Genomic DNA, 144,179 nt, shown 5'->3' on the forward strand with positions numbered 1-144,179 from the left:
GACTTCAACAGGCTTCAGGAGACTGATGTGGAAAACTGGATGGATGGTAATTTCAGCTTTACTGTGATAGGGTTAATCATTTTCATTATCGGAAAGGGCCTTACATATTTGGGTCCCAACTTTCTGTTGTTTAATTTCAATTTGATGTATTTTGTAGATAAATATACTTTATCCCCTACTTGGAATGGTCTATGATCCTGTCTCTTTTTATTTGTTTGAGTTTTGTATTCATTAGATGTCTTTTCTAATGCCTTCCAAACATCCTGCCAACATGCCTGTACCTTTTTTGACCACGCTTGAACAATAACGGGTTCGTCATCCGAGCACTTCAATTCTGGTATTGGTACAAAATCAATACCACTGACTATATAGAATGGGCTATATCCCATACTGCTGTGTACTACAGTGTTGTAGGCTGTTTCAGCGAATGGAAGTAAGTCAGCCCATTCTCATACGACCTTAAATATCTTTCCACCATTGCATTCACTCTTTCTGCGGCCCCGTTAGTACTAGGGTGGTATGCTGAACTAAGCCCTTGAGAAGACCCCAACAGGTTAAGGAACGCCCTCCAAAACCATGTAATAAACTGTACTCCCCTGTCCGATATCACTCTTCTAGGTGGTCGATACAACTGTTTAAGAAACATACTCGCTAATTTTCTTGCTGACGGAAGGCCTTTACAGGGAATAAATGTGCTTGTTTAGAAAACAAGTTTATTACGGTCCATATTACTGTATAGCCCTTGCTACTTGGCAATTCAACAATAAAATACATGGCAATGTCTTGCCATGGATGCTGGGGTTCTGACACGGTTTGCAATAATCCTAACAGCTTTCCGACTCTTGGTTTTGAAGTGGCACAGCTATGACATTGTTTCACATATTGTTTGATATCAGATCTCATTCTAGGCCACCAAAACTGATGCCTCGCCAAAAATCCGAAATGTCCGGCCTGTTTCACATCATAACATTTTTTTAGTATATATTTTCTACACTGGAACAGGTACATACAATTTATTCCCCTTCCATGCCAATCCATCCTTACACAACACCAGTTTCATTCTGAGCAAGCCATTTGTCTTGTTTTGTAGCCTCCTGTAATGTGTCTCTTTTTAAGTTCGTTAATCGTATTACTTGACCTGTATCTACAGGTGAGGCCTCACCAATTAAGGGCTGAACTACAATCTCTCGAGTTGAATTATACTGCGGCAAACAGGACAAGGCGTCCGCCATAAAGTTTTTCCCCCCGGCACATAATGTAAGTGAAAGTTAAAATGTTTGAAGTATAGAGCCCATCTCACTTGTTTGGGGGACAACGCTCTCATTTTTTTCAACGTCTCTCGGGTTTTTATGACCAGTCCATACTTCAAACTCTTTCTTTACCCCTTCTAACAGATGTCTCCATGTGCTTAATGCCCATTTGACTGCAAAGGCCTCTTTCTCCCAAATGACCCATTCCCTCTCTGTAGCAGTGAACTTTTGTGACATATAAGCGCAGGGCTGTAATAACCCTTGTTCATTCTCTTCTAGTAAAACAGCCCCCACGGCTACATCGCTAGCATCTGCCTGAATGATGTACTTTCCCTGCGGGTCTGGATTTCGCAAAACAGGTGCTTGAGAAAACAAGTTTTTAAAATTATCAAACTCTTGCCGACAGTCTTTGGACCACTCAACTGCTTGGCTAGGTTTTGGTTTTAACACTTGACCTTTTGTTTTCAGCAATTCAGTTAATGGTAATGCAATACGGTCAAATTGGGGTATAAACTGTCAATAAAAATTAGCAAAGCCCAGAAAACTTTGTACTTGCTTTCGCGTTTCTGGGAGTCCCCAGTCCAACTTCACCTTATTAGGATCCATTTCCAAACCCATGTTGGATATCCTAATAGCCTAAATAATCCAGTTTTGTGCAATGAAATTTGCACTTTGATAACTTTACAAATAATTTGGCGTGCAGCAGTTTAGTCAACACACTTCGTACTAGCGCCACATGTTCTTCCATAGTTTGCGTGTAGATTAAGATGTCATCCAAATACACAAGTACCCCCGCGATATAGATGTTCATTAATGAGCTGCATAAAAACCGCAGGGGCACTTTGTAATCCGAAAGGCATAACCTTAAAATAAAAGCTACCGAGTGGGCAGTTGAACGTGGTCTTCCATTCGTCCCCTGGTCGTATACGAACCCGGTAACGCGCCTCACATAAATCCAATTTTGTAAAAAACCTCCTGGTAGTCAACATAGCTATAATAGCTCGCTGATCAACGGCAGGGGATATAAATTGTCCATGCAAACTGCATTCAGCCCTCGGAAATTGACACACAAATGTAAGCCTCCATCCTTTTTTCCCCGGAACAATATGGGAGCCATTATATGCGACCGTCCAGGTTGTATGAATCCCCGGGACAAATTTTTATCCAAATAGTTCCGCATTTCCTCCGTTTCCTTTGGCGTCATCGCATACATATTGGGGCTTCGGGAGCTTTGCCCCCAGGATCAACTCTATTGCACAGACTCTGAGTGGCAGCGTCTCACACTCCTTTTCACTAAATACCTCTGCCAAATCCTGGTAAACATCTGGATAAGACAAATTGCTGGATTCTGATATAGCGGTTACTGACTCCTTCCTTGGAATTGACTGAGGAGGCTCCGGACCTATCAAAAGTCTTAAATGCCAAAACCTTCCCACCATATTGTGGGCCCCCCTCTGTCCAACCACACCAATCCTAAAACGACTGCCTCTCTCATCTCCAGCATCACAATGAGCCTCAGTTGTTCGCAGTGTGCTCCAATCTCCAAACAAATAGAAGCGGTCATCACTATCTTTGTTGCCCCTCCTAGTAAAGACCCATCAACCTGTTCGAATTTCATTGGTGCAGGAAGGGGCTCTACCTTTCATTTCAGTTCATCAACCACTCATTGACTAATTAGACAATGGGTGCAGCTTGTATCAATCAACGCCCCATATCTGCCTCTGAGTCCCGTGTTCATATTCTCCAACAGTATAGGTGTCACAAATGGTCTAACTGCAAGCGCTTACCATGGTGTCCTCCTGGCTGTCTTCACCACTGTCGTACAGACCCGAAACCACACGAGGTTGTTGCTTTTCATCGTATTGTTTTTTTCTCTTGAGTTGATGAAGATTCTGTTGTCACCTTCTGCACGAGCCCTTGAGACCGCTCACTGCTGACAGCCCCTTTTCCAAAATACCTGGTTTGTGCCCCAGCTCCAGCAGGAGCCTTTGATGTCTGTTTCATACTCCCTGTGGTAAGCGACGGACATTCTAACGTCCTGCGGCCGATGATTTTACACCGAAAACACCTTATGGTCGGTCAGCCCCTAATATTAGTTGTGATACCTCCTGGATCACTCCTTCCTGTTATCACATTGGGGCCTCCCATGTTATATTTCCGGGGAGCCTCTGATTTAGACCTAAACTCCTTCAATCCTACCTCTAGCTCTACCACTGTCTTGTACCAGTCTGTCAGGCACTGTGGAACGCCTTGGTACAAACATGCCTGTCGTAATCCCCGATCTAAACCAGCTCTGAATTCCCTTATTAACAAACGTTCAGGCCAGGAGCGTAGCTTCCCAGCCAACCTCCAGAATTCTCTCACATATTCAGCCGCTGGCCGTCCTTCTTAACTCCATTAAAGCTTCTTCAGTTTGGTTACTCTGGACCTATCCTCAAATTGCCCTCAGAGAGAGTCCAGGAACAGACTGAGATCAATCAACCCTCTAGCATGTACACTATGCAGTTTGGCCACCCAACCAGCTGCATCCCTAGTCAATATCCCTGTGATGGCCACCACAATGGACCATTGGGAGGGGTAGTAGGTGGCGTACAGCTCCAAATGGTTGACTACTTGACTGAGAAAGAGTGTGACGCGGTCGGAACTTCTGTCAAAGGATGTTTGTAATGGTGGGGGTCCCCACACCATATGTTGATGCCATTGTCTGGGCACTCCTTGGGGGTCCCCTAAGATACATCATGTCGATGTTGGGGTGACGACTCTCCCTGTCCCCCACTGGACTGCAAGTGCATCGTTCCTCTCATCCGGGGCCAACTACAAGGGCTAATGAAGAGTCAAACCCGGTTGCACCCTCACTCCCTGCTCTTCTGCTGCCATGTTCCCCCCCCCGTCTCAAGGAAGAGAGCTAAAGAAAGAAGTGTCCTCTGTTCGACTCCCCCTTGTAGTGTCCCACGTGCTCTTGGGGGTGTGATCCCTTGTACTTAATTCCCCATACTTCCTACGGAGAAGTTCGAGAGTGCTTGCCCCCAGACTGGAGGTGGAGGTGCTGCATTCATCATCGTCTGCTATCCTCCTTTCCCTCCATGTATCAAAGGCTCCAGTGTTCCCAGGAGTAAAAGCAGGTGGCTTCCCTCTCACACCTTTTCTTCCCAAATCCTCACGGAAGTCACTTTTTCTCTCCTGTCTTGGGTCTCACGACCCTTTGCGATTCCTCATCAGTCTCGCCTTTAGTATCCCCTGTTCCGCCAGCAGGTGGCATGTCACCACTTATGGTACCTGCTGAGGTCTCACTCACTCCTCTGTCCCGTGAGCGATCCTCCTCCTCATCCAATCCACACTCAATTGGAAATTCCGCACCCACATTGGTACCTTCAGCCATGGCCGCTTACTCCAACAAAGATAGAAGACGAAGGGGGAGAAGAATGAGGGTTTGAGAGCTGACTTTCCTCTCAGCTGTTCTTCCGCATTTAGTGATGAAAAAAAACACTCACCCTGAAGTAGTAAGTTTTTATTCTTCTTTCACTCCAAAACATCGGGTAACAATGAAGCATCCTGCCCATACACTTTTATCTTTCTTGGTGACTTCAATCTACCTCATATTAACTGGACCCTTAACGAATGTACAACTGAACCCAGACATGCAACCTTCTACGATGCAGTAACAAATCTGGGACTAGAACAACTAGTAACCAACAACACTAGACTTAACAACTGCCTCGATCTCATCTTCTGCAATAGTTTGAATTCAATTTATGGAATACAAATTAAAGAACCCTTTTCCAACAGTGACCACAACATGATTGAGTTTTGTCTCAACATATGTCCACACAAAAATCAACACAACAATGTGATCCCCAATTATAACTTCAAAAAAGGCAACTATGATCTTATAAACAATGATCTCTCATCCCTTGATTGGCAATTTCTATTCTCTGGGTGCAATACTGTAGAAGACCATAACAACATATTTTTACTTGAAGTCAAAAGAGTCATCAAACTATATGTACCAATAACAACTCCCAAAACCAGAAAAAACAAATTACCCATAACAATAAGGAAGCTTCAATCGAAAAAGAAATCACTTCGGCAGAAAAACAAATCTGGTCACGTTGCCAACTTCAAAAGCTGATACAAAAATTTATGCCACCAGATAAAGACTGAATGCACCAATTATCACATTAAACAAGAAGAAAACCTTCTACGCACCAATTCCACCCACGCTTTCTACAATTTTATAAACAACAAACTAAAAGACTCAAGATCCATCCCACCCCTGAAAGGACCTAATGGTAAAGACTGCAACGATGACACTATTAAAGCCAACCTCTTTAACAAATTATTTGTAAACAGCAATGGATCATGCCCAGTATTTCCTAGTCGAACCACAGACAACTACAATGATCTAATACATATCGATTTTACAAAAGACAATGTTGAAAAAGCACTATGCAATCTAAAACCATCTCTATCTATTGGACCGGACGGAATATGTGCCTTCTTCTTAAAAAAGCTATCCACTGCCATAGCTGAACCTCTAAGCATAATCTTTGAAAAATCTTTCAGGACCAGCTCCTTGCCTAACCTATGGTCAAAAGCCACGGCCATCCCCATCTTCAAAAAGGGAGACCCAAGCCTAGTTGGAAATTACAGACCAATCTCCTTATGCTGCGTCACCTGTAAAGTCATGGAATCAATTATTAACCAATCCATCATCTTCCACTTAGAAACAAACAACCTAGTCTCTAATAAATAATTTGGTTTCAGGAAAAAACTATCATGTAATCTGCAACTCTTACACTGCAAAAACATATGGACTACACAACTCGACCAGGGCAAAGCAATAGACGCAATCTACATAGACTTCTGTAAAGCCTTTGATTCAGTGGTACACGACAAACTACTCCTAAAACTAAAATCTTATGGTATCTCTGGAACACCTGCATTACTGGATAGAAGCATTCCTGGCAAACAGACAACAAATGGTCAAAATTGGGAGCGTCCTATCAAATTCTGTACCTGTCAACCGTGGTGTCCCCCAAGGCAGTGTTCTAGGACCAACTCTCTTCATACTCTACAATAAATGACCTCTGTGATCATATCAAGTGCAACTGCATCCTCTTCGCTGATGATGTAAAGCTATTCAACACCACAGACAATACTGCTACCCTTCAAAAAGACCTTGACTATATATCAGAATGGTCAAACAAATGGCAACTTCAAATCTCAACAAATAAATGCTCTGTCAAAATTTGCAAAAAAAAATCAGAAAATAAATCAGTCAAGACCTTGTTGACGATCCAAACTCTGTCAAGGATCTTGGAATACTCATCTCTAATGATCTAAGTGCTAGAGCCCACTGTAATTACATAGCCAAAAAGGCATTAAGAGTTGTTAACCTAATCCTACGTAGCTTTTTCTCTGGTAATATCACACTACTAACTAGAGCATACAAAACATTTGCTAGACCAATACTCGAATACAGTTCATCAGTCTGGAACCCACATTACGTATCTGATATTAGCACAGTTGAGAAAATCCAGAAATATTTCACAAGAAGAGTTCTCCACTCCTCTACTCGTTGTAGAATACCTTATGCCACCAGACCTGAAATTCTAGACCTAGAAAACCTTGAATTACTCCATCTTCGGTCCGATCTAAGTATAGTATATAAAATCATGCATTGCAATGTCCTACCTGTCAATGAATACTTCAGCTTCAACCATAACAACACAAGAGCACACAATAGATACAAACTCAAGGTTAACCGCACCAAACTTGATTGCAGGAAATACGACTTCAGCAACAGAGTGGTCAATGTCTGGAATACTCTACCTGACTCTGTGGTTTCTTCCCCAAACCCCAAAAACTTTAACCTTAGACTGTCTACTATTGACCTGACCCCTTTCCTAAGAGGTCTGTAGGGGGCATGCATAAGCGCACCAATGTGCCTACCTTCCCTGTCCTATTGTTTCTTTTATTTTTCTTATATGTACCCATTTCATGCATTCATAACTTTGTGTATACTTATACCTATTACCTTGTAAGCGATTGACAAATCGAAATAAATAAATAAAATAAATAAATATTAACTATATTGTGAACACAGTTCAAGGTTCAAACTGGGTAGACATCAACTCCCAGTATTCTCCAGCCAGCCAGAAAATTCTGGAAGTTGAAGTCCACACAGCTTAAATTTGGGGAGGTTGAGAAATATTGAGGTTTTTTTTTTAAATGGTACTATCAACATGCAGGAGGGTGGGGTTTGCTTTGTTTCTTTATGATAGTTTGCCCTGCACATGCTGGTTGGGATGTGGCTTTCTCCTTGGTAGTTCCTTGATTAAGGTATTGTTTTCTGCTGGATTTTTTTTTTTTTTTGGTCTGGTGTTAATCCTGCTTATCTGGGCTTTGGCTTCTGGAGACAATGCGTTCTGGTCTTTCTGTTTCCTTCTTAGCTTTTTTTATTGTCTCTTTTGAATGGCATGTAAATGTGGTTTATCTCTCTGTGTCTATTGATGGCTGATCACAAATGATGATGTTACCTAGATGTTCCAGGTAATGAAATATGTATAAGCAAGCAACCAAGCTCAGAGACCACCAAGTACCCCATAATCCTAGATCCGGGTTATAATTATCCATCTCTCTGTCTCTATCTCTCTCTTTCATACATCCTTCCATCATCTATGATATCTCTATCATCTATCATCAGCCATCTAATCTATCATTTATCTATCATCTATATCTATCCATCCATCCATCTCTATTATTTATTACATACCTACCATCTATCCATCCATCTGTATCTGTCTGTCTATCTATCATGTCTGTCTGCCTATCATCTCTCTCTCTCTCCTGTCTGTCTATCTTTCTATCTCCTGTCTGCTTGTCTATCATCTATATCTCAATTAATCTGTCATCTATCATCTGTCTGTTTATATCATCTATCTATCTATCTATCTATCTATCCATCCATCCATCCATCCATCCATCCACCTATCTATTATCTATTTATCTATCTCCATCTGCAGTATATATCGTTTCTCTCTCTCTCTCTCTCTCTCTCTCTCTCTCTCTATCTATCTATCTATCTATCTATCTATCTATCTATCTATCTATCTATCTATCTATCTATCTCCATCTGCAGTATATATCTATATCTATCCATTCATTCATCCATCCATCCAATCTATCTAATCTGTATCTCTCATTTATCTGCCTGCCTGCGTGCCTCTGCCCCGTGTCTGTCTGTCTGTCTGTCTGTCTGTCTGTCTGTCTGTCTATCTATCTATCTATCTATCTATCTATCTATCTATCTATCTATCTATCTATCTATCCATCTATCTATCCTATCTATCTTATCTCCCTATCTTTGTCTATCATCTGTCCCTCCCCCACCCTCCCCTCTCTCCTCCTATCTTCTATCTCCCATGTATCACTTTATCCAATATAATCTCTTCCAGGGCAAATTCTCTCCCTGAGGATTCCTCCCAAATTCCCTTTTTAGAAAGCTTTAGAGGCAGACCTCTCTTTTCTCTTCCCCTTTGGGAACCTGGATGCCTGAACAGTGTGAAGCCTCAGCCTCTCTTGGCATCTGAAATGTAGAGAAGGATGGTGGTGTTTTTTTTTATCCTTTTTCACGCTCGGCCGACTCCAGCTCTTTTTTCCACTTGACATTTTAAACTCTGTAGGTTTTGCAAAAAGATTGCTCATTATATGTCAGATTTCCAAGTGGGTTGTTTGGTGCCTCCAAAATTCTTCCGTGCGTTATTATTTCCCACCCACCCCCGCGAAAGGTTAGTGGATCACAATGGGAACTGAGGCAGCTTTCAAACCCCACCCAAGTTGATTCACTCCTAGGAGGGGATTTTAAAAAAATCCATCTGTTATCACCTCCTCCAAATTCCCCCATGGAGAGCCCACTCGATCTGGCATTTGCTGACCGGGTTTGCAAGAAATATTAAGGGCGAATGAATAAACAAAGCCAAACAAAGCGAACATGTTCATTTATCACCGTGACTTGTTATTTTCCCTGAATTGAAGAATAAATGAAGGCAGGGTCAAAGGTTCAGAAAAAACTCTGCAGCTTTTGAGTAGGGGAAAAGTATATATATATATATATATTTGACCGGCTGGCCATTAGCAGTGAAGAAAAATGCAAGAATCCATCAATGTCCAAGGACAGAAAACCCAGAGAGATCCACTTAATTAATCAGCAGGGTGTTATAAGGCCAACGACATCCTTCCTGGCAGCTGTTTGGAGATTGTAGAAAAAAGGGAGAATGAAAAATGTAGGCGATTCTGTCATCCCGTTCTATTCTGCATCTTATCCTATCCTTTTCCTGTCCTGTTTTCAACGTTCACATTTACAATTCTGAATTCTATATTTCTATTCTATTCTAAATTCTATTCCATTCCTATCCTATCCTTTCAATTTTATGTTCTGTATTCTACGGTATATTCTATTCTACTGATATTCTCTTCTCTTTTCTATTCTATTCTCCTCTCCCAATATTTTATTCTATACTATTCTATATTCTATTCTATATTCCTATTATTTTCTATATTCCTATTCTGAATTCTCTTCTATATTTCTCTTCTATATTCCATTCCATTCCTATCCTGTCCTATCCTATATTTTCTATTCAGTATATTATCTTATCCCCTCCCCTCCCTTCTAATTATTATTTTTTGTTCTGTTCTGTTCTTTCCCTTCCCTTCCTTTCCAATCCATCGTATTCCCTGTTGGAAGGGAATTGAAATTGTGACTTACAACTGGTCCTTATACTTGCAACTTTCACAGCACTTCTCACATTCATTTAATCAAAATCCAGGCGCTTGGTAAATAGCATGCATTCACCGTGGTTGAAGCACCCCAGAATCGCACGATTTCTATTTCTGACCTTCCCAGCTGGCTTCTGACAAGCCAAGTCAATGGGGGGGGGGGGGAGGAGCAGGATTCACTTAATGACCATGTGATTCATTTAATCATAGCACTGATTCGCTAAACAACCAGTTCAAAAGTAGCCAGAAAATCAGCTGTGGCTCACTTAACGACTGCCTTTTTTGGCTTAGCTATGGGGAACTCTTGACCCCAATTATGGTCAGAAGCCAAGGACTGCCTGTACAGGGGTCGTAAACCGAGGACTGCCTTTGCAGGATCTGTTGAGGAAGAAAGTAAAATAGCAAATTGCATTGGTCAGGGTGGCTGGCTTTTCTCTCTTTCCTTCAACTCAGCCGAGAGAAATGAAAGGCTGCAGAGAATGTTACTAGGTGAAATCTGCTAGAAATCAGGGGAAGATATATATATCTGAATACCATATATATATATATATATGGTATTCAGCTTTGTTCGGGTATTTTCCCACGTCATTATAGTTGTGCTTTTAAAGTTGTAGCAACGTTTCGGCAGAATCTCATCTGCCATCATCAGGCTTCTGTATTGTGTTCGTCTGTGAGTCAGACTTTCACAGCCGTTTCAGTTTTCAAGAAAATATATATATATTTCTTGGTGGGAGACAGAAAATTTGGAAGAATGCAAGCCTAAGAAGGACTAGGGGTGACATGATAGCAGTCTTCCAATATTTGAGGGGCTGCCACAAGGAGGAGGGTTTTTTCCCCAAAAGCCCCAGAAGGCAGGATGAGAAGCAACGGATAAAAACTCATCAAGGAGAGAAGCAACCAAGAAATTAGGAGAAACTTCCTGACAGTTAGAACAATTAATCAATGAAAGGATTTTCCTCCAGAAGTTGTGGTGGCTCCATCACTGGAGGTTTTCAAGAAGAGACTGGACAGCCGTTTGTCTGGAATGTTATAGGGTTTCCTGCTTAAGCAGGGGTTGGACTAGAAGACCTCCAAGGTCCCTTCCAACTCTTATTATTCTAGGTTCTAATTCCAAGGGAATGCAGGTAGTCCTCGACTTATGACCACAACAGCCAGTTTTCATGCTTAAGGTGGGACTAGAACTCACCATCTCCTGGTTGATTGGCCCAAAGTCACCTAGCCAGGCAGGGTTTAGAATTAAGGTGGGACTAAAACTGTCTCCTGGTTATTGTCCCGAAGTCACCCAGCCCACATTCATGCCTAAAGTAAGACTACAACTCACTAGTTCTCCCATTTTGCCTTAACCGCTAGGCCAAACTGCCTCAAAAGTTGCTCCGAGATTGCTCCAGCAATCTTCTGCTCTGCTTCTACCAATGTCCACAACTTCTACAAACGTGTTGGCCTAAAGATGTTTGGTGGGTGATAGTGGGTGATATTCAAGGGGCTGCCCCAAAGAAGAGGGAGTCAAGCTATTCTCCAAAGCACCTGAGGGCAGGACAAGAAGCAACGCGTGGAAGCTAATCAAGGAGAGAAGCAACCTAGAACTAAGAGAAGATATTTCCCGACAATTAGAGCAATCAATCGGTGGAATAGCTTCCCTCCAGAAGTTGTGAATGGATACTCCAACCCTGGAGGTTTTTAAGAAGAAACTGAATAACTGTTTGTCTGAAATGGTATAGGGTGTCCTGTTGAGCAGGGGGTTAGACTAGAAGACCTCAAAGGTCCCTTCCAACTCTTATTCTGTTATACTTTCATCTGTGTGAGAGGCAGCAGCAATGGAATAAGAGATGTTACAATATGCTTATCTCCTTCCAATAAGAATCAGCCTTCATCACACATTAACCCTTAGGCAAATTAGAAAATTGTGACAAATTAACGACCAAGTCAACAAATCAATGAATTTCAGATCCGGCAGCATTTCCTACACTCAGCATAATTTTACATAAGTGCTTTATACTAATGCGAACTGATTGCAGAAAGGATACAGGCATTTTTCTCTCCAACATAATGATGTGCAGTTAACTTTATTTTTTTGGCAATGATAATCACACACACACACACAAAATCACCTTGTCCATCTCCATCTCACTATTCTGGATTTTAATTTTTTTTTAAAAAGCAAAACCTGAGATGAATCGATGGAAAGCTCCTATTTACAGTTCTGGCTCAATAAATAAGAGAAGGTCGAAGGTCAAAAGAAACAAAGAATTTTTCTTATTGAAAAATGGAGAATACTACGAAAAAAAAATGTTCCGATTTCAGAATTGTGGTCAGGAATATTTACAAGATGGAAGCCACAGGGGAGAACTATTGATTGAAGGTTGATTGAACATCAAAGTTAAGTGTTCCTCAGCTCTTACGTGGAAAATGGTTGCCAAGAGATGGTAGGTTCTCCAAAATATGTCCACATCTGTTGGTTATCTTCTCAGTTTTCATCCTGGTGAGTTTTGTGGCGCAACAATGAAAGAGATAGAAACCAACAATTTTGTCACCAGACTTGGTATCCTTCACAGATGTATCAACAGATACATAGGAAACCAAAATGATCTGTAGGCCGGACAAGGAATAATGGATGGAAACTGAACAAGGAGAGATTTAACCTGGAAATAAGGAGAAACTTTCTGACAGTGAGAACAATCAACCCATGGAACAGAAGTTGCCCTCAGAAGTTGTGGAAGCTTCATCACTGGAGGCTTTCAAGAAGAGATTGGACTGTCCTCTGTCAGAAATGGTGTAGGGTCTCCCACTTGGGCGGGGTGGGTGGACTAGATGTCCTACAAGGTCCCTTCCAACTCTGATTATCTGTAATCTAATTTGTAATCTGCTATTCATGAAGCCTTTCATGGGTAGCATCCACCCAACGGTGATGGACTTCTGGACGAAGCCACAGGATACGATCTTGGATCATGGCAAACGAGCCCAGAAGCTAATCACTATTGAAAAATGGTCCATGTTGGTCAGTCAAGATTGGGAGAAGGAGCTTTCATGCGTGGTTGCTCAGAATTTTCTGGAATAGTTTGAAAAGGACAACTTAACTCCTTCACAAACCTGGATGTAGGAAGGCTTCGTACCTTATCAAGAAGTCTTGCTTGCAATCTTGATAAGGTGCAGTGTGAATGTTTTCTAACCATCATTTGCAGCTTAGCTTTCATCCGTGGGTGGAGACCCAACGTTAATCACAAATATGCTGTAAATTCAGAAAAAACACCTTTATTTTCTAGGACCAACAGCTTCTATTTTCTACAATTTAGAGCACAGCTAGTCCTTCACTTACAGCCATTCATTTAGTGACCGTTTGAAGTTACAATGGCACTGAAAAAAGTGACTTATGACCGTTTTTCACATTTATGATCATTGCACCATCCCAGTTGTCACATGATCAAAATTCAGAGGCTTGGCAACTGGCATGTACTTATGCCAGTTGTGGTGTCCCGGGGTCATGTGATCCCCATTTGCGACCTTCTGACAAGCAAAGCCAATGGAGAAGCCAGATTCATTTAACAACCATGTTGTAAACTGAACATCTGCAGCGATTCACTTAACAACTGGGGCAAGAAAGCTCACAAAATGAGGGAAAACTTACTTAATTTTCCTGTTTAGGAATGGAAATTTTTGGGATTAAATGTGGTCTTAAGTCAGGGACTACCATGTCATAAATTCTGGTTGTAAGTTGAGACGTCACGTGGCAGGACATTTTCATTTAGCAAATGCCACAGTTGTTAAGTGAACAACATGGTTGTTAAGTGAGTATTTTCCCCAATGGGCTGTTTTTTCTTTTTTTTTTTTGCCAGAAACTGGAAATTAATGCCAAGAACTGTTAAACAACCTCGCAAATTGTGGTCATGTGACCACAGCACTCTGCAAATTCCTGCAAAGATGAGACAGTTGCAAAATGCCAGAAAATCATGTGACCAGGTGTGTGGCCGTCATAACTCTGAAAACGGGACATAAGGAGCTGTGGGAGTTTCCATCGTAACCTCAAAAGTTTGCTAAGCAGCCGGTCATAAGTCGAGAACTACCTGTATTTCAGCATTCAAGGTTCAGGAGGTTTCTTCCAGTAACCTTTGTAGAAAATTTAAAAAAAAAAAAGAGAGATCTCCCAATGAAGGAAGATGATTTTCTGGGAGTGTGGGACTGCAGAAAGGAGGAAGAGGAGGAGCAGGAGGAGGAAGAGGAGGAGAACTGTGAGGTCCTCTCTGAGCTTGGGTTTTCTTGCAGACGTTTCATGACCCAACTAGGTAACACCATCAGTGCTACAAGGGAACAGGGTTTGTAGAGAGGAGGAGGAGGAGAGGGAGGAGGATTGTTGAGTTCTTGGTACCTTCTGAGCTTAGTGATTTTCTCGCAGATGTTTCATGACCCAACTACGTAACATCATTGGGGTTAGAAAGGAATGTAGGGTTTGCAGCCTGAAGGGGAAGGAGAAGGGGAGAATGAGGAGGACGAGGATAGAGAAGAAGAAGAGGAGGAAGAGGACTGTGAGGTCCTTGGTGTTCTCTGAGCTTGGCTGCTTTCTTGCAGACGTTTCATGATCCAGCTAGGTAACGTCATCAGTGCTGGAAGGGAGTGGGGTTTGCAGAGAGGAGGAGAAGGAAAATGAAGAGGAAGGAGGAGGAGGAGGACTGTGGGGTCCTTGGTGCTCTCTCAGTTGCTTTCTTGCAGGCATTTCATGACCCAAGTAGGCCACCTCATCAGCGAAACGATTCTGTTTTTCACAGCTGATTTTTCCATTCCTTCCTGTCCATTCCAGCTAGTTCTGGAGAAGCTTTCAAAGAACCACTTCCGGCAGTCTTGGCCTTCAAAACATCGAACAACCCCTTCGATTCCAGATGGGGGAAAAAGGAGGAGGAATTTGTCCAGGCTTAACTTTTCTTGTTCTGAGTCTCTGGGCCCCCAGAATTTTGTCCCAGTTCTGCTTGCAAAAAAAAAAAAAAGCTTTAAAAATAATAAAGATAATAATAATGCCAAATACTTGACTCCCAAATCCTGTTGCTTGCAGCTTCCGCTTGCCTGGGCGGTTTTCGGCTTCTGCGTCTCAAACCAGAGATTTTTCAGCTTGAAAAGTGGAGCTGCGTTGAGTTTTGGGGCTGCAGGCAGCCAACATCGAGATCTGGGTGGTGAAATTGGTGCCACTGCTGCCAACAGACGGGTGGTGATACTTCGTATCCGAACCCAGGAAGCGTTCCATATGCCACCTGCGCCATTTGCGTTTCATTTCGGCTTGAACCTGAGACGGGGGAGAGGAAAAAAAAATACATTACGGGATAGTCCTTGAGTTACATCCATTCATTTAGTGACCGACAGCACAGAAAAAAGTGACTTAGGACTGTTTTTCACACTCACGACCATTGTGCGATCCCCTAGGTGATCAAAATTCGGGTGCTTGGCCACCGACTCATATTTATTTATTTTTTAAACAATTTTATTTGGGTTTTCACAAAACAAAACAAAAACATCTTTTTTTAGTGAACAGCTTGGTTCCAGGTTTTCACAACTATCTCAGTTACATATTCATCTTTCATATTTTATCACTACTTTATATATTCTTTATTAATTTTTCCCTCAAATACTTCCCTCAGGCTTACTTTATAGCTTTCTCATTCATTTCTAAACCTATTACATATCCTTTTCAAAATTTCATACCTTCATAATAATTATACTTGTACTTTTATCTGTCCTGTTTATAATTTTATTACATATCCACATTTCTAACATTACTAAAACAAGGTTTCCCCTATAGTGGCCAATTAGAGTGTGTCACCTTTATATCTTATAGTTAGTTCCCTTTCAAATCCTATTAAACATTCTACTTTTAAATTATCCCATTAAACAATTACAACATTCATCACCTAATAGCTATATTATAACATAAATCCCTTTTTACCACCGACTTGTATTTATGACGGCTGCAGTGACCCGGGGTCATGTGTCATAAACTGGGAAGATGAAGCGACCAGTCATAAATTGAAGACTACCTGTAAGATGCCTTTAAAGGCAATCCTCAACTTATAACCACAATGGAGCCCAAAATTTCTGCTGCTAAGCAAGACAGTTAAGTGAATTTTGCCCCATTTTAAGATCTTTCTTGCCACTGTTATTAAGGGAATCACCTCAGTTGTTAAGTCAGCCTCAGGGTTGTTAAGTGAATCGGGCTTCCCACATTGACTTCGCTCATCAAGGCAGTCGCAAAAGGGGATCACATGATCCCAGGACACTGAAACCATCATAAATACGAGTCAGTTGCCAAACGTTCTGAATTTTGATCCCCTGATCGTGGCGATGCCGCAATGGTCATAAGTGCGAGGAAGGGTCATAAATCACTTTTTTCATTGCTGTTGTAACTTCGAAGAAGTGACTAGACGAGATGTCACAAGTTGAGGACTATCTTTAAAGTTATACTGGCAAAGCCAAATTTGGCTGATCTTCCAAAGCAAAGCAAGAATAGGCTTGTTGAACGGATGGGGCACCAGAAGGAAATCCTTGTGGTACTGGGCCTGGCTAGTCTAGGGAAGAGAAGGACCAGGGGAGGCAGGAGAGCAGTCTTCCAATATTTGAGGGGCTGCCCCAGAGAACGAAGGGGTCAAGCTATTGTTTAAAGCACCCAAAGGCCAGACAAGAAATCATGGATGGAAACTGAACAAGGAGAGATTCAATCTGGAAATAAGGAGAAACTTTCTGACAGTGAGAACAAACAACCCATGGAACAGAAGTTGCCCTCAGAAGTTGTGGGAGCTTCATCACTGGAGGTTTTCAAGAAGAGACTGGACTCCCATTTGTCAGAAATGGGGGTTGGACTAGATGACCTACAAGGTCCCTTCCAACTCTGATTATCCGTAAATCCTAAACTGCAGGAGGGACTTTTATACCCAAGAAAATGCGTTAAAATCAGGCTAAATGAGACCAACCAAAATCCGGCAGAAAGGCAATGCAACTTCCCCATCAAGAAAACGGCAAAGTTATACAGGTTTCGCCCCATTTTATGACTTTTCTTGCCGCAGGTGTTAAGTAAATCACAGTTGTTCAGTGAGTAACACGGTTGTTAAGTGAATTGGGCTTCCCCTCATTGGCTTGGCTTGTCAGAAGGTCGCAAAAGGGGATCACTGCAACCGTCATAAATACGAGTCAGTTGACAATTGTCTGAATTTGGATCACCTGACCCTGGGTCGTAAGTGTGAAAAAAATGGTCATAAGTCACTTTTTTAAAGCACCATTACAACTTCAAATAGCCACCAAGTGAACTGTCAAGGACTGCATGTATCCGTGCAATTTCCAGACACGGTTTCTATTTTCAGGATGTATTTTATTGGGCTGATATTCTGCGTCTGATGGGATTAATCTGGAAACTCAAATTTAATCAGAGCCACTTTGCATTAAAATCGAGCAGTAATTAAAAAAACCTTAAACCCCTCCAGGATCCTAGATTTATCTTATATCGGGCGGTTACTGGAGAGAGATTGCTTTATAATTAATTATTCAGATCAGGTTTTGCACCCCTGGCCAGGTTTCCTGGGTTATTGCAAAAATTGTTCCTGTCTGTTGTTATGGGATCCACACCAGCCCCTTCGTTAAAGGGCCCAATCGACCTTGCAAAATTAAAAGGCAAGTGTCATTAAATTTATTCTATGCATTAACTGACGGGGGACCAAAAGCGGGAGATGATTAACTCCAGAAGCCAAAAACCCTCCCCTGGGTGGACAAGGTTTCCAACATCTTACCTCCCCCGTTGACGAAGCAATACAGCACCGCGACCACGAAGCCCTAAAGGAGAGAATGGGGGAAAAAAGAAGGAAAGAAAAATTTCAACCCGGCAAACTCATTGTGCAGGATGCGATGAACAGAACCTCACGAATGTACATTCTGCGGGGGTCCCTGGTGTTTTCTGAGCTGGTGGGTTTCCTGACAGACGTTTTGTGACCCAGTCATCAGGAATAGAAGGAGTGGGTTTGGGAGGAGGAGGAGACAAGAGGAGGAGGAGGATGACAACGACAACTGTGGGGTCCTTTGTGCTGAGATTGGTAGTTTTCTTACAGACATTTCATGACCCAACTAGATAACATCATCAATACTGGAAACTGGAACTCCCTCCCTTCTTTCTTTCTTTCTTTCTTTCTTTCTTTCTTTCTTTCTTTCTTTCTTTCTTTCTTTCTTTCTTTCTTTCTTTCTTTCTTCTTTCTTTCTTTCTTTCTTTCTTTCTTCTTTCTTCTTTCTCTCTCTCTCTCTCTCTCTCTTTCTTTCTTTCTTTCTTCCTTCCTTCCTTCCTTCCTTCCTTCCTTCCTTCCTTCCTTCCTTCCTTCTTTTTCCTATTCTTTCTCTATTTATTTGTTTTTTGTTTGTTTCTTTTTCTTTCTCTCTTCCTCTCTCTTCCTTACTTTCTTTCCTTACTTCATATCTCTCTCTCTCTCTCTCTCTCTCTCTCTCCCTCCCCTTCTTTTTCTTCCTCTCCTCCTAATCCTTCCTTTCTTCTCAGCACCTACTGTTTTGGGAAGAGATTCTACGGCTGACAGCCCCCAGCCATAAAATACCACCCACCATCCCCCCCTTTTGACGCCAGGCCCTTTCGGACACTCTCTGAGTATTCTAGGAAACGATACCTATAGGACAATGGCGGGAGGGCTCCAAATCTGGTGATTTTAAGACTTGTGGGCTTCAACTCCCAGAATTCCCCCAGCCAGCTCAGTTACTTGAGGAGTTCTGGGAGTTGAAGTCCACAATCTGGCTGAGGAGTTCTGGGAGTTGAAGTCCACAATCTGGCTGAGGAGTTCTGGGAGTTGAAGTCCACAATCTGGCTGAGGAGTTCTGGGAGTTGAAGTCCACAATCTGGCTGAGGAATTCTGGGAGTTGAAGTCCACAAGTCACCGAGTTTGGAAACCCCTGGATTAGGGTGACGGCGGTTGGAAGCGACAGAAGGCTCACCTGGAAGGACCCCAAAACAAGTTCGAAGACCAGTTTGACATTCATCACTTCTTTCTTGACCGTGTCCGGAAAAAAGGCAAATATGGTGTAGTGGATACCAAACAGAGGGATCAGAAGAAGAGTGGATTTAGCTAGTCTCCTGAAAAAGAGAGAAACGGGGACGAGAAGGCATGGGGGATTATCAGCGCTAGGAGCGGGGTCTGCGGTTTAGCAAGCCACAGAATAATGGAGTTGGAAGGGACCTTGGAGGTCTTCTAATCCAACCCCCTGCTCAACAAGCAGGAGACTCCCTGTAACGACAAATGATTTCATCTTGGAGGACAGGGAAGAACCGCAAGTCACTCCGGTGAGAGATTCACGTCCCAGAAGTCATTCTAACCCTTAACTGTTAGGCCTAGCGGTGAAAGCACCAGGATACGGTGAGTTGTAGTTCCGCCTTAGCCATGAAAGCACAGCTGGGTGATTTCTGCCCAATCACCAGGAGAAAGGGAGTTCTAGTCCCTCTGGCCCAATCACTGGGAAACGGGGAGTTCTAGTCCCATGAAAGGAACTGGGTGACTTTGGCCCAATCACTAGGAAGACAGTGAGTTCTAGTCCCACCTTAGGCATGAAAGTTATCTGGGTGACTCTGACCCAATCACAAGGAAACGGGGAGTTCTAGTCCTGACAGCATCCCTTAACAACGTAACAACAATTAACAACTGAAATGATTCACTTAACCACCATGGCAAGGAAGGTCGAGAAAGGAGGTCAAATTCACTTAACAACTAAGTGAACAAGTTAGCAGAGGAAATGTCGGGCCCAATTATGGTCGTACATCAAGGACTACTTAAAATACACATAAAAACAGGGCGGAGCTGAATGGCCTGATCACGCCCACCATTTTTTGGGAGACCCCTCCCCCTGCCCAGAGGTCTCTGATCCTGAATCAGATCCAGGAGGTCAACTTAGGACAATTCACAGGGTTCAAAGCTTCGGTGACCCCCAAATGGAGGTTTGAACTTACAAATATTGGCTTGTTTATTTTTTGCCCAACATCTGGAAGGAAGGAAGGAAGGAAGGGAGAAAAAGGAGGAGGAGGGAAGGAGGGAGGGAGGGAGGGAAAGAACAAAGATGTAGCGAAAGAAAGAAAAATAAAGAAGGAAGGAAGACAATAAAAAGAAAGAAAGATGGAAGGAAGGAAAGAAGGAAGACAGAAAAAGAAAGATGGAAGGAAGGGAGGAAGGAGGAAAGAAGACAGAAAAAGAAAAAGAAAGATGGAAGGAAGGAAGGAAGGGGGGAAGGGAGGAAAGAAGGAAGACAGAAAAAGAAAGATGGAAGGAAGGAAGGGAGGAAGGGAGGATAGAAGGAAGACAGAAAAAGAAAGATGGAAGGAAGGAAGGGAGGAAGGGAGGATAGAAGGAAGACAGAAAAAGAAAGATGGAAGGAAGGAAGGGAGGAAGGAGGAAAGAAGGAAGACAGAAAAAGAAAGTGGAAGGAAGGAAGGGAGGAAAGAAGGAAGACAGAAAAAAAGAAAAAAGAAAGATGGAAGGAAGGAAGGGAGGAAAGAAGGAAGACAGAAAAAGAAAAAAGAAAGATGGAAGGAAGGAAGGGAGGGTTCACAGCTTCAGGATACCTCCACATGGAGGTCTGAACTTACAAATATTGGCTTGTTTCGTCTCGCCCGACATCTGGAAGGAAGGAAGGAAGGAAGGAAGGAAGGAAGGAGGGAAGGAAGGAAGGAAGGAAGGAAGGAAGGAAGGAAGGAAGGAAAAGTAGAAGAAAGGAGAAAGAGGAGGAGGAGGAGGGAAAGAAAGAAGGAAGGAAAGGAGAAAGATGTAGAGAAAGAAAGAAAATGAAGGAAAGAAAGAAGGAACAGAAAAAAGAAAAAGGAAGAAAGATGGAAGGAAGGAAGACAGAAAAAAGAAAGAAAGAAGAAAGAAAGATAGAAAGAAGGAAGGAAGGGTTCACAGCTTCAGGATACCTCCACATGGAGGTCTGAACTTACAAATATTGGCTTCTTTTGTCTCACCCGACATCTGGAAGGAAGGAAGGAGGGAAGGAAGGGAAAGGAGAAGAAAGGAGAAAGAGGAATAGGAGGAGAGAAGGAAAGAAGGAAGGAAGGAGGAAAGGAGAACGATGTAGAGAAAGAAAGAAAAATAAAAAACGAAGGGAGGAAAGAAGGAACAGAAAAAAGGAAGAAAGATGGAAGGAAGGAAGACAGAGAAAAGACAGAAGGAAGAAAGAAAGATGGACAGAAGGAAAGAAGGATGGTTTCACAGGTTCAGGTAACCCCCCAAATGGAGGTCCGAACTTACGAATATTGGCTTGTTTCGTTTCGCCCGACATCCGGAGAGTGAAGCTTCTGAACCAGGATCCGGATGATGCAAATAAAGAGTACAAAGTTGACCTGTTGAACATATTTTAAAAAGAGCATTAAAATCCCTTGTTGTGCAGAGGAGAGACACGGATATGGATCGTCTATTCCTGAGGTATTTTTTTTCAGAAAAAAACAGGCCAAAAGCGTAGAGAGCTGGCGTTGTACAGACAGTCCTCGACTTATGACCAGCAGAATTTCCATTGCTAATCAACAACTTGCAGCTATTTAAACGAGTCGCACCTGATTTTAAAACCTTTTCTGCCATGGTCATTAAGGAGTTATTACCCTTAAGTGAATCTGGTGTCGTTAAGTAAATCTGGCCGTTTGTAGATGAATCCGGCAGTTATTACGAAAACCAGGCGGTCGTTAAGTGAATCCAAATTCTCCCCCTCGACTTTGCTTGTCTGAAGCCAGCTGGAAAGGTCACCAAAGACCCCAGGACAGTGCAAACGTTGTCAGAGTTTATTCATGAACTGGAATAGAGCTTGGTAACAAGGTCAGTCAATGAATAGGCATAGCAACTAAGTCAGCCAATGAGGGCTGTTTGGAAACTGAAACTAGAAGTAGCCTAGGCGTGGCTCTGTATTAAGCTCTGCAGCTCTGAAGCTATGTTGAGCTCTTGAGTCTGTCTATTGAAAATGAAACTGCTTCTCTCCTCTGCTTGCTTGCTGAACTAAAGTAAAAGAAACTAATTTGTTTGCTTTGCTGAAGACTGGAACTCTGTGCTCCTGAAGTTACTTGCAAGATGTTTTGTGTCTGAGTTTGCTCCATGTTAGAGAAATCTACAACTGGTTTGTAAAATCTACTTATTATGTTTATAAAGACATTAAATGAAGCATCAGCCATCTGTGTTTATTTTTCTGGCGCTGAATTAACACGGCAAAACTCTGAACAAAACGTTATGTTGCCAAGCACCCGAATTTTAATCGTGTGACACCAGGGATGAGGCGATAGTCGTAAGTCTGAGGATAAATCCTTTTTTTTCAGTGCCGTTATAACTTTTGAACAGGCATTAAATGAATGGTTGTAAGTCGAGGAATAGCTGTATTTGCCTCTTACAAAATTTATCTTTGAGCTCAGTTCCATTTATTTAAGTAGGCCTGAAGGAAATCTCTCCATATTTCCCTTCTACTCAGCCAGGTTCTTAACAACCCACATGACTAACTTAACAACGGTGGCGATTCACTTAACAACGGTGGCAAGAAAGGTCATAAAACAGGGAAAAAACACCACTTAACAACTGTCTTGCTTAGCAATGGAAGTTTGGAGTTCAATTGTGGTCATAAATCAAGGACCACCAGTCATGTTTATTTTCACAGAATCAAACCAGTCCTCCATTTACAAACTATTCATTTAGCGACTGTTCAAAGATACAAGATCACTGAAAAAAGTGACTTATGACCATTTTTCACACTTAACAACCATTGCAGCATCTCCATGGTCGTGTGATCAAAATTCAGACCCTTGGCAACTGATTCATATTTATGACGGTCGGTTACAGTGTCTCAGGGTTATATGATCCACTTTTGTGACCCACTGATAAGCAAAGTCAATGAGGAAGCCAGATTCGCTTAACAACAGTGTCACTATCTTAACAATGGCAGTGATTCACTTAACAATGATGGCAAGGAAGCCTTTAAATGGGGCAAATTTCTCGTAATAACTGTCTTGCTTAGCAATGGCAGATTTGGGTTCGACTGCGGTTGTAAGTTGAGAACCACCTGTACCGTTTTATTTACACAGAATCAAACCACAGAGATGACAGGAAGTTATTTCAAGGTATTTAGATCAGGGGCCTCCAAATTTGACAACTGTAAGACTTGTGGACTTCAACTCCCAGAATTCCTGGCTGAGGAATTCTGGGAGTTGAAGTCCACAAGTCTTACAGTTGCCAAATTTGGAGACTCCTGGTTTAGATGGCGAAAGAAATCGAAAACCACACAGATACCTTACCAGTATAGAAACCAAAATGGGAGCTTTGATAATCCACCAGTATGGAGATTCGATTAAATCCCAGCAACTGAAAAGAAATTCTCAAATTAGATCAAACTTTCTAGATTTACCCTCAAGGGCAACAAAGGAAGTTAACAGAAAAAAATATATGATTAAAATGGCACAAATAAAATGGCACAAATAAAATGCCCCAGAAGCCTACCCAAATGCAGATAGTCCTCGAGTTACGACCAGAATTGAGCCTGTAATTTGTGTTGGTTGTTAAACAGGTCACCACAGGATTGTGCCCAATTTTCCAATCTTTTTCTGTACCAGCCATTAAGCAAACATTCTTGTTAAGTCAATGCTGGGTTTGTTCAGCGACCGCTGCTGTGGTCATTATGTATTCCTGCTGGGCATCTTTTTGCCAGAAATTGGAAATAAATGCAAGAAAATGTCATAAATTGTGGGAGGCTGCAAATAGCCATAAATTAATATCTTAATGTTTCAACTTTTACTGCACCAATGCTTTTAATATTTTGATCGTATCATGACACTGTAAGCTGTGCAAGGTTGCTTGATAATGGGGGGGATGGGGTGCCGTATAAATTTAATAAAATAATTGAAAAAGAAGAAAGAAAGAAAGAAGGGGAAGGAAGTGTGAAAAGGTCAACTAGGGTTTAACATTAGTATAGGCCTCTGCTTAATTGAAGGCCTTGAATTAAATATATATATACATACATGCATGCATATTATAACACCAGCTCAGCTGAATTTGCAGGCACAGCAAAATATTTGCTATCTGCTACTTTTGGAAAAAGCATATATTTGCTGGACAATTAAAAATAGAGCTATTTTGGATCACGAATGCCTGGGACATTGAGAAAAAGGGGAACTGAAAGTAGCAGATGGTAAGAAAGTTGGTATACACCTACAAGTGGGTGTTAAGTGATGGGCATTTTGAGGGAATAGGGAAGTATATCCAGTAAGATTACATGCTACTGGGTGGGCTTCAGAAGAAGAAGGGGAGAAAAGAAGGGGAGAAAACTCAAATGCGGGCGACTGATAGTAGCTATCCTTTCTGGAGTTAGCTACTGTCTCTGGACTTCATTGCGATGGCTTACTTACTGATATAAGTAATGTTATGATGGCTTTTCGTGTTCCAGATTGCTCATGAAATAAACTTCTGACCTTAAAGTTAAGATTTATTGCTTGTGGTTTGTCTGTGTTCCTGTTTTATGAATTATTTTTATAACAGAAGGAAGGAGAAGTAAAAGAAAGAGGAAGACAGAGAGGGTGGGAGGGAAGGAAGGAAGGGAAAGGAGAAGAAAGGAGGAGGAGGAAAGAGGGAAGGAGAAGTAGAGAAAGAAAGAAGATAAACAAGGAAGGAAGGAAGAAGAAAGATGTAAAGGAAGAAAGATAAATAAGGAAGGAGGACAGAAAAAAGAAAAGGAAGAATGATGGGTGGATGGAAGGAAGGAAGACAGAGAAAATAAAGAAGGAAGAAAAGAAGGAAAACAAAAAGGAAGGAAGGAAGATGGAAGAAAGGAAGGAGGGAGTGAGGGGAGGCAGAAGGAAGAAAAGGAAAAGAAGACAGAGAAAAGAAAGAAGGAAGGAAGAAAGAAGGAAGAAGAGAGGAAAGGAGTAAGGGGAGGCGGAAGGAAGGAAAGCAAAGCAAAGGAAAAGAAAGAAGGAAGGAAGAAGGAAAGAAGGAAGGAGAAAGGGAGGGAGAGAGGAGAGGCAGAATGAATGAAAGGAAAGGAAGACAGAGAAAAGAAAGAAGGAAGGAAGAAAGAAGGAAGAAGAGGGAGGGAGGGGAGGTGGAAGGAAGGAAAGGAAGACAGAAATGAAAGAAGAAAGGAAGAAAGAAGGAAATAAGGAAGGAAGGAAGGAAGGAGAGAGGGAAGGAGGGGAGGCAGAAGGAAGGAAAGGAGAGGAAGAAGGAAAGAAGGAAGAAGAGGGAAGGAAGGGAGGCAGAAGGAAGGAAGGAAAGGAAGACAGAGAAAAGAAAGAAGGAAGGAAGAAAGAAGGAAAGAAGGAAGAAGAGAGGAAAGGAGTGAGGGGAGGCGGAAGGAAGGAAAGCAAAGCAAAGCAAAGGAAAGGAAGGATATCATGTGGTCGCAAGGGGCATCAGGACTTTGAATCTGGATCATAAGTAGCCTGAGGAAGCAGGTTATAACTTTGAACAGTCACTTAGGAATCGGTCGTAAGTCAAGGACTGGCTGCAATAACTGCATGCAATTTTTTCTCTCTCTCTTCTCCAGTGAATCACGGAAAGGTCCGGGCTTGAATTGAACTCCACAGATCTTTAAAGATCTAACCCCACACCCCAAAGACCGCACAACTTGAGAGGTCTGTGCACCACTAACTTCCATCCGTGGTTGTAGGCTCAAGGACCGCCGTAAGTCGAGGACTAACCCAATTGCCTTTTGGAAAGCGCGGCACGCTCTTTCAGCTGGATAAAAGCGGGATGGAGGTGCATGCTTACCCCTTGTTGTCATAGTGTATCCTCGTGACGGTCCAGGCCAAGATGAACAGCATCGGCGCACCTGGCAACAGAGAATGGAGGACTTGTCGCTTTTTGTAACGGCACACCCTCAAAACGGGGCATAAGACAGAACGATACAGAACGGGCACCATCGGGTGTGCCGAATTAGCACCAGGAGATTGTTTTGCTTGCTGCACACCAGCTTGAATTATTATTATTAAAAGGGAAGGCGAGCTCCTTAGGACATTGCCCAGGGATATTAAATAGTGAGAAAGGAGGCATATCAATTTAATAAAATAAGTGGAAAAAGGAAAGGAAAGGGGGGGAAGGGAAAGGAAAGAGAAGGAAGGAAAGAAAAGAAGAGGGGAAGGGAAGGAAAGGAAAAAAAAGAAGAGAAGAGGAGGGAAAGGGGAGGGAAAGGAAAGAAGAAAAAGAAAGAAAGAAGGAAGAAAGAAAGAAAAGAGGAGGAGGGGGGGAAATGGAGGGAAAGGAAAAGAAATAAGGAAAGAAAGAAAGAAGAAAAGAGGAGGAGGAAGGAAGGAGAGGAGGAGAGAAGGATCTTCATTACATACTTACAGGTAGTCCTCAACTTGTGATGGTTCATTTAGTGACCATTTGAAGTTACAACAACACTAAAAACAGTGACTTATGACTGGCTGATCTAGGATCCTGGCGGGGTTTAAGGTTTTTTTTTAATTACTGCTCGATTTTAATGCAAAGTGGCTCTGATTAAATTTGAGTTTCCAGATTAACAACGGTTGGCCAGAAAGATTGTTAAATGGGGCAAAACTCACTTAATCAACTGCCTCGCTTAGGAATGGAAATTTTGGTCTAAGTTGTGATCATAAGTTGAGGACTAGCTGTACTGAGATGAATTCAGACATAATTCAATGCTCCTGTTTATTAAAAGGGAAAACTGCCCTGACTAATTTTGGGGAATGAAAAGTGCCATTCGCAAACTTGAATTACAGCAGGATCACGATTCTAACTTTGCGGCTTCCTCGTAAAAGTGTTAACGTATAATGAGGACACAGTCTCCAAGCTCAGCTTTCTCCTTCCTGGAGACCACGGCTCCTTCATCACTGGTCAAGCATTGGTCAGTTGTGTTAGGAATGGGAAAAAAATGTCTAAATCTAACAGCAGCCATTTAAATAAACGAAAGATTATCATAATAAACAAAGCCAGGCTGGTTTAGTGGTTAAGGCATCGGGCTACAAACCGGGAGACCGTGAGTTATAGTCCTGCCTTAGTCATGAAAACATCTGGGCAACTTTGAGCCAATCACCAGGAGGCGGTGAGTTCTAGTCCCGCTTTAGGCATGAAAACCACTTGGGTGGCTTTGGGCCAATCGCCAGGAGACTGTGAATTCTAGTATCACCTTCGGTGTGAAAGCTAGATGGGTGACTTTGGGCCAATCATCCGGAAACTGTGAGTTCTAGTCCTGCTTTATGCATGAAAGTCAGCTGCGTGACTTTGGGCCAATCGCCAGGAGACGGTGAGTTCTAGCAACACCTTAGGCACAAAAGCCAGCTCTAGGACAATCAAATCCAGACCAATCATTGTTCTAGTAGTTAAGACTTGAAGGCTAGAAACCAGGAGACAGGGAGTTCTAGTCCTACCTTAGCCATGAAAGCCGACTGGGTGATTTTGGACCAAACACAAGGAGACAGCAAGTTCTACCCCTGACTTAGGCACAAAAGCCAGCTGGGTAATTTTGGGCCAGTCCCTCCCTCCCAGCCCCATCTACCTCACAGGGTTGTTGTCGTTATGGGAAAAACTGGAAGGAGAAAGGGGTCTTAATGCACGTTCGCCGCCTTGAGCTATTCGTAAAAATATTAAAGTCAAATAAACTAACAGCAATGCATGGAAGGCATCTGGGTAGGGAAACAAAAATGACTGACCCCAGCCTATGACAATGTACCACCAGAAGTATTTCTTCTCCGAAAAGAAGGAGATGACCAGGAGGGTGTGAAGGTACAAGCCCTCAACCAGAAGCCAGAAGAAATTAGCCATGATGCAGTACTGGAAAAACACCATTGCAGCTTTGCAACCCACCTGGAAAACGGGAAACAAACCAATTTGGATTAAGGATTCAAGTTGCAAAGGTGAGTTTGCTATTTGTTTGTTGTCTAGACACACTTTCCCAACAATGCATGGGGCTCCAAAACAACCCTTTGATGGGAGACACATTTTCTCTGTTGGCTCCTACACCGTCCTCGACTTATGACAGTTTATTTAGTGGCTGTTTGCAGTTACAACGGCACGAAGAAAAGTGATTTTAGGACTGTTTTTCATGTTTATGACTGCTGCAGCATCCCCATGGCACCTGATCAAATTTCATATGCTTGGCTGGACTAATAGCCATTCCTTTAGTGGCCGTTTGAAGTCAGAGAGGCACCCAATAAAGTGAAGGCACCAAAGGCAGCTGGGTGGCTTTGGGCCAGTCACTAGGAGAGAGAGAGTTCTAGTACCACTTAACTATGAAAGCCATCTGGGTGGCTTTGGGCCAATCACTAGGAGACAGTGAGTTCTAGTCCCACCTTAGCATGAAAGCCATCTGGGTGACTTTGTGTCAACCAATAGGAGAAAGTGAGTTCTAGTACCACCTTAGCATGAAAGCCATCTGGGTGACTTTGTGTCAACCAATAGGAGAAAGTGAGTTCTAGTGCTGCCTTAGCCATGAAAGCCATCTGGGTGACTTTGGGCCAGTCACTAGGAGAGAGAGAGTTCTAGTACCACTTAACTATGAAAGCCATCTGGGTGGCTTTGGGCCAGTCACTAGGAGAGAGTGAGTTCTAGTGCTGCCTTAGCCATGAAAGCCATCTGGGTGACTTTGGGCCAGTCACTAGGAGAGAGAGAGTTCTAGTCCCAACTTAGCATGAAAGCCGCCTGGGAGACTTTGGGCCAATCACTAGGAGACTGGGAATTCTAGTTCTGCTTAGCTACAAAACCAGCTAGGTAACTTTGGGCCATTCTCTCTCTCTCTCTCTCTCCCCCTCCTTCCTCCTCTCTCCCTCTCTCCAACCAACCTCACAGGATTGTCTTGTGTGGAAAATAGGAGGAGGAAAATGAGTTCAGGAAGTTCAAGTCATTGTCGCTTGGAAAGAAACAGCCATAAATCAGAAAGGATACAACCGGTTATTAAGGCTGTTTGTCTTTTTTATAGTGTTTCTCTGTATAATCCTTCTGTCCTCTGTAAGAACGACGAACCCAAAAGACCTCTTCATATTTACACATTGTAAAAATGACTTGGCGAAATTGAAGTATATATATATATATATATATTTCCTCTCTCTTCACGACTCAAACCTGCTCCAACACATGCTAAGAAGCCAACTGTTTGGGGGGAAAAAACATTACGCAATATTATGTATACTGTTGTTATTATTTTTTCCACCTATGGTTGGAATTTATTAGCTTGTGCCGGCTGGCTTATATTAGCAATATCCTGCTTGGTTTTTACACTCCGGATGTGTTTTTACACAAAGATTGCAACCGACAAATTTAACTAGGCAATTAAAAAAAGAAGAGTTTTAGTTATTTGAAAAGGCGAGGCCCTGTTTGATCTGCGGTCAAATATTCATTTAGTGACCATTTGAAATTACAAACTAAACTTGAGGGTGGAGTCCTTGACTTACAACAGTTCATCGTAACATTCAAAGTTACGAAGGCACTGACTTATGAACGTTTTTCACGCTTACGACCGTTCTAGGGTTGACTGCCTGTCCCCTTTAAAAAATGATGGTAGGGGCTCCTCCAGACCAAAGGATATGCTCGTATTTATACATTTCAGGAAAGGAGGAAAAGAAATGATGCAACCACAATACAGGTAGTCCTCGACTTACAACAGTTCCTTTAGTGACCTTTCAAAATTACAACAACACTGAAAAAGTGAACTTACGACTGTCAACTCATAAAATATTTCTATGGGCTTTTTTAGAGTTGCCAACAGAAAGAGAAGGGGGAGCAGTGCAGCAGCTTGCAAAACCGAAACTGCATTCCATCAATGTTTTCAAAGATAGTTTCCAGGTGACGGAAGTTTCTGCCGTGCAAAATTCTAACTGGAGAGCATGATGGATGACTCTTGGCTAGGGATGTGTCCCATTGGAGCATATGAATTATGATACACCCAGGGGTGGGGGAAAACCAGGGTCAAGGGTGACAATAGATTATATGTCTCAGAGTCGGCTACACCCAGGCAGTGCCGGAGAGTTTAACTCCCAATAAATCCTTTTTAAGTTTTGGAAGTTTGGCTCGAGACTCATGATTTAAATGTGGGGGGAACTGCCGGAATCTTGACAATGACCAGTTTTCACACTTACAACCATTGCAGTGTCCCCAGGGTCACACGATCAAAAGTCAAGAGGCTTGGCAACTGACTCATATTTATGACGGTCGCAGCGTCCAGGGGTCCCTTTTGCAACCTCCTGATCTGCCAAGTCAATGGGGGAAGCTTTGATTCGCTTAACAACTTAACAGCTGCGGCAATTCACTTAACAACCGTTGTCAAGAAAGGTCATAAAATGGGCCAAGACCCGCTTAACAAAAGTTTCACTTAGCAATGGAGGTTTTGGGCTGAATTGCGGTCATAAGTCAAGGACTGCCGTTAGTTAAATGACTGGGGGGTGGCGAACCGACGTTCAAAGGTAGGAGGACACCGGACAGAGTGGACAATGGACGAGACTGACCGAGCTTATGGAGCAGTACTCTGATTCTCTGCTTTCGAACAGAATGAAGTCTTTGACGAAGACGGCCACGGCACGAAGGATGAAGGACAAAAACAGATGCATGTGGATATAATTCCGGGTACAGTGCAACTTCCTGCAAAGGAGAAAGAGGACAGGATGATGGGCCCTCTTCATATCTGAAGGCGCTTTTGACCATCTCTGGTGGACGCTTAAGGAAGTTGAGAGTCAGAACTGAACGTGCAACATGAAGCTTTTCTGCTTGGCTTGCTGGACAACGAGTCAGAACTCCCAGAATCACCCTAGTTAGTAGGAGGACTGGATTTTAGTGGAGGAAGAGGAGGTGGAGAAGAAGGAGATAGAGGAGGAGGAGGAGGAGAAGGAGAAGGAGATAGAGGAGGAGGAGGAGGAGGAGTTAGAGGAGGCGAAGGAGAAGGAAAAGAAGGGGAGGAGAAGAGGAAGAGGAAGAACAGAAAGGAGGAGGAGGAGATGGAGAAGGAGAAGAAAAAGGAGGTGAAGAAGAGGAAGAAAGAGGAGGAGGAGTTGGAGGAGGCGAAGGAGAAGGAAAAGAAGGGGAGGAGAAGAGGAAGAGGAAGAACAGAAAGGAGGAGGAGATGGAGAAGAAGAAGGAGAAGAAAAAGGAGGTGAAGAAGAGGAAGAAAGGAGGAGGAGGAGAGAGGAGGTGAAGGAGAAAGAAAAGGGGAGAAGAGGAAGAAAAGAAAGGAGGAGATGGAGAAGAAGAAGGAGAAGAAAAGGGTAAAGGAGAAGGAAAAGGAAAAAGAAGAATCAGAAGAAGAGGGAGAAGAAGTAGAAGAAGGAAGAGAGAAAGAAGCTAAAAAAGTCCACATATCTTCAAGTTGTAATGGTTGAGAAACAGTCCTCGACTTTCAACCATTCATTTAGTGACAAAAGATCCAAAAGCCCTGGAAAAAGTGATGTGATGGCCCTTTTTCACACCTGCGGCCATTGCAGCATTCCTGATCGAATTCGGATGCCTGGCAATAGGTTCCAATTTACAACCGTTGCTGGTGTCCCAAAGGTCACGTTGATTCCCCTTTGGCGACCTACTGATGAGCGAAGTCGCTGGGGGAGTTCACTTAACAACCGTGCACGGATTCACTGAGCAACAGTGGCCAGAAAGTTTGTAACATGGGGTAAAGAAACCAAAAACTTAAGACTTAACCTCTTGCTTAGCCGTGGAAATTGGGGTCTCAATTTCGTGGTCATAAGTTGAGGACTACCTGTACTTGGGGGTGAAGAAACCCAACCTCTGTGCCCCTCCCCCCCGGGGGCCAGGTGATTCCCCATTACCTGAAGACGCAGAGAATCATCATGGCCACTATCAGAGCAATGAGAGACAAACTGTGCCCGATTGTGTATCCAGTTTTCACTGTGCCGTAGAAGACGGCACTCTGCGGAGAAAGAGAGAGAGAGAGAGAAGCACAACAAAGCGGTCAACACTTTTATCTGGTTTGACAAATCCAGGTGGTCCTTGAGTTACGACCACAACTGAGCCCAAAATTTCTATTGATAACTGTTGTGGCTCGCTGGCAGCAGGTGTGGATGGCTGAGGTCTCGGAGACCTGCATGTGATACAGGGATGGGACCAGGATCATCAGGGAGTGGAGCGTTGCCTTTGGAGATTGTGGAGGCTGGCAGCAGTGATGAAGAGTCCCCCGAGGAGCCTGTGCCCAGTGCGCGTGCCCACAGGGCTATTGGAAGGAAACAGCAGCTGCAGCAGCACAGGCGACTCGGGAGTAAGACTGCAAGGGGATGGCCCCTCCTTTAAGAGATAAAAGCCAGCTGAGAAACCGGAGTCCTTTGCAGGAAGCAAAGAAGTTTTTGCACTCAAGCCTTGTGGACGTTCGGAGTATCATGGTTGGTGTTTGGAGACTCTTTGTGTTTGAAATACTTCTTAGTAACTTTATCTAGTGTTCTTGGCAGCCTTGCACCACCTTGGCAAGGCTCATTCTTATCAGAGACAATTCGTTTGAAACAGCCTTTTAACCGGGAAGGAACGGGATTTGAAAAGAAAAATTTAAAGGTTTTGCTGTTTACAGGTTTGGGTCAGAACATTAACTGAGACATTTCTAAAGGGAGTTTTGCCCCATTCTATGCACTATCTTTGCCACCATTGTTAAGTGAACCACTACAGTTGTTAAGTGAGTTAACACAGTCCTTAAGTGAATCTGGATCCCCCCCCATGGACTTCACTCGTCAGAAGGTCGCAAAAGGGGAATCCCGTGATCCCTGGAACACTGCAACTGTCATAAATGTGGGTTGGCTGCCAAGCGTCAGAATTTTGATCATGTGAGCGGTCGTAAGTCTCTTTTTTCAGGGCCGCTGTAATCTTGAACGGTCAGTAAATGAATCTTTGTAAGTTGAGGGTTAATTGCCTAATTAAATGAACCGAGAAGCCATTAAGTGCAAATCTTTTGCCCAGACGGCTCTACGGAGTCCTTGACTTACAATAATCCCTTTACCGACCACTCAAACTTAAAACGGTGCTGAAAACGATCGGTCCTCGCACTTACGACCGTTGCATCAAAAATTTTCCATCCACTTTCTGACAAGCAAAGTCAATGGGGAAAAGACGGATTCGCTTCACGACTGATTCATTTAAGAACTGCAATGATTCGTTTTACAACCACGGCAGAAAAGGTGGTAAAATTGGGAGCAACTCGCTTGATATTAGGCCTGTTGTAAGCTGAGTACTACCCACAGGCTGGGCCTTACGTAGAGTAGATTTCAGTGATATAATCCCAACCCCAAGAACGGCAACACAACTGTCCTGCAGGGATCCCAGCTATGCCCTGCTTGGAGCAATCATGCTTCCATCCTTCAAATACACAAGAGAAACAGTTTGGTCCAGTGGTTAAGCCAGCAGGTTGAAAAACAGGAAGCTGTGAGTTCAAGTGCTGACTCTGCCATAAAGCCAGCTGGGTGACTTTGAGCCAATCACCAGGAGACAGTGAGTTCTAATCCCGCCTTTAGGCATGGAAGCCGGCTGGGTGACTTTGAGCCAATCACCAGGAGACGGTGAGTTCTAGTCCCGCCTTTAGGCATGGAAGCCGGCTGGGTGACTTTGAGCCAATCACCAGGAGACAGTGAGTTCTAGTCCCGCCTTTAGGCATGGAAGCCGGCTGGGTGACTTTGAGCCAATCACCAGGAGACGGTGAGTTCTAGTCCCTCCTTTAGGCATGGAAGCCGGCTGGGTGACTTTGAGCCAATCACCAGGAGATGGTGAGTTCTAGTCCCGCCTTTAGGCATGGAAGCTGGCTGGGTGACTTTGAGCCAATCACCAGGAGACGGTGAGTTCTACTCCCGCCTTTAGGCATGGAAGCCGGCTGGGTGACTTTGGACAAGTTGCTCTTTCTCTCAGTCCAACCCACCTCACAGGGTTGTTGTTATGGGGAAAATAGGAGGAGGACATTTTTTTTGATATGTTTGCCGTTTTGAGATATTTGTAATAATAAAAAAACTGGGACACAACTAGATAAAGCCCTTTTAGTCAACTTGGTCTTCTTTTCTCTTTTCTCTCCTTCTTCCCTTCCCTCTCTTCTTTTTCTTTCCCATTTATCTCTCTTCCTTTCCCTTCTTTCCTTCCTCCTCCTCTTCCCCCTCCCTCTATTCTTTCTTTCCTCATCTTCTTCCCTCCTTCCCTCTCTTCCTTCCATTTATCTTCTCCTTCCTTCCTTTTCTTCCTTCCTTCCTCTTTTCCTTCCTCTCTCCCTCCCTCCCTTTCTCTTTCTTCTCTCTCTTTCTTTCCTTCCTTCTCTCTTCCTTCCTTTTCTCCCTTTCTTTATTCCTTTCCATCCTTCCTTCCCTCCCCCCGCTCCCAATTTTTCTTTTTCTTTCTCTCTCTTTCTTTCCTTTCCTTTCCACCCCTCACCCCTCCTACCCGACTCGATTCCCCTTCTACTGACCTGTTCCTCACTGATTGTCATGTTGGGGTCATACCCACAAGCCACTGGATACGGGGCAGGATAAATATCTGACCAGCCATCCCTGGTGCAGTTCCTGCTGACGTTACCTAGATGGGCAACAGAGGAAGATCATGAAATGTGCCCACCCCGCCTAGATTTATAGTGTCAGTTACCACAGGCAGTCCTTGACTTATGACCACAACTTGTATTGTTAAAGCAAGACAGTTAAGTGAGTTTTGTCGGATTTTACGGTCGCTCTTGCAAAAGTTAGCAAGTGAATCACTGTGTCAACTCATAAAACATTCCTATGACTGTTTTAGTAGTTGCCATTCAAAAAACAAAGGGGTTGGTGGTGGAAGGAAGGAAACCTGGAAGAGCAGTGCAGCAGTTTGAAAGCGGAAGTACATGCCAACTCTTTATCTTTAAAAGATTGTAACTAAAATACCAGAGCTTTTGCCCGCAAATATATTTAATTGGAGAACGTGATTGATGGCACTCAGCCTGTGAACGTGCTCAATTGGAGAATGTGATTTATGACACACCCAGGGGGATAGGGGGGAAACGGGGTCACAGGGGACTGTAAATGACGTAGGCCAGAGTTGGCTTCATCCAGGGCAGGGCCAGTGTGTCGCCTCTAAGGAATCCTTTGGAGTTTTTTGAAGTTTGGTTCGAGAATCATGATTTAACAAGGGTGATTGCTGGAATCCTGACACACTGCAGTTGTTAAGTTAGTAACACGGTTGTTAAGTGAATCTTACTTCCCTGTTGACCTTGCTTGTCAAAAGGGGATCACACAACTGTGACCGTCATAAATATGAATCGGTTGTTGCCAAGCATCGAAATTTTGATCACGTGATCATGGAGATGCTGCAATGGTCATAGGTGTGGAAAACTCTCGTAAGTCACTCTTTTTCAGTGCCATTGCAACTTTGAACAGTCACTAAATCAATGGTTGTAAGTCAAGGACTACCCGTCCCACTGAAAAGGACTAGACTAGGACTCTGTCTCCACATTGTAAAGTCCAACTTTGCAAAGATTTTGCATATTTTTTTAAGCCTGTAAAGCACTCAAGAGTCACTCAGATATCAAGGTGGGTGGTATGAAAATTTGATTAAATTGATAAAAAAAATAGAGAGATTTGCAACTTCAATCTGCAATCTTTTTCTTTCTTTTTTTACATTTCAGGAAGTTCCATATTTAGACACTTTTAGACAAGTAGTCGGTTTGTGACCACAACTGAGCTCAAAATTTCCATGATTAAGCGAAACATTTGCTGAGTGAATTTTGCTCCACGTTACAACCCTTCTTGCCAGAGTTTGTTAAGGGAATCCCTGCAGTTGTAACATTAGTCACACGGTTGCTAAGTGAATCCCCACTGACTGCTTGTCAGACGGTCACAAAAGGGATTGTGTGACACACACACGCACACGCACACACACCGGGACACTGCAACTGTCATAAATATGAGTCGGTTGCTAAGTGCCGGAATTTTGATCCTGTGATCATAAGGATTCTGCAACGGCCATTGAGAGGGATCTTGGAGTCTTAGTGGACAACCAGCTACATATGAGCCAGCCGTGTGCAGCAGCAGCCAAAAAAGCCAATGCAACCCTAAGTTGCATTAACAGAAGGATACAATTGAGATCAGGTAAGGTACTAATACCACTCTATAAAGCCTTAGTAAGGCCACACTAAGAGTACTACATCCAGTTTTGGTCACCACACTATAAAAAAGGATGTTGAGACTCTAGAAAAAGTGCAGAGAAGAGCAACCAGGATGATTTAGGGGACTGGAGGCTAAAACATACAACAAACGGTTGCAGGAACTGGGCTTGGCTGGTCTAGTGAAGAGAAGGACCAGGGGAGACATGATAGCGGTCTTCCAATATTTGAGGGGCTTTCACAGGGAGGAAGGGGTCAAGCTATTTTCCAAACCGCCTGTAGGCCACACAAGGAATAATGAATGGAAACTGAACAAGGAGTGATTTAACCTAGAAATAAGGATGAATTTTCTGACAGGAAGAACCATCAACCCATGGAACAGAAGTTGCCTTCGGAAGTTGTGGGAGCTTCATCCTTGGAAGCTTTCAAGAAGAGATCTGTCAGAAATAGTGTAGGGTCTTCTGCTTGGGCAGTGGGTTGGACTAGATGACCTACAAGGTCCCTTCCAACTCTAATTATCTGTTATCTGATGGCCAGCTACTAAGTTGTTGGCTGTTGTTTCCTTATGCTGCCAAGTCACCAGCTGTTGGTGAATCAAATGAACGACATACATTCACTTTCACGGCTATTAAGATTGTTGGCAGAATAGGTACAAAAACAGCCAGGGAAATAATTGAAGCCTGGGAAACGAGCCCCTTGTCAGTCAACAGGAGTGCTGGTTTGCTGGCTTATAAGGTACTTAGGGCTTGGCAGCACAAGGAAACAACAGCCTTAATAGCTAGCCATCAATACCCCAATCAACAACCAAAATGCCATTCACAACCAGGCACCATTTAAATATGAAGGACAGAATAGCCCATAATAACAGATATTCTAAAACAGATGGGCTCCAGCAGAGCCCAAAAGCTTGGAAAAGACAAAACCTCTGGTCTCAGATTGGATCCTGCAACATTATTCTGGAAAAGTGTATATCTATCTGCCTTCATTCATAATTAATTTTATTTGGATGTGCTCTGCATTAAATTCTTTATTTAATCTGCATACAGACAGGAGGTTGAACAACTAGCCTCGTGGTGTCACCGGAACAATCCGGAACTGAACATGCTCAAAACCGTAGAAATGGTGGTAGACTTTAGAAGAAACCCTCCCATACTACCACCTCTTACAATACTGGACAATACAGTACCAACAGTAGAGACCTTCAAATTTCTAGGTTCTACTATATCTCATGACCTAAAATGGACACCTAACATCAGAAACGTCATCAAAAAAGCACAACAAAGAATGTTCTTTTCTGCGCCAACTCAGAAAGCTCAAAGTGCCCAAGGAGCTGCTGATCCAGTTCTACAGAGGAATTATTGAGTCTATCATCTGCACCTCTATAACTGTCTGGTTTGGTTCTGCAACCCAACAAGACAGACACAGACTTCAAAGGGTAATTAGGACTGCAGAAAAAACAATGGCTACCCACCTGCTTTTAATCGAGGACCTGTATACTGCAGGAATCAAAAAGAGGGCTGTGAAAGTATTTACAGACCCCTCACATCCTGGACATAAACTGTTTCAACTCCTTCCCTCAAAACGACGCTATACAGAGCACTGCACACCAGAACAACTAGACACAAGGAGAGTTTTTCCTGGATTCCATCATTCTGCTAAACAACTTAATTCCCAAAACACTGTCAACTTATTTACTAAGACTGTATTACTATTATTCCTCGACTGCTAGATTATAATAACACTTCCTAGTACCTCCCTCTTCCCACTTATGATTATAACCATGTGGCTTGTATCTTTACAATTTATATTGTTTTATTTGTTTCCTAATATGATTCGATTGTTTATTAGTAACCTATGACTATCACCAAGTGTTGTATTTTATGATTATTGATGAATGTATTTTTTTCCCTTTATATACACTGAGAGCATTTGCACCAAAGACAAATTCCTTGTGTGTCCAATCACACTTGGCCAATAAAAGAATCCTATTCTATTCTATTATTCAGCTTGATTCGCTCCCCTCCCCACAAGAAAATGTGAGCCAAAACACCCAAAGACCTCAGAATCAAAATGCAAAACGCTCAAAACTGGAAAGCATAAAAGAAATATTTAGATTTGTTACTGTCTTGTGGGGACCACCATGATTAATTCTGGGGCGGGATGGTGCATTCGGAGGACACAATGATCCATGTGTGTTTGCATTAGGGATTGAGGCATTTCCTGGTTTGTCACTCAACACAGAAATAGAGATAGCAAAATAACATTTCGAGGCCAGGAAGGGGAAAAAAAGGAGAAACTGTTGATCTGGGATGGAATAAAAAACAAGAATGCCTATGGCGATAGTTCTACACAGGGCAGGAGATGGCAGCTGCAAAACACGCTGGTGTGCTACACAAAAATTGCATTTCATGGCACCGCCGAGTAACGTTTTATTGCCCTAACTATTCTGCTCCAGGCAGTCCTCGACTTACAACGGTAATTGAGCCCACAATTTTGGGCATGAGTCATGATGGTTGTTGTGCTTACAGCTGATTTTACAACCTTTTTTTTTTGCACTGGTCATTAAGTGAGCATGGTGGTCATAAAAAGAATGAAGCCATTGTAAAGCTATATATGATGTTCCTTAAATGAACCCATTTTGCCTTGATGTAGGCTGCATATATGTATGTATATGAACCCGATAATCCTCGACTTACAACCACAATTGAGCCCCTAATTTCCACGACTAAGCAAGGCAGCCATTCAGTGAGTTTTGTCCCATTTTATTGCCGCAGTTGTTAAATGAATCCCTGCAGTTGTTAATAAGACGGTTGCTATGTGGATCCTGTTGATTTTGCTTCTCAAGACACAAAAGGGGATTACGTGACTCCAGGACACTATGACCGTCATAAATACGAGACAGTTGCCAAGGGTTCAAATTTTGATCAAGTGACCATGAGAATGTTGCAACGGTCACAAGTGTGAAAAACAATCCTAAGTTCTTTCTTCTTCTTCTCAGTACTGTACCTTCAAATGTGGATTTATTTATTTATCAGGAACAGGTTTCCAGCAAAAATATCATGAATTGCAATTGTGTGACCATAATTGTCAATGGCTGTAATGCAGGCCAGTTACTGAGCACGCAAAACGTAGTCACACGACCAGGGGTGGAAATGCCCGGATGTCAGAACTTCAGATCTGGGTTATATGTAGGGTTATTTATTTTGGGGAGGGGGAATCAGTACAACTTCGAACAGCCACTAACCAACCAGTTGCAAATCGAGGACTTCCTGTACTCAGAAGAAAGAAGGTAAGTAAGAAAATGCGGACTCCTTTCCGCTCTCTGAGCTTGGTTACTTTCCTGCAAACATTACATAACCCAACCAGGTAAGAATATAAGCACTGAGGATGCTAGAACGCCTGCTCCCTTCTAGCACTGATGAGGTTACCTAGTTGGGCTATGAAATGTCTGCAGGAAAACAGTTAAGCTAAGAGACCACCAAGGACCCTACAGTACTCCTCCCTCTCTTCCTCTTTCCCCACTCCTCCTCCCCACAACCCCACTCTCTTCTACCACTGATGAGATTACTTAGTTGGGCTATGAAATGTCTGCAGGAAAACAACCAAGTTCAGAGACCACCAAGGGCGCTACAGTCCTCCTCCTCATATCCCTTCCCCACCCCTCCTAGCACGGATGATGTTACCTAGTTGGGTCATGAAACGTTTGCAAATAAACAACCAACTTCAGAGACCCCCAAGGACCCTACAGTCCTCCTCCTCCTCCTCTCCCCCTCTTCTTCTCTTCTAGCACTGATGATGTTCCCTAGTTGGGTCATGAAATGTCTGCAAGTAAACAACCAACTTCAGAGACCCCCAAGGACCCTACAGTCCTCCTCCTCCTCCTCTCCCCCTCTTCTTCTCTTCTAGCACTGATGATGTTCCCTAGTTGGGTCATGAAATGTCTGCAAGTAAACAACCAACTTCAGAGGGCTCCAAGGACCCTACAGTCCTCCTCTTCCTCTTCTTCTTCCTCTTCCTCCCCGCCCCCAAGCACTGATGATGTGCCCTAGTTGGGTCATGAAACGACTGCAAGAAAACCACCCAGATCAGAGAGCACCCAGGACCTCACAATTCAAGCCAGTATTCTCTTCCATCGTCCATCTTCCTTTTCCTATCTAGGGATAATTTAATCATTGGCTCTCAGTGTGAAGAAAACTTAGCCCTTTCGACCAAACAGCTGCCTGCCTGCTAATGAAAAGCCTGCTCTTTTGACAGTCTTTAAGATGTATGATATTCATAGCTTTTTCTGAAAGTCGCCAGGATGCCACCGGTAATTTCAGCCGTCACACCACCAAATGGTATCCTATTTCCACACCAACGACAACAATTTGTTCTGGGATGATTATGCCAGTCAAGATTGGTTGCCCGCGATGGATATCATGGCATAAAGAGTTTGCGGTGAGGGCACAAAGTGTGCGGTCTAAATTATCAGCTTATTGTTTCAAGCATCCTAAAGATTTAACCACGATCTTTATCTTGGCTTGCCGTTGGAATAAATCCATGAGCAAAAAACCCCAAACAAATAAATCTCTTTCCAATTTAGGGCTGGCAGGGTAAAGAAGATAGGAATCAGATCAAATACGCTAATTCCACTTTCTTGTAAAGACTTTACGGCCACAATTGTGCCCAAAATTTCCACTGCTGAGCAAGACAGTCGTTAAGTGAGTTTTTGCCCTATTTTAATATCGTTCTTGCCACTGTTGCTAGTTTTGCTTGTCAGATGGTCGCAAAAGGGATAATGTAATCGTTATAAATATGATACTTGGCAACTGGCATGTACTTATGGCAGTTGCCATGTCCTGTGGTCATGTGATCTTCTGACAAGCAACGTCAATGGGGAAACCAGTTTCGCTTAACGACCATGTTAGTCACTTAACAAGTGCAGTAGTTCGCTTAACTGTGGCAAGAAAGGTTGCAAAATGAGGCACAACTCACTGAATAACTGCCTCACTTAGCAACAGAAACTGTGGGTTCAATTTTGGTCATAATTTGAGGACTACCTGATTTATTTGTAAAATCTATTAACCGCCCATCTTAACACGTGGTTATGTCTGAGCCGTTTCTATAGATAGTCCTTGACTTACAACTATTCGCTTTGTGATCATTTGAAGTTACAATGGTACAAGTAAATGTGTCTTATGACCAGTCCTCACACTTAAGAACTCTGCAGTATTATGTGATCAAAAATTGGGAACTTGGCAACCAGTATGTATTTATGATATAGTATCCCAGGATCACAGGATCACCGCTGGGGAAAGCCGGATTCATTTAACAACCTCATGATTCATTTAGCAGCTCCTCTGATCCACTTAACAGGCATGGGAAAAATGGTCATGAAAATCAGATGCCTTCTGATTTTAGCTTCTATGCTACTAAAAGGCACTAGATTGGCCAAACTAGAGAATTAAGACTATTTCACCTAAAATTGCAATAATTATGAGAATCATTGGATGGCAGCAAAGAGTTCAGAGCATTTCCTTGTTCTTCCATGCCATCTGGAGGTCAACTGATAGATTGCATCCCAGAGACCTTTATGCACAGCACAAAATTCTACTGATCAATTTTTTGGGGAAAAAACAACAATCTTTAGTTCAACTTACCTTGAATTTTTGAAAAGTAGGTGAAAAAGAGAGGACAGGACAACACTTTTGTTTCCCCCAAATTTGCGGCGGGCCAGCAGTTAATGCTATCCCAAAGACTTCCACAACCTATGGGAAAAGAACAACACATGTTTATTTATTTTATATTCTGCTCTTAGATATATATTTTTTTATAAACAATGCAAGGCGGTGAACGTATCTTAATACTTCTTCCTTCCTCCTCCTATTTCACACATCATAACAATCCTGTTAGTATGGTTGATATGAGAGAAAATGATTGGCTCAAAAGTCACCCAGGCATCTTTTGTGCCTAAGGCAGGACTAGAACTCACATCTGGTGATTGGCCCAAAGTCCTCCAATTGGCTTTCATGCCTAGGATGGGACTAGAACATGGCCTCAGTGAAAACCACAAAGTTATAGAATACACTTGGGCCTCGACTTACAATCTTTTGTTGTGTGGCCATTTGAAGTTACAATGGTTTTCTTGCAGACGTTTCATGACCCAACTAGATAACATCATCAATGCTGGAAGCCAGAATTCCCTTCCTCCCTACCCTCTTCTTTCTTTCTTTCTTTCTTTCTTTCTTTCTTTCTTTCTTTCTTTCTTTCTTTCTTTCTTTCTTTCTTTCTTTCTTTCTTTCTTTCTTTTTTTCTTTTCTTTCTTTTTCTCTCTTTCTTTCTTTCTTTCTTTCTTTCTTTTTTCCTTCCTCTCTTCCTCTCTCCCTCCTTTATCTTCTTCTTTTCCCATTTCTTCTCTTCCTCTTTCCCCCCTTTCCCTTCCCCTCCCCCTTGGCCTTGAAGCTTAATTGTTTTCTTCCAGACATTTCATTACTGAACTACATAACATTATCAGACAGAGAGGGAGGGTGGGAGGGAGGGAGGGAGGGAGGGAGGGAGGGAGGAGGAGGAGGAGGAGGAGAGAGAGAGAGGTGGGGGGAGAGACTCCTTTCTAGCACTGGTGACGTTATCTAGCTGGGTAATGAAAAGGGAGGGGGAAAAAGGAGGGGAAAAGGGAGAAAGGAGGGAGGGCAGGCGGATGAAAGGTAATAGGGAGGGAGGGAGGGAGGAAAGGAGTAAGAAAGGAAAGGGGAAAGGAGGAAGGAACAGAGGAAGAAAAGAAAGAGGAGGAGAAAAAGGAGGTGAGAAAGAGGGGTGAAAAGGAAAGGAGAGAAGGAAGCAAGGGGTAAGAAAGCAAACAGGAAGAAAGATGGAAAGGGAAAGGAAGGGAAAGGGAGATGACGGGAGGGGAAGGAAGGAGAACAAATGAAGGAAAGAGGAAAGGAAGGAAGAGAAGAAAGAATGAATGGGAAAAAGAATGGGAAAGGAGGGAGGGAAGTAGGGAGGCAGAGAGGGAGGAAGGAAGGAAAGGGGAAAGGAGGGAACAGAGGAAGAAAAGAAAGATGAAGAGAAAAAGATGGAAAAAATAGAGGAAAGAAGGAGGGAAGGAAGCAAGGGAGGAAGAAAGGCAACAGGAAGGAAGATGGAAAGGGAAAGGAAGGGGAGATGAGGGGAGGGAAGAACAGCAAATGAAGGAAAGAGAGGAAAGGAATGAATGAATGAGGAAAGAGAATGGGAAGGGAGTGAGGAAGGAAGGAAGGAAGGAAGGAAGGAAGGAAGGAAGGAAGGGAGGGAGGGAGGGAGGGAAGGATAGAAGGAAGGAAGGAAGGAAGGAAGGAAGGGAGGGAGGGAGGGAGGGAGGGAGGGAAGGATAGAAGGAAGGAAGGAAGGAGGGAGGGAGGGAAGAAAGGAAGGAAAGAAGGAAGGAACGAAGGAAGGAAGGAGGGAGGGAGGATGGAAGGAAGGAAGGAAAGAAGGAAGGAAGGAAGGAGGGAGGGAGGATAGAAGGAAGGAAGGAAGGAGGGAGGGAGGGAGGGAAGGAAGGAAAGAAGGAAGGAAAGAAGGAAGGAACGAAGGAAGGAGGGAGGGAGGGAGGGAGGATAGAAGGAAGGAAGGAAGGAAGGAAGGAAGGAAGGAGGGAGGGAGGGAGGGAGGGAGGAAGGAAGGAAGGAAGGAAGGAAAGAAGGAGGGAAAGAAGGAAGGAAGGTTTCAGGCAAGATTGGATACAGAGGAAAAATCCCTAACCCAACCACGGTTGCTAGATGGAGGCCTCCTTTAAAGGGGAGGGGGAGGGAGGAGAAGAGGGGAGGGGAAGAATTGTCCTTTCAGACTTGCAAGCTTTTTGTTTTTGTTTTACTTCCTCCTTGCAAGGAAAGCAGCCTTAATATTCCCAGTATTGATTTCTTGTCCGGGCCACCTTGAAGGCTGACAGATCTTCCATATTGTCTTTCACAGGTAATTTCCCCTTAGCAGATCTTAAGCAAAAATTCTCCACTTGTCTGAAAGAATTGTTGCACGTTATAACCTTTTGACATTTTTATGGTAAGATGGAAAAACTTAGAAAAAAAAATATCCCTGTATATTCTTGCTGCTGTTTTAATGGGGGGAAAAAAAACACCAGATGTTTCTCGGTTACTCCTTCCATACAGCAGGATACAGATAATCAGAGTTGGAAGGGACCTTGTAGGTCATCTAGTCCAACCCCCCGCCCAAGCGGGAGACCCTACACCATTTCTGACAAATGGCAGCCCAATCTCTTCTTGAAAGCCTCCAGTGATGGCGCTCCCATAACTAAATTAATACAGGTATCGATAGTCCTCGGTTTACAACAGTTCATTTAGTGACTGTTCAAAGTTACAACGGCACTGAAAAAGCAACTTATGTCCATTGCTCACACTTATGAGCATCGCACTCTCCTGTGGTCACATGATCAACATTCAGACACGTGGCAACTCACCCGTATTTATGACAGTTGCAATCTATTTTTATGACGCCTGCAAGGTACAAAATGCAGGAGCCACTGTGAGGGATCTAGCAGGTTGCAACTTCATGGAGGTGTATTTCCAATAGATCAGGGTAAGAGTTGGTTTTTGAAATCTTTGCAGATCTACCTACAGGTAGTCCTACACTTATGACCACAATTGAGCCCAAAATTTTTAAGTTCCTAAGCGAGACCGTTGTTTTAGTGAATTTCCCCCCATTTTATGACCTTTTTAGCTTCAGTCGTTAAGTGGATCGCCACAGTTGTTAAGTTAATAGCATGGTTGGTTAAGCGAATCCGTCTTCCCCATTGACTTTGCTTGCCAGAAGGTAACAAAAAGGGATCTCTTGACCCCAGCACACTGCAACCGTCATAAATATGAGTCAGTTGCCAAGTGTCTGAATTTTGAACATGCTGGAAAGATCGTAAGTGTGAAAAACGGTCATCTCTCTTTTTTCGGTGCTGTTTCAACTTCGAACGGTCACTAAATGAACTATTATTGTAATTCAAGAACTACCTGTACTCAAGAGGTATTGTCCGACTTTCCAAATGTTGATAAACTTCAACTCCCAGCACTCCCAGGAAGTGATGGTGAGGAATGCTGGGAATTGTAGGGCAACACCTGTAGAGTTTGCTCACTGTTGGTGGGGAAGGCACAGAGACTATGAGGCCAATGACTTAATTTGGACCGAGAGGAAATGGCCCAAGTCACCCAGATAGCTTTTGTGCCTAAGGCGGGACTGGAACTCGCCATCTCCTGGTGATTGGCACAATCACCCAGCTGGCTTTTGTGGAACTAGAAGTCACCCTCTCCTGGTGATTGACCCAAAGTTACCCAGATGACTTTCATGCCTAAGGTGGAACTAGAACTCACTGTTTCCTGGTGATTGGCCCAAAGTCTGTCTGCCAACTTTCATGTCTGAGACAGGACTAGAACTCACCGTCACCTGGTTTCTACCGTGGTGCCTTCCCCGTTAGGCCAAACAGACCCTCATCTTCAGCTTTCAGAATGTCCCACATTTGAATCCCCGTGTTCTCCTGTGATCCCTGGAATTTTGAATTTGGCGGACTCATTAGTGGATCAGAGGCTCAAAGCATTGAAAGGGATCTTGGGGGGATCATCCAGTCCAATTGCCCAAATATTTCTTGGTTTTTGGGGGGACATGTGTGTGTGTGTGTGTGTGTGTGTGTGTGTGTGTGTGTGTGTGAGTGAGTGCAGAAAAGCTGTAGGCTGTCTGAACTCTGAGCATCCAACTGACTGCACACGTCCGGCAGAGGTGCGTGTCCGAAATTGTGCACATATTTGATAAAAGAAATGGCACCCAGGGACACCAGTTAGCGCTGACCGGATCTCCAAATGACCCCGAGGTGGCCAAACAGCTGTCATACTGAGTTTTGGGAAGGCAGCTGTGGCATCAAAAAAACGATTATGGAAAATCCTCCACTTACAGCCATTCATTTAGTGACCGTTCAAAGTTAAAAGAACATGGGGAAAAAAGGCTGGCTTATGACCGTTTTTCACACTTATGACTGTTGCAGTATCCCCATGGTCACATGATCAAAATTCAGGCGCTTGGCAACTGACTCGTATTTATGACGGTTGCAATGTCTCTCTTTTGCAACCCCCTGACAAGCAATGGGGAAGCTGGATTCATTTAACAAGCATGTCATTAACTTAAACAACTGGAGTACTTCACTTAACCATTGTGGCAAAAATGGTCTGTACCGTGGAGCAAAACTCGCTCTGCAGCTGTCCTGCTTAGCAACAGAAAGTTTGGGCTCTATTGTGGTCGTAAGTGGAGGACTACTTACACCATTACGCAGGAAAGATTTACCAGGGCAAAACTGCTTTTGCATTTAGCCCTCGGTCCATTAAAAAATATGATTCACATAAGTTTCTGCAGGAAGAAGGGTGAGGAATGATAGAAAAATAGAGGTTAAATGTTCAACATTAAGCCAGATTCGCTTAACCACTGTGTCTTAATCAGTTAACAACTGCGGAGATTGACTTAGCAACTGTGGCAAGAAAAGTCGTAAATTGGAGCACTGTCTCTCTTAATGACCAAAAATTGGGGTTGTAAATCAGGGAAAGGTATTCCTTTTTTCTTTAAAGGATAGATTTGGGCCTCTTGTACTCGGCAAATCCTGAAAAAATCCTAGTTCTAAATTTGGGTCACGGGAAGTGCTTGTCATAGGCTGGGCTGATGCATCCTGTTAAGCCATGGTTGGGTTAAACATGGTTTGTTGAATAAACTCCATCCGACTGAGTAAGTTGAGGTGGAGAGGGTTGGTATTTTTAAATTTCTGGCACTTCCAGCCCTGGATAATATCTTTGCATCTCGCTGTTTGAGGAAGTTGCACAACATTCTCAGAGACTCTTCCCATCCTGCTTACAATCTTTGTGAACTGTTACCTTCTAGCAGAAGACTAAGAGCAATTAAAACTCGGACCGCGTGTTTTCCTGAACAGTTTTTATCCCAGAGCTATAATTAGAATACTTTTATTGGCCAAGTGTGATTTGACACACAAGGAATTTGTCTTGGTGTAAATACTCTCAGTATACATAAAGAAAAGGTACATTCGTTAAGAATCAAGAATCATAACGTACAACACTTAATGATAGTCATAGGGTACAATTAACAATCAAATCATACTAGGAAACAGTCAAGTGGGAGGGGATGGGTGATAAGGAGTGGTGAGAAGATTAACAGTAATAGTAGTGTACACTTTGTAAATAGTTGAACAGTGTTCAGGGAATTATTTGTTTAGCAGAGTGATGGCTTTGTGTTTGTGCGTGTTGGGTCTGGTCTCTGGGAGTTATGTGAACTTCGTTGTATGTGTATACTGTGTATATACGTACAATGACAATAAAGAATTCAATTCAATTAAGTTAAGTAATAAACAAGCATATCTGCCAAGCTAAAATTAAACAAGCCATTCGGTGGAGAGTGGGGATACAAGTAGTCCTCGACTTACAACCACAATTAAGCCCCAAATTTCCACTGCCAAACAGAACCGTTGTTAAGCAAGTTTTGCTGCATTTTACAACCTTTCCTGCCACGGTTGTTAAGGGAATCATCATTGCAGTTGTGAAATTAGTCACCCGGCTGTTAATTACATCTGGCTTCCCCATTGGCTTAGCTCATCAGAAGGTCACGATCACATGACTCCCCGGGACTCTGCCACTGTCATAAATACATGCCAGTTTCCAAGCATCCGAATTTTGATTCCCTGCCCATGGCAATACATTTGTGAAAAATAGCCATAGGTCCGTTATGGAAAAAAGCTGGATTCACTCAACATTTGTATTCATCCCCTTAACAACGGCTGTGATTATTTAACAACTGCGGCAAAAAAAAAAAGGGTGCTAAAATTGGGTGTGACTCGCTTAATGACGGGAAATCCCGGTGCCCGATTTTGGTCAAGGATTGCCTGTAATCGTGCCAAACTGACGTGGCACTGAATACCAGGGATGGTTAATAATTACCCCCTTTCCTGAATGATTCATAAGCAGGACATTGCTTTTTATATCCTGCATCTGGGGTAGAAGAGAGAGAGAGGGCGGGTGGGGAATGATGGATGAAGTGTTAAGCTGGACTGTTTGTGATGCATGACTTCCTTGCAGGGCAAACTTAACATGTCTGAAAGGATGAATCGACTTAAATCAAGGCGATTGATCACAGGGGGACTCAATCCGATGCATTTTTCACTTTATCCTGATTATAGCCGAGTGCTTTGCTAAAGGAACCGCTGATCATTTAATTAGCAAAATAAATGGGTGCACGAGGCGACAACTGATAATTCCATCATTCCGGAAATGGAATGCAAAACAGCCGGCAGAGTTTCTAGGCAAGGCCACCACCAAGCCATAACTTTCCGTTGCAATACGAGACCGTTTTTAAGGGAGTTTCGTCCCACTTTACGACCTTTCGTGCCACAGTGGTTAAACGAACCGCTCTAGTTGTTAAGTGAACCTGGGCTTCCCCGTTGCTTGTCAGAAGGTCGCAAAAGGGGATCACAAGACCCTGGGAGACACTGCAACCGTCATAAGTATGAGTCAGTTGCCAAAGTTCTGTACTTGGATCATGTGAACATGGGGAGGTTACAAAAGCATAGTCAAAAGCAGTCATAAGTCACTTTTTTCAGTCCCATGGTAAGCTTTGAACAGTCACAAAATGAACGGTTGTAAGTTGAGGACTCCCTGTATTAGATCTGAGGGGAGTGAAAGACTTGCAATCTTATGTTTCTCCTACTGAAATTCATTTTAAATAGGAAGGGACCGACTGGCAGGATTAGATTTACAGAGCTGGCTCACAACTAACAGTACAGCCCATAGATGGCAGCTAAGAGGCACTTTTCCTCATCCCTTTGTGACACCTGGTGGCCATCTAATGTACTGCAGGGCAGGTTCAATTAGGCTGAGTTTAGGCTAGGTTAAGACAAAGCCAATGGAAAAGAATACAGCTTTGGGGTTGAACTACAGGAACCTTGGTGCTCTCTGAACCTGGCTAATTTCTTCCAGATGTTTCATGACCAAACTATATAACACCATCAGTGCTAGATGAGAGTGGAGGGTATAGAGTGGAGGAGGGGAAGGACTGTAAGATCCTTGGTGCTCCCTGAACCTGGCTAATTTCATCCAGATGTTCTATGCAAACCTGCCTAGGAAATGAGGGATAAGGAAATTACCAAACTAGGTAACATCATCAGTGCTAGATAGGAGTGGGGTTTGCGGAGAGGAGGAAGAGGAGGAGGAAGAAGGGAAAGAATAAGAATAAGAGGAGGGGGACGACTTTGGGGTACTTGGCACTTTCTGAGCTTTGTTGGTTTTTATATTTCTTTTATTTTTAATTTATTATTATTATTATTATTATTATTATTATTATTATTATTATTATTATTATTATTATTTAGTCTTTAGCGAGATTCACAGCCTTTCGGGCTGGTTGATAGCTCAACAGCTCAAGCCCCAACCAAGGACATAGGAACTGTTCAGGTAGCGTTATTATTATTATTTTAATTTTTGCAGAAGTTTCAATACCAAAGTCGCTAACGCCATCAATTCTAGCAGGGAGTGTGTTCTGCAGCGAAGAGAAGGCGGAGGAGGGTAGTTCCTTGGTGTTCTACCATATCAGTTTGTTTTCTTGCAGATGTTTCATAACCTGACTAGGCTACATGTATGTCATCATCAGGGCTAGGAGAGAGTGGGGTTTGCCCTCTTTTGATACCCTAGTACAGGGGTCTCAAACTCGCGCCCGTGGGCCAATTGCGGCCCGCAGGACGATATCCTGTGGCCCCCACCGTAATATGAAAGTATAATATTAGTGCGGCCCGCAGGGGAATGGACCTCTGAAGGAAGTCCCGCCGCCGTTCCTCGTCGTGGCTTCTTCTCCACCCTGAACTTTAACAAGTCCAAGTACAGGTCCAGACTTACTGGTGATCATCTTCAAGCCATAACTGAGGGTCTCAAGTGCCTCCTCTCTCAAGCCAAATGTGGCTCAGATATGTGAGAGGAAGCGTTGTCAAGTCTCTGGCAGCTGGAGAAGAAGCCATGTTCTGAGGAACTGTTCATGATCTTCCTTCAATGTTCCATTCATGTGTTCAGGACAGTTCATGTATTGGAGAAACCATTAACTGTTGATGACATTGGAGGATATTTTTTTTAACAATGTTTTTTGTGGAATCCCTTAGGCGGCCCAGCCTCACCCAGCCTCTGCCTCCAGCGGCCCCCAGGTAAATTGAGTTTGAGACCCCTGCCCTAGTAGCTCACCCTGTCAACGTATCAGCCAAGGCAGCTATCAACAGGCACAGAGAGATAAACGTCTACATGCCACTCAAAAGAGACAATCAAACCACCAAAAAGGAAGCAAAAAAATGAAACACTTCCTTGCCAGCAATCAACACCTAGATAAGCAGAGATCAACTACAAAAGACTAATTCCAGAGCAATAATCACAAAGCAAACAATTATACCCCAGTCAAGGAACTACCAACTCGGAGAAACAATCACACGGTAAAAAAAACCCAGCCAAATCAAGGAATCATCAAAAACTCTCCCTCTATATTGATAGGGAAAGTGATTAGTAACAGAAAGTGGGAAAAAAAGTACATGTAGGTATTCCTTGACTTAAAACAGTTCACTTAGTGACCGTTTGAAGTCACAATGGCACTGAAAAAAACGACTTATGACCATTTTTCACACTTACAACCATTGCAGCATCCCCGTGGTCACGTGGTCAGAATTCAGATAGTTGCCAACTGACTCATATTTATGATGGTCACAGCATTCCCGGGGGTCACATGATCCCCTTTTGCGACCTTCTGACAAGCAAAGTCAATGGGGAAGCCCAGATTCACTTAACAACCCTGTGGCTCACTTAACAACCGCAACGATTCGCTTAACAACGATGGCAAGAAAGTTCATAACAGGGGGCAAAACTCCCTTAACAGATGTCTCACTCAGAGACTTATAAATTTGGGGGTCAATTGTGGTCGTAAGTCGAGGATTACCTGTACATGGTTGCAATAAAAAAAAACCCAACACAAATGGATTTGCATGGACAGATACATAAACTAAAAAGTTTTCCAGAAACTTTCGTAGAGTTCATTTTTCCCCCCATGGAATATTTAACGTTCAATTTATTACTGACTTGCTGGTACAATAACATGAACAGAGAGTTAGACCAGAAGACCTCTAAGGTGCCTTCCAACTCTGCTATTCTGTTATTATCTGAAACTGCTGTGCCTTTAATTTTGACTCAGCTGGCTCTGTGGAGGCTTAAAACAGGATCCGTTGGTTTATGGGTACCTGTCCATCATTAAAGAACAGTTGGCACCAACGGGGCTCCTGATGAAATTTGTTACCATGCGTAAAGCGAAAAACAAACATCTTGTTGAAATAGGGAAAGTTTCTTTTCAGCCAATGCCAACGATGCAATGTTTATTCTGCAGACAAACTCATCCAGGTTCTTAAACTGCCTTTTGACCCCTCAAACAAGTTTGGTGACTCGGAAGAGACTTAGAAAGAAGGCAAGTGAAATAGAATAACAGAGTTGGAAGGGACCTTGGGGAGGTCTTCTAGTCCAACCCTTTGCTCAGGCAGGAAACCCTATAAGCACTCCGGTAAAATGGTTCTCCAATCTCTTCTTAAAAACTTCCAGGGTTGGAGCATTCACAACTTCTAGAGGCAAGTTGTTCCACTGATTAATTGTTCTCCCTGTCAGCAAATTTCTCCTTCTCTCCTTGATTAGTTTCCATCCGTTGCTTCTTTTCCTGCCCTCAGGTGCTTTGGAGAATAGCTTGACCCTCACCTCTTTGTGGCAGCCCCTCAAATATCCAAACACTGCTATCATGTCAACCCTAGTTCTTCTTTTCATTAGAAACTGTTCTTTATGTTTTAGCCTCCAAGCCCCTAGTTTAGTTTACTTTATTGTCACTGCACCTCGTACAACGAAATCAAACGCCATCTTCAGTGCACATCACAACCATGAAAATAAACACAAACACACATCCTTCACACTCCACACATTGAATTGAAAACCCCGACACCGCACCAATACTGCACTGTACAGTAGAATTCAACAGACCTATTGCCCTGGGATAGAAGCTGTTTTTCAGCCTATCTGTCCTTGTATTTATTATCCTGTACCGTCTGCCAGGTGGTAATAGTTCAAAAAAAAGGGGGTTCCCAGGATGAGATGGATCTTTGAGGATGTTTTGGACTTCCTTTCTCCAGCGGGAGCTATAAAGCTCTTCCAAAGAGGGGAGAGGGCAACCAATCATCCTTGTTGCTCTTTTCTGCACTCTCTCCAGAGTCTCAACATCTTTTTTTACATCGTGGTGACCAAAACTGGATGCAGTATTCCAAGTGTGGCCTTACTTTATAAAGTGATACTAATACTTCATGTGATTTTTATTCTATCCCTCTGTTAATGCAGCCTAGAACTGTGTTGGCTTTTTTGGCAGCTGCAGCCACACGGCTGGCTCCTATTTAAGCGATTGTCCACTAAGGACTCCAAGATCCCTCTCACAGTTCCTGCTATTGAGCAAGGTTTTAGTGAGGCAAAGAGAGTTGCGTAAATGTCCTTGGAGGTCAGGAGGGCTGGGCTTCTGGGGCCACAAAAAAAGGAAGGAAAAAGGGAGGGAATGAAGGAAGGAACAAGGGAAGAGGGAAGGAAGGACAGTGGGAGCAAGGGAAGAGGGGCAAGGAATAAAGGAAAGAAGGAAAGAAGGAAAAGGAAGGAAATAAAGAGAGAAGGCAGGAAAAGAGAGAGGGAAGGGAGAAAAGGAAGGAAAACAAGTAGGAAGAGAGGATAGAGAGAGAAGGACAGAAGGTATGAATAAAATAGAGAGAAGGAAGGAAGGAAGGAGGGAGGAGGGAGGAGGAAGGAAGGAGGAAGGAAAAAGAGTGAAGGCAAGAACAGAGAGTGAAGAAAGGAAGGAAGGAAAAGGAGGAAAGAGGATAAAGAGAGAATGATGGAAGGAAGAAATAAGAGAATGAAGGAATGAGAGAATGAAGGAGGGAGGGAAGGAAGGAAGGAAAGAGAGAAGGCAGGAACAGAGAGAGGGAAAGAAGAAAGGAAGGAAAAGGAGAAGGGAGGTAGAGAAAGAGAAGGATGGAAGGAAGAATTAGGAGAGAATGGATGAATAAATGAGCGAAGGAAGGACAAAAGAAAAGAATAGAGAGAAGGCAGGAAAAAGAAGGGATGCTAGAAAGAGAATGAAGGAAGGAGAAAGAGAAGGCAGGAATAAGAGGGAAGGAAAAAAGGAAGGAAGGAGAAGGAGAAGGAAGGGAGCAAAAAGAAAGAGAAGGATGGAAGGAAAGAAAATGAGAATGAATGAATGAGAGAAGTAAGTAAGTAAGTAGGTAAGGAAGGAAGGACAGGGCCTTTATAAGTTCACTTAAATTTCTCGACACACCTACAAACTACCATTACTGAATGCAATTCAGTCTCTGGTGACTTCCTTTGAAAGGAATTATTTCTATCAATTATTTCCATCCCTTTGGAATTTCTTATTTCCTTATTTTCCCCTAACTCTCCCATCTGAGGATGGACAACAGACCTGAATGCTCCCAAAATTCTCTTTTTACAGTCCCGGGAGCTTTCCCTGGCCGTGTGAGGATTTGGTGATAGAACTGCCACTCAAAGCACGGGGATCCAATAATATTCTGGAGAAAGGAAAGGGAAAGAAGGAGGGACAGAAGCCCAAGGGGTTCACAAAATTTGCAAATTGGGTTCCTTGCCTTGAAAAACCTCCATCTGTCAGTGAAAGAGGCTGAGAAATACAAATACAGATAGTCCTCGACTTACAAACAATTTGTTTAGTGACCGAAGTTACAACGGCACTTGAAAAAAGCAACATGACTATTTTTCACACTTACAACTGTGGCCATGTTCACGTGATCAAAATTCAGGTGGTCAGCAACTGTCTCATATTTATGACGGTCGCAGTGTGGCAACTTTCTGATAAGCAACGTCATCGGGGAAGCCTGATTCACTTCACAACTGTGTTAACTAACTTAACAACCGCAGCGATTCATTTAACAGCTGTGTCAAGAAAGGCTGTAAAACGGGACAGAATTCCCTAAACAATGGTCTCATTTAGCAATGGAAATTTTCGACTCAGTTGTGGTCGTATGTCGAGGACTACCTGCATATAAATAACATATTGCCAGGAAAAACACAACTGGAAGTGCATTGATGTGTGATATTATTAAAAATGCTTAACGGCAGACCACTTTAAGTTGATTTAATAGAAGTTAATTCAATTCCTGAATTAAACAATAACACAACAATTCTGCTGTTCTCCAACTTCCTTATTTTTCACCGTCGAATTGCAAAATCAGGAAGAATTTGAAGAGGCCTGCGAAACCGAGTGATTGTTCGGAGATTCCCCAGGCTTATATAACATCACGGAAATTTTAAAGAGCAAAAATACAGGTAGATCCTCAACTTACAATGACAATTGAGCCCAAAATTTCTGTGGCTGAGCAAAACCCTTGTTAAGTGAAACTTATCCCATTTTATGACCTTTCCTGCGACAGCTGTTAAGTGAATCACTGCAGTTGTTAATTTAGTCACACGGTTGTTAAGTGAACTTGACTTTCCTTAAACTTGACTGTTCTTGAAGAAGGTTACAAAAGGGGATCACATCATCCCATCGTCATAAATACGAGTCAGTTGCCAAGCATCCGAATTTTGATCACACGGTGATCACGCAATGGTTGTTTAGAGTGAAGAATAGTCATAAGTCACCTTTTTTTAGTGTTGTTGTAACTTCAAACAATCTCTAAATGAATGGTTTATAAGTTGGGGGGTTACCTGTGCTGTATCTCACCTGTTTTTCAAATGGACCAATGTTTGAGCTTCCAAATTAATAGTTGAAGAACTGACCAGGTTGGAGACCATGAATGATGGCTCTCAGAAATAGATGCTTGTTCAGAAATAAAGATTAGGTCTTTGTTCGTATGACAACACAATTTCCATAATAAGAAATGGGTTCAGCCACAACTGTGTCGTCCAGAAACCACAATAAGAAATAGCACTTAGCTATACCATTTCACAGTGCTTCACAGCCCTCTCTAAGCAATTTACAGAGTCAGCCTGTTGCCCCTGACAATCTGGGTCCTCATTTTACCTACCTTGGAAGGACGGAGGGCTGAGTCAACCTTGAGCCGGTCAGGATCGAACTGCTGGCAGTGGGCAGAGTCAGCCTGCGATACTGTAGTCTAACCACTGCAGCACCACAGTTTTAGATAGCAATAGCACTTAGACTGCTATACTGCTTCACAGTGCTTTTACAGCCCTCTCTAAGTGGTTTACAGAGTCAGCCTCTTGCCCCCAACAATCCGGGTCCTCATTTGGAAAGACGGAAGGCTGAGTCAACCTTCAGCCTGGTGAGATTCGAACTGCCAGATTGCAGGCAGCCGGCAGGCAGCAGAATAGAATAGAATAGAAAAATTTATTGGCCAAGTGTGATTGGACACACAAGGAATTTGTCTTGGTGTAAATACTCTCAGTATACATAAAGAAAAGGTACATTCATTAAGAATCAAGAATCATAACGTACAACACTTAATGATAGTCATAGGGTACAATTAACAATCAAATCATACTAGGAAACAGTCAATATGAATCATAAGGATACGAGCGACAAAGTTACAGTCATACAGTCATAAGCGAGAGAAGATGGGTGAAGGAAGGATGGGAAGATTAAAAGTTAATGCAGACTTTGCAAATAGTTGGACAGTGTTGAGGGAATTATTTGTTTAGCAGAGTGATGGCTTTTTGGAAAAAACTGTTCTTGTGGTCTAGTTGTTCTGGTGTGCAGGGCTCTATATAGCGTCATTTTGAGGGAAGGAGTTGAAACAGTTTATGTCAAGGGATGTAAGAGGTCTGTAAATATATTCACAGCCCTTTTTGATTCGTGCCGTATACAGGTCCTTGATGGAAGGCAGGTTGATAGTAATTCATAAGGTTCATAGGGTTCTGCAGTACTAATTATCCTCTGGAGTCTGTGTCTGTCCTGTTCGGTTGCAGAACCAAACCAGACAGTTATAGAGGTGCAGATGATAGACTCAATCATTCCTCTGTAGAACTGGATCAGCAGCTCATTGGGCACTTTGAGCTTTCTGAGTTGGCGCAGAAAAGAACATTCTTTGTTGTGCTTTTTTGATGAAGTTTCTGATGTTAGGTGTCCATTTTAGGTCATGTGATATAGTAGAACCTAGAAATTTGAAGGTCTCTACTGTTGGTACTGTGTTGTCCAGTATTGTAAGAGGTGGTAGTATGGGAGGGTTTCTTCTAAAGTCTACCACCATTTCTACGGAAGTAATAGAAATAGAAGCAGAAGTAGCCTGCAGTACTGCAATCTAACCACTGCACCACCAAGTTTAGATAGCAATAGCAATAGGGCTTAGACTTATATACTGCTTTATACTGCTTTCCAGCCCTCTCTAAGCGGTTTACAGAGTCAGCTTCTTGCCCCCAACAATCTGGGTCCTCATTTTACCCACCTCAGAAGGATGGAAGGCTGAGTCAACCTTGAGCTGGGATGGATGGATGGATGGATGGATGGGAGGGAGGGAGGGAGGGAGGGAGGGAAGGAAGGAAGGAAGGAAGGAAGGAAGGAAGGAAGGAAGGAAGGAAGGAAGGAAGGAAGGAAAGCTGAGTCAACCTTGAGCCTGGTGAGATTCGAACTGCCAAATTGCAGGCAGCCAGCAGTCAGCAGAAGGAGCCTGCTGTACTGATGTTTTCAATTATGTTTAAGGAGATGAAAAGGTTGTCGAACCTCTTACCTAAAGTCAGATTATCCGAACTGGAGTATCCCAGGCACTTCTCTCGTTCAGCCTCAATGACCGTCATGATGGTGCAATCTGGAGTCATTCCAGACACCTACAAAAAAGTCCAGAGGGGAAACGGTTTGTTAAGTGAGTTTTGCCTGCTTTTACGACCTTCATTGCCACAGTTGCAAAGTGAAATCTTTGCAGCTGTTAAGTTCCTTTTTTCTTCCTCCCTTCCCTTCCTTTTCCCTTTTTTTCTTCTTCCTTCCCTCCCTTCCTTTTCACTTCCTTCTTTCCTTCCCTCTCTCCCTTTTTCCTTCTTTTCCTTCCTTCCTTGTTCCTTTTTCTCCCTCCCTCCCTCCCTTGCCTTTTTCTTTCTTTCTTTCTTTCTTTCTTTCTTTCTTTCTTTCTTTCTTTTTCTTTCTTTCTTTCTTTCTTTCCTTCCTTCCTTCCTTCCTTCCTTCCTTCCTTTCTTTTTCCTTCCTTCCTTCATCATTCCCATTCGCCTTCCTTCCTTCCTTCCTTCCTTCCTTCCTTCCTTCCTTCCTTCCTTCCTTCCTTCCTTCCTTCCTTCCTCCCTCCCTTCCTTCCTTCCCCTCCCTCCCTTTTCCTGCCTGCCTCCCTTCCTGTTATGAGAATCATCCATGCGAGAATATCTGAATTCTGGTGGGATTGCAAAAATCCGAGCTGTATTTTTAAATTTATATAACAGAATAACCTGAGTTTAAAAGGACAACAGAATTGGAAGTGACCTCCTTAGAGGTCTTCTACTAGTCCAGCCCCTTGCTCAATTAGGAACCTTATACCATTTCGGAAAAATGATTGTCTAATCTCTTCTTAAAAGCCTCCAGTGTTGGAGCATACATGATTTCTGGTGGCAAGCTGTTCCACTGGTTAATTGTCCTCACTGTCAGGACATTCCTCCTTAGTTCTAGGTTGCTTCTCTCCTTGATTACTTTCCATCCGTTGCTTCTTGTCCTGCCTTTTCAGGGGCTTTGGAAAATACGTTGACACCCCCCCCCCCTTCTTTGTGGCAGCCTCTCAAATATTGGAAGGCTGCTATTTTGTCTCTCCTAGTCCTTTTCATTAAGGCTAGACATACCCAATTCCAGCAAACATTCTCCATGTGTTTAGCCTTTTATTTATGTTTAAATCTGTTATTCTAATATTCCTCACAGCATTTATCAGTAAAAAACTTTATTAGGGCCTGTATATTTTTTCTCCCAGTCTCCCAGTGCTAGGGGAATTTCTACAAGTAGTCCTCAATTTATAACCACAACTGAGGCCAGCATTTTTGTGGGCTTTTTAGTGAGTCACTTGCTGACCTTTCTTGTCACCGTTGTTAAATGGATCACTGCAGTTGTTAAGTTAGTCACACGGTTGTTAATCTGGCTTTCTCATTGACTTTGCTTGTCAGAAGGTCTTAAAAGTTGATCACATAACTCCGGGACACTGAGACAGTCATAAATACGAGCGATTTGCCAAGTGCCTGAATTTTGTTCACGTGACTACGGGGTTGCTTCAATGGTCGTAAGTGTGAAAAATGGTCATTAAGTCAGTTTTTTTTAGTGCCGTTCTAACTTCAAAGGTCTCTAAACGAAATAGAATTTTAACACAGATGATCAGTGTTGGAAGGGACCTTGTAGGTCATCTAGTCCAACCCCCCGCCCAAGCGGGAGACCCTACACCATTTCTGACAGAGGGTAGTCAAGTCTCTTCTTGAAAGCCTCCAGTGATGGCGCTTCCACAACTTCCAAAGGCAACTTCTGTTCCATGGTTCTCCCTGTCAGAAAATTTCTCCTTATTTCCAGGTTGAATCTCTCCTTGTTCAGTTTCCATCCATTATTCCTTGTCTGGCCTTCAGATGGTTTTAGAAAATAGCTTGTTCCCTTCCTCCCTGTGGCAGCCCCTCAAATATTGGAAGACTGCTATCCTGTCTCCCCTGGTCCTTCTCTTCAAATGTTATAAATTGAGGACTATAATAATAGAATAGAAGTCAGATTAAACCAGTCCTTTCCTTGTAAGTTTTTAGCGTCTATTTTAGTTGTGTTCCTCCGAGCTATTTATAGTTTTTCGACTGAACTGAAAGGAACGTGTATACTTTTAAAGACTGTATTTGAGTTTTTGGTCTCTGTTCCTTTTACCTTTTCACCCTGAATTCTCATTTTTCACTGCAAGGTCATCCACTGCACGTTTACTGGGGTGATGGGAAAGATAATCCAACTTCTTTGAACATCTTAAAAGCTTCTTAATGGGATCAGTTAAAAATTATCATGCAACACTGCAGGTAGTCCTTTACTTGCAATAATCTGTTTAGTGACTGTTCAAAGTTAGAACTGAAAAAAAGTGATGTAGGATTATTTTTCACACTTATGACCGTTGTGGCAAATGAAGCGTTGTATGTCGAGGATTACCTGCATTTGCAGAGAAGATTGGGGGAAAAACATTGCTAACATCCTTGCACATCCTTGCCCTGCAGACTTTGCTGAAGCATGATTGGACTTGTAGTCCAAGATATCTAGTTGGGGGAAAATGCTTTGGATTAATTATCCTTTTGGTCATGGATTTGAGGTACGATCCCCTACTGAATCTACCAAAGAAAATCCATGTAATTGGTCATTTAACAACTGTTCAAAGTTTCAAATTTAATCCCAATGCAATTATGGTACATAAAAGCAAAATCCCATGGCTGTTTTTTTTCCAGTTGCTTGCCCTAAAACCCAAAAGTTAAAGTCTCTGGTTTCAGTTGCACTTTAACTTTTAAAACCTTCAGAATTAATATATTAAGATGTGTAAAGTCATCCAGTTGTCTTTCATTTCTAAAGAACTAGAACTCACCGTCTCCTGATGATTGGCCCAAAGTCATCTAGCCAACTTTCATGCCTAAGGCGGGACTAGAATTCACAGTGTCCTGCTGATTGGCCCATAGCTTTCATACCCAAAGTGGGATTAGAACTCACTATCTCCTAATGACTGGCTCAAAGTCACTCAGTTGGCTTTCCTGCCTAAGCAGAACTAGAACTCAAAGTCTCCTTGTGATGGCTCAAAGTCATCCAGCCACCTTTCATACCTAAAGCGGGACTAGAACTCCCTGTCTCTTGTGGACTGTCCTAACGTCACCCAGCCAGCTTCGGTGCCTAATGCAGGACTAGAACTCGCAGTCTCCTGGCGCGCTTACTTGACCCTCTAGCAATCACAACAATGAAAAACAGGCACCCCAGCTGCGATGTTTCATTCTTCACTCCGTCTTTAGAAAATATTGCACAATAAAAAGAAGTCACAGCATTTCCTACTCCAATCTTACTTCTGGAAAAGCTTTTTAAAGCCACCCAATAATTGGCCGGCTGGGCGTCCGTACAAGCCACAAAGAATACATTAAAAAAGGTCAAACCCATGACAGCCAACGTTTGAACCAGCAATTAAGGTTTGCGGAAACCAAATTTTAAAACAAAAACAAAAACCACCTTTCCTTAGAACACCCATAAACACAACACTAAAATCAACATGATAAACACAGCGGTTGAAAAACAGACAGACCCCAAATGTTGAAATGCGATTCTCAGGGGAGGCATTGTGTACACACACATGCACACACACACACACAGTGCGTGCTAATGCAACATGAAAAAGATTTTGTTTCCTCGGCACACCCAAACAAGCACACAATCAGACCCATGCACCCTACCCCTGCTCCACCTGATGGATGGGATGCATAGAGGAAGGGGAAAAAAGAGCACCACGCAATGCAGCTACAGGGATTCGTTGACTTACGACCCAAATCAAGCCCCAAATTTCAGTTGCAAAGTGAGACAGTTGTTCAGGGAGCTTTGCCCCATTTCTCCCCCAGCTTCCTTGCCACTGTTTTTAAGCAAATCGTTGCCATTGTTAACCTTAGCCCCACAGTTGTTATGTAAATCTGGCTTCCCCACGGGGCTTCGTTTGTCAGCACGTCGCAAAAGGAGACATTGCAGCCGTCTTAAATATGAATCACTACCAAACCTGTGAAATGTTGACCCTAAGGACGCTGCAACGGTCATTAAGTGTGAAAAACAATCATTTTTTTTTCAGTGTCATTGCAACTTCAAACGGTCACTAAATGAACTGCTGTAACTGGAGGACCATCTGTGTAAGTGACTTTTTTCAGTGCCGTTGTAATTTTGAACGGTCACTAAATGAAGAATTGTAAGTTGAGGACTTCCTGTATTTTGAAACTGAAAAGATTGGAGGTTTCAAACCTTAACTTGGAAGCGTATTGTTCCAGCCTCTCTGAAAATATTTGGATTTTTTTCTCTGTTATTGTTTTATAATTCCATTTTTTAAAAAAACATCCATTTTTCTTCTGGACTTTTCCTAACTGTCAAAACTTTTTTTAAACACAGCTCCTCCGAATAAACACAGCAATTAGTCAAAAGTCCAAAAAAGTTTCTTGCATCTTCTCGGTTGTATAAATCTCCAATCGAGCCCAATTTTCAGAAACAGGAAACCATTTAGACCCATCAATAAATGTCTTTGGGGACAGAATTTTGATTTGAGAAAAACAAATCCTGTTCTGTTTCGCAACCCAAGTTTCATAAATAGGTTTAAGCTTGTGCTGCTAAAATCTATTCCAAAGAGATCCCCAAACAGATTGCAAAAGAGATTTTCATAATTCTGTATCTTGTTCTTATGCACAAACAGAGGTGAGGCTGGCTCACCTATTTATTTTTTTCCGAGCGAAAGAATAATGTAAATTTCTCAGCCACATTGTTGGCATGCTGTTTGTTTCGCTTTTTAAAACAAAGATTTAAATGAAATTATTCTCTATGAAAGGCAGTTTCCTGAACTCTTTCCCTTTTTCTTCCTGCGTTTTAAATCAAACAAAAGAGCCTGCAGATGTGGTCAAAAAAGAAAATGCAATCAAAGCCACCATCTTGAATGTTTTAGAATCTCCCAAGAGTTGAATTTGAAGATTTGGGAAGAAAAAAAGTCTTATGTAAAATGTAAAAAACAAAAACAAGAGAGCTTTTTTTTTCCTTCCAAGATATGGAATTTTGGGTTCTGAAGTCTGCCTGCCTTAAATCATGTTTGCTGAGGAATTCTGGGAATGGAAGTCCACCCTTCTTAAAGCATGCTGGCTGGGAGATTCTGGGAGTCGAAGCCTGCACACCTTAAAGCAGGTAGACTGGGGGATTCTGAGAGTAGAAATCCACCCATTTTAAAGCATAATAGCTGGGGAATTCTGGAGTCGAAGCCTGCACACCTTAAAGCAGGTAGACTGGGGGATTCTGAGAGTAGAAATCCACCCATTTTAAAGCATAATAGCTGGGGAATTCTGGAGTCAAAGCCTGCACACCTTAAAGCTTGCTGGTTGCAGGATTTGGGGATTTGAAATCTGCACACCTTAAAGCATGTAGACTGGGGAATTCTGGGAGTGGATGTCCTCACATTTTAAAGATGTTGAGGTTCAGAAACACTTTCTACCTGGGAACACTGCTGTACTCAGAGATTACAAATTGAGTCTTAAATCAGAATTGTCTTCTGGTGGATCAGTTAAGCCTTATAACTCATCCTGGCACAGCAAAATCCAATCTGTATCCAATGTAGGTTGATTTAGCAAATCTCCCACTTTCTGGCGCCCACATCTTATTTTCTTGCAGCAGCAACACTAGATTAAGGCAGATTAAGCTGTGCTTCCTCCTTATTTTATTCTTCTCTCTGAGTTTTTGATGAAACTGCCAGACCTTTGCTGCAAAGTGATGATGGCAAGGGAGGTTGCTTGGTCTAACATCCCCAGCTCTGGGGTCAGAGGCTTATCTAGTGCAGGGAAAAAAAACAACCCTCATTTTTCCAGCAACATTGGAATCAAAAATACAGGTCATCCTCAACTTACAACCAGAATAGAGCCCAAAATTTATGTTGCTAAGTGAGACAGTTAAGTGAATTTGCCCCCATTTTACAAACTTTCTTGCCACAGATGTTAAGTAAATCACTTCTCCTCCTCCTCTTCCTCCCTTCTATCACTGACAATGCTATATAGTTGGGTCACAAAACATCTGCAAGCCAATTTAGAGAACACCAAGGACCTCACAAAAAAGGAATAGATAAGGTCTTCCTTTAACAATTTTGTTTTTTTTCTGAATCTTATCTTTTCCCCTCCTTAATTATTACTTGCTTTTAACTTCTGTTCGTCTCCTCGGCCCCACAACTTAATTTCTCCTGAGAACCACTATCTCCCACAACTTCCAGTTCACCATCAACTTCCCAGTCCCAGAAATTGAACCAACTGGCTGGGCAGGGTTGGGCAGTAGTCAACTTCCAGATGTTTTAGAGGTTTTGCAAGGATTTCAGCCAGCGGTGGGATTCAAATTTTTTTTACTGCTGGTTCTGTGGCTGCGGCTTGGTGGGCATGGCAGGGGAAGGATATACTGCAAATTCCCTAATCCCTCCCCACCCCACTAACCTGCTTTCCAGCTCCGTTCTCCTGTGCAGGGCAACCAAAGAAGACCCAGCCAATCAGCTGGGACTCAATGGGAGGCGGAGAAGGAGATGGGGTTGGCAGGGCCAGTCAGAGGTGGGATTTGCCGGTTCTCCCAATGACTCAAAATGTCCGCTACCGGTTCTCCAGAACTGGTCAGAACCTGTTGAATACCCACCTCTGATCTCAGCCAAGAGTGTAGCAGTCCCAAACATCTGGAGGCCATCAATCCCAACTCAGTAACTCAAGATGACAAACTTATATAATATCCGTTCCTCCTCCTCCTCCTCCTATTTTCCCCTGTGAGATGAGTTGGGCTGAGAGAAACTGATTAGCCCAAAGACACCCAGCCAGCTTTCATGCCTAAAGCGAGACAAGAACTCACCGTCTCCTGGTGATTGGCCCAAAGCCAGGCAGCTTGCTTTTGTGGCTAACATAGTTCTAGAACTCACCATCTCCTGGTGATTGGCCCAAAGCCAGGAAGCTAGCTTTTGTGGCTAACATAGTTCTAGAACTCACCGTCTCCTGGTGATTGGCCCAAAGTCACCCACCTGGCTTTCATGCCTAAGGCAGAACTAGAATTCCTCACCTCCTGGTGATTGGCTCGAAGTCTACCAGGCAGTTTTCCTAAGGCAGGATTAGAACTCATTCTCTCCTGGATTCTAGCCTGGCGCCTTAACCACTAGGCCAAACTGATTGTCCTGCAGAGTGGCTATATTCCATGGAAGGCATTGGAGGCCATCTCCCATGGCTTCAATTATATTTATGTTTTTAATTAGTTAAGACTATTTAAGACTGTTTTGTGTTTTACTGTATACCACCCAGGGTGACATCTTGTGGCTGTGTAAGAGAGGATATATAAATGTGATAAATACACAAATAAAACCCCTTTCATTGCCAGAAACAGGCCTGGATGGTTTGAGCAGGCCAAATAAAACTTTTAGGATTGATGTCTGCCCTCCCAAGTAAGCCAGACCGAAAACAGGACATGACTGAGTTAATTCTATTTATCGTAAGGCTACATTGAAGGAATGTTGCTGATCTGATAATTGATCTGATGAATTTCTTTCCCTTTCTGTTATGCAGCTGAGGGTTCCCCGTAATTTTATCTTGATCAATTCCCTGGGATGCAGTTCCTCCCTCCGTCTCCCAAGGCCATTCCAGATATGACAATACACTTTGCTAGCAGATCCTGAGCAACACCTGGATAATTCTCCGTTGCTCTCCAGGGATGCTCATTGTACACGTAGTCCTCGACTTACGACCAAATTAAGCCCAAGATTTCTGTGGCTAAGGGAGACATTTTTTAAGAAAGTTTTGCCACCTTTTTGCAAACTTTCTTGGTCATGGTTAAGTGAATCACTGCCATTGTTAAGTTAGTCACACGGTTGTTAACTGAATCTGGCTTTCCCCCATTGACTTTGCTTTTCAGAAGGTCACAAAAGAGGATCATGTGACCACCCCCGGGACGCTTCAACTGTCATAAGTACATGCTAGTTGCCAAGTGTTTGAATTTTTGATCACGTGACCAGGGGGTGTGTGCTGCGACAGTCAACATTGGGAAAAATGGTCGTAAGTCGCTTTTTTTCAGTATTGTTGCAACTTCGAATGGTCACTAAAGGAATGGTTGTAAGTCAAGGACTAACTGCACTCTTTAACTTTCTTATCCCAAGCCTGAGAACCATCCCCTTTTCAAGATTTTCCTATATTTCTGTCGGGTTTTAGGAAACCTTTGATTCAATGTCATTAAGGGGATACCAGATCTTGTTCCAGCCATGAACTCTCTTAAACAGGAGTGTCAAACTCATTGAGGGCCACATCAGGGTTGTGTTTGACCTTTGGGTGGGGGGCAGGTGGGCGTGGCTGGGTTCGGCGTGGCCAGGGTGGGCGTGGCCAGCTCAATGTTACTCATCCCCCCCCAACCGCCGGCCAGCAGTGGTGGGATTCAATTTTTTTAATTACTGGTTCTGTGGGCATGGTGTGGCGGACGTGGCTCGGTGGGCGTGGCAGGGGAAGGATACTGCAAAATCCCGATTCCCTCCCCACCCCACTGTCCTGCTTTCCAGCTCTGTTCTCCTGCGCAGGGCAACCAAAGGAGACCCAGCCAATCAGATGGGACTCGGGAGGTGGAGAAGAGATGGGGGTGGGGCCAGTCAGAGGCGGTATTGGCCAGTTCTCTGAACTACCCAACATTTCTGCTGCCAGTTCTCCAGAACTGGTCAGAACCGGCTGAATACCACCTCTGCCCTCCAGGCCACCACAGATGCCACCGACATCTGTGAGGTCCAGATGAGGGGTATCAAATTCAAGGCCTGCAGGCCGGATTCTGCCCACAGGGTGCTTAGATTTGGCCGTCCTCAGGGGTGGGATTCTACCAGTTCGCACCTATTCGCTAGAACCGGTTGTTAACATTCTAATCAGTTCAGAGAACCGGTTGTTAGAAGAAATTCCTGGCCTAATCCTGTAAGGAAGGCAGGAAGGAAACATTCTGGTGTTGCTTACAGAAACTGCCTCTCTGTTAACCCTTATTACACTCTTGTCAGGACTAGACTTCCTGTCTCTGGAACTTCTCTGGAGATTTTTCCCCCTCCTTTGCTGGTACTTTGCTTGTGTGGAGTGACCATTCAAAGTTACAACGGCGCTGAAAAAAGTGACATGACCCTTTTTCACACTTACGACTGTTGCAGCATCCCCCCAGTCATGAGAGGCCAGGCGAGGAGATGCGTGCCTCGATGTGAGTGATATTGAGTTGGCCACACCCAGCCAATAACATGACCACCAAACCATGTCCACCCAGTCACGCCCACCAAGCCACATCCTACTGCCTAAGCCATGCCCACAGAACCGGTTGTTAAAAAATTTGAATCCCACCCCTGGCCGTCCTGCAAACAGCAAAGGACCAGCCCACAGTGCCAGCAAAAATGGAGCTCAGGATGGTCACACCCGGTCCTCCTGACCTCCATTTCCACTGGCAGAGGGCTGCAGGAGGCCATCGTGGCTGAAAACGGAGCCCGGGAGGGTCACACGTGGCCTCCCAAGCTCCGTTTCCGCTGGCAGAGGCACCGCAGGCCTGTCCTTTGCTGTTTCCAGGGTGGCCTTGAGAGCCAGATGTAAGCACCCTGCAGGCCGGATGTGGCCCCTGGACGCTGAGTTTGACACCTCTGCTCTAATCCCTTTTTCTCATCCAAAGTCAGGTCCAGGCTTATGGGACTCCTCGCCACTTGATTTCCATACATCCCTTTTATTGCACCATCTGTATAATATTTTCAGCTCCAGGCGATGTCGTGCAGGTATTCCTCGACTTATTGCAAAATCCCACAAAACAGTTTATCGAATGACTCCACAACGGCATTGAAAAAAGTAACTTACGACCGTCTTTTACACTTACGACTGTTGTAGCCTCTCCGTGGTCACGTGATCAAAATTCAGACGCTCGGCAACTGACTCATATTTATGACGGTCACAGTGTCCAAGAGTCACATGATCCCCTTTTGGGACCTTCTGACGAGCAAAGTCAATGGGGAATCCCAGATTCAGTGAACAACCGTATTATTAATTTAACAACTGCAGTGATTCATTTAGCATCCGTGGCAAAAAGAAAGGTCATAAAATGGGCAAAACTCACAACTGCCTCACTTAGTGACATAAATGTTGGGCTCATTTGAGTTCATAAATAGAGGACTACCTGCATTAATTCTCCCTGGCCTTTGATTAAAGTTTTAATGGCTGCCGTGCTATTTTTAACTTTTACTGCAGCTTTTGTTCATTGCGGTGCTGTTTAATTCATTTGATCTATTTGATTGCGATTTGGAAGGTAATTTTTTTTAAAAAAAAAAATTATCAAGGGATTTTCACCATTTGAACCGACCCACATTCAATCAGAAACCACATGCAGACGTTGCAATTCAACGGAATAAATAGTAAAGAAAATTGAAACTCCCTTTGAAAAAAATATTCAAAGCCATTCCCACCCCCCCAAAAACGGTCACTGGTCCAGCTTTGCTATGGAACTAGGCAGCGCTTACTTTGAATTAAATAAATGAAATAAAGACAAACCGCTCCACACCTTTAAAAAGTACAAATTGCTTGTCATAATTTCAAGCGTTGAGTTTGCTTTTTACATGGTGGACTTTGGAGTACACCTTGAACATTTTTTTCCTTCTCTGCTTTCTTCCTTTTTTAAAAAAAAAAACAAACAGCTTATAAGTAGAATAATCTGCACACATTTTTGCGTAATGAATTTTCATACGACTATGATTGACATGGGTGTGGTGCTGCCTCCCGTCATGTTAAAAAAGACTGGGTTTAGTGGATTAAAAAAAAAATCAAGCTGTTTTATTCCATTTGGGATTTGTGGATATGATGCTTTTAGACTCCTTTGTGAGATATTTTCATAATAATTTCCTTCGGGAAGGAAAGTGGAGATAATTTCAACATTTATTTTCTTGGGATTTGAGATGAACGTTTGTGCAATGTTTGCTCTTAGCTGGATGTCAGTAAGTTGGATAAACATGGTTAAGTGATGATGATGATAATTATTATTACTATTACTATTATTATCATCTTCATGTGAAGTCTTTGGTGCTCTATGAGCTTGGGAAATTTCCTTGCAGACATTTCATGACCCAGCAAAGTAATATCATCAGTATTAGAAGGGAGAGGGGTTTACTCTCAATGTATATGCAAGTGGCAATGCACCATTGGTATGAATGTTCTCGGTGGTACTTTGATTGTTGTTTAATGCTTGATTGTTTGTCTGGGGTTAATACAAGCTTATCTGGGTTTCTCTTCCTGTGAGGTAGGAGGACGAGGAAGAGGAGGAAGAGGGGGGGGGCGGAGGGAGGAGAATGAGGATGACTGTGGGGTCCTTGGTGTTCTCTGAACTTGGTTGCTTTCTTGCAGACATTTCAGGACCCAACTAGGGAACGTCATCAGTCGGCTGAAGTGGAAAGCAAACAATGCTGTTCAAATGCCTTTACCAGACTACTAACAAAGAGTGAGTATCTTCTCTTAAAATCTTTGTGCTCCTTTATTGGCCCATTAAAAGAAATTTATTGATGTTACCAAACCTTTTGAGAGAAGCCATAAAAAACTTTGTTGTTCCCATTTATCACTGAAGAAAAAGCTCACATTTCACTTGCAATGAAAATAAACTTCAACAATTTTCCCCTCCCGTTTAAGCTCACAAGCATCTATTCCACCAATTGATCTACAGACATCTGGGATTCCATCCTATCTTCTCTTTCTCTACCTTTTCTTCTCCTTTTCCTCTCCTTTTCCTCCTCTTTTCTTCCTCCTTTTTTTCTCTTCCTCTTCTTCCTGTTTCTCTTCTCATTCTTCCTTGCCTATTCCCCTCTTCTTCACTATTCCTCTCCTCCTCCTTTCCCCCTTTTCCTCCTCCTATTTCCTCTTCTTCCCTTATTTCTCCTTTTTCTCCTCTCCTCCCTCCCGTTCTCTTCCTCCTCATTTCTCTTTCCCTTCTTTCTCTTCCCTCCCTCCCAATTCTTTTCTCCTTCCTTCTTTTTCCTTCTCCTTTTCTTTTTTTAACCTCTCATTGCCCTTTCGTTCTCTCACCCTTCTGTCTCTTCTTCCTCCCTCCTCCTTCTATTTCCCCCTCTTCATTCTCTTCCTCTTCTTCCCCTGCCCTCCTCCTCTTCCTCCCTTTTCTTCTTCCCTTCTCCTCCTTCTGCTCGTCTCCTCCTTTTCTCTTCCTCTCCTCCTCTTTCTCGCCTCTTCCTCCTCTCCTCATTCTCCCCCTCTTCCTGTCCTTCCTTCCTCCTCCTCTTTTCCTGCTCTCCCCACCCCCTTTCTCCCTCTCCTCCTCCTCCTCCTCCTCCTCCTCCTCCTCCTCCTCCTCCTCCTCCTCCTCCTCCTCCTCCTCCCTCCCTCCTCCTCCTCCTCCTCCTCCTCCTTCTTTCTTTCCCCTTCCAACCTCTCCAGTCCCTGGGCATTCAAGATGGCTGACAAAAAGATGCTATCAACCCTTTCCCTCAAAATACCATCACCGAAATGAAAATAATTATAAACTAGTTTAGACTCACTCACACCCTCCTCCCAACAGCTGGTTAAAGGGGAAAGTGTTGACCCTCAGTCTTAAAAGCAGGAATTTGGAGGCTTCTCCCAAGAGAACCCCCTCCTTTGGTCTCTTCTAGTCTGACCCGCTAGGACAAGGGTGGACAATTAATTTTCCCAATGGGCCCCATGAGAAACTGGGCTGTGGTGGAAGGCCAAACCAATAGCCTGAGCTTAATTCTGCTCAAGATTAATTTTATCGCTTTATAAAAAAGCAGTAAATTATCTGGTTTCGATTAGCTGCTACCAGGAAGAGCGCATATTATGATTACTGGGGCGGTGCAGATAAACTGAAAAAAATGTATAGCAATTTGCCTTCAAAATGAAAAAACAAACAATGCAGCGACACAGGAGATCCTTGACTTACGGACACAATTTCAGCCCAATGTTTCTGTTGCTAAGCGACAGCCGTTAAGTGAATTTTACCCCTTCTTAGCAACCTTTCTTGACGCAGAGGTTAAGTGAACCATTGCAGTTGTTATGGTTGTTGAGTGAATGTGGCTTCCCCGTTGACTTTGAAAGTCACAAAAGGGCAAAAAACGTGACCCTGGGACACTGCAACTGTCATAACTATGAGTCAATTGCCAAGCGTCTGAAGTTTGATCGCGTGACCACAGGGATGCAACAACGGTCGTAAGCGTGAAAAATGGTCATCTAAGTCACTTTTTTTCAGTGCTGTTGTAACTTTGAAGGGTCAATAAACACAGGATTGTAAGTTGAGGACTACCTGTAAGAGAATAACAGGGTAACAACAGAATAACAGTGTTGGAAGGGACCTTGGAGGTTATCTAGTCCAACCCCCTGTTCAAAAGCAGGATACCTTATACCACTTCAGACAAATGGCTGTCACAATCTCTTTTGAAATCCTCCAGCGATGGAGGCACCCACAATGGAATTAACAGAATAGCAACCAGAACTGCAGAATAACAGAACAGTTGGAGGGGACCTTGGAGGTCTTCTAGTCCACCCCCCTCCTGGGAGCGCCATCCCTGGAGGCTTTCAAGAAGAGACTGGACTGCCCTCTGTCAGAAATGGTGTAGGGTCTCCTGCTTGGGTTGGGGGTTGGACTTGATGACCTGCAAGGTCCCTCCCGACTCTGTTATCATTTCACACAAAGGTCTGCCCAATCTCTTCTTTAAAATCTCCAGGGTTAAATCCCCCATTTAACCCTCAATTAGTTCTTGAAGAACTAAGTCCAAGTAGGAAATCACCCTCTGACCTTCCCTACATCGCCTAAAGCAGCGGTACCGCCCCCTGGGGGACAGTGGGATGCCTTAGGGGGGCCGCTAAGAGGCAAGGGGGCCAGCGGGGGGGTGCTAAGAGGTAAGGGGGGGCTGCTGGGGGTGGGCCCCTCTCAGGGCACAATTCAGGGGTGAGAAAAAAAATCCCGCTGCTGCCGCGTTCGAGGTGAGGCCCCCGCTGGATCACCCCATGGAGCCCCCTTGCGCCGGAGGCACCTGCCCAAGCAAGTCCGAAAGGAGCGGTGCACGAAGTCAATGGGGTGAGCCTGAGAAAGAGAGAACGAGAGAGGAAAAAGAGAGAGAGAAAGGAAGAGAGAAGGAAGAAGAGAAAGAGAAAAGCAACCGGCCATTAAGTGAGGACCACTTGTATTTGGTTTGCCAGTCACCAAGCCACGCCCACCCAGTCACGTGACCGGCAAGCCACGCCCATCCAGTCACGTGACCAGCAAAGCCACACCCTCAAATTAGGCCATGCCCACAACCATTTGAATCCCGCCCCTGGGTGGGGGGCATTGAGGATGAGTTTGTAGCACCAAGGGGGTGGCGGACTGAAAAAGTTTGGGAACCACTGGCCTAAAGGCAATTCTAAACCCAGGAAAAACATCCAATTTTCAACCGCCGGCCTCGTAAAGCTCCAGCCACCTCTCCCCCACAAAATGCATGACCCACCTCCTCAATTTCCTTTCCTCTCTCACGAGCAATGCCAAAGTTCCTTGGCTGGTTGCCCCCAGTTTGTTTGTCACAGTATATGTTTTTTTTGTTGTTGTTGTTGTTCCAGAGCTTGGACCAAAAACAGCTGGTTGGAGAGGCCAAGCTTTGGCAGATACCGAAATGCAGAACTGCAGCAACAGCTGCAGCAGGGTAAGGGAAGAAAAATGGCTAAAAATAAAACTTCACTACAAGCCATCCGGGAGGCTGGAACAGGAAAACCGACCTCCGATTTGGGCACCTTTGGCTGTTGTGCCAAAGAGTCCTCGCCACGAGAGCATCTCCAGGTTGTATTCGCTGCTGTGGTGATAGGCAGGGCAGCGATAACTTGTTCCGATTCAAACCTTGGAAACAACCACGAAACAGAGGTAACAGCAAAACCTTTTAATGATTCTTTACGAATCCCGTTCCTTCCCGGTTAAAAGGCTGTTTCAAACGAATTGTCTCTGATAAGAACGAGCCTTGCCAAGGTGGTGCAAGGCTGCCAAGAACACTGGATAAAGTTACTAAGAAATATTTCAAACACAAAGAGTCTCCAAACACCAACCAAGATACTCCGAACGTCCACAAGGCTTGAGTGCAAAAACTTCTTTGCTTCCTGCAAAGGACTCCGGTTTCTCAGCTGGCTTTTATCTCTTAAGGGAGGGGCCATCACCTTGCAGCCTTACTCCTGACTCACCCGTGCTGCTGCAGCTGCTCTTTCCTTCGAGCAGCCCTGTGTGCACGCACACTGGGCACAGGCTCCTCGGGCACCTCTTCATCACTGCTGCCAGCCTCCACAATCTCCAAAGGCAGCACTCCACTCCCTGATGATCCTGGCCCCATCCCTGTATCACATGCAGGTCCCTCATCTGAGTCCTCGCTCTCCAAGACCTCAGCCATCCACACCTGCTGCTGGAGAACCACAACATAACTTCCCTGCTGGGAAGAACCCAACTGGTCCGGTGCAGGAAATGCTTCCTCTGTTGAATATCAGCCTGCTAAACCAGCCAGAGATGCTTCCTTGGAAAGGAGACCAACAGCAGAAGCGAAAGAAATGTTGCTTTTAGTTAGGACTCTGGTGAGCGCCTGAATTTTAAGCCCATTCTCTGCAAGGCTACAGGTAGTCCTCAATTTAGGACCATTTGTTTAGGAGGTAATATCATCAGTGCTGGGAAGAAGTGGGGTTCTGGCTTCTAGCAGTGATGACACTATCTAGTTGGGTTATGAAATGTCTGCAAGAAAACAGCCAAGCTCAGAGAGCACCGAAGACCCCAAAGTTATAGTCTTCCTCCTCCTCCTCCTCCTCCTCCTCCTCCTCCTCTCCACAAACCCCACCCTTTTCTAGCACTGATGATGTCATCTAGTTTGGATCATGAAACCACTGAAAAAAATCCCCCTAGCTCAGCACCAAGGACTCCGAAATCCTCCTCTTCCCCCTCCTCTCCTCATATCTCATTCCTTCTAGCACTGGTGATGTTCGCTAGTAGGGTCATGAAACATCTACAAAAATACCATCAAGCTCAGAGACCACCAAGAAAGAGGCTCACCGTTCAACCCTGAGCTAGAAATAGTCTCTTTCACTGGTTTGATAAATAGGTAGAAACCGTTGCTGGAATGACAGAAAAATGGCTTCAGGCTTCTATAAGACCATTTGCCTGATTAAATAATTAGCTCCACACAGCTTTCAGAAAAGAGAGGGAGGTGGAAGTGAGAAGAGAAGAGAAGGGAAGGGAAGGGAAGGGAAGGGAAGGGAAGGGAAGGAGAAGAGAAGAGAAGAGAAGAGAAGAGAAGAGAAGAGAAGAGAAGAGATGTGAACTTGGCAACAGACTTCCAAGAAAAAAAATTGGTGCCAGCAATCAAACATGGGAAGGCAGCCAATCAAAATAGCAGCACAATTTTTCTGGAGCATAAATTGAGAGTCCCAAATTCCCCCCGGAACAACCCCAGCCCTCCCCCTTCCTATTTTAATTGCCAGCAAAAGAATAAATATAATTGGGGGTGGTGGTGGAATAAATAGGCCAGATAGAATGAGTGCACAGACTTTCTGGCTATCTGATGCAAAAGTGATGTAAAGTGTGTAAGTGCGTGTCTTTTAAAATAGAAGGGGACTGGGGGCTAAAACATTCGATGAACGGTTACAGGAACTGGGCCTGGCTAGTCTAGTGAAGAGAAGGACCAGGGGAGACAGGAGAGCATCTTCCAATATTTGAGGGGCTGCCACAGAGAGGAGGGAAGGGGTCAAGCTATTTTCTAAAGCACCCAAAGGCCAGACAAGGAATGAAGGATGGAAACTGAACAAGGAGAGATTCAACCTGGAAATAAGGAGAAACTTTCTGACAGTGAGAACCATCAACCAATGGAACAGAAGTTGCCCTCGGAAGTTGTGGGAGCGTCATCACTTGAGACTTTCAAGAAGAGATTGGACTGCCATTTGTCAGAAATGGTATAGGGCCTCCCGCTTGGGCGGGGGGTTGGACTAGATGACCTACAAGGTCCCTCCCCACTCTGATTATCTGTTAAATAAAATTAGGTGAGATAATAATGTAGGGTGTTTAAGGCTCTCTGAGCCCGGTTGTTTTCTTGCAGACATTTCATGACCCAACTAGGGAACACCATCAATGCTCCTCCTCCTCTCTACAAACCCTGTTCCTTTCCAGCACTGATGATGTTCCCTAGTTGGGTCATGAAACATCAGTAAGAAAACCACCAAGTTCCAAGAGCACCAAAGTTCTCACAGTCCTCCTCCTCCTCTTCCTCCTCCTCTCTCCACTCTAGAAATGGGGGGAGGGGGAGGGGGACTGTAGGGTCTCTGAGCTTGGTGATTTTCTTGCAGGCATTTCATGACCCAACTAGGTGGTGTCATCAGTGCAACAAGAGAGTGGTGTTTGCTCTCTGTTTATGTACAAGTGGTTTGCCCTGTCAGTCTTCTTGGGGTTCCCCTTGCGGCAAGGCCTCATCTGTTTACTATGGAGATGAAGGATGGGGGGAAAAACAGGAAGGAAATTCAAGATCTGTGCTAACAGGTGGGGCTGTTTTCAACCTCTCTTCCCCTTTTGAACTTCCTTCCAATTTCTACTCAGATTCTTATTCTGATTGTAGCCTGCTATCCATTTGTTCTCAGAGCTGCATTAGGAGAAAATTATGCGTGGAGAGTAGTGGAAATATTGCGCTTAATGCAAAGGAGTGTTTCAAAGGAGGCTTTGTTTGCTTGTAATCAGGTTTAAAGCTTGGTCAATATCAAGCTGGAATAATTGTCTCTGATAGAAAATAACACTTGTAGCTCAGGGTTGAACTGTGCAGTCCTTGGTGATCTCTGAGCTTGGTGGTTTTCTTGCAGTCGTTTCCTGGTCCAATAATTAGGGAACATCATCGGTGTTGGAAGGAGGTGGGATTCTAGCTTCTAGCACTGATGATGTTCCCTACTTGGGTCTTGAAACGTCTGCAAGGAAACAGCCAAGCTCAGAAAGCACTATGAGTCCTTCTCCTTCTCCTCCCGCCTTCTCTTCTCCACAAATCCCATTCATTTCTAGCACTGATGGCATTATCTAGTTGGGTAATGAAATGTCTGCAAGAAAACAACCAAGAAGGCACCAAAAAACCCCAGAGATTTTATTTCAACTTCATCTGGCAGGAAGCTAACAGTCGGGCCTGTAAGTCAACATACACCCTGTAAGAACTTATAGCTATTTTAATAGCTGCCATGTATTTGTTTGTTCTAGATTATTTATTTTTATTAAGAAGATTTTTCTGTAAGATAAAACACACAGAATCACCAAGGAATAAAAGCACACTGCCAGGGCAAACTACTAAGGAGCAAACCCCACACTCCTTTTACCACTGATGATGTTACTCAGTTGGGTCATGAAATGTCTGCAAGAAAACAACCAACCCCAGAGAGCATAAGGACCTCGGACGTCCTATTTCCAGAGATAAATGGGCCCAATGATGCTGGCATTTCGTAAGTCCCTAAAACATTTGTTTCTGTGCCCCCGCTTGGTGCCTTGAATGTGCTAATAACCCCAGACTGTAACATTGTCCTAAGCTGCTCTGTTTATTTTAATTTTGCTATTGTGATGGCAATTGTTTTATTTATTTTTTAATAAACTTTATAAGTCTTTTATATATTTTTAAATATATTTTAAAATATATATCTTTAATTCCTTCATTTTCTATCTGTCTTAATTCGATCCAATTATACCATTTTACCCAAATTCTGTAGTATTCAGACTCCTCTTTCTCTTGTACCATTAAAGTCAATTTGTCCATTTCAGCACGTGCCATTATTTTTTTTTGAATAATCAATTCATCTGATGGTATACAGTTGTGCTTCCAGCGTTGAGCATAAGCTATTCTAGCAGCCGTTAAGATGTGTAATACAATATATTTTATATTTTTTTCTACATTTCTTTTTGAATATCCTTAACAGAAATAGTTCCGGTTCCAATTCTACTTGTTCCTTAAGAATTTCTTGCAGCCATTATTTAATTTTAAGTCAATATTTCTGAGTTTCTGAACAGGACCACCACATGTGGTAGAAGGTATCCTCTTTCTTTCTACATTTCAAAAATGCTGGATTCATGTTGGGATATATCTTCGCCAATCTCGCGGGGGGAAATACCGATGATGGCAATTGTTTTAATTGGTGTTTCAATTGTTCATCACCCAGAGTCATTTGTCAGATGGGTGAAAGGAAGGAAAAAAAGAAAGAAAGAGGGAGGGAGGGAGGGAGGGAGAAAGGCACAAAAGGGAGGAAGGAAGGAAGGAAGGAAGGAAGGAAGGAAGGAAGGAAGGAAGGAAGGAAGGAAGGAAGGAAGGAAGGAAGGAGGGAGAAAGGCACAAAAGGAAGGAAGGAAAGAAAGAAAGTGAGGTAGGCAGGGAGGGAGGAGAGAGAGAAAGAGAAAGAAAGATGCCTATGTACCTTTTGCCTGAACCTAAAGATTAAAGGAAAAACTTGATATCATGGTATTCAGATGTGGAAAAGGAAGTTACTAATAAATTCAAATAAAGGGAGAAACTACACGGTGCAAGACAGTGATGACACAACCCCCGGGTGTGAGATATTCCCTTCTCCATCTGTTGCTTTTTAGGTGTGTCAGAGTTTAATTCCAGTAATTTTCAGGACATCACGAAATCTCACACTTCTTGGAGGGCATCCAAAGTATGCAAAGGGAGAAAACTTATTGCGGACTAGAAAGTTGATAGTTTCCCAAATTCTTTCTTCTATGTTTTTGCAGTGAGGTGGGTCATTTTACGTTAGAACAAACATTCCTCCGGGCTGAGATTTGTCCTGGTGTTCTTTGCAAACCACCAGAAACCATCCACTGCCTAAAATGAGTCCACCCTTGCTAATTAACTATATTTTCCAGATTAACTGATACAGAACAAAGAGTGCAAACTGATGAAAAACTGCAGCTGATGAGTTGCAGGATTTTTTAGAAATACAAATAGTAAAAGAAGGTCTTTAAATATAGATAGATAGATAGATAGATAGATAGATAGATAGATAGATAGATAGATAGATATAGATATAGATATAGATATAGATATAGATATATAGATATATAGATATATACATACACACACACCATTGAGGGTGATCGATGATAGCACATTTGAAGAGGGGAAAAAAATCAACTGCATGTAGTCCTTCATTTATGACCACAATTGAGCCCCAAATTTCCGTTGCTAAGTTGTTAAGTGAGTTTTGCCCCATTTGAAATAATTATTGACACCATTGTTAAGTGAATCACTGAACTTGTTAAGTTAGTAACACGGTTGTTAAGTGAAACTGGCTTCCCCATTGATTTTGTTTGTCAGACAGTTGCAAAAGGGGATTATGTGACCCCGAGACACTGCAACCGTCATAAGTATGAGTCAGTTGCCTGAGGCCGGATTTTGATCATGCGTTACAGTGGTCAGAAATGTGAAAAATGGCCGTAAGTCACTTTTTCAGTGCCATTGTAACTTAAAACGGTCACTAAATGAATGGGAATTACCTATGTGCCACACAAACAACTAAAATACTTTTTTATTTGGATATTTAAAGGTTGTTTTGAGAGGCAAACATCAGAAATATATTGCCCATTGTGGGACCTGGAGGAATTATAATTTCTTAGAAATGATTAAAACTGGCAAGACAGCCTGAAGGGCCAAGATAAATAGAAAAAAAAAATGAAAATGCTTTGCTTTTACATGGATGTTTTTGGGGTGGTAAGTTAGTGATTAGAGAAAAGGGCAAAATTGCTTGAAGGTCAACAGTGGCAAATCATTGATAAGGAGGATGTCCAAATTAAAAGGTCAATTAAAAGGCCAGTGGCTGTGAGTAGAAGAGAAAAAAAAGGCAAATTCCAGGATTTGGAATTTCTAAGAAGTGAAAATTAAAATGCCAAGATAGTAATCCATCCATCCAATTTCTCTCATCTTTCTCTGATATTATCTATCTATCTATCTATCTATCTATCTATCTATCTATCTATCTATCTATCTACCTACCTACCTACCATCTATCTAATCTTTTGTCTATTCTCTCTCTGCCTTTATTCTCTTTTCCTCTATCATTTATATAAATCTCTCTCTAATATTCTGTCACTATTCTATCTATCTCTATCTCTCTATCTATATCTGTCTGTCTATCTATCTATCTATCTATCTATCTATCTATCTATCTATCTATCTATCTATCTATCTATCATCTATCTATCTATCTATCTATCTTCTAAACAAATAATTCCCTCAACACTGTCAAACTATTTAAGTCTGCATTACTATTACTATTAATCCTCCCATCCTTTCTTTCACCCATCTCCTCCCACATCTGTATGACTTAAACTTTGTTGCTTGTATGCTAACGATTTATGCTGACTGTTTCCTAGTATGATTTGATTGCTTATTGTACCCTATGACTGTTATTGTGTTGTGCTTTATGATTCTTGACTCTTGACGAATGTATCTTTTCTTTTATGAACACTGAGAGTATTTGCATCAAGACAAATTCCATGTGTGTCCAATCACACTTGGCCAATAAAGAATTCTATTTTATCTAATCTTTTTTCTATTCTCTCTCTAATAGTCTGCCTCTATTCTATCATTTATCTAATCTCTCTCTCTAATATTCTGCCACTATTCTGTCTGTCTGTCTGCCTGTCTATCATCTACCATCTTTCTTTCTTTCTTTCTTTCTTTCTTTCTTTCTTTCTTTCTTTCTTTCTTTCTTTCTTTTCTTTCTTTTTCTTTCTTTCTTTCTTTCTTTCTTTCTTTCTTTCTTTCTTTCTTTCTTTCTTTCTTTCTTTCTTTCTTTCTTTCTCTTTCTATCTATCCATCTGTCTATCTATCCATCCATCCATCTATCTATCTATCTATCTATCTATCTATCTATCTACCTATCTATCTATCTAATCTTTTTCTATTCTTTCTCGAATATTTGGCCTCCTCTCTTATCATTTATCTAATCCCTCTCTCTGTCACTATTTTATCTGTCTGTTTTTCCATCTATCTACCCATCATCCATCTTCTCTTTCTCCCTCCCTCCCTCCCTCCCTCCCCCTTCTCTCTCCATGGTATATCTGCCTCTGGAGCATTAGCATATAGAAACTGACACTTGAAAAAATTCCCCCAGCCAGAAAGAGTGCAAAAAACAACAACAGACAACCCATCCAATTTGGGGCAAAAGTCAACAAATTAATGCAAAACTGTCTCCAAATTATTTGCGCTGCAAACAAGAGTTTGGCAAGATTTAACAGGGGGCATTATCCATTATCATCTCTAGCAAAAAAAATCCCCCCCCTCCACGTTCAAATTCTTCGTATCAGAATTTGGAGATCATGTCTATCATCACTCAGGATCAAAAAAAGAGAGGAGTTTTTAAAAAATAAATGCAAGGTGTATTTCAGCCATGGTTTTGGCTGCCTCTGGATTTAATGAGGTCTGGTATCTATCTATCATCTATCTATCTATCTATCTATCTATCTATCTATCTATCTATCTATCTATCTATCTATCATCTATCTATCTATCTATCTACCCATTATCTATCTATCTATCTATCTATCTATCTATCTAATCTATCTAATCTTTTTCTATTCTCTCTCGAATATTCTGCCTTTACTGGTAGAAAGAGTTAAAGGGGAGCTGGAGAAAGTCACACTAAATTTCTGAATTTCATGCTACTTTGGCTGGCTGAGAATGGTAGTAACAACCAGCAGGAATAATAACAGATCGAGGCTACCAATCCTCCAGTTGTCAGCTCCAAAAATAACTGACCAGTGACCAGGTAAGGATGGAATCCCAAGTATGATGGAATAAACCATAATCAGAAAGTCCCATTCACTTTAATTAGATAACTCCCTGGTTCTCCAATGAACTTTCAAGTACCTGAAACTACAACCACCATCATTCTGAGCTGGCCTGCCAGGAAGGAATTATAAGATATCCGGCTCAGTCCAAGAAGATGCTTGCAGGTTGGTTACAGTCAAGCTAGACTACAGCTACGGTAGTCCTCAACTTACAACAGTTCATTTAGTGACTGTTTAAAGTTACAACGGCACTGAAAAAAGTGATTTATGACCATTTTTTTCACACTGCAACATTCCCATGATTACGTGATCCAAATTCAGAACTGACTCATATTTATGACGGTCGCAGTGTCCAGGGGTCACATGATCCCCTTTTGTGACCATCTGATGAGCAAAGTTAACAGGGGAAGCCAGATTCACTTAACAACTGCAATGATTCATTTAACAACAGTGGCAAAGAAGGTCATAGAATGGGGCAAAAGTCACTTAACACACGTCTCATTTGGCAACAGAAATGCTGGGCTCAATTCTGGTTGTAAGTTGAGGACTACCTGAATTTACCTTCATTTTTTTTTACTCCCAAATCTTTGGTCCACATTGTAAATTCCTTACTGAGAACCTAATTGTGTTTTTTTTCTTCTTTAGTTAAGGGTTTCTTCCACCCTGCTTTTATAAAACATTTATACCCTGCATTTATGAAACATTTATGCCCTGCATTTATAAAGCCAAAGAACATTTGCTTTTATAAATACACATTGATTTATTAAAAAGATGCAACTTCATTGACTTAAGCATTTTTATGTGAGTAAAAAGGTGTCATTTTGCCATTTTTTTTTCTTTAGTTAAGTATTTTTTTCACCCTGTATTTATAAAGCCAAAGGCTCTTTGCTTTTATAAATACTCAAAGATAGATCTAATTTTATTTATTTAAGTATTTCTTACAATACACAAGTAGCACCTTGTATTTCTTTTTCTTTAGTTGTTTCTTCACCCTATATTTATAAAACTAAAAACTTTTTGCTTTTATAAATACAAATGGATTTATTAAATAGAGGCAATTTTATTTATTCAGGCATTTCTTACATGAGTAAAAAGGACACCATTGCAATTTTTATCTTCAGTCAAGCGTTCTTATACTGAATTTATATAACCAAAGAACTTTTGCTTTTATAAATAAACATAAATGTAGTAAATAGACACCATTTTTATTTACTGAAGCATTTCTTATATGAATATAAAAAGCATCTTGCCATCTTTTCTTCCATCAAGCGGTTGTACACCCTATATTTATGAAACCAAAGACTTTATGCTTTTATAAATATACACAGATTTATTTAAAAGATGCAACTTTATTTAAGCATTTCTTACAATATATACAAAAGCAACTTCTTGAAATTATTTCCTTTAGCTGTTTCTTCACTTTATATTTATGAAACCAAATGTCATTTGCTGTAATAAATTACACAGATGTAATCAATAGATATAATTCTATTTATTTAAGCATTTCTTACACTAATCAGAAAGGCACCTGTCTACAGATCTCAATCTGCACACAACTATTCCAACCTCACAACAACCTTGTGAGACCTGTACAGAAATTGTGACTCACAAAAAGGAATTTCATGACTAAGTGGAAGTTTAAATCCAGATTTCTCCAGGCTATACCTCTAATTTTTGCACAGCTTTTTTTTAATGACTAAAATCTTACAATATTCTCATCTAACCCAAGTTGTTAACGTATTGGTTTGCCTGCAAGCAGAAAAGCCAGCGCACAAAAAAAAGGAGATTTCTTGCAATTCTCAACCTAGGGCAATATAACAACTTACAATTTTTCTCTCTACGAAGAAATTAACATCCTAGCAAGACAATTTGTAGTGTAATCAAAGGATTATACATGCTACGGAAAAGATGGAGAGTACTGCATTCCTCAATCTGACAACCCCAAACCAAGCCCCATAATTCCCATTTCGCAGGAAGATGATGGGTATTGTAATCCATTGCTTGGGAAGAGGGGAAAACTGATTTTGGCAGCTCTACTCTCATCCAGCTAAAAGTTAGCTCCTCAATAGATTTTTAAGCCATTCAGGAAGGAAAAAGAACGAATCAGTGGCTGAACTTGAAGATCAGGAATATGGAGTTTAGAACTAGCTAAGGTTTAGCCAATCTTAAACCACAAATGTGGGTTTAAGGGCTCTGGAAGGGCAGCTCAGACCCAGAATCTCATAAATGAGGGATAAATTGATCCCAATATTGTGATTAATTTAAGTTTAACTTAAATTAACTGTGGGCATTGTATACATATTTATCTGGTTTGTTACACCAATTTAAGTAGCCACCCAACTCACACCCTAAGTGACTCCAGGGGTTTAAAAAAATAATCAAAAATCCACTATATACTAAAAACTCACCCGCTGCCCCCATTTTATAACATTTCCCTACTCACACACACACACACACCATTTTATAAATGTTTTGAGACCCAAACTAAAATATTTTTGGCACGTACAAAAACCCTGCAGGAAGGTTTTTCTTTCGGAAGCCTTTTTTTCAACCAGACTTGGGAAAAAAAAAAAAGGGGGGGGGGGACCCCAAATTTATCCATAAGAATCTTTTGAGCTGATTTTCAATTCAGAACTGGCCGTGGGTTTTAACCCCTCCCACCAACTGAGAAATGGCCAACTGGCCAAACACCCAAGCATGTAGAGAGTTCTTTTTTTTGGAGCATGTGCAGAGTGCTTTTTAAAAAAAACAGATTCAGCAAAGATAGCAAAGGATGTGGGTGTTAATGTGGACGAAGAGGGAGAGGAGATCCGGGGTGCCTAATGCCTGACACATAGGTATGTGTGTGTGTGTGTGTACAGACACACATGTTCTCAGAACCTGGATGCGGCATTAATGCAAAAAGCTAACCAGGTTGTACAGTCCTTATAAATAGGCAAGGTTTACAGGTTACTGATACAGGTAGGAAGTGCCAGGTGCTGTACACATTCATCCAACCGTATGCACCCAACTCTATTTTAAATGCCTGGTTTTTAGGGTTAGTTACAACCTGTATTTTTAATTGTGATTTTATTGGAATTTTTATACATTTAACCCGTCTATTTGCGGGTTTTCTTATGAGGTTGGTCATTACCTTGCAGCCAGATGTTTTTGGCAGGGGTGGCAGGCAAGCCATTTTAAACACAGAATGGAATGGGATAGGATAGGGAATAGGAATAGGAATAGGAATCAGAATAGAATCGGAATCGGAATGGAATATGGAATATGGAATAGAATAGGAAATAAGAATGGAATGGAATATAGTATAGAATAGAACAGAAGAATGCAATATAGAGATAGAACGTAATAGAATAGAGAATACAGAATAGAATAGAATAGAATAGAATAGAATAGAATAGAATAGAATAGAATAGAATAGAAGAATGCAATGTGAAGAAAGAATAAAATAGCGAAAATAGAATATAGCACAGCATAGAATTTTTATTGGCCAAGTGTGATTGGACACACAAGGAATTCATAAGCTCACAGTGTACATATAAACAGCAAGTAATACATAAACACACAAAATATTTCATTAAAAGTAAGTAAATAAGCAAACAAGCAAACAAACAAACTGGCAGTTCAGATTCCGGGCAGCATAGACATTTAATAAACGAAATAAATGGAATATATAACGGAGGATTGGGAGGGGGAGGTTAATGCTGAGTTCCGAGCTCCCCTACCGCCTTTGCGGAGACTCGCCCGCCCCAAACTCCTCACTCACCCCGGGCAGGAAAAAGCCGGAAAAAGCACCCCAAAGGCAGAGGCGCAGGAGCCTGGAGTCCATCGCGGGCGAAAGGAGGAAGGCGAAAATCTGATTTTCCTGCAGGGAGGGCCGTAAAGGCAAAAGGATCGGAATTACTGCGCTTGTGATGCAAAAGGACGGCGGGCTTGCATCGCTCGTCCCGGGACAGCGTCGGGAGTCGCAACAGCGGAGCAACTTGCAAGGGACACTTCCAGCTGCCTCTGGCGGGGCTACCTTCGCCAGCAGCTGGCAGAGAAGCCGCAGCGGAGGAAGAAGCAGCGCGGCGGGAAGAGGGCGAGACCAGCCGCGGGTCTCCCACGGGCGGGTCGGGGAGGGAGGGGGCGGGGAGTCCCTTTTCCCAGGCCCCCGCGGGAGGGAGGGGGTTAGAGAGGGGCGGGGCCGGAGGGAGGGGAGGCCAATGGGAGGCTGGCAGGGCCGGGGGCGGGGCCCCCTCGAGGCAGGTGAGGTCCGCGGGAAGGGATCGAGCGGAGGGGAAAGGGAGAGAAGGAAGGGAGGATGGAAGGAGAGAGAAGGAAGGAGAGAGGGGAACGAAGGGGAAGGAGGAAGAAAGGAGAGAGGGGGAGGAAAAGAGTGAGAAGGAGGAAGGGGGAAAGGAAGAGAGGGAGGAAAGAGAAAGAGAGGAAAGGAGAGAGAAGAAGGAAGGGAGTCCGAGGCCCCCTCAATTTGGCTTCAAACTAGGGAGCCAAAGAGAATCCAAACTCCTTCATTTCTCTGAAGACTAACTTGTATTTCTGCCCTGAGTGGTGGGTTTTCGGTTTCAGTGACATAGGCACCAAAGCGGGAGGAATCGAGGCCCTTGTTATCTCGAGGGCTTTCCTGAGTGGGCAAGAAATTTGGCCTCAAAGCTCCACAAAAGTGGGAAATGAAACATGGAGATGGCTGCCCTTTGATGGGCCTGGTCTGGCATTGACCGGTGGTTTGGCGTGGAAAAAATAGTCACCAGCTCTATGGCCAATTGACAGAAAAGATTTAATAAAATTCCTTTCCTTCCTTCCTTCCTTCCTTCCTTCCTTCCTTCCTTCCTTCCTTCCTTCTTTCCTTCCTCTTTCCTTCCTTCCTTTCCTTCCTTTCTTCCTCCCTCTCTCCCTTTCTTCCTTCTTTCTCCTTTCTTCCTCCCCTCCTTCTTTCTTTCCATCCATCCTTCTTTCCTTTCCCCTTTCCTTCGCTCTTTCCTTCCCTCCTTTCTTGCTTCCTTTTCCTTTTCTCTCCCATTGTCTCTCTTTTGTTCTTTCCTTTCTCTCTCTCTCTTTCTCTCCTTCCCCCTCCCTATTTCTTTTTCTTTCTTTCTTTCCTACTTTCTTCTTTCTTTTCTTAATTTTTTTCTTTTCTTTCTTCTCTCCTCAACCTTGTCTTTCAGATCCTTCAGTGGTACACTCATCACCACTGTAGCTGAGCCCCTGTAACTTGCTTTTCAGTCAATTCTGGGAGTTGAAGTCCGCAAGTCTTAAAGTTGCCAAGTTTGGAGACCACTGACATAGATAGACAGGTCTTATCTGGGCCCAGCTTGGGCCTTGAGACCTTCCAATGGCGCACCCACCATCCCTGTAACCTAACCTCTCTTGTGGTTGTTCTATTCTTCTCTTTCCTTCCACCTTCCCTGAGTCATTGGACCTTATGTGTCCAACGTTGGATAATTTGTGCCTTGTTCTTTGTGCTTCCAAGTAAGAACTCTGAAAATAAATGTATATCTATCTACATTTGTTTGTGTGTGTGTATGTATTTCTCAACCAACTACCATCTTTCTGGTAACCTCGATAAGACCATAATATATTTTTTGTTTCTGCAGAAGGCTATTGTGGCTTCCTTGAAGATTAAGGTAAAAGAGAAGGACTTGCACTACCTGATAAAGAAAGCAGAAAAGAAAATGCTGAATCAGAGTTTGACCAGCAAACAAACTGGCTGCTTGGTAAACAGAGGAAACCCTCAATATATCGACAAAAGAAGGGTTATCAGAACTTGGCTTTGGGTTTTATGAGTTTGCCAAGCCTTTCCATGGTTGTTTTCCCCCATCTTTTTGGACCATGTCTGTCCAGGAAGGAAGAAGAAAAGCTGGCTGGGTGACTTTGGGCCAAACACTTGGAGACAGTGAGTTCTAGTCCTGCCTTTAGCCATAAAAACCGGTTAGGTGACTTTGCGTCAATCACCAAGAGACAATGAGCTCTAGTCCCACGTTAGCCAGTTGGGAGACTGAGCCAATCACCAGGAGACAGTGAGTTCTAGTCCCATGTTAGCCAGTTAGGAGACTGAGCCAATCACCAAGAGACAATGAGCTCTAGTCCCACGTTAGCCAGTTGTGAGACTGAGCCAATCACCAGGAGACAGTGAGTTCTAGTCCCATGTTAGCCAGTTAGGAGACTGAGCCAATCACCAGGAGACAGTGAGTTCTAGTCCCATGTTAGCCAGTTAGGAGACTGAGCCAATCACCAGGAGACAGTGAATTCTAGTCGCACGTTAGCCAGTTGTGAGACTGAGCCAATCACCAGGAGACAGTGAATTCTAGTCGCACGTTAGCCAGTTGTGAGACTGAGCCAATCACCAGGAGACAGTGAGTTCTAGTCCCACGTTAGCCAGTTGGGAGACTGAGCCAATCACCAGGAGACAGTGAATTCTAGTCGCACGTTAGCCAATTGTGAGACTGAGCCAATCACCAGGAGACAGTGAATTCTAGTCCCACGTTAGCCAGTTGGGAGACTGAGCCAATCACCAGGAGACAGTGAGTTCTAGTCCCACGTTAGCCAGTTGGGAGACTGAGCCAATCACCAGGAGACAGTGAGTTCTAGTCCCACGTTAGCCAGTTGGGAGACTGAGCCAATCACCAGGAGACAGTGAATTCTAGTCGCACGTTAGCCAATTGTGAGACTGAGCCAATCACCAGGAGACAGTGAATTCTAGTCCCACGTTAGCCAGTTGGGAGACTGAGCCAATCACCAGGAGACAGTGAGTTCTAGTCCCACGTTAGCCAGTTGGGAGACTGAGCCAATCACCAGGAGACAGTGAGTTCTAGTCCCACGTTAGCCAGTTGTGAGACTGAGCCAATCACCAGGAGACAGTGAGTTCTAGTCCCACGTTAGCCAGTTGGGAGACTGAGCCAATCACCAGGAGACAGTGAGTTCTAGTCCCACGTTAGCCAGTTGTGAGACTGAGCCAATCACCAGGAGACAGTGAGTTCTAGTCCCACGTTAGCCAGTTGTGAGACTGAGCCAATCACCAGGAGACAGTGAGTTCTAGTCCCACGTTAGCCAGTTGTGAGACTGAGCCAATCACCAGGAGACAGTGAGTTCTAGTCCCACGTTAGCCAGTTGTGAGACTGAGCCAATCACCAGGAGACAGTGAGTTCTAGTCCCACGTTAGCCAATTGGGAGACTGAGCCAATCACCAGGAGACAGTGAGTTCTAGTCCCAAGTTAGCCAGTTGTGAGACTGAGCCAATCACCAGGAGACAGTGAGTTCTAGTCCCACGTTAGCCAGTTGTGAGACTGAGCCAATCACCAGGAGACAGTGAGTTCTAGTCCCACGTTAGCCAGTTGTGAGACTGAGCCAATCACCAGGAGACAGTGAGTTCTAGTCCCACGTTAGCCAGTTGGGAGACTGAGCCAATCACCAGGAGACAGTGAGTTCTAGTCCCACGTTAGCCAATTGGGAGACTGAGCCAATCACCAGGAGACAGTGAGTTCTAGTCCCAAGTTAGCCAGTTGTGAGACTGAGCCAATCACCAGGAGACAGTGAGTTCTAGTCCCACGTTAGCCAGTTGTGAGACTGAGCCAATCACCAGGAGACAGTGAGTTCTAGTCCCACGTTAGCCAGTTGTGAGACTGAGCCAATCACCAGGAGACAGTGAGTTCTAGTCCCACGTTAGCCAGTTGTGAGACTGAGCCAATCACCAGGAGACAGTGAGTTCTAGTCCCACGTTAGCCAGTTGTGAGACTGAGCCAATCACCAGGAGACAGTGAGTTCTAGTCCCACGTTAGCCAGTTGGGAGACTGAGCCAATCACCAGGAGACAGTGAGTTCTAGTCCCACGTTAGCCAGTTGTGAGACTGAGCCAATCACCAGGAGACAGTGAGTTCTAGTCCCACGTTAGCCAGTTGGGAGACTGAGCCAATCACCAGGAGACAGTGAGTTCTAGTCGCACGTTAGCCAGTTGGGAGACTGAGCCAATCACCAGGAGACAGTGAGTTCTAGTCCCACGTTAGCCAGTTGTGAGACTGAGCCAATCACCAGGAGACAGTGAGTTCTAGTCCCACGTTAGCCAATTGGGAGACTGAGCCAATCACCAGGAGACAGTGAGTTCTAGTCCCAAGTTAGCCAGTTGTGAGACTGAGCCAATCACCAGGAGACAGTGAGTTCTAGTCCCACGTTAGCCAGTTGTGAGACTGAGCCAATCACCAGGAGACAGTGAGTTCTAGTCCCACGTTAGCCAGTTGTGAGACTGAGCCAATCACCAGGAGACAGTGAGTTCTAGTCCCACGTTAGCCAGTTGTGAGACTGAGCCAATCACCAGGAGACAGTGAGTTCTAGTCCCACGTTAGCCAGTTGTGAGACTGAGCCAATCACCAGGAGACAGTGAGTTCTAGTCCCACGTTAGCCAGTTGTGAGACTGAGCCAATCACCAGGAGACAGTGAATTCTAGTCGCACGTTAGCCAGTTGGGAGACTGAGCCAATCACCAGGAGACAGTGAGTTCGTCCCACGTTAGCCAGTTGTGAGACTGAGCCAATCACCAGGAGACAGTGAGTTCTAGTCCCACGTTAGCCAATTGGGAGACTGAGCCAATCACCAGGAGACAGTGAGTTCTAGTCCCAAGTTAGCCAGTTGTGAGACTGAGCCAATCAATATCTGCATTTATGGCTGACTGGTAATGTCTCATAGATTTTTATATCAAATTAAAAAAAAAAACAAATGCAATTATAATCCTCTTTGATGATAAGAAAAAATCAATAATAAAAACTTTCACATTTTACAGTTTACATTTTTTGTAGTGATAGAAAAAGATAATTTCGCCATTGTACTTATATTTGCTGCAAAAAATAAAATAAAAAAACTTTTCTTTCGGCATTTCTGTTTTCTTTCTCCTTCCTTCTTTTTTTTGCTCCTTATGGTTTTGATTAGTTAGTTTTTATGCTTTTTGTAAAACTTATAAAGAAAAATGTATAAAGAAACAAAGTGAAATTAAAGTCACAGGTAGTCCTCAATTTACAACAGTTCATTTAATGACTGTTCAAAGTTTAACAGATGTAACAGATTAACAGAGTTAGAAGGGACCTTGTAGGTCATCTAGTCCAACCCCCTGCCCAAGCAGGAGACCCTACACCATTTCTGACAGAGGGCAGTCCAGTCTCTTCTTGAAAGTCTCAAGTGTTGAAGCTCCCACAACTTCCGAGGGCAACTTCTGTTCCATTGATTGATTGTTCTCACTGTCAGAAAGTTTCTCCTTATTTCTAGATTGAATCTCTCCTTGTCCAGTTTCCATCTGTTATTCCTTGTCTGGTCTTCGGGTGCCTTGGAGAATAGCTTGACCCCTTCCTCCTCTCTGTGGCAACCCCTCCAATATTGGAAAACCGCTATCATGTCTCCCCTGGTCCTTCTCTTTCCAAGACTAGTCAAGCCCAGTTCCTGCAACCGTTCATTGTATGTTTTAGCCTCCAGTCCCCTAATCATCCTGATTGCTCTTCTCTGCACTTTTTCTAGAGTCTCAACATTCTTTTTTATAGTGTGGTGACCAAAACTGGATGCAGGACTCTAGGTGTGGCCTTACTAAGGCTTTATAGAGTGGTATTAGTACCTTACCTGATCTCGATTGTATCCTTCTGTTAATGCAACTTAGGGTTGCATTGGCTTTTTTGGCTGCTGCTGCACACGGCTAGCTCATATGTAGCTGGTTGTCCACTAAGACTCCAAGATCCCTCTCAATGGCCGTTGCAGAATCCTTATGATCACAGCATCAAAATCCCGGCACTTAGCAACCGACTCATATTTGTGACAGTTGCAGTGTCCCGGTGTGTGTGTGTGTGTCACACAATCCCTTTTGTGACCGTCTGACAAGCACTCAGTGGGGATTCACTTAGCAACCGTTTGACTAATGTTACAACTGCAGGGATTCCCTTAACAAACTCTGGCGAGAAGGGTTGTAACGTGGAGCAAAATTCACTCAGCAAATGTTTCGCTTAATCGTGGAAATTTTGAGCTCAGTTGTGGTCACAAACCGACTACTTATCTAAAAGTGTCTAAATATGGAACTTCCTGAAATGTAAAAAAAGAAAGAAAAAGATTGCAGATTGAAGTTGCAAATCTCTGATAAAGTAGAGGAACTGAAAGAGTTTTGGAAAACAGGAAAGGATTTGAACCTTTCCATATGGAGGCAAATAGGCTGGGAAAATATTCTAATAATGGAAGAATAGACAATGCCAACCAAAAGAAGACATTATCACAATAAAACTGAAAATCATTTTTAGTTCACCCGGTTTAAACTTAACAATTATGTGCAATAAAGTCATGATGTCAGTTTACTACCCAATGCCAGGTTTCTAGAAGTCTGGGGCCAGGTTTCATATTTTAATGCAAAAGATTCTTAAAATTAATGTAAAACTGAAACCAGAGATTTTTCTTTTAGGACTGCCGGATAAGGAATTTGAAAAAAAAAAAATATTGTACCTGCTCACTACATCAGCAATAATTTTTTATCTGCAAAAATGGAAAGATATTAATCTCCACGATGGAAGAATGGATGGAAAAACTGATGGAGCTTGTAAGAGATGGCCAAGCTAGCTGTTTTAATCAAAGAATATACCAAGTTTTGTTTATACTTTGAAACCACTCCTGGACTTTGTGCTCGAGACAGGAGAAAAATATATATGAAATTCTGGCTTTAGAATTTACTGATTACAGAAATGACTGGTAAATACAGACAGTCCTCAACTTGCAACCCCAATTTTTTCAGGCTAAGCAAGACAGTTGTTAAGTGAGTTTTGCTCCGTTTTCCGACCTTTCTTGCTGCAGTTGTTAAGTGAATCACTGAGTTGTCAAGTTAGCAACACAGTTGTTAAGTGAATCTGGCTTCCCCCCACGAACTTTGCTTTTGTCAGAAGATCGCAAACAGGGATCGCATGTGACTCCGGGACACTACAACCGTCATAAATCTGAGTCAATTGCCAAGCGTCCAAATTTCGAGCATGTGACCAGAGGGATGCTGCAATGGTTGTATGAAAAACAATCGTAAGTCATTTTTTTTCCAGTGCTGTTATAACTTCGAATGGTCACTAAACCGAATGGTCTGAAGTTGAGGACTACCTGTAGAGATGGACGTGGCTAGTTTTTGGATGAGGTGCCAGGGAGAATGTCCAGGGTTTTGAGCTAGTAGAAGTCAACAGTGGTGGGATTCAAATTTTTTACTACTGGGTCTGTGAGCTGTTGTAATGACGAGGCAGTCAAGTTGTTTGATCATGAACAACTGAATCATGATGATCTTTATTGGAGTCTAGTCTTGCATTTATACACATTTTTAGTTATCCTCCATCACTGGTTAACTTTGGTTACTGCTTAACTTTCATTACTGTTTAGCACAGTAATCCATACAATTAATTATCTCTAATTAAAGTCTAACATATGTTTACTTCCTCTCTCTAATCCTCCTTTAGATTAGTGACTTTGTTTGCCTGAGTTGTATTTGCTTGGAAACATTCTTTATCTAAGGCTTGTCATCCGAGATTGGAACATTCCTGCAATTACAACTCTACAGTGAGCGTGGCTTGGTGGGCCTGGTGTGGCTTGGTGGGCGTGGCAAGGGAAGGATATACTGCAAAATCCCCCTTCCCTCCCCACCCCACTAACCTGCTTTCCAGCTCCGTTCTCCTGTGCAGGGCAACCAAAGGAGATCAGATGGGACTCAATGGGCGGCGGAGAAGAAATGGGGAGGGGGCCAATCGGAGGTGGAATTTGCCGGTTCTCCCAACTACTCAAAATTTAACTACCAGTTCTGCAGAACCGGTCTGAACCGGCTGATTTCACCATCTCTGGAAGTCAAAAGAACATCTAGGAAGTTATTAAATCACTTTTATGTTGCTTTGAAGAAAAAGTCCATGGGTGAATCTATAGGAACTCAATGGGTCTTTCCATTTCATTTCTTACAGCTTCCTTATACAAGTGTCCTTGAGTTATGACTGTAATGGAGCCTTCCCTGTAATTGTTGTTAAGCGGATTGGTCATGTGACCGACCTGATTTTACAATTTTTAATTTATATCCTGGCTTTGTTATTTTTAATATACTGTATATATTCAACACATTTTCCTCCGCTTATTTTTTTGCAGCGGTCATTAAGTGAATGCGCTGGTTGTAAGTGGGAAGCCCTTATTTGCTAAGGGCCCCAAACTGGAAGTGCTCATCACAATTGCTGTAAAGTTGTTTTTTGAGACTTCGGGATGTTGCAAATAGCCATAACGCTGTTGTGTTACTGCACACCTAGAGTGTGGTGATGTGACTTTGAGGGATGACTGTTGGACTTCGAATCTGTGTTATAAGTCCCCTCTTTCTAGTGGGCCATAACTTTGAAACCTCGCTAAGCCAGCAGTCATAAGTCCAGGAATACCTGTAGCTTGATCATTCTTCTGTAAGAATTTTAGTAATGAATTTACAGGACAGGTTCCTCCTAAAGATTGTGCTTTTGTAATGCACAGGACTAGAAACACATTTTTAGCTATCAGCATATAAAAAATAAGAGCTCATACCTTTCTCTTCTACCACTGATGATGTTACCTAGTTGGGTCATGAAATGTCTGCAAGAAAACAATCAAGCCCAGAGAGCACAAGGACTGCAAAATCCTCCTCCTCCTCCTCCTCCTCCTCCTCCTCCTCCTCCTCCTCCTCCTCCTCCTCCTCTCAACACTCTCTTGTAGCACTGATGTTGATTCCTAGTAGGTTCATGAAATGTCTGCAAGAAAACCACCCAGTTCAGAGAACGCCAAGGACCCCACAGTCCTCCTCCTCCCTCCCTCCCTCCCTCAAACCCCACTCCCTTCTAGCACTGATGATGTTACCTAGTTGGGTAATAAAATGTCAGCAATAAAACAGTCAAGTTCAGAAAGCTCAAAGTTCAATCTTGAGCTGTAAATATTCTCTTATGTCAGTAACACCATTCTTCAGTAGCTGTATAAGGAAATCAATAGCCATAGTGGGAATTAATTTTAAATTTGCCAAACAAAGGTTTTGTAAAGGTTATCATCCATTGTCTCTGGAAGCTTATGTGTTAGACTGAATTGCTTTCTTTTCCAAACGAGATTGTCAATAACCCTTTGTCTGATGAAGTAAAAATATTCATTTTGATTTGGGATGTAGCAATAGATAGCAACCGAGTCTAAGATATCCCGATGAAGTGAGTTTTCTTAGCTGAGGTAAATTAAGTTTATACTTTTTATATAACTTCCCCAAAGCCAAGTGCAAATATAATTTACAAATCACTGTTTTAGTTAGACTCTGCTGTTAGAGGTCAGCCCTGGGTCACGCCAATAATTTCTCTCTGGGTAGGAGCTCAATCCGCATTCAAGAAAAGTCAAAGACTTGGCTTGAGCGAGTTAAAAAAATATTGACTACAGTTAAGCCTAGGAGAAAGGAAGGAGGGAAGGAGGGAAAACAAAGGAGGAAGGCAAGGGAAGGAAATAGGAGGGAAAGAAAGAAAAGGATGGAGGGAGGGAGGGAGGAAAGAAGGGAACAAAGCAAGGAAGGAAAGAAGGAGGAAGGAAGGGATGGTGGGAGGGAGGGAGGGAGGGAAGAAGAAAGGAAGGAAAGAGGGTGGGAGAGTAGGGAGGAGGGAAGGAAGGAAAAAGGAAAAGAGGAAAGGGAAAGAAAGAAAGAGAAAAAGAAGGAAGGAAGGGATGGCGGAAGGGAAGAAGGGAGGAAAGATATAGAGGAAGGAGGGAGGGAGAAAAGAAGCAAGGAAGGAGGGCAAAGGAGAGAGGAAGGGAGAGAAAAAGACAGGAAGAAAAAGAAACAGATAGGGAAGGAGGAAGCAAGGATCTCTGGAATGGCAAGTGAAGATGTTGCTCCCAGGTCTGTATCTGGGGTGAGTCCATCAGTTTTTCTTTCCTGCAGCAATACATTTGTTTACTATCTACCTCTTTCTTTTTTATGATTCTCGACTCCCAGGGTCCTCTGGAGTTGGGTAGCCTTTAAATTTAAACAAACAAAGGCTAGGTGGATATGGTTGTGTGCAGGCACAGTTTAAATTCCAAGTTCTTCCCATGTTCCACAGCCTTTTGCCACCTTTTTTCCTGCCTGGACTCTTGATGGGACCTGTGTGTTGTGTGTCCATAATGGTTGGATTCACGGCTAACTCCGCCTCTCAGATCCATCTAGGACAGAGGTATCCAAATGTGGCAATTAATAAGACTTCTGCATTTCAACTTCCAGAATTCCCCAGCCAGACATGACACGATTCTGGAGAGTCCTGATCTAAAACACAATAAAAATAACAAAATAACCAAGTTGGGAGTGACCGCGGAGGTCTTCAATAAACCAAACATACCCAATTTCTGCAACTGTTCTTCGTATGTTTTCCTAAGTGTCATAAGTCAAGGACTACCTGTATTTTTGCACAGATACTATTGTTAGGAGTTTTCCCTTATAGTTAAATATAGAAAAAAAATGTTTTCTTTGTTATTGGCTTAAGGAAAAAAGCCCGTGTTGTTTTCAGCTTCTTTGCAAATCAAATCTTCCTTTTATGTGTTAACGTTTCTAACTTCTGCATTAGTTACCTGCTAATAGGATTCCCTTTCTTAGATGTGCTGCTTTAAAATCTTAACATATTCCTTCACATCATTTTGCAAAATGTGCCTTCCCTCCCCCCCCTTCGTTAATATTCTTTTGTTTTGAGAAGCTGCCAAATCTCCTTAAAATCCTCATGAAGTTTTCTTTCTTTTTTTTCATTCCACCTCCTTTTTCTCTGTCAAAACTGGATCTTATGAAATCTATTATTTTTTTATTTTTCTTGTCTTAAACTTCTAGAGAAAGCATATGAGCAAATTTAAAAAGAAAAAGAAAAGAAAGAAAGAAACCAGATCAAGAAAATAGAGAATAAAGCACAAAGGAATAAAGCAGATATCTAAAAAAAAAAAAAAAAAAAACCCAGGGAGGTTTTAGTGTTCCAGGATATCATTTGGTAAATTTGCTAATACATTGAATACAGGTAGTTCTTAACTTATGACCACAACAGCTCAAATTTTTTGTTGCTAAGTGAGTATTTGTTGTAATTTGCCCCATTTTATGATTTTTTCCTGTAAGAATTGGTAATTGAATCATTTCAGGTGTTAATTTAGTAACCCGGTCGTTAAGTGAATCTGGCTTCCCCATTGATTTTTGCTTATCAGAATGCCGCAAAAGGGGATCAGATGAGCCCGGAACACTGCAACCGTCCTAAGTACATGCCAGTTGCCAAGCCTTTGAATTTTGATCACGTGACCGTGAGAATGGCTGCAATGGTCGTAAGTGTGAATAATGGTCATAATTCACTTTTTTTCAGTGCTGTGAACGGTCACTAAATAGATGGTTGTAAGTCAAGGACTACTAAGGAGGAGCTGTCTTTCTCACAATGAATTGTGTTATTTTCAGGAATGGAACCCCTCCTTCCTGGGAAAAAGGACATTTTATCACACCTATAAAGTTTTTCACCTCATAAAGCTTGGTTTTGTGAGGGGCAATCTCTCTCCTTTATTTTCTGCTTATCTTGTATCATTGGACATATAAATCTTTCATTTTTAAATTAAAGTTTAATCAAAGTTGTGAATGCTCCAACACTGGAGGTTTTTAAGAAGAGATTGGAAAGCCACCTGTCTGAAATGGTGTAGGGTCTTCTGTCTGAGCAGGGGGTTGGACTAGAAGACCTCCAAGGTCCCTTCCAACTCTTATTCTGTATTCTGTTGCCTTGTTTAGTGAAATCAACACAGCAAATCAGGAAAACTCACTGGTTTTTCAGGATTTCTGAATGAGATCTATTTCTTACCGCAGTCACCAAGTTTTACAGGTACCAATCAACTTACTACACAATTGGGACCGGAATTTCTGTTGCTGAGCAAGATGATAAAAGTGAGTTACACCCCATTTTATGGCCATTTTGGGCAGGGTTGTTAAGTGGATCAATGCAGTTGTTAAAAGAATCACACCTTTAAGTTAATCCAGCTTCCTCCGTTGACTTTGTGCCCCTGACATGGCGGGGAAGATTGCAAGGGGTTGGCCCCAGGACAAGACAACCACCATAAATGCACAACAGTTGCCAAGCATTTCTTCATGTGACTGTAGGGATGCTGCAATGGTTATAAGTGCGAGGACCAGTTATATGTCGCTTTTTTTCCTGTGTTGCTCTGTGAACAGTCGCGGAAAGGATGATTGTAAGTGGACTATTATCTGCATTTCTTCTGATCGTTGTGGCTATTGAATAATTTAAAAGAATGAAGAACGATGGAAATTGGAACCTCAGTTAGGAAAGAAAATTAATGAAGTTTTATATTATACATAATCATGTTTTCTTTAAGTGGATCTTTTCAGAGAGGTCTGAAATAAAGCCAAAATCTTTAAAACACGATCCGTTTCTGAGGGATACGAGGTTTGGTTCCCAGGCTGATAAAATTCAAGGAAATCATTGTATAAACATGACAAACTTTTCAGTTATCGGCAAAAAGCATGCATCACATTGCTGGTAGCCAAAAATAATTAGGAATTCCCCCCACCCTTGCAGAATAGCTTCATGTAAGGGTTGAATGCAATCTGGTGCTCTTTGAATCAATCTGTTTAGATCTCGGAAATGGAATTTTGCATTTTTAATTATTGAGTAGAGAGAGACCAAAATATTTCCTTGCTGAGCTGAATGTGAAAACAGCCCTTTTGTATTTCAGCCACAGATGGGTTAGAAATATGAACTTTTTTAAGGTGCTACATTCATCAAAAGGAAGATTAAGCCACTGACCAGATACAGTATTTTTTTATTTTTGGTACATTATATTCAGATGCAATATATTTATTCTAACAGACTAGCAACTAGAAAAAAGTCATAACGTTTTCTTTTTATATAAGCCAATTGCAGTGACACTGCTGTGTGCTCAAAAGTGGAAAAAGTTAATTATACCCACAATGGTATTACCAGGAGATGGGAAGTTCTGGTTCTGGTGTCTTAAGAATGAAAGTTGGATGGGTGACTGGGTCAATCACTGGGAAATAGTGAGTTCTGGTCTCATCTTAGGTATGAAAGTCAGCTGAGTGACTTTGGGCCAATCACTAGGAGACGGTGAATTCTAGTTCCCTTTAGGCATGAAAGCCAGCTGGGTGACTTTGGGACACTCACCAAGAAACAGCAAGTTCTAGTCCTGCCTTAGGCATAAAAGTCAATGAGGTGACTTTGGGCCAATCGCGAGGAGACTGTGAGTTCTAGTTGTCCCTTAAGTAAGAAACCCAGCTAGATCATTCTAGGCCAATCACAAGGGGACAGTGAATTCTAGTCTCGTTTTAGGTACAAATGAGTTTGAGTGGGTGACTTTGGGCCAATCACTAGGAGACAGTGAGTTCTAGTCCCGCCTTAGGCATAAAAGCCAGCTGGGTGACTTTGAGCCAGTCCCTCACTCTCAGCCCAGCCCACCTCACAGGGTTGTTGCTATGAGGAAAACGTGCTCTACTTTGTTTATAGAAACAATAAACATGTTTGTCGCAAGTTCTGTTGTCTATAGCCAAGTCAGTGGGCTTCAAAACTCAAGAGAGCCAACACAACCACACTGGTCTCTAGTTAACCTACACCCAACTACTCCAAGACTACTACTCAATGCTCACTATTTTTACTCTTTCCAGCCTCTGCTACATTCCCTCCTCCTCCTACATCACCATTAGAGGTTTTTAAGAGGAGATTGGACAACCACAGGTCCAAAATAGGGTAGGGGAATGGACTAGATGGCCTTCCAGCAGTTATTCTTTTCTGCTGGAGAACGGTACTTCTATCAGTCTCCTTTAGGCTGCTTCAGATTACATTACAAATACACACACACACACACACACACACACACACACTTCTTTCTCTCCCAGACAATAACCCCACCACACCCAATTGTCCCTTAATCAGTTTTTATAGCCAACCTTTGCTGGGCCAGCTAAGGAGAAGACAGAAAGGGACAAAGAACACCAACGGAAGAGGTCCTGTCTGTTAGGTTAGTTTGCCTTCTTAAAGTGATCTATCAATAAAATGAAAACTTCTTTCATTCCCCCAAAACCTTAATATTTCATTTACGGCTGACTGGAAACCTCTTATAGGTAATCCTCAAAACTAACGACTACAACTGACCCTCGAAATCTCTATTGCTAAGCGAGAGTTTTGTTGTTAGGTAAGTTTTGCCACATTTTACCACTTTTCTTGCCACGGTTGTTAAGTGAATTCATCGCATTTGTTAAATTAGTCACCCGGTTGTTAAGTGAATCTGTTTTCCCCCCATTGACTTTGCTTGTCAGAAGGTCACAAAAGGGGATCACGTGACCCCAGGGACGCTGCAACTGTCATAAGGGCGAGTCAGTTGTCAGGCGTCTGAATTTTGATCGCATGATCATGGGCAGGTCATAAGTGTGAAAAATGGTCATAAGTCACTTTTTTCAGTGCCATTTTGTAACTTCGAATGGTCACTCAATAAAAAATTGTAATTTGGGGGCTATCTATTCATAAAATGGGAAAAAGATGCACTTATAATTTAAGGTTCTGGTGATTAGAATAAGACTGGATGAAAACTTTGGTTCATCTCTCTTGCTATCATCCATAGGACTTATTCAATCTAATAGATCGATAAGCTATTTTTTTTTTATTCTCACAGGACAAAACTCACTTAACAAATGTTTCACTTAGCCACAGAAATTTTGGGCTCACTTGCTGTCTTAAGTCCAGGACTGCCTGTAATTTGTTGCAGAAGAAATGAAATTTTTTTATTTCTTCCTATTCTTTTTGCACTCCTCTCTTTTTTCTCCTGCTTTTTCCTCTCCTTCCTGCTTTCGTTTTTGATTGGTCTGTGTGGGTTTCAAGTTGGCATGAAGCAATAGAAATTTATACCTCTATATATATATAAAAAAGAGAGAAATAAGAACCTGGATACATTTCGTAAGGATATGTCAACATGTCCTAAAAATACTCTGAGGCTGGCATCATTATCAGCAATTAAAATGTTGATTATAGTCTTGCTTTTTATGACCCGTAGCAGCTGAGAGAAGAATTTCAAATGGAGAACTGGAGACAGAGGTTGTAAAACATGATGTCAGGAAATTAAATGCAGAAAGGGACGGTGATAATTTCCTTGATAATCATAATCACTCTGTGTAAGTCCTCCTGTAAGTCCTTATGACCACAACTGAGCCCAAAATTTATGTTGCTAAATGAGACATTGGATAAGTGAGCTCTGCACCGTTTGATGAAATTCAATGTAGAGAAAAGGCAAGAAAAACTGAAAGTACGTATATAGACTGGATGAAACCAGGTTCAATAGCAGGAACTGTGAGAGGGATCTTGGAGTCTTAGTGGACAACCAGCTAAATAGGAGCCAGCAGTGTGCAACAGCTGCCAAAAAAGCTAACACAATCCTAAGTTGTATTAACAGAGGGATACAATTGAGATCAAGGGAAGTACTAATACCACTCTATAAAGCCTTAGTAAGACCACACCTAGAGTGCTGCATCCAGTTTTGGTCTCCACACTTTAAAAAAAGATGTTGAGACTCCAGAAAAAGTGCAGAGAAGAGCAACCAGGATGATGAGAGGACTGGGGGCTAAATAACATATGATGAACGGTTGCAGCAACTGGGCCTGGCTAGTCTAGGAAAGAGAAGGACCAGGGGAGACAGGATAGCAGTCTTCCAATATTTGAGGGGCTGCCACAGAGAGGAGGAAGGGGTCAAGCTATTCTCCAAGGCACCCGAATGCCAGACAAGGAATAATGGAGGGAAACTGAACAAGGAGAGATTCAACCTAGAAATAAGGAGAAACTTTCTGACAGTGAGAACAATCAACCCATGGAACAGAAGTTGCCCTTGGAAGTTATGGGAGCTTCATCATTTGAGATTTTCAAGAAGAGACTGGACTGCCATTGGTCAGAAATGGTGTAGGGTCTCCTGCTTGGGCAGGGGGTTGGACTAGATGACCTACACTCTGTTAATCTGTATTTGGTATCTGAAGATCTTTCTTGCCATGTTTGTTAAGTGAATCTGCCTTCCCCCATTGACTTTGCTCGTCAGAAGGTCGCAAAAGAGTATCACGTGACCCTGGGACACTTCAACTGTCATAAGTACATGCCAGTTGCCAAGCATCTGAATTTTGATCACAAGACCACGGGGATGCTTCAATTGTCATGTGAAAAACAGTCATAAATCAATTTTTTCAGCACTGTTGTAACTTTGAACGTTCACTAAATGAACTGTTATAAGTTGAGGACTATTTGAACGGACATTCTTACATTTATGAAGTGGGATAAATAAGTTGTTTATCATTGCTGGATCTGCAAAATACATTTAAATACTTGTAAGTTCTAATGCTTATGGTGTACATCGTGCTAGGTTTGGTTAGTTTTAATTGTGGTTTGTTTAGTGTGGCTTTGTGCAAATCCAGCTTTTTGGCTTAACGTGAAACCCAGAATTGATTCAGTTACTAGTTCAGTATTTCTCAACCATTGAAAGTTTAAGTGTAGTGGACTACAATTCCCAGAATTCTAGTTATGCCACAGCTGGAATTCTGGGTGCTGAAGTCCACTTATCTTAAAATTGCCAAGTTTGACTGAATTAGATAAAATATTTTGATCCTTTGGCACAATCCTGACCTTTGCATCCTCTTCAAGTCACATAAAAATCCTTCTTGAAGATAATTGGCTACGAAGCAGAGTTCTATTGAGTTAAACTACTTCAGATGTTCAAGAATCTTGAAATCAGATTGATGAAGCAGCCAATCCAATAATGGTTTGCTGCAATTCAATCACTCAGACATTGTGGGATACACTGAGAAACAGGTTCACGAGGGTTGGTGGGTTAAGCCTTCAGCACTATGGAGAGAGGCACAAATTAATTTAATATTCTTTTGTTGTTGTTGTTGTTTTCAGTTACAAAAGGTTCAAGTCAGAACTAGAATGGATTTTCCTGAGAGATAACCAAGGTGCATTTCTGTGCAATCACTTTGGGCTAATCACCAGGAGACGGTGAGTTCTAGTCCAGCCTTAGGCATAAAAGCTAGCTGGGTGACTTTGCGCCAATCACCAGGAGACGGTGAGTTCTAGTCCCGCCTTAGCCATGAAAGCCGGCTGGGTGATTTTGGGCCAATCACCAGGAGACAGGGAGTTCTAGTCCCGCCTTAGACATGAAAGCCGGCTGGATGACATTAGGCCAATCACCAGGAGGCAGGGAGTTCTAGTCCCGCCTTAGACAAGAAATCCGGCTGGATGACATTAGGCCAATCACCAGGAGGCAGGGAGTTCTAGTCCCGCCTTAGACATGAAAGCCGGCCGGATGACATTGGGCCAATCACCAGGAGACAGGGAGTTCTAGTCCCGCCTTAGACATGAAAGCCGGCTGGGTGACATTGGGCCAATCACCAGGAGGCAGGGAGTTCTAGTCCCACCTTAGACATGAAAGCCGGCCGGGTGACATTGGGCCACCCTTGTTCTCTCAGCCCAGCCTACCTCAAAGGGTTCTTGTTGTGGGGAAAATTGGAAGAGGGAGGAGAATCAAGTATGTTTGCCACCTGGAGTTACTTGTACAACAATAAAGATGGGATACAGATCTAATAAACAAAATAAAAATAGATCAAAGAGGTGAAGAGAAAGAAATAGACAGGAAGACCAGAATAAAAACAGAAGCAGAGAAAATAGCCGTGGCTGTCACGTGGCACATTCCTTCTCCGTGGCATCTATTTTTTCCAGGTGCAAGTCATTTATTTACTTACAGGTTAGTCCTTGACTTACAACAGTTCATTTAGTGACCATTTAAAGTTACAATTGACCACTTTGAAAAAAGTGGCTTATAACCGCTGCTGCAGCCTCATAGTCACGTGATCAAAATTCAGACTCTTGGCTACTGACTCGCATTTAGGACGGTGGCAGTGTCCCCGGGGGTGTGTGTGTGTGTCACGTGATCCCCTTTGGCGACCTTCGGATGAGCAAAGTCGATGGGGAAGCCCAGATTCGCTCAACAACCAGAGGGATTCATTTAACAACTGCGGAGAAACAGGTTGTTTGATAAGGGGCAAAACTCATGCTTAGCGACAGAAATGTTGGGCTCATCCCTGGTCGTAAGTGAAGGACTACCCGTACTTAGATGCTCAGGTGATTGAGCATTGAAATCTTACAGGGATTTGCACCTCCGGAGTGGTGCAATCCTCAAGGAAGGCCAGCAACGTGGAGAGAAGTAGGCCACAAGGAGATCAAGTTGGCCTTGAGGGCTGCTTAGTCTATCCAGAAGCTGATTTTCTTTTTGTTGATCAGGAATTTGCAGAATTTGTGGTCCTCAGGTCCTCCCGGGTATGAAAACCTACCACCAACCAGGAGGCGACAAATGTTGTGTCTCTATGGGGAAAGAAGCATATCAGGAGGCAGCGGCGGTTGCAGCTCAATCAATTGTTGATTAAGGGAGCCCTCTCTATTTCCGAGTTGTGATGGGAGGCGAGATGGATCCACCTGCTCCAGACAACTTGATTAGCGCCTGCTTATGTAGCTATTATTTGGGAAAGAAAAACAAAATGTAAATGAGTCCTCCTCTGTCTATTTGAAATCAGATTTGCATGAAAACGTCCGTCCGATGGGATAGAACTGCAAGGGAAGGAGGGAGAAGAAAGAGAGAGAGGAAAGGAGGGAGGAGGGAGGAAAGGGAAAGGAGGAAGGTGGAAGGGAAGGGAAGGGAAGGAAAGGGAGGGAGGGAGGAAGAAGAAGAGGGAGGGGGAGAGGGAGAGGAAAGAAGGAGGGAGGGAGGAAAGAGGGAGGAGGAAGGAAGAAGGTGGAAGGGAAGGGAAGGGAAGGAAAAAGAGAGGGAGGGAAAGCAGTGATGGGGGAAAAGAAGAGAGTGAGGGAGGAAGGAGGGAGGGATGAAAGAGATAGGAAGGAAGGAAGGAAAAGCAGGGAGGGAGAAGAAAGAGAGAGAGGAAAGAAGGAAGGAGGGAGGAAAGAAGAAGGAATGAGATGAAAGGGAGGGAGGAAGGAAGGAGGGAGAGGGAGGGATGAAAGAGATAGGAGGAAAGAAGAAGGCGGAAGGGAAGGGAAGGAAAAAAAGGGAGGGCGGGAAATCAATGATGGGGAAAAAGAAGAGAGGGAGGGAGGAAGGAGGGAGGGATGAAAGAGATAGGAAGGAAGAAGGTGGAAGGGAAGGGAAAGGGAGGGAGGAAGAAAGGGAGGAAAAGCAGGGAGGGAGGGAGAAGAAAGAAGGAGAGGAAAGAAAGAAGGAGGGAGGAAAGAGGGAGGAGGAAGGAAGAAGGTGGAAGGGAAGGGAAGGTGGAAGGGATGGGGAAAAGAAGAGAGGGAGGGAGGAGGGAGGGATGAAAGAGATAGGAAGGAAGGAAGGAAAAGCAGGGAGGGAGAAGAAAGAGAGAGAGGAAAGAAGGAAGGAGGGAGGAAAGAGGTAGGAGGACGGAATGAGATGAAAGGGAGGGAGGGAGGGAGGAGGGAGAGGGAGAGGAAAGAAGGAAGGAGGGAGGAAAGGGGAAGGAGGAAAGAAGAAGGTGGAAGGGAAGGGAAGGAAAAAAGGGAGGGAGGGAAATCAATGATGGGGAAAAAGAAGAGAGGGAGATAGGAAGGAAGAAGGTGGAAGGGAAGGGAAAGGGAGGGAGGAAGAAAGGGAGGAAAAGCAGGGAGGGAGGGAGAAGAAAGAAGGAGATGAAAGAAGGAAGGAGGGAGGAAAGAGGTAGGAGGATGGAATGAGATGAAAGGGAGGGAGGGAGGGAGAAGGATTCTGAACCAGCTTCGAATGAGGTTTCTAAGGAGGAGAAAGGAGGAAGAGGAAGACAAGGAGATGGAGGAGATTCACAGAAATGGTCAGAATCCGTTGTAACTCTTCGTTGTAACTCTTTAAATCCCTCCGGGAAACAGGATTAGTGGGGCCTTTTCTTACGGTCTAAACATTTTCTTTTGGCTGTAAGAAAAAAATAGAGCATCAGTTCTTCGATTTTTGGCTCTTAATTGGATTTTTTTAGAAATTGAATTTATTGCCACAGAGCGGAGGATGTTTTCCTGCTTGGGTGGAAAACGCCGCCTCCTTGGCTGAGCCTGGGGGTTGAGCAACCCCGCTCTGGTTCCAGGGGTAGATTAATCCTGATTCCCATCCTGAGGCACGTGGTCCCCGACTTACAACCATTCACTTAGGGGCCATTCGAAGTTGCACCACCACTTGAAAAAGGGACTCGCGACCCTTTTTCGCCCTTAACGACTATTGCAGCGTCCTGAGCAACGGATTCATATTTGTGACTGTTTGCAGTCCTCCTTTTACGACCTTCTGACCAAGCAGAGTCAATGGGGAAGCCAGATTCACTTAACGACCGTGTGACTAGCTTAACAACAGCAGGGGTCCGCTTAGCAACTGTGGCAAGGAAGGTCATAAAACAAGGCAAAACTCAATTAAGAGCTGTCTCACTTAGCAACAGAAATTTTGGGCTCAACTGTGTTCGTAAGTCGAGGAGTACCTGTAATTATTTAAAAAGAAAATAAAAACACACAAAAGGGCATATTTGATGGACTTCCTGGCTCCTTTTTCTGCTGTCCCTTTTTTTTCTATGTTTCTATCAAAATTTGATTTATTGTAGAATATTCATTCACTGAAAAGATGACTTTAATATGGGTAACCCGACTAACATCCTCCATGAGCATGCCGTGACCGTCGTAAGTGTGAGAATCAGTGGCAAGTCACTTTTTTCAATGCCATTTAACTGCAAATGGTCAGTAAGTGAACGGTTATAAGCCGAGGACCATCTGGAATTTGAGCATAGTCGTGTGTAGCTTTTGTGATAATTCTGAGTTTCTCTCTCTTTCTTTTCTTCCTTCCTCATTTCCTCCCCTCCTTCCTTCCTTCTTTCTTGCTTTTCTTCCTTTCTGCCTTCCTCCCTCCCTTCCATCCTTCTTTCTGTCTCCCTTCCTCCTCTCCCTCCCTCCCTCATACTCCCTTCCTTCCTTCCTTCCTTCCCTTCCTTCCTTCCTTCCTTCCTTCCTTCCTTCCTTCCTTCTTGCTTGCTTTTCTTTCTTTCTTTCTTTCTTTCTTTCTTTCTTTCTTTCTTTCTTTCTTCCTTCCTTCCTCCCTCCCTCCCTCCTTCCTTCCTTCTTTCTTCCTTTTCTTCCTTTCTGCTTTCCTTACCTCCTCACTCATTTCCCTCCTTCTTTTTGTCTCCCTTCCTCCTCTCCCTCCCTCCCCCCCCTTCCTGCTTTCCTTCCTTCCTTCTCTCTCCCTCCCTCCCTCCCCTTCCTGCTTTCCTTCCTCCCTTCTCTCTCCCTCCCTCCCCCTTCCATCCTTCCTTCCTTCCTTCTCTCTCCCTCCCTCCCCCTTCCATCCTTCCTTCCTTCCTTCTCTCTCCCTCCCTCCCTCCCCTTCCTGCTTTCCTTCCTCCCTCCCTCCTTCCCTTCCTTCCTTCCCTTTTTTCTGGCATCCATCTCAGCAAATGTCTCTGGGTGGCTCACAATTCAAAAGTTGTGTTTGTTGGATGATACATCGGTTTGCTTTCTTGGCCGTCTGTGAAAATACTTTGCCTTTTTTGTGTACGTTTTCCTAACGCAGCCGTCATAAATATTGCAAACCATTTTCTCTCTCAATTTGGTGATTTCATGAGCTTTCCTGAGCCAATCTTTTGTTTTGTGGAGTTGCTCCAGAACATTTTTTTCCCTGTGCAAAAATGAGAAAAATGTGTAAATTGAAGCTTGGAAATGAATTCAGGAGTTGCAAACATAATTGACACTTTCAGAATAAATGTGAATTTCACCATGCTATAATCCCTGTTGCTGAACTGGCCTGGGATTTTGAGGCCTGCTTTTAAAGCTGATACAATATTAGCAATTTGGGGCAGCTTGAATAACCATTTTATTCCTGGATATCCAAAGACATGCAAGAATAAAAGTACAAGGCAGTCCATTCATTTAATGACCGTTTGAAGTGACTTATGACCGTTTTCCCCACTTACGACCATTGCAGGATCCCTTGTGGTCACGTGATCAAAATTCAGGCGTTTGGCAATTGATTCATATTTATGATGGCTGCAGTCTCCCGCATGTGATCATTATTTGTAACCTTCCCAGCTGGCCTCCGACGAGCAAAGCCAATAGGGGAAGCCAGATTCGCTTAACAACTGCATGATTCACTCAGAGACTGCAGTAGTTTGTTAACAACGGTGGCTAAAATGGGGTGTAGCTAGGAACCAGAACTCCACTGCCTTCTAGCATTACCTATTTCGGTCATGAAATGTCTGCAAGAAGACCGTGAAGCTCACAGTTCTCCTCCTCCTCCTCCTCCTCCTCCTCCCCCCCTCCTCCCCTCCTCCTCCTCTCTGAAAACCCCATTCCCTTCCAGCACTGATGATGTTCCCTAGTTGGGTCATGAAACGTCTGCAAGAAAAGCCACCAAGCTCAGAGAGCACCAAGGACCCCACAGTTCTCCTCCTCCTCCTCCTCCTCCTCCCCCTCCTCCTCCTCCTCCTCCTCCTCCTCCCCCCTCCACCCCTCCTCCTCCTCTCTGCAAACCCCATTCCCTTCCAGCACTGATGATGTTCCCTAGTTGGGTCACGAAACGTCTGCAAGAAAAGCCACCAAGCTCAGAGAGCACCAAGGACCCCACAGTCCTCCTCTTCCCCCACTTCCCCACTTCTTCCCAAACCCCACTCCCTTCTAGTACTGACGATGTTACCTAGTAGGGTCATGAAATGTCTGGAAGCTCAAAGCCAGCAAGCTCAAAGACCACCAAGGAGCCCGCTTTTCAATTCTGGGCTACGGATGTTATCTTCTGCAGGAGAAGAAGTTTACGTGGTTTCTGTGTCTGGCTGAAGATTGCCACTCGCTCCCTCCCGGGCATCTCTGAGATTCTTTCAAAATGAAGAATAATATTCCCCCAGTGTCTTAGACGTGAGTTATGGTATTAAGTGCAGTTATTGGACTTCAGCCTCTCAGCCTAGCAAATCGAATTTTATATCTTTGCAAAAATCTATCAAAACGTGCTCGTCGGAATGAAATGGTTCTTTCCACCATAAGCTAGGAGGACAATTGACTCAATAAGGGAAGACTTGCAAAATGGGTTTTTGGAAAGCAGGGAGTCAGCAAAATCCGCCCCCCCCGCCCTCCACAAAAAAATCTGCTTTCCAAATTGATGTTCTCCAAGCCTGTTTGGTAACATCTCAAAAACACATTTTTGGTGAGCTGCTTAAGGGCCAGATACAGGACGTCCTTGTCTTACTAGTCATTAGTTTAATGATCAAAGTTAGAACAACATTGAAAAAAGTGACTTATGATTGTTTTTCACACTTATGACCATTGCAGCATCCCCACGACCATGAGATCAAAACCTTTGGCAATTGACTCATATTTATGATGGTCGCAGTGTCCCAAGGTCACATGATCCCCTTTTGCGACCTTCTGACAAGCAAAGATTCACTTAACAACCAGGTTAGTAACTGAACAATTGCAGCAATTCACTTAACAATTGTGGCCAGAAAATGTCTTAAAATGTGGCAAAACTCACTTCAACTATTGTCTCATTTAGCAATGGAAATTTTGGTTTAGTTGTTGTTGAAATTTTGGGTTCAATTGTGCTGTAGCTGCCAAAATGGCCAATACAGTCCTAGGCTGCATTAACAGAGGGACAGAATCAAGGTCGCATGAAGTGTTAATACCACTTGATAAAGCCTTGATAAGACCTCACTTGGAATACTGCAGCTAATTTTCATTGCCATGATATAAAAAAAGATGTTGAGATTCTAGAAAGAGTGCAGAGAAGAGCCACAAAGATGATTAGGGGACTGGAGGCTAAAACATACGACGAACAGTTGCAGGAAATGAGCATGACTAGTTTAATGACAAGAAAGACACGACAATCTTCCAATATTTGAGGGGCTGCCACAAACACAAGGGGGTCAGTCAGCACCAGAAGGCAGGACAAGAAACAATGGATGGAAACTAATCAAGGAGAGACCCAATCTAGAAATAAGGATAAACTTTGTAATAGTGAGAACAATTAATCACTGGAACATACTGACTTTAAAAAGTTGTGAATGCTCCAATACTGGAGGTTTTTAAGAAGAGATTGGACAACCATTTCTCTGAAATGGTATCAGGTTATGTGTCGGAGCAGGGAGTTAACAAGAGCAGAATAACAGTGTTGGAAGGGACCTGCGAGGTCTTCTAGCCCAACCCCCTGCTTAGGCAGGAAACCCTATACCATTCCAGACGATGGTTGTCCAGTCTCTTCTTAGAAACCTCCAGTGATGGGACAACCACAACTTCTGAAGGCAACTTCTGTTCCACTGGTTAATTGTCTTCACAATCAGGAAATTACTTCTTAATTCCACCTGTAGCTTCTTCTCCTGCCCTCAGGTGCTTTGGAGAATAGTTTGACCCCCTCTTCTTCTTTGGGGCAGCCCCTCAAATACTGGAATCCTTCGGTCATGTCCCCCCCTCCTAGTCCTTCTTTTTCTCCACTGGCCATTCCCAGTTCCTGCAACTGTTCATCGCATTCAAATACAAAGAGTTGGATTAGAAGACCTCCAAAATCCCTTCCAACTCTGTTATTCTGTAAGCCAAGGACTACCTGGCGAAATTCCCCACGAGTCCGAGTTTTGATCACTGGGATGCTGAAAGTTGTAAGTGTGAAAAGTGGCCATGTCACTTTTTTTCAGCGCCATTGTAACTTTTTTTTTCCAATTTGTTGTAACTAAATGAACTGTTGTAAGTCGAAGACTATCTGACTGAGCCCTCTGTTACTAAGTGTTGGACAGGGGTGGGATTCAAATTTTTTAACAACTGTTTCTGTGGGCATGGCTAGGTGGGCATGGCTTTTTTTGCAGCAAACCCCACCTCCCTGGTTTTTTGTTTTTTTTTTTGCCTCCTGGGCCTCAGGCACTCCTTGTGGGGGGCATTTTGCTTCCAGAAAGCTTCACTGGGGCCCAGGAAGGAGAAAAAAAAAACGGAGCACAGGAGGAGCGTGCAGCACCTCCCTACGCTCCGTTTTGGAGCTCCCTGGGCAGTGGTGGGATTCAAAATCTTTTACTACAGGTTCTGTGGGTGTGGCTTGGTGGGAGAGGTGTCTCTTGGTGGGCGTGGCAGGGGAAGGACACTCCAAAATCTCCATTCCTACCCCATTCCCGGGGGAAAATACTGTAAAATCCCCATTCCCTCCCCACCCCACTAACCTGCTTTCCAGCTCCATTCTCCTATGCAGGGCGACAAGAGAAGAGCCAGCCAATCAGCTGGGACTCAATGGGAGGTGGAGACTAGATGGGGGCGGGGCCAGTCAGAGGCGGTATTCCAAACTACTCAAAATGTCCGCTACTGGTTCCCCGAACTACTCAGAATTTCCACTACCGGTTCTCCAGAACTGGTCAGAACCTGGTGAATATCACCTGTGCTCCTAGGCCTAGGGGGTATTTTTGCTCCCAAGAAGCTTCCCTAGGGCCCAGGAAGGCAAAAATCAGAGCACGGGGGGGGGGAGCACCATCCAGCCACCCCTACATGCCCCATTTTGCCTCCTGGGCCTCGGGGAGGCCTCCTGGGCGAAGCAATAAGACAGCAAGAGGGATCCAGGAACAGCTGATTGTCGGAACAGCTGATTGTCAGAACAGCTGATCATCGGGAGGGGGAAAAACACCATAAGGAGTGATTGGGCGGGTGAGAACACAGTCAGCGATGTCGGGCGTGTGTGCGATGTTGGCCATGCACGATAAGGACTGACTGGGCAGGGAGGGGAGGGAGGGCGGAGAGGAGTGGGACCAGCCAGGGACACAATTTGCCGGTTCTCCGAACTGTGCAGAATTGTAACAACTGCTTCTATAGAACCGGTCTGAACCGGTAGAATCCCACCCCTGGTGTTGGATAGCTGTGTTTTGGGGCCCCACAGTCACAATTGACAAGCGTCTGAATTTTCACCACATGACCACCAGGATCCTGCCATGGTTGTGTAAGCGTGAGAAATAGTTAGAAGTCGCTTTTTTTTCAGTGCCGTTGTAACTTTGAACGGTCACTGAAGGAACCGCTGTAAGTCGAGGATTACCGGTACCGATTTTCATCCATAATGAAAATAATCCTCTTTATATGGGACTTCTGATGCTAATTGGTCCCATCTCACAAGTCAAGCCGATGAAAAATATTTGTGCACCCTCTCATTTGTGGTTAATTGTCTGCTGCCGGGGATTTTAATAAATGCAAACGATTCCGGCTGGCTGTGAGTCTCCAGAGAATGTATTAAACAAAGTCTGTTTTGTCTAACAAAACTGTTCCATATACTGTATTGGATTTAAATTCTTGTTTTCACTGTCAGGAAATTTTCTCCTTAGTTTTAGGTTAGATACTTAGGGACGATTCACATCCTGGTCAGTGTCTTTTCTCACTTTTACCAGTGGTGGGATTCAATTTTTTTTTACTATCGGTTCTGTGGGCGTGGCTTGGTGGGCGTGGCAGGGGAAAGTTACTGCAAAATTCCATTCCCTCCCCGTCCCCACTGACCTGCTTTCCAGCTCCGTTCTCCTGTGCAGGGCAACCAAAGAAGACCCAGCCAATCAGCTGGGACTTGGGAGGCGGAGAATAGAGAGGGCGGGGCCAGTCCAAAGTGGTATTTGCCGGTTCTCCGAACTACTCAAAATTTCCACTACCGGTTCTCGGGTCAGAACCGGCTGAATACCCACCTCTGCACCCAACTGGAAGGTCCATAATGTCTGGTGGATTGTTCATACGATACCTATGTCAACCTTTCTCCCATCACTCCATTGTTCAAAGTTTAGGCAACTGCCAGTCAAAAAGTACCAGAGGCCACCAGCAAAATAAGGAAAAGAGGTTCATGAATTTAAAATGGCAGATAGTTCTCAACATATGACCACCATTGAGCCCAAAATTTCTATTGCTAAGCAAGACATTTGTTCAGTGAATTTTGCCTCATTTTACGACCTTTCTTGCCACCGTTGTTAAGTGAATCCCCACAGTTGTTAAAGTAGTCATACAGTCGTTAAGTGAATCTGGCTCAAATTTGCTTATCAGAAGGTTACGAAAGGGGCTCCCGGGAATTTTTTTCCCAGTGCCGTGGTAACTTTGAACGGTCACGAAATGAATTGTTGTAAGTCAAGGACAACCCGTATAGACCATAAAATTGTCAGTGATGAGGAGAGAGGCATAAAAATCGATAGGGCGGAAAGTAAGGTTAGGAAAATGAAACAATACGGTTTGCTTTTTGGAAGGAAGGAAAGAGAAACCAAATTCCTTGGTGGTTTAGAAATTTTATAACCAGGTTTTTTTTAATGAAATGTCTTTATTTTATATATCGTTTATAAGGCTGAGTCAACCTTGAGCTGGGATGGATGGATGGATGGATGGGAGGGAGGGAGGAGGAAAGGAAGGAAGGAAGGAAGGAAGGAAGGAGGGAGGGAGGGAGGGAGGGGCAATAGCACTTAGACTTATATACCGCTTCACAATCTTTTCAAGATTGGGAAACAGTGATTAAAGGGCTTCTCATAATTTAAGGCTGCATATAGCAATACCACTTAAACTTATATATCACTTTATAGTGCATTCGAGCCCTCTCTAAGCAGTTGATAGGGTCAGCCTCTTGCCCCCAACAATCTGGGTCCTCATTTCACCGACCTCGGAAGGATGGAAGGCTGAGTCCACCTCCAGCCTGGTGGGATTCAATCTGCCAAATTGCAGTCAGCTGGCAGTCAGCAGAAGTAGCCTGCAGTACTGCACTCTGACCACTGCGCCACTGAGGCTCTGATTATTATGACCACAATTGAGCCCAAAATCTCTGTTGCTAAGCGAGACATTTCTTAAATGAGTTTTGTGACCTTTCTTGTTTTTAAGAAGAATCTAGACCTCCACTTATCTAAAATGGTATAGGTTCTCCTGATCAACGCAGAGAACTGGTCTAAAAGGTCCCTTCCAGCTCATTCATTGTAAGAGATGTTAAGGGAATCACTGCAATTGTTAAGTTAATCACACGGTTGTTAAGTGAATCATTAACCTTTCCTGTTTAAAAAGTCGCAAAAGGGGATCACATGACTCCCAGGACACGGCAACCGTCATATATGTGAGTCAGTTGCCAAACATCTGAATTTTGATCATGTGACCATGGAGATGCTACAATGGTTGTAAGTGTGGAAAAACAGTCAGTATTGTTGTAACTTTAAAAGTCTGTCAAATAATAGAATAATAAGAGTTGGAAGGGACCTTGGAGGTCTTCTAGTCCAACCCACTGCTTAGGCAGGAAACCCTACACCACTTCAGACAAAGGGTTGTCCAATCTCTTCTTAAAAACTTCCAGTACTGGAGCATTTACAACTTCTGGAGGCAAGAACTTCCACTGATTAATTTGTCACTAAATGAACTGTTGTAAGTCGAGGACTACCTGTATAGATTTTCATCTGTAATGAAAATCCTTTTTATGAGAGAATAATCTGACTCTCTGCCTCTAATTGGTGCCATCCTATGAGTCAAGCCGACAAAACAGTGCTTATTTGTGCAATATTTTTATTTGTTGTTAATTGTCTGCTGCCAGGGATTTAATAAATGCAAACCTGCTGGAAGAGTCTCCAGAGAATGGAGAGTGTATTAAACAAATTCTGTTTTAGAGAACTTTAGCTAGCTAACAAAATTGTTCCATACACCTAGAAGGAAGTCAACGAAGTAAACTATTTTTTCCAGCTTGGATTCTCACGTAATCAGACAAAACTGACAAAACTGTCACTCATTTATGTTTGATTCCTTCCCTGGACTGCAAAAGTTGATAGAGTTGGCAGAGATGACTAAAACGATTGCTTTGATTAAAGAAATGAACAGTTGTGAGTTTTAAAGAAAAGATTGGACAATCCCCATGGTCACATGATCAACATTCAGACGTTTGGTAACTGACTCATATTTATGACCATTGCAGTGTCCCGGAGGACATTTGATCAACTTTTGGGATCTTCTGACAAACAAAATCAACGGGGAAGCCAGATTCTCTTAACAACCATGTTGCGATGACCCGGGGTGTGGCACAACAGCAACACAGCCACATAAGTAAGAAAAGTCCCTTTAGTACCTCCAACTTTGCCCCCAATGTCCAGGTTACCTTCGGCTGGAGAAAAACTCTCCCAGGAACAGTCCTTAAGTGGAGGAAATTCAGTCCGAAAACAAACTGTAAATAAAAATCCACACAAACCATGCTGCAGCAATTAACTTGACAGGGCAGGAATTGCGGACTTGAAAGCCCAGCAAACACACACAGTTGGGAAGACGCCAGGAACCCAAATAAGCCTCGACAATAACAGATAACTCACGATTTGCTTCCAACAACTTTGCTGTGCACAGCTTCCCTTTTTAAAGACTGTGTTCCAATGAAGGGAATCAGGGCCCTTTCCTCCCCTGTAAGCCACACAACTCACAGTTGCTCCCTTCTCCGTTCCTCCCTGGGTGCCCTAGGATGAAGAGGGGGTGGGCCTAGGTCTTCCTCTGAACTCCCTCTCCCTTTCTCTACCTCTCCCCTACTTTGCCTAGCCGGACTTTGCCCTTCCCCAGTTTCTTCCACAGCCAATGGAGCCACACTTCCACTCCCTGTCAGCTGCTCAGCCTCCCCCTCCGAATCAGATTCCGACTGGGGCATGACATGTGTCATTAACAACTGCAGGGATTCACGTAACAATGGTGGCAAGAAAAGTTGTAAAATGGAACAACGCTGATACAAATTTCTCACTTAACAACATAAATTTTGGGCACAGTTGTTGAGGACTGTCTGTATTTTATTAAAAACCTGCTAATATGACCATAAAAATTCCCAGTGTTCTCTTTTATTCCATGTAGAGAAAATGCTGCCGAACCGTATGGATTTAGGACCATAATGTGCATAGCAGAAAGCCCCCCACCCCTTTTGGGGGGGGGGTTATTTGGTTACCCATAATTCTCAGGAGGTTTCTAGGAATTTGAGAAAGGGGATTTCTTTTGATAAAATCTAATTCACCCTTGTTACTCTGAATGAACCACATCGTTTTTGAATTTAAGAAGTGTGGATTTCAACTCCCAGAATTCCTTAGCCAGTATAATGTGAGATACAGGGACTTCAACTCCCAGCATCCTCTAGCCAGTTATTTTGAATAGTGTGGACTACAACTCCCAGAATTCCTTACCCAGGTTAATGTAAGATGTAAGGACTTCAACTCCCAGCATCCTCTAGCCAGTTATTTTAAGAAATGTGGACTTCAACTCCCAGAATTCCTTTAGCCAGGTTACTGAAAGATGACAGGACTTCAACTCCCAGCATCCTCTAGCCAGTTATTTTGAATAGTGTGGACTACAACTCCCAGAATTCCTTACCCAGGTTAATGTAAGATGTAAGGACTTCAACTCCCAACATCCTCTAGCCAGTTATTTTAAGAAGTGTGGACTTCAACTCCCAGAATTCCTTAGCCAGTATAGTGTAAGATGCAGGGATTTCAACTCCCAGCATCCTCTAGCCAGTTATTTTGAATAGTGTGGACTTCAACTCCCAGAATTCCTTAGCCAGGTTACTGTAAGATGTAAGGACTTCAACTCCGAGCAGGCTCTAGCTATCATGCTTTAAGAAGTGTGGACTTCAATTCCCATAATTCCTTAGCCAGTATGCTAGATTGAAAAACACTAGTTTAGACTTATCCAAGTAGTATGAAGGCACTTTCACTACGAAAAGTTTAACCAAGGCCCACCATCCACCAGATTTCTGAGTGTTAATTTTGATTTTACCAGTGTATTTCTAGATTAATGTCTTTGATATTCATGTGGCTGTCTTGGGGGACCCGAAGATTAGCAATGCATGCGTAGTTTGCTATTACTTCTGAACATAAAAGTAATTTATTCCAAACTCCATGTGAGATGACTCATATATACATATATATTTCATCCCCCAGAATAATAACAGGAGATTTGCCAAAAATAGAAAAGAAAAAAAGGCCACTCCGTAAGAGCAACCTGGTATAATGTAATAAAAAAGGAAAAAACAACCTGTTCAATTATTTTATTGCATATGTTAATGTAGGTTTCCCATTCAACTCGCATAGATAATGAGGATGTCTATGAATCAAACAAGATTGTGCATGAAAATTGTGGTACATGAATGTTCCTCCCAATTGGTTCCTTAATTGGACTTTTGGCAGGATGAATATCTTTTTAATCTTTTAATAGAAAAAGAGAAACGAAGGTGCTGAAATAATTCCATAATTTTCTTCTCAAACTGAAGGATGGGTAGTCCTTGACTTACGAACACAATTGAGCCCAAAATTTCTGTTGCTAAGCAAGATAGTGGTTAGTGGTGAATTTTGCTCCTGTTTACAACTTTTCTTGCCGCCGTTGTTAAGTGAATCGCTGCAGTTAAGTTAGTCATGCGGTTGTTAAGTGAATCTGGCTTCCCCCTACTGATTTTGCGTGTCAGGAGGTCATGAAAAGTGGATCACACAAGACCCCTCCGGGACACTGCGACTGTCATATATACGAGTCCGTTGCCAAGCGTCTGAATTTCAATCACGTAACCCTGGGGATGCTGCATCAGTCGTAAGTGTGAAAAATGGCAATGTCACTTTTTTCAGTTGTGTTGTAATTCCAAAGGGTCACTAAATGAACTGTTGCGAGTCAGGTTCTATCTGTACATGCTGGCTGCCAAGGGGCTGAATTTTGATCTGTGACCATGCTATGACCGTCGTAAGTAGGAAAAACGATCCTAGGTCACTTTTTTCAGTGCTGTCGTAACTTTGAATAGTCATTAAACGAATGGTTGCAAGTCGAGAACCAGTGGGATTATTGGTAAAGAAAATGTTAGCTGGGCCTGAGTAACAATATATCTATCTCTATATCTCTATATCTCTATATCTCTATATCTATCTATCTATCTATCTATTTATCTATCTATCTATCTATCCATCTACCTATCTATCCATCTACCTACCTATCATCTATCTATCTATCTATCTATCTATCTATCTATCTATCTATCTATCTATCTATCTATCTTTCTATCTATCATCTACCTATCTATCCATCTACCTATCTACCAACCTACCTACCTATCATCTATCTATCTATCTATCTATCTATCTATCTATCTATCTATCTATCTATCATCTACCTACCTACCTATCTACCTATCTACCAACCAACCTACTATCTATCTATCTATCTATCTATCTATCTATCTATCATCTACCTACCTACCTATCTACCTATCTACCAACCTACCTACCTATCATCTATCTATCTATCTATCTATCTATCTATCTATCTATCTATCTATCTATCTATCATCTATGCCTCCCTACCTCCCTATCTCCCTACCTATTCTACTATCTATCTGTCTGTCTATCTATCTATCTATCTATCTATCTATCTATCTATCTATCTATCTATCTATCATCTATCTATCTATCTATCTATCTATCTATCATCTACCTATTTACCTATCTACCAACCTACCTACTATCTATCTCTCTATCTCTCTATTTCTCTATCTATCTATCTATCTATCTATCTATCTATCTATCAATCATCTACCTATCTATCTGTCTACCTATATCTATCTATCTATCTATCTATCTATCTATCTATCTATCTATCAATCTATCATCTATCTATCTACCTATCTACCAACCTACCTACTATCTATCTATCTATCTATCTATCTATCTATCTATCTATCTATCTATCTATCATCTACCTATCTACCTATCTACCAACCTACCTACTATCTATCTATCTATCTATCTATCTATCTATCTATCTACCTACCTACCTACCTACCTACCTACCTACCTACCTACCAACCAACCTACCTACCTACCTACCTACCTACCTACCTACTCTATCTATCTACCTATCATCCATCTATCTATCTATTTATCTATCTATCTACCTACCTACCTACCTACCTACCTACCTACTCTATCTATCTACCTATCATCCATCTATCTATCTATTTATCTATCTATCTACCTACCTACCTACCTACCTACTCTATCTATCTACCTATCATCCATCTATCTATCTATTTATCTATCTATCTACCTACCTACCTACCTACCTACCTACCTACCTACCTACCAACCTACCTACCTACCTACCTACCTACTCTATCTATCTACCTATCATCCATCTATCTATCTATTTATCTATCTATCTATCTATCTATCTGAGGGGGAGGAGGAGGAAGAGGAGGAAGAGGAGGAGGAGGAGCAGGAGGAAGAGGAGGAGGAGGAGAAGGAAGAGGAGAAGGAGGGGGATGGAGCAGGAGGAAGAGGAGGAGGAGGAAGAGGAGGAGGAAGAGGAGGAGCAGGAGCAGGAGGAAGAGGAGGAGGGGAGGAGGAGGAGGAGGAGCAGGAGGAAGAGGAGGAGGAGGAGGAAGAGGAGGAGGGGAGGAGGAGTAGGAAGAGGAGGAGCAGGAGGAAGAAGAAGAGGAGGAGGAAGAGGAGCAGGAGGAAGAGGAGGAGGGGAGGAGGAGGAGGAGGAGCAGGAGGAAGAGGAGGAGGAGGAGGAAGAGGAGGAGGGGGAGGAGGAGTAGGAAGAGGAGGAGCAGGAGGAAGAAGAAGAGGAGGAGGAAGAGGAGCAGGAGGAAGAGGAGGAGGAGGAAGAGGAAGAGGAGGAGGAGGAGAAGAACTGTGGAACTCTGAGCTTCATGGTCTTCTTGCAGACATCTCATGATCCAACTAGGTAACATCATCAGTGCTAGAAGGCAGTGGATTTCAAGTTTCTAGTTGCATCCCATTTTAGCCACAGTTGTTAAGCAAACCACCACGGTCTCTAAGTGAATCATGCAGTTGTTAAGCGAATCTGGCTTCCCCTATTGACTTTGCTTGTCGGAGGCCAGCTGGGAAGGTTACAAATAATGATCACATTTCATGACCCATCGAGGTGACATCATCAGCGCTTACAGACGGGGAGACCAAAAGCTGCTCCCTTCTAGCACGGATGAAACTCACTTAACAACATCTTGCTGAGCAATGGAAAATTTGGGCTCACTTCTGGTTGTAAGTCGGGGACCACCTGTACCCTGTCCTGGGTTGGAAGGATGTGACTATACAGGTCATCCTCAATTTACAACAGCAAGGGTCTTCAAACTTGGCCGCTTTAAGACTTGTGGACTTCAACTCCCAGAATTCCTGAGCTGACATGACTGCAGGAGGAGGAATTCTGGGAGTTGAAGTCCACAAGTCTTAAAGAGGTCAAGTTTGAAGACCCCTCTATAACAGCAACGAGGGTTGGAATTCCACTTGTAACTTGAGCGACCCACGCAAACGGACTCAATTTTGAACAACAATTTTTATGGTGGTCGTTAAGTGAATCACACATTCGTAAGTCTGAATCTTTCCTCTCAAATGGGCGTCTGTCACTGGAAACAGGCAGAAAACACTGGGAATCATAGTTACTTGACCAATGTTTCTGCATTCATGTGTTGCTGGCTGTGTGGTGTGACCTTTTATGACATCCAGTAGTGCTTTCTGAGGATGTTGTATTTCCGAATCATGGTTATATGACACGCTGGTCATAAGTCAAGGACCACCTGTATTCTTTTTTATCCCAGCAAACCCCAAATGTAAGCTAGTTCCTTGACTTACAACCACAACCGAGCCCAACATTTCTGTTGCCAAGAGAGAGATTTCTTAAATGAGTTTTGCCCCATTTGTACGACCTTTCTTGCCAATGTTGTTAAGCAAATCCCTGCAGTCACAATGTTGTTAAGTGAATCTGGGCTTCCCCATTGACTTTGCTCGTCAGAAGGTCCCAAAAGGGGATCACGTGACCCCCCCCAAGACACTTCAACCATCGTAAGTACGAGTCAGTTTGCCAAGCTTTCAAATTTTGAGCGTGTGACCACGGAGGAGGCTGCCACGGTCGTTAAGTGTGAAAAGCGGCCGTAAGTCCCTTTTTTCAGTGCCGTTGTAAGTTCGAACGGTCACTAAAACGAACGGCTGTAAGTCGAGGACTGCCTGTACTGGGAGAGTGTTGAGTACAACTGCAGCCCAGGTGTGTGTTTTTAAGGGTGCCTTGTTTGTTTATTTTCCTTTTGCAGGGATGGGAACACGCAATGAAGCTGCATGTTAATCACAACAATAAGAGGGGCCTTGCGCCCGAGCAACCACTTTGTGAAATTCTATTTATTTATCAAATTGACTGGTAAATGCACCCAAAGCTCTCAGCCCTGATCAATCAACTGTCTTCTGTGTACATTCAAAGGACGGGCCCCAATTATGCAATCCGATTAGATGTCCATTGTACAGGACCTGCTCCTGGTTAAATTTATTCAATGATCTGCTGGCCCCATTAATTTCTTGCAATTACAGGTTATCTGACGGAGGGAGGGAGGGAAGGAAAGAAGGAAGGAAGGATGAGGAGAAGGGAGGGAAGGAGGGAGGGAAGGTAGGAAGGAAGGAGAGAGAAGGAGGGAGACAAGGAAAGAAAGGGAGAGAAGGAAGGAAGGAAAGAAGGGAGGAAGGATGAGGAGAAGGGAGGGAAGGAGGGAGGGAAGGTAGGAAGGAAGGAGAGGGAGAGAAGGAAGGAGAGAGAAGGAGGGAGACAAGGAAAGAAAGGGAGAGAAGGAAGGAAGGAAAGAAGGAAGGAAGGATGAGGAGAAGGGAGGGAAGGAGGGAGGGAAGGTAGGAAGGAAGGAGAGGGAGAGAAGGAAGGAGAGAGAAGGAGGGAGACAAGGAAAGAAAGGGAGAGAAGGAAGGAAGGAAAGAAGGGAGGAAGGAAGGATGGATAAGGAGGGGGGAGAAAGAAAGGGAGGGAGAAAGGAAAAAGGAAGATGAGGAGAAGGAAGGAAGGAGAAAGAAAAAAAAGGAAGGAAAGATGATGAAAAGGGAGGGAGGGAAGAAGAAATGAAGGAGAGAAAGCAGGATGACAAGAAGTGAGGGAGGAAGAAAGGGTGGGAGAAAGGGAGCGAAGGAGGAAGGAAGGAAGGAAAGAAAGAAAGATGACGTGAAAGGAGGGAGGGAGAGAAGAAGGAAGGAAGAAACAGGAGGAGGGAAGGAAAAGGAAGGAAGCAGGGGAAGAAGGAGGAGAGAAGGAATATCCATCAATCTATATATCTACCTACTATGTCAACCCAACCTAGTTCACAAAACTGTGGTTGGGATGGATGGCAAGATGAACTTTGAACCTTGAAACCTTTCATGGCTAGGGTCCAGGGAGCTAATCAATCAGCCAACCAATCAATCAAAGGCACATTCACTTTTGAAGCTCAGTTCTCAGAGGAACCCCTGAATGAGAATTGCTTGCAAGTGGAGCCGCGATGAGTTCAGGACTCCGGGTGTCCGTGGGCTACGATTAAGCAAACAAGTTTAGCAGAAAACGAAGTCTAACCAGCACAAACCTTCCAGACCTTTGAAAATATGAAATCAGCGATTACAGTCATAACTCGAGGACTTCTTACAGAATCAAAGCACCAGGAATGGAGACAGAAGAAGATTCAGTGGGGCTGGTGTTAAACTGGTACTCGGAATGAACGAGGCATGTATAATTTTCGTCTCTTTCAAGTTAGGCAGCCTTTAAAAAGTGGTTTGGAAGTGAGATTATTTTCTCAGTTCTTGTAATGTGGTCTATTTTTTTTTTTTAGATGGGGAGCTTTGAAGCATCTTGTCACTTAATATTACAGGTAGTCCTTGACTTACAACAGCCCATTTAGTGACCGTTCAATGTCACAAGAGCACTGAAAAAAGGAGACCATTTTTCACAGTTACGACCTTTCAGAATCCTCGTGATCATGTGATCAAAATTGAGGCGCTTGGTAGCTGTCTTGTACTTACGACGGATGCAGTGTCCCTGAGATATGTGATCCCCTTTTGCGACCTTCTGAGAAGCAAAGTCAAGTGGGGAAGCAGGATTCGCTTAACAACAGTGTTACCAATAAAATTTTGGGCTCAATTGTGGTCTTAACTTGAGGACTACTTCTCCTTCCGGAATGCAAACCTAATTGATATTGGCATTAAGTTCTGCGGATATGAGGCCAACCTGACAGATATTCATCATGCAGACCCCATTGAGAATATTCATGATCTGTTTTCCCTTCTTCTCCCGCACCAGATTTAGATAGCTAAAAAGCCGATTTAGATTCATATTCTGCAACAGCCTCGTTGGCTGAATTTTGAAGTACAAGAAGGAGCATAATTAATCAAAATATCCAGGTATCTGTCCTCAGATCAGAACAAAAACCAGATTGAATGGAACAACTTTTGGGAACAAACAGACAATCAGGTGGAGATCAGGGAAGGAAGGAAGAAAAAAAGGAAGGAAGGAAAGAGAGGAAGGAAGGAAAAGGAAATGGAGAGAGGGAAGGAAGGAAAGAGAGGAAGGGAAAAGAAGGAAAGAAAATGAGAGGAAGGAAAGGAAGGAAGTAAAGAGAGGAAGGAAGGAAGAATGGAAAGAAAGAGAAGGAAGGAAGTTAGGAAGGAAAGAGAGAGAGAAATAGGGAAGGAAGGAAAGAAGGAAAAAGAGGGGAAGGAAGGAAGGAAAGGGAGTGAGAGGGAAGGTAGGAAGAAAGGAAAGGAAGACAGAAGGAAGACAGGAAAGAAGGAAAGAGAGAAAGAAAGGGAAGGAAAGAAGGAAAAAAGGAAGGAAGGAATGAAGGAAGGAGCCTGATATTTTTTCATATTTCCATCTGTCCCTTTTCTGTCTTAGTTTCACATTGTTTTGAAACATTTGTCTGAAATTTTAACATTCATTTTGCTGTCTATAAACGATGCCTCTACGGTTTGCTTCATACCCTTCAGTCTTTATTCACTTGGCTATTAAAACAGTGCAGTGTGACACACTGCTTTCGTTAACATAAGCATGTTTTTTGATTGCTTGTGTTTTCTACGCAGTTTTGCAAATAGTTAAAAATTGGAGAAAATTAGTAGTGCTTTAGTTTAGGTTTAATTCACTGAATACTTCCTAGAAACTGGGAGACGTTGAATTCCAGTCCGGTCTTGGGCCATGGAAGTTGGGTGGGTGACTTTGAGCCAATCCTCAGGAGAAGGTGAAACCTAGTTTTGCATTATGTATAAAGACACCTGGGCCAATCCTTAGGAGATAGTGAGTTCTAGTCCCTCATTAGGCACAAAGGCTAGCTGGGTGACTCTGAGCCAGTCCTTCTCTGTCAGCCCTCACAGGGTTGTTTTGGGTAAAAAAGAGGAGAATTAAATATATTTGAATATTAGATTATCTATATACTGTACATAAAAGCGAAATACCACTCACGCATCATCACAAAATCTCTAGAACTTGCAATTTGGCCCATATGTTCCTCTTGGCTTCTAGAGGCTCACTAAGAAAGGATTTTTTCAGAGCATTTGGAGTATTTCCTGTATTATTCTTATTAACACGCTCTGATGCTAAGGAGTTCTACTTCCCTTCCCCACCTGAAAAGAAATCTGTTCCAGATGCAAAACACAAGCAGAGGAGAGGAGTTTCCGTTTCAGTTTCACAGCCCCAAGCAGCTTTAGTACAGAACAGTTGAGCTAAGCCACGGCCAGGCTCCTTGCTGTCTCCTTCTTGCTCACACACCAAATACTCTTTCACTTTCCAAACAGCCCTTCTCTCTCGCACACACTGACAGGATGCTAGCCAGATGAATACGGATGGATGCTGGTAGGCAGAGGCAGAATTTTTTCCCCTTATTTTCCTCCCCCAAAGCTAAGCCCGACCACATAGTTTCGTAGCCAAACACGGGTATGCAGCTAATATTAGATATACTAAGGAGTATTAGACATATTTGCTGCCTTGAGTTATTTATAAAAAGGATGAAAGGCAGGATATAAAATAAGTAAATAAGCAAATATAAGTATATGACTGACTGACTGACTGAATGAATGAATGAATATTCTTATTTTTTCCTTCTGCTTTTCTAACCCGACTTCTAATAATCCTGCATTTTTACCTTCTTGTAGCATGGAGGCAAGACACACCTGGATTTTGAGATGACGGTGATGGAGGAACCGGTGCTGGACATTCTCAAAATAGCTTCTTTGATGTCTCTGGTCCATTGGCCAAAAATCAAACTAATTTCTCGATCACTCCTTGGTGTTTTCCCGGGATGCTACTTACCACTTCATCTTATTCTTAGATTTTTGTCTTTTTTTTTTCTTTCTCCTGGGCTGGTGGTCCAAAGTGAACAGTCCCATGAACTAAGTCCGTGATGGTAAACCTATGGCACGCTTGCCACAGGTGGCACGCAGAGCCATTGGTGCGGGCACGAGAGCCCCAGCCAAATTTACCTGCACTGCGCATGCACACCTCCCAGCTGATTTCCGGGCCGTTTGAGGCCTTTTTCGGACTCCCGGAGCCTCTGCAGCCTTTGGAGGCTGAAAAACAGGCCTTCCGGAAATACCAGAAGTGCCAAAACGGGCCCATTTTTTGACCTCCAAAGGCTGCAGAGGCTTCCCTCGAGCCCCTAAGGAGGACGAAAACGGCCTCAAACAGGCTGAACATCAGCTGGGAGGTGCATGCATGTGCAGTGCAGGTAAAGGGGGAGTTGCACGTGCATGCGGAGTGGGGACGCATTGCATTGTGGGTCCTGGCACACGCACGCTTTCGGCACACCACAACAAAAAGGTTTGCCGTCACTGAACTAAGTTAATAGCAGAATGGAAAAGACCTTGAAGGTCTTGCTCAAACACGAGGCTTTCCACTGCTGCAGAGATGCACTGAGAAGGTAGTCCTCGGGTTACAGCCACTCATTTTGCGACCACTTGAAGTTCCAACGGCACTCAAAAACACAACTTACAACCAGTCCTTGCAGTGGCAGCATCCCCTCAGTCACGTGACCAAAATTCGGATGCTTGGCAACTGGTTCTTATTTAGGAAGGTTGCAATTGTCCCCGGGGTCCTGTGATTCCCCCTTTTGCGACCGGCAAGTAAAATCAACGGGGAAGCCGGATTCACTTCACGACCGTGGGATTCACTTAAGAACTACAGTGTTTTGTTTAAGGACTGCAGATATTCTCTTAGTATCCGTGGCAAAAAAAAAAGAAAAGGTTATAAAATCAGGTGCGCTGATTAAGTTACCTAGTTGGTTAAAGCAAAGAGAGAGCGCCAAGGATCCTAGAGTCCTCCTCTTGCTCCTTCTGCTCCTCCTCCTCCTCCCTGCAAACCCCATTGCCTTCTAGCACTGATGATGTTACCTAGCTGGGTCATGAAATGTCTGCAATAAGCTCAGAGAGAGGACTCCACGGTCTTCCTCCTCCTCCTCCTCCACCTCCTCCTCCTCCTCCTCCTCCTCCTCCCTGCAAACCTCATTGCCTTCTAGCACTGATGATGTTACCTAGCTGGGTCATGAAATGTCTGCAATAAAACCAACAAGCTCAGAGAGCACCAGGGACCCTGCAGTTCAATGCCGAGCTACAAACCGTCTCTTCTATAGGAACATAGAGTTCTGGATTTTGATAGTGAGGTTCAAATCTTATTGACACAATGATTTGGAACTGTGAATAATGGCATTTGGGAAGAATTAGGAGGGAGGATTATCAAACGTCTAAGAAATAAGTATCTCCTGGGTGAAATCGAAGCCATCTATCTCTCTTCGAGCGGAAGGTGGAATTTTCCACTATGCTGAACATTGAATTAATCAGGCACCAAAGTGGAACAGAGTAATGGTAAGCTTCGAAGAAATCTATAATAACGGCCCCTTCTCTTTTAATTCCAACAGCAATTAGAATTACTAGCAGAGTATAGAATAGCAGCACAGTTAATTAACAAATGAAATGAATGGTGTTCATGTTTCTCCAAGTAATTACATTTATAAGCTGGGCTTGCAAAAATAGCACCATTCGTTCCTTTCCTGCCTATTTGTTTAAGCTTCCCCTTTCCTGGGGTCTCACAGCTGGTCCTCGACTTATGACCACAATTGAGACCAGAATTCCTGTTGCTAAGCAAGGTGATGGTGAAGTGACTCGGGACCAATTTTTATGGCCTTTTTGTTTTCCACAGTTGTTAAGCGAATCGCTGCCATTGGGAAGTGAATCACAGGGTCATAAAGTGAAATGTGCAGTCAGTAAGCAAATCAGGCTTTGTCTAAGGTTTTGCTTGTTGGAGGGCTGGCTGGGAAGGCCACCCAAGATGGTCACGTGGCCCCGGGATGCTATGACGGTCGTAAGTGTGAGGACTGGTCCAAATTTTGATCACATGACCACGGGGAGGTTGCTGCAGGAGCGTGAAAAAAAAAACGGTCTCCAGTCACCTTTTTCAGCACCATTGTAACTTTGAGCGGTCGCTAAACGAGGACTACCTGTACCAACCTCTTCCATTCAGAGTTAGTGTTCCAGCGAGAGGGAAGCCGAATGAATTAAATTGTCCTTTAGGACAAGAAGAGAAAGAAAGTGAAATAAGTAGGAGGACATATACACGTAGACCTCGACTTACAACAGTTCATTTAGTGACCGTTTGAAGTCACAATGGCACTGAAAAAAGTGGGGGTGGTTGGTTTTGAACGTTTTTCACACTTACGACCGATGCAGCATCTGCATAATCATGTGATCAAAATTTGGATGCTTGGCAACCGACTCATATTTATGACTGTCGCAGCATCCCAGGGTCACAAGATCCCTTTTTGTCACCTTCTGACAAGCAAAGTCAAGGGGGAAGCCAGATTCACTTAACGACTGTATGACTCACTTAACAACCGAAATGATTCACTTGACAAAATATAAAATAAAATGAGGCAAAATTTACTTGAAGCTGTCTGGGTTAGTGATGGAAATGTTGGCCTTGATTGCAGTCGTAAGTTGAGGACTACCTGCATGGGGCTTGAAATGCACCGTTAAAATCCACCATCTTGATTTTCCTGACACCCCCAATCTCTCAACGGGGACCCCAAAACGGAAGCAAAGCCAGTGAAAAATCTCTCCTTGGCAACATCAATTGTTTTACAATTTTTTTAAAAATTATTTCCTGCTGCTTATCCCATCCCTCCAGGCCTTTTCGAACCGTGCAAAACTGCAGAGCACAAAGTGTAACAAAAGCTTAAAATCCAGAGTTGAAATCGAAGTCTAAATTAATTAACACTTAAAAGCTTAATGAAGAGATGCGTTTTTGCAGTTCCCCACCCCCCAATTCCTGGCTGGTTCTCAGACTGATAAAGAAAGATTTATTGAGAAAAGATGGATGGAGGAACTTCAAAGATGGAATTATTTGTTGGGTTTTTCTAACAGCTCTTTTATTTGTACTCTGACAAGAACAATGGAGAAAAGGACCTATACATTGACTACAGAGCTGATTGCATCAAAAGAAAGTCACACAACCCACAAATCCACATCCAACCCCACCCCAACCAATCCAACATCACTCAAAACTAGGCACGCCCGCCCCTAACTACCTCTATTCCAACCACAACTGGCCTTAAATGCAAGCTACTCAATGCAAGAAGCCTTGTAAATAAAATACCTGAATTTCTCCTCTTACTAAATACGGCTAAATTCAACATTATATTTGTCTGTGAAACATGGCTCAACGCATCTCTCCCTGACTCTATTACCACAGTAAGAGACTATCATGTTTACCGATCAGATCGTGAAATTCGTAGAGGAGGTGGTGTTGCTATCTTCTATAAAAAGTCCTTACATCTAAAAAACATCCAAGTTACCCAGGAGCTTGCTTTTCCTGAGACCATCATCTGTGAACTATCCTTAAATATCACATTTCGATTCTTACTATGTTACGGAGCCCCTGATTATGACATCGAATATGCAAACAAGCTAAATACACTACTAACATGGGCAGCATCCTGCCCACATGCTTTTATCTTTCTTGGTGACTTCAATCTACCTCATATTAACTGGACCCTTAACAAATATACAACTGAACCCACACATGCAACCTTCTACAATGCAGTAACAAAACTAGGACTAGAACAACTAGTAACCAACAACACTAGACTTAACAACTGCCTTGATCTCATCTTCTGCAATAGTTTGAATTCCATTTATGGAATACAAATTAAAGAACCCTTTTCCAACAGTGACCACAACATGGTTGACTTTTGTCTCAACATACGACCACACAAAAATCATCACAACGATGGAATCCCCAATTATAACTTCAAAAAAGGCAACTATGATCTTATAAACAACGATCTCTCATCCCTTGATCGGCAATTTCTATTCTCTGGATGCAATACTGTAGAAGACCATAACAACATATTTTTACTTGAAGTCAAAAGAGTCATCAAACTATATGTACCAATAATAACTCCCAAAACCAGAAAAAACAAATTACCCATAACAATAAGGAAGCTTCAATCCAAAAAGAAATCACTTTGACGGAAAAACAAATCTGGTCACGTTGCCAACTTCAAAAGCTGATACAAAAATTTATGCCACCAGATAAAGACTGAATGCACCAATTATCACATTAAACAAGAAGAAAACCTTCTATGCACCAATTCCACCCCCGCTTTCTACAATTTTGTAAACAACAAACTAAAAGACTCAAGGTCCATCCCACCCCTGAAAGGACCTAATGATAAAGACTGCAGTGACGACACTATTAAAGCCAACCTCTTTAACACATTCTTTGGCTCAGTATTTGTAAACAGCAATGGATCATGCCTAGTATTTCCTAGTCGAACCACAGACAACTACAATGATCTAATACATATCGATTTTACAAAAGACAATGTTGAAAAAGCACTACGCAATCTAAAACCATCTCTATCTATTCGATCGGACAGAATATGTGCCTACTTCTTAAAAAACTATCCACTGCCATAGCTGAACCTCTAAGCATAATCTTTGAAAAATCTTTCAGGACCAGCTCCTTGCCAAAACTATGGTCACAAGCCATGGTCATCCCCATCTTCAAAAAGGGAGACCCCAGCCTAGTTGAAAATTACAGACCAATTTCTTTATGCTGCGTCACCTGTAAAGTCATGGAATCAATTATTAACCAATCCATCATCTTCCACTTAGAAACAAACAACCTACTCTCTAATAAACAATTTGGTTTCAGGAAAAAACTATCATGTAATCTGCAACTCTTACACTGCAAAAACATATGGACTATACAACTCGATCAGGGCAAAGCAATAGACGCAATTTACATAGACTTCTGTAAAGCCTTTGATTCAGTGGTACACGACAAACTACTCCTAAAACTAAAATCTTACGGTATCTCTGGACAACTACATAACTGGATAGAAGCATTCCTGTCAAACAGACAACAGATGATCAAAATTGAGAATGTCCTATCAAATTCTGTACCTGTCAACAGTGGTGTCCCCAAGGCAGCGTTCTAGGACCAACTCTCTTCATACTATACATAAATGACCTCTGTGATCATATCAAGAGCAACTGCATCCTCTTCGCTGATGATGTAAAGCTGTTCAATACCACAGACAATACTGCTACCCTTCAAAAAGACCTTGACTATGTATCAGAATGGTCAAACAAATGGCAACTTCAAATCTCAACAAAAAAATGCTCTGTCTTACATATTGGCAAAAAAAATCAGAAAATAAAATATAGGCTGAATAGTCAAGACCTTGTTGATGATCCAAACTCTGTCAAGGATCTTGGAGTACTCATCTCAAATGACCTAAGTACTAGAGCCCACTGTAACTATATAGCTAAAAAGGCGTTAAGAGTTGTTAACCTAATCTTACATAGCTTTTTCTCTGGTAGTATTACACTAATAACTAGAGCATACAAAACATTTGCTAGACCAATACTCAAATACAGCTCATCAGTCTGGAACCCGCATTACGTATCTGATATTAGCACAGTTGAGAAAGTCCAGAAATATTTCACAAGAAGAGTTCTCCACTCTTCTACTCATTGCAGAATACCTTATGCCACCAGACTCGAAATTCTAGACCTTGACAATCTAGAACTATGCTGCCTTCGGTCTGATCTTAGTATATAAAATCATACATTTCAATGTCCTACCTGTCAATGAATACTTCAGCTTCAACCATAACAACACAAGAGCAAACAATAGATACAAACTCAAGGTTAATCGCATGAAACTTGATTGCAGGAAATACGACTTCAGCCACAGAGTGGTCAAAGTCTGGAATACTCTGTCTCTGTGGTTTCTTCCCCAAACCCCAAAAACTTTAACCTTAGACTGTCTACTATTGACCTCACCCCTTTCCTAAGAGGTCTGTACGGGGCGTGCATAAGCACACCAACGTGCCTACCGTCCCTGTCCTATTGTTTCTTTTATATTTTATATTTATTTTTCTTATATGTATCCATGTATTCATAACTATGTTTTTACTTATACCTATTATCTTGTAAGCAATTGACCAATAAAAAAAACAACTTACTGTACAAATGATAGTGAGAAACTTGCAGCTGGCCTTGTTGAAGTCCACAAGTCTTCAAGTGGCCACGGTTGGAGACCCCTGTTTTAGAGAATATAATAGACTCTGAAAAATAAATTAGTGTTTTTCCTTCTTTCTTTCTTTCTTTCTTTCTTTCTTTCTTTCTTTCTTTCTTTCTTTCTTTCTTTCTTTCTTTCTTTCTTTCTTTCTTTCTTTCTTTCTTTCCTTCCTTCCTTCTGTTTCTTTCTTTTTCTTTCCCTCTCTTTCTTTCTCCTTCCTCCCTCTTTCCTTTCTGCCCTCCCATCTCCCCCTTCTCCTTCTTTCCCTCCCTCATTTCCTACTCTTCCCCCCTTCTTCCTTGTGTCTCCTTCTTCTTCCTTCTTCCCTCCCTCCCTCCCTTCCTCTTTCCCTCCAATCCTCCAACCCTTCTTTTTCCTTCTGTCTCTTCATCCTCTCCTTCTTTCCTTTCCTTCCTTCCCTCCCTCCCTCCCATTTCCTACTCTTTCCTCCCTTCTTCCTTCTCCTCCCTCCTCCCTAACTCCCTCCCACCTTTCCATCTCCTCCGTTCTTCCCCTTCTCCTCCTTCCTCTTATCTTTACCCTTTTCTCCCTCCCTCCCTCCCTCCCTGCCTGTGTATTGTCTATCTTTCTATATGTTTCTGACTGTATCCATCCATCCATCCATCCATCCATCCATATCTGTTCATTATCATCTATCTATCTATCTATCTATCTATCTATCTATCTATCTATCTATCTATCTATCTATCTATCTATCTATCCATCCATCCATCCATCTATCGTCTATCATCTATCTATCTAACACAGAGGTCTCCAAACTTGGTAACATTAAGACTTGTGGACTTCAACTCCCAGAATTCTCCAGCCAGCTGGCTGGAGAATTCTGGGAGTTGAAGTCCACAAGTCTTAAAGTTGCCAAGTTTGGAGACCCTTGATCTAACATCTATCTAGGACTCCCTCCCTCTCATCTATTAATGTACAGGATTAATGTGTACCCTTATCTTACCCTGGTTTGAATTTCAGTGGTCCAGAAAAGATTTACCATCTTGGACCTAACCTGTCAACACACCGGATTTCCTTAATTTAGAAAAATGTTTCTAAAACAAGCCTCTAAAATAAAAGTAAAAGTTTCTAAAATAAGCTTTTTCATTAAGAGAGAAAGGGAAATAGAGTTTGCATTCATTCTGCCTTTTCAAATAAACTGACAAGTTGCATTTTTTTCCAGCCTGATTGATTAATTAAGTTGTTCCTTTTGATGGTATAATTTTCAGGTTTGGAAGCAGTTCTCTCCTCTGGAGAAAGAGCTAAAAGGAACATTGCTGCCAAAATAGATTTTTGTTTTTCTTGGAAAATTATAGATAAAAGTGCACATTCAGAGGAAAACCCCATGAAATTGGACGTGTTTTAGTTTCTAAAAAAAAAAAACCCCAACAAAATGAACTTGTGATTAAACCCTTAAAATGTATCAACAATATTTATTTCTTATTTATTTTTATTTTTTAAATCCTTCTTATTTCATCTTTATTATTGTATAAGTAACTCACGGCACCAAACATACCTGATACTCCTCCCTCCTCTTATTACCTTCTCAACAACAATCTAGCGAGGTGGGTTAGGTTGAGAAAGAGTGACTGGCCCGAAGTCACCCCGTTGGCTCCCATGCCTAAAGTGGGACTGGAACTCCTTGTCTCCTGTTTCTAGCCTGATGCCTTCACCACTAAACCATTTGGATCTTGTAGAAATAGAAAATAAAATAAAATAAAAAGTAAATGGAAAAGTTAGTGATTACTATCTTAAAAACAAACAATCCATATATATGAAAGCGAAATGCCCCTCATGCATCATCACAAAATCTCCAGAACCGTAAAGCCTACAAACTTGAAATTTGGCACGTATGTTCCTCTTGGCTTCTAGGGGCTCACTAAGAAAGGATTTTTCGAAATGACCATCAGAGGATTTGGAGTATTTCCTGTATTATTCTTATTAACACGCTCTGATGCTAAGGGGTTCCATTCCCCCTCCCCACCTGAAAAGAAATGTGTTCCAAATGCAAAACACAACCAGAGGAGAGGAGTTTCAGTTTCACAGCACCAAACAGAACAGTTGAGCTAAGCTACGCCCAGGCTCCTTGCCGTCTCCTTCTTACTCACACAGCAAATACTGTTTCAGTTTCCAAACAGCCCTCTGAGGCTAAGGAGTTCTACTCCCCCTCCCCACCTGAAAAGAAATCTCTTCCAAATGCAAAACACAAGCAGAAGAGAGGAGTTTCGGTTTCAGAGCATTAAGCAGCTTTAGTACAGTTGAGCTAAGCCACGCCCGGGCTCCTTGCTATCTCCTTCTTGCTCATATAGCAAATACTGCTTCAGTTTCCAAACAACCCTCAGCTCTCTCACACACTGACAGGATGCTAGCCAGATGAATACCGATGGATGCTGGTAGGCAGAGGCAGAATTCCCCCCCCCACTTATTTTCCCCCCAAAAAACTAAGCCCAACCACATAGTTTCGTCGCAAAACACAGGTTTCGAGCTATTGATATAGATGTGGACCGAGATAATTTTTATTCAGCTTTACACTTTCATAAAGTTCAGCTCTATATGACCGGTGGTCTTCAACTTACGACCAAAGTGAGTTTTTTAAAGTGAGTTTTGCCCCATTTTATGACCATTCTCACCACAGTTGTTAAGTGAATCACTGCAATTGTTAAGTGAGTAACACCGCTGTTAAGTAAATCTGGCTTCCTCATTGACTTTGCTTGTCAGAAGGTCGCAAAAGGGGATCACATGACTCTGGGAGACACTTCAATCATCATAAATACTAGTCGGTTGCCAAGCATCTCAGTTTTGACCGTGGGGTGCTGCATCAGTTGTAAGTATGAACAATGGCCGCAAGTCCCTGTTTTTAGGGCTGTTGTAACTTTTTTTTAAAAAAAAAGTTTTTATTGGTTTTAACAACAAACAAAAACACATACAACATAAGACATAACATAAAACCATCATTATTCTTCATATATTTACAGGCAGTAAATCTTTTTTACCAATCTTTTTTACCAATGGTTAGATAATGCAATATAACAATAGAATATTTAGAAACCTAGGAAATAACGAATATATACTTTTTTTTTCTCTCTTCTTGGCCTTGATAACATTTTTAGAATATTTTATTAAGATAGACTTGGTATGATTTTATGATCTGTTATAAAATAAGTTAATTAAATTATAGTTATCTCGTTAAAGTATGAATTACTAAAATCAGTTAAATGATTGTTTAATAACAATATTAGGATATACAATTGTTGATTGATAATATGAGTTATTATGTAATATAATTACTATGATGGTTATGAAATGGATGCACAAAAAGGAGTGGTAAACCAACTGATACACTGCCTGTAAATATAGGGCTGTTGTAACTTTGAACAATCATTAGACAAATGCTGGATGGGGAATTCTGGGAGTTGAGGTCCACAAGGCTTAAAATTGATGAAGTTGTGCGGCAAAACCAAAAAAGCCAACACAATCCTATCACGTGAAGTGTTAACACCACTCTATAAGGCCTTGGTAAGGCCACACTTGTAATACTGCATTCAGTTTTGGTTGCCACGATGTAAAAAGGGTGTTGAGACTCTAGAAAGAGTGCAGAGAAGAGCAACAAGGATGATTAGGGGGCCGGAGGCTAAAACATACGAAGAACAGTTGCAGGAACTGTGTGTGTGTAGTTTAATGAAGAGAAGGACCAGGGGAGACAGGATAGCAGTCTTCCAGTATCTCAGGGGCTGCCCCAAAGAAGAGGGAGTCAAGCTGTTCTCCAAAGCACCTGAGGGCAGGACAGGAAGCAATGGATGAAAATTAATCAAGGAGCGAAGCAACTTAGAACTAAGGAGGAATTTCCTGACAGTTAGAGCAATTAATCAGTGGAACTGCTTGCCTCCAGAAGCTGTGAATGCTCCAATACTGGAAGGTTTTAAAAAAATGTTGGATAACCATTTGTCTGAAGTGGTGTAAGGTTTCTTGCCTGAGCAGTGGATTGGATTAGAACAGGGGTCTCCAAACTTGGCCCCTTTAAGCCTGGAGGACTTCAACTCCCAGAATTCACCAGGCAGCAAAGCTAGCTGGGGAAGTCTGGGAGTTGAAGTCCTCAAGGCTTAAAGGAGCCAAGGTTGGAGATCCCTGACTAGAAGACCTCCAAGGTCCCTTCCAACTCTGTTATTGTGTTATTTTCTATTAAATATTGATTTGTGGCTTCCTTTTCGCTGCTCTAGCCATGATGGGACAGCTTCCTCTCTGAGATGCGCGCATCGCAATGCCTGTCAGAGCAGGGGGGTTGCATTACATAACCTCTGGGGTTTTTCTCAACCTAGAATAATCTGCAATTCTTTTTTTATCCCAGGCTGCATATTTTATATAGTCCCTTCCCCCACCCCCCGCCACTGTAACCTCAAATGGTCGCTAAACAGATGTTTTAACGCTGTGTTTTGTGCTCCTTGCAGAAACCCGTTGAAGAACATTTGAACTGAAGCTAATAGCGTCCATCCCAGCCTTTGCAAACTGGATTTCTGTTGCAAAAATGAAACACCCGATGACTAAAAACAGGATGAGCTTACTTAACAACCTATTATGTTAAGCAAATAAGTTGGGGTTCATTAAGCACTAAGATGACCGTAATACACTGGAAAAAAAACCTCTTTAAACATTATCCAGCAATAAAATAGACCTGGAACAGCTGTAAATGAAATTTCTGAGAATCAAGACAGGCTCAGCACAATTTACAAAGGTTGCCGCATCCAGGGGTCACGTGGTCACCATTTATTCCCTTGCTAGCAGGCTTCTTTTTTTTAATAACAAATTTTATTGATTTTTAAAAACAAACATAAACAAACCATAAAACATAAAACATATTTTTTGAAAGCAGCTTGATCCCGAGTTACATCTCTTCGTACAGACACAAATTCAAATTCATGCTCATTTTATATACCATTCCATATCTTATTACCATTTTACATTTTCTATATAGCTTCTCCCCACTTTTAACTTTCTTAGTTTTATTTTATTTATTTCATCTCAGTTCAGATCATTATACTTATATTCTTCGTCTGTCCTGTTTCCAGCTGTCTATTATCTTTTCTCATTAAACAAAATTTCTCCTGTAATCACTGATTGGAGTATGATGCCTTTATCTCTTTCCCCTAAATTTATAACACTTAGTATAATACATAACTTCTATTTGGATTCTGCTTAGTACTTTCTAAAGTTACACACTATATTTTAAAAAGAGAAAAAATTATAAATATATAATATAATTAACACAACAATCCATACCAATTCAAATCTACCGTTAATATTAATATTCATTTAAGTCTTAAACATTTTACACATTACTTTTCAAATAAGTATCGTACTTCTATGGGAACACTTATAAACTTTCCATAATTTTTCCCCCCCACTTCACTTGTATTTAAAAACATTGTGTCATTAAAGTGTTCCCATTCCTTCCTAATTCAATTATCTCATTTATTTCCTTTCCTTTCTTTTGTTCACAAGTTTCGCTGAATTACACTGAGTATTTTATCCCACTTTTTAATCATATGTTGTTTCCAATTTTCTAACATTATTTCTAATACAAATATAACAATACAATCTTATGTACCTTTGCAGAATCACTTTTTCAGTTAAGTTTTTAGCCATTATCTCTAAATAAGTCGTGTTTCTTTACATCTTGCTCTACACCTTTGAAGCTTCTCTTCTCTTCCTTCCTCCCTTGCTTCTTCTCTCTGCCCTTTTTACCCCCTTGTCTTCCCGCCTCCATTTCCCTCTTCTGTATTCCCATTTTCTGTTGCTTTCTAACATTATATCCACTTTTCACCTTATTTTCCCCTTTTTTGGTTGTTTTTTTAGGTCTTAAAGTCTCCATTTTCTTTCCCTCCTTTCCCCTTTCTTCCCCAAGTAAAGTTACTTGTTCATCAAAGATGGCTTCTTCTTTGTCCCAATCTTCTTGTTGCGCAGTTTTTTCTTGTAGCTTCTCATAGGTACAAATCACCATTTCTAAGAATTGAAAAAGAGAGCCAAGAGAACCCTTCCCTTCTTGTTCCTCTTCTTTTTTATTTTTTAAATTCCATTTTCAGTTCATCCACAAGTGATGCCATTGTAAAAAAATTTTTTTTCAAACAACCACCCAAGTGTTTTTAGTCATTCAAATATAATTTCCAAAAGTCCCAAAGTCACCAAGCAATCCAAATACACACAAGCTGTTTCTTTTGACACTTTCTTCTTTTTTCACTTTCTCTTCTGGGGGTTACTGTTTAGTTACAAAGTTCCAGTTAAAATGTATCTTTTAGAAGTCTTGTTAGGATTTAATCAGATTCTTTTAAATTCTAGGCAGCCTCCTCCTTCCGAATCCTGCTCTTATTCTTTTCCTCTCCCTTCCCACTTAAAGCAAGAAAAAAAGTTTTTTTAATGTTCAGAAATCCTTATTATCCCCTTGACATTTAATTATCCAGTTTAATTACCTATTAATGCCAAAGTGGCTTTTTCCGATTTCTCATTCATTTCTGTTCGCTGTCAATGTTAGGAAGGAGAGTGAAAAAAAAAACCTTTCCCTTTTCACTTTCGTTCGCTGCTTCCAACTCTTCTTTGGGACCGATGTATCTTTTGCCAAATTTAAATTCCAGGGTACCTTAGTTGTTGCTTTTTGTCCCAGTCAGCCAAAAACTTTCACTTGTTAACTTCCTCCTGCACTTTCTTTTCCGGCTGAGTGCTTCTTTGAGGCGGCCATTTCTGACTGCTGCTCGTTCGCCTTCGGGAAAGGGAGTTTAGCCAGCTGGGGAGGAGAGGTGCGGCTCCCCTCGACCCTGCCAGGTCTCCCCTGTCTTCACCACCTTTACAGGGTGGCTTAGCCCCGAAGCCAGCTGGTTCGGGGCACTCCAGCGGTGAGCGCAGGCAGAAACCGTGCACGATCGCGGATTCCTGCCTGCCGCCAAAGTGCTGCAAACCGGAACTCTCTTGCTAGCAGGCTTCTGACAAGCAAATACAATGTTGATTAACTTTACGTCCACAATATTTTACTTACCAATTGCAGGAATTGGCTGAACAGCCATGGCCAAAAAGATCTGGGAAAGTGGATTCTTTTAACAATTGTTGTGCTTAGCCATGGAGATTCTGCTCCAGCTTGTGGTCGTAAGCTGAGGACCCGCTATATGTAAAATGAAGCTACAGGTAGTCCTCGATTTACAATGGTTCATTTAATGAGTGTTCAAAGTTACAACCACACTGAAAAATGTGAGTTACGACCGTTTTTCATGGTTACGACCTTTGCAGCATCCCCATAATCACGTAATCAGAATTCAGGCGCTTGGCAAGTGACTCATATTTATGACAGATGGAATGCTCCTGGGGTCATGCAATCCCCTTTTGCAACCTTCTGACAAGCAAAGCCCAGATTCACTTAACAACCATGGGGCTAACTTAACCCCACTGGCAAGAAAAGTCATAGGGGCAAAGCTCACTTAACAGGTGTGTCACTTAACAGCAGAATTTTGGGGCTCAGTTGTGGTCATAAGTCGAGAACTACTTAGATAGAGCCTATCAGCTTCTCCCTCTTGCCAACCCTTAGAAGCAGATGGTGTTGGTTGAGGGGAAAAAACTTGTGGACTTCAACTCCCAGAATTCCTGGCTGGAGAATTCTGGGAGTTGAAGTTTGCGAGTCTTAAATGTTGCCAAGTTTGGAGATCTCCGAACCCAAAGAACTAATTTGGCTTAATTGGCTTAGGGATCAGGCTGTTAACAGATGGTTTGGCAGGAAAGGAAATAAGGTAATTTTAATTAAGCAAAACATTCATTTAATTTGGCTGCTTAATTAGCAGTATCTTTGACTGGATTTTATTAACCTAAACCGTTTGGAAAGGTCTGCCTTTATTTGGTGCTTTAATCCGTGAAGGGATGATACTGATTTCTCAAATCGAGATAGCTTGTTAATGTTGCCTTGCCTTCTTTTATTATATAGGTAGTCCTCAACTTATGGCCATAATCAAGCCCCAAGTTTCTGTGGCTAAGCGAGACATTTGTCAAGTGAATTTTACTCCATTTTCTTGCCACCGTTGTTAAGTGAATCACCGCCATTGTTAAGTTAGTCACATTGTTAAATGAATCTGGCTTCCACCATAGACTTCATTTTTCAGAAGGTCGCAAAAGGGGATCACGGGACCCTGGGACTCTGCGACCGTCTGTTCTGACCCACGCTTCCTGAGACTGTAATGAAGCACATACTTAGTCCAAACAACTCTTGTTTTATTTCAATGCTGGGAGTTATGTGCATTCCCAGCCAATAATGAGTCCCAAACAGTCCCTCAAGATAAGCACCCACCTTTCTCTCCTTTGAAGTGCTGCCAACAACTAAAGTGCCAAATTAACTGTAAAACACCAACCAAAGTACAAAGTCCACACAGAACTTCAAAGTTTAATCCGAACAGAGTGAACGATGTTGCTTCCTGCAAAGGTTTCTCTACCTTTGCACATCCTTTATATCTTATAGGAGGGGCAATCACCTCCAAACTTCACTGCCAAGTCACCTCTTTTGTCTCAGCTGCTCTTGCCTTTTAGCAGCTCACACGCACTGGGAACAGGCTCCCCTTGCTCCTCTGCCTAACTGCTGCTAGACTCCGGAGTTAGCACTCCACGCCCAGATGGTCCTGGCCCCATCTCTGCACTCAGACGCAGGACCCTTGTCCGAGTCCTCCCCAGACTCCTGGACTGGTCCCCGTTCTTCCCCACTGTCCAATTCCGTTAATGTCTGCCCAGGGGTGGGATTCAAAATTTTTAACAACCGGTTCTGTGGGCATGGCTTAGGTGGTGGGTGTGGCTTGGTGGTCATGTGACTGGTTGGGCATGGCCAACTCAACATCACTCACATCGAGGCACGCATCTCCTCGCCTGGGCTCTCGTGACTGTGGGGATGCTGCAACAGTCATAAGCGTGAAAAATGGTCATAAGTCACTTTTTTCAGTGCCATTGTAACTTTGAATGGTCCCTCCACACAAGCAAAGTACCAGCAAAGGAGGGGAAAAAAAACTCCAGAAAAGTTCCTGAGACAGGAAGTCTAGTCCTGCTAAGAACGTAATAAGGGTTAATGGAGAGGCCGTTTCTGTAAGCAACACCAGAATGTTTCCTTCCTGCCTTCCTTACAGGATTAGGCCAGGAATTTCTTCCAATAACCAATTCTCTGAACTGCTTAGAATGTTAACAACCGGTTCTAGCAAATAGGTGCTGTTACTAACTAAACAAACTCATTCATCAATAACCATACTAGCTTTACTTCAGCAGCAGGCTCGTAATCCTGCACTTCTGATTGGCGGATAAGCGAATTGTGATTGGCCGCCTCTGGCTGACCTGATTGGCTGACAGCGGGCCGTCTCTGATTGGATGCTTTTAGAGCGGTTAATTCAATTTCATTGGTTGTTGTGACAGCAGCCAGCTCTATAAAAGAACTGCTGCTGCCCTAGTTGTTGCTGAGTACCGAACAGAGCACGTGGCTAAGAGCGCACCAACAACGGCAAGATGACCAGCGGCGCCATACCACCCGCTCCATTTGACCCGGCTAACGAAGACTGGGACTCGTATATAGACAGGTTCCAGATGTTCCTGGAGACCAACAATCTGAAGGACGCTGCGCCTGGCAAGAAATGAGCGATCTTCCTGACCCACTGCGGGCCTGCCATTTTTAAAATGGCCAAGGCACTTGCTAAACCAGCGGAAGTTAAGACAATGGATTGGGATACCCTCACACCAATCCTCCGAGCCCATTATGCACCCGCGGTGCCAACATGAATTTTACCAAAGGGACACACTTTTCTCATAACTGTGGATGCCTATTCCAACTGGCTCGAGGTCCACAAAATGAAGAGCACCACCACAGAAGCCGTCGTTAAAAAATTAAATAGACTATTCGCTACGCACGGATTGCCTGACGTTTTAGTCTCGGATAACGATCCCCAATTCACTGCTCTAGCATTTGAACAGTACCTAGCCGACCGGGGCATCCGCCATGCCTTAACTTCACCGGCTCACCCTGCGGCCAATGGCAGGGCTGAGCGAATGGTCCAATTCGTAAAAAAGACCTTGCACAAGATGGAACATGGAGACATTGACGACAAAGTAACCAGAATGCTTCTCCTCCAACACATCAACCCGCACAGCATCACAAACACAACCCCGGCCGAACTTCTGATGGGCCGGAAACTTCGCTCACACCTCGATCGCCTACACCCAACCTACACGCCAGAAAAACCTTGCGGTTCCAGCAGCAAGTGTCGTGCATTCAAGGTAGGCGACTTAGTCTTTGCGAAAAACTTCTCGGGCGATCCAGTGTGGGTCCCCGCTACTATAACTCAACTTACGGGCCCTAGATCTTACCGTCTACAAACTAGCGATGGGAAATTATGGAAGCGCCATATAGACCAACTTCGTTCCTGATTGGCACCTAACCCTATCTCAACCCCTGAATCTCAAACTGGGGGGGGGGGGAGGGAAATCGAGGGGGCCGAAATAGAAATCGCAGATGACCCAATAACTGAAGCCCAGCAGTCTGCACAACCAACCATGGGATACTCACCTTCCGGAGGAGGACCGAGCCGGGTGATTGCTTCGCCACAAAGCAGCCCGGCCATAGAAGCAAGTCCAGGGAACCCGGATGACAACAGAGAGGACAGCCCTGAGTCCCCGAGCGCAGTAGTGGAGCCGTCTTCGCCACCCGGTTCTACAGACAGCCCACCGGAGCCAGCGCCGGAGCAGAGACCGGTGGAACAGCGAAAATCGAATAGACAGGTGAAACGGCCTGCCTACTTGCGAGAATACGTCACCCCACCCCTCAGACGGAACCTAGGGGGGAGGGGTGTTATGAACTAAACAAACTCATTCATCAATAACCATACTAGCTTTACTTCAACAGCAGGCTCGTAATCCTGCACTTCTGATTGGCCCGCGGATAAGCGAATCGTGATTGGCCGCCTCTGGCTGACCTGATTGGCTGACAGCGGGCCGTCTCTGATTGGACGCTTTTAGAGCGGTTAATTCAATTTCATTGGTTGTTGTGACAGCAGTCAGCTCTACAAAAGAGCTGCTGTTGCCCAAGTGTTTTGCTCTGTTCTGAAGTCACTATTAAAGAGTTGAGTTGAGTCACTACAGATGCCTCGTCTCCGTTATTGCGCCCACTCCTCCAGATCTAACAGGTGCAAACCTGTAGAATCCCACCACTGTGTCTGCCCAGGCTGCCGGCAAACCACAACATCATCATAAATATGAATCCATTGTCAAGAAGCTGAATTTTGATATTTGGACAACTCCTCAAAATCTTACAGGGAGCAGTGAACATCTATCTTCTAATTTATTCCCTTCCTAAATATAATTTGTTCCTAAAAATTTAATACCTCATTTTAAAGTCTGCATCATTAGCTTCAGCTCCGTGTTTGTTCAATCTATTGGCGGTTCCCTTTCTTCTGTATTTGCAAGGCGTATTGTGAATTAATGAGACCCAGATGAGGGGAAAGGACAGTCTGAAGGTGCACGCATTATTTTATCTAGTGCCTTTTTGTGCTGTGATTTCCCCCCACCTTTCAGGAAGCATGTTTACATTCTGCACACAATCCTAAAGTATACAACACACAAGAGGATACAGAGGGAAATTGACTGCACAGATTGGACCCCATTTTAATTTCTGAATTAATTTCTGTCACGTTGGACCAGCGCATTTCAACCAGCTTGATTCCAGACCGCAAGGACTCGAGACTTTAGTTCTGCCTTTGCTTTATAATTTCTCGCACACGCTCTTATTAATTGTCTTCCTGGCAACAGGCTGTAAAAATGTACGTGCTAGGAGAATGGTAATAAAAGATTCAGATACACTCTGAAGCACAGATGTTCTCTAAAAATGGTTTTCTAAAAAAAATCCAGACAAAATGTTTCACTCCCAATTTTTTTCAGGACTTTATCTGCTTAGGAAAACCAGGATAGGGAATCCTACAATCCTAGGGCTGGAAGGGGCCTTGGCGGTCATCTAGTCCAACCCCGTGTCCAAGGCAGTAATAGTCCTTATTCCATTCTAGAAAAAATAGTTGTCCAATCATTTCTTGAAAACGTAAGAATATTCCAATTCTGCTATTATCTTGCCTCTAAAAGGTATCCCTTCCTTCGCCAGCTGTGTTAAACTACAGTTCTCTAATTTGTACAGGTATGGGATCCAGGGTCCAACTCAGCCGACGAACACCACGTAACAGTGCTTTGATTTCAAACAGGGATCTTGATTCTTTCTCCTTGAAGGGGAGAAGAGCTTAGAGACATGTGAATAGTGGGAACTGTTTAGGTGGCCACAGTTATGTTTGATCTAGAATTGTGTGGAATTGGGTATTAAGTGGTTGCATGCTTGTGAGAGACAATAGAAGCAGATATTGGTAGCTTAGGGTTGAACTGATGCTCTCTGAGCTTAGTTTTGAGGGTTGGTTTTTTTGTTTTTGCAGATGTTTCGTGACCAAACTAGACAACGTCATCAATGCTACAAGGGAAGTGAGGTTTGCAGAGAGGAAGAAGAGGAGGGAAGGGTGAGGAGAAGGATGATTGTGGAGTCCTTGGTGGTCTCTGAGCTTGGTGGGTTTTCTTACAGACGTTTCATGACCCAACTAGGTAATGTCATCAGTACTACAAGGAAGTAGGGTTTGTCTGGTCTTAATCCCTGCTTGTCTGGTGGCTGGCTGCTGGAGAGGAGTGTTCTGATCGTTCAGTTTGTTTCTTAGTTTTTGTTGTTGTTGTTGTCCCTTTCAAAAGGTTTGTAATGTGGTTTATCTCCATCTATCACAGCTAGCTGGGGAATTCTGGGAGGTGAAGTCCACGTGTCTTCCGGCTGAGAAGCACAGACCTAAGAGCTTTAAAATACAAGAATTCGCAGCTTCTTGTGTTATTGGCTTGAGCAAGACAATGGAGAATTGTGATGAGCAACAGTGTTGAGGCCCAAGGCAACACAACGCTTTTCACAGGGCGTTTAGCTGAGGACTTGCAATCTTGGCTGCCATTTAAAGAAAGAGGAAGAGATGGAATAAAGCTTGGTTGTTGTTTTTTTGCAGACATTTCATGACCCAGCAGTGTTATGTCTCCCCTTTAATTTCAGGTGAGCAAAACAAAATTCAGCCGTTTCAGAATTAACTCAAATCAAAAACAAACCCCCACAAGAGAACGACTGAAGTAATTCCAAAACACAGCAATAAATCCACACTCTGTCCGGCAATCCTGGCGTGGCAGTAATTCACAAGCCTCAGAGAGTTTGCTGCATGTCTTCACTCCCATTTAGTCACTTTGCTTCTGGCGAATTCCACCAGCCCAGCCGTGTCCTTTTATCCACTTATGGAGCATGTTAATTTCCCTAATTAGTTACTGGCTCGACGCCTCCTTCCTAATTGAGATTGGCGTCTCAGCCTCCTTCTATTTTTGACATCACGCCATACATTCTCCAAGTTATCATCTCCACTGGAAAACTCTCTCATGCCTTCCTTGTTAGCCATTCCGGCTGCTGCTCAGATAAAGAACCAGAGGAGGTCGAAGGTCCTGACAACTCTATTAAATCAGGTTTATCTCCCCTTGTTAAATCCATCTCCTCATCCTGGCTACTATCCAAGTCACTAAGCAATGCCGGCTCATATTTTGCTGCCATATCCTCGTCGCTCGAACTCATATCTGCCACAGGAGCATATTCCAAACCCGGAGTCACAACACAACAGTATAATATCATTAGTGCTGACGATGTTATTTAGCTTGGTAATGTAAAATCTTCAAGAAAACCACCAAGCTCAGAGAGCGCTATGGACCCCACAGTCCTCCCCCTCCCCTCCCTCCTCCGTCTCCTCTTCACAAACACTCTCTTCTAGCACTGATGATGTTACCTAGCTGGGTCATGAAACGTCTGCAAGAAATCCACCCAGCTCACAGAGCACCAAGGACCCCTACAGTCTTCGTCTTTGTGCAAATCTCTTATCGTTGGTTCACCAGAGGCCTGAATAATCCATTTTGGTGGCATCTTGTTTATACATCGCCTTGACTTCCCTCCAGCTTTCGCCTAACAATGCGAAGAAAAACCATGAGAGAAAAGAGATGTTTCCTGGTTCTGGATAAATAACACAAGAGTCTTAATCCTACCTTGTTTGGCCAAGTCAGTCTCAACTTTCTAAGAATAGAATTGAGTTAAAAGGTTGTCTACAAATTCAAAAAAATTGCCTGTGGTTTCCAGGACACCACAGTCAACTCATGCAAAAGAGAAACATTTCAACTATAGGGCCATCTCAGATGAGTGGTTTCTATATTTTCTAGAAATGCAGGTGGTCCTCGACTTACAACCACAATGGAGCCTCAAATTCCCGTTGCTAAGCAAGACAGTTCTTAAGGGAGTTTTGCCCCGTTTTATGACCTTTCTTGCAACAGCTGTTAAGTGAACCCCTGTGTTAAATGAGTCCAAAGCATGCTGGCTGGGGAATTTTGAGAGTTGAAGTCCACGCTTCTCAAGTCCCCAAGTTTGAGAAACACCACTCAGAAGAATTTTCTGCATGCGTGCTGTCTTCACTCAATCGTTGCTAATGAATGAAAAAGGTAGAAGCCGTGGGTTGGAAAGTAATCCAAAGCAAATTTCCACACCACAACCTTCGGTTTATTCTCTCCCACGCTTGAATAAGCTGGAAATGATACCAGCTTAAGAAATCTCCAAATTTCATTTAAACTTTAGCGATAGCAAGGTTCTGGTGCTCTGGCCAGCTATTACTGTAGATTTAAGGGTTTGGGTTTTTTTACTTATTAAATTTCTACATAGTCCATCTCACCTAAAATAACTCTGGGCCATTGACCATAACATAATAAAGGCATATAAATATATGCATAAAAAGCAACGCTTATAAAACAGAATGAAAAACAACCTACAAATTACAACTAAAATTAAATCAGGTTACTGATTTGCTGCAGTTCCATTTTAACAGAAATGGTGTCCATGCAAGGCGGGAATAATTGAGATGATGGTACATGTTATTTTGCATTGTGCCCTGGGCACCAAAACTTATGAGGGATTATTATGTTCATTCTTTAGTAATATTTCCTGGTCTTTCTGCTTTATTTTAAACTAGCTCAATACCGGTGTTTCGCTACGAAACTATGTGGTCGGGCTTAGTTTTGGAGGAAGAAAATAAGCGATGATGGGATTCAGCCAGTTCGCACCAGTTCGGGAGAACTGGTTGTTAACTTCCTGAGCAGTTTGGTGAACTGGTTGTTGGAAGAAATCATCAAGGCAGAGAACCGGTTGTGAAATTATTTGAATGCCACCACTGAAAATAAGTAGGAAAAATTCTGCCTCTGCCTACCAGCATCCATCGGTATTCATCTGGCTAGCATTCTGTCAGTGTGTGAGAGAGT

At 42.9% G+C, this 144,179-nt stretch overlaps 1 protein-coding gene across 1 annotated transcript; it reads right to left on the bottom strand.

The window, feature by feature from the left end:
- Window positions 1–14,274: 14,274 nt before the first annotated feature.
- VIPR1 (vasoactive intestinal peptide receptor 1) lies at window positions 14,275–83,644 on the bottom strand. The gene is made up of 13 exons (XM_087948378.1): window positions 83,284–83,644; window positions 56,788–56,884; window positions 41,672–41,779; window positions 34,371–34,477; window positions 31,756–31,856; window positions 30,448–30,580; window positions 27,661–27,814; window positions 25,760–25,820; window positions 23,293–23,359; window positions 21,278–21,369; window positions 18,981–19,119; window positions 17,786–17,825; window positions 14,275–15,296 (listed from the first exon to the last, which is right to left on the bottom strand). Exons 1-13 carry the CDS (start codon window positions 83,344–83,346, stop codon window positions 15,103–15,105), a joined length of 1,356 nt encoding a protein of 451 aa, XP_087804504.1. The 5' UTR covers window positions 83,347–83,644; the 3' UTR covers window positions 14,275–15,102.
- Between the last annotated feature and the right edge of the window lie 60,535 nt (window positions 83,645–144,179).

This window comes from Notechis scutatus, chromosome Z (assembly GCF_049901735.1).
Source record: "Notechis scutatus isolate UNSWTSFEM ecotype Mainland chromosome Z, rNotScu1.2, whole genome shotgun sequence".
Classification (NCBI taxonomy): domain Eukaryota; kingdom Metazoa; phylum Chordata; class Lepidosauria; order Squamata; family Elapidae; genus Notechis; species Notechis scutatus.

Coding starts and splice junctions, on each gene's coding strand:
- VIPR1 (XM_087948378.1), bottom strand. CDS start 83,346: ATGGACTCCAGGCTCCTGCGCCTCTGCCTTTGGGGTGCTTTTTCCGGC. Junction 30,581..31,755: donor ATGATTCTCTGCGTCTTCAG/GTAATGGGGAAT, acceptor TCTCCTTTGCAG/GAAGTTGCACTGTACCCGGA. Junction 23,360..25,759: donor ATACACTATGACAACAAGGG/GTAAGCATGCAC, acceptor ATTTCTTTTCAG/TTGCTGGGATTTAATCGAAT.